General features: G+C 55.9%; 1 protein-coding gene across 1 annotated transcript; it reads left to right on the forward strand.

Moving 5' to 3' along the window:
* The first annotated feature begins 131,949 nt into the window (after positions 1-131,949).
* LOC131571893 (olfactory receptor 14C36-like) lies at positions 131,950-132,882 on the forward strand. Its single transcript, XM_058824646.1, has one exon. It carries the CDS (start codon positions 131,950-131,952, stop codon positions 132,880-132,882), a length of 933 nt encoding a protein of 310 aa, XP_058680629.1.
* Positions 132,883-141,686: the final 8,804 nt, after the last annotated feature.

Below are 141,686 nucleotides of genomic sequence, written 5' to 3' on the forward strand. Positions count from 1 at the left end.
TGAGGGCTCCTGCCACAATGACAGGAGGCTCCTCCTAAGTGATTCAGGTGGCCAAATCCCACGGTCGATGGCACTGGCCGCAGGAATGGCAGATGCCTCGGAAAAGCTCCGAGTCACAGAGTCCCGCAGTCTGGCCTCGAGCTCAGCTGCAGGAATAACGCTGCGGAAAAGCACCGGGAGAGACAGAAACGAGTGTGCTGTGTGGGGGCTCCTCACAGCACTGCTCTGTCCTGTTGTGTCCCGTTGGCTGTTCTGAGCACCCGGGCAAGCTTCTATTTCCCACGTGTCACAAAGGTCCCTTGGACACCGGGTTCCATTCCATGCAACGGTGACTGTGCTGCAGCTTGCCACCCAGGGCCGTTGCACAACTGCCACCTGCCCTGGGGCCGCCCCCAGCCCAGCCAAAGTGGCCCAGGCTGGAGGGAATCCCTGGGCCCAGGTGTCTAAGGCAGCCCCACAGGATCTCTTGGAACTGCTGGAAACATCAGCAAATGCTGCCCTGCTCTGTGGGCTCAGGGCATTTAAGAATCCTCACTTCAGGAAAGCTTTACTTCCCATTGCTCAACTCAAGTAGTTCCAAAATTTGCAAACTTCTCCAATTAATAGCCATGGCCAGAGAATGGGAATGGTTTGGATGTTTATTCCCATCTCAAAGCAGCAACTCATTTGCCTTAACATCATCCACTGGAAGTCACTTTACAAAACATAACGCTACACGGAGCCAAAAAGAAGGCCATTCTTTGATTTGCAAATGGATTTTGAAGAAGGGATTATAATCTCCTAATTCTCTTAAGGACTGATGCCGAATTTTGCCCCAAAAGGCGAGATTAACTGCTTAAGAGACTCAGCCTAAGTCAGATAAGCAGGAGGTATTTTATTACGACGCGTCGGAGAAATCACAAAGTGGATTTCTGAATTATGTACAGCAAAAGCGGGTTTTTATACAATTTAAACAAGGATTACATCATTTATTACATGCATATTCATAGGCAGGCGGAGTCTTCTGGGAATTCTTGGTCTTCCTCAGTTAAATTTTAAGCTTTTCCTAATTTGGTCTTCTTCCTGTTATCCTTGGCATGTTTTTCCATGACTTAGCTGAAGTAACTGTTGTACTTGGCTTGATCCTAACGGGTTGGCAGGTCACTTTAACTTATTGGCTTCCACTTCTTCTTCTTCAAATATTCTAATTCCAAAGTTTCTTCTGTGAGTGTATTTTAGATTACCTATCCAAATATCGTGAGTGTATTTTACATTGCCTTATCTAAGTATCTGATCAAAGTTATTCCTGTATTTTAGGTTATTTATTAACTGCTGCAATTCCCTTAATATATTTTGAGTGTCTTTAGTTCTTTTATTTTTCAGAAGCTATTAACCATTATAATAAATGGCTTCATTTCCCCCCTTTTCTTATTACTTACGAATTCTTTCGTCAAATTCTAACCCTGTAGGGCGCTGATATGCTCGTACCATAGCCCAGATCATTTGGGTTCTTCTCATTATAATTCTCAGTCTCCACCACATACAAATATTTGTAAGAGTTAATATTAACAGAACTATGATTATTATTAGCGTTGGGTGCACCAGATAGTTAAAGACTTGTGTAGCTGTTGGGGAGTATCCTACAAAGATATCCCACCAATGATGCTGGCCTACTTGTTCTACTTTAGTCAGGACATTCTGTATTCTTTCTGAATTATGTTCTACCTGCCATACCATTCGTTTGGTTGTTTGATTTACCTTTTGTATCAATTCCTTTACTTTAGGATGTGTGAGCATTGCTTTAAGGACTTCAACGTCCATCCCTATTTGTAATTTCGGTATCTCTTGATATAGGTCAAAATCTGCATTAATTAGCTGTTGAGTAGTTTTTGGGACAGTATAATGAAAGTCACAACCTACTATCTTGGTGAAGTTGCATACACAGAAGTTAGTATTGTTAGTCTTTTCTTGGCAATTATCTATGGTGACGTTATCGCAAGCTGTCCTCACACAAGCGCACCCATTCCCTATATAATAAACTTGTGATTGTGTTCTATTATGCGGAAGCATTTCAAAGGTACATACACTATTTTCAGCATCTAAACATACATCTTCCGCTTCTACTACAGCGTTTTCACAGACATAGCCTAATTGTCCTCTAGGAATACATGCTTCTGTGCTAACCGATTGCCACCTATTTTTGGTATTATCATAACTAGCCCAGACGTTATGGTCTATGGGCTTGACAATAACATCTTGATGTATTGTCCCTAGAGTGAGGATAGGAAAGATAGCTCTTTCCTCTGCTGCACTAATGGTGAGGACATAGGCTTCAATGTGTTCCTGTTGAGGCTCATAAGTGAAATTTACTAATTGCCACCAGGCTTGGTGGTCCTTCTCAAATTGTGTAGTATGATTGTCCTTTAGTATTGTTTCTCTTATCTCTTGAGGCAATATACCTGACGTTCCTTCTCTCATTATTCCTGCCGCCACTGATTGTACCCATTGTTGTGTCTGAGGGCACTGGATAGCTAGTGCAATTTCTCTGCTAAGTTCCCCTGTATAGTTAGCGAACTTCAAAAAATCCTCTTCAGTATGGTTTGCTACCATGGTTAGTAATTTTACTACTAGTGATTGTGTTTCTGCTAATGTGAGCATGGATGAACTGAGGGGCATTTTTAGCTTTCCTAAGTTCGACGTAACGGTACTTAATTTATTCACTAATACTTCTTGATCTATCGTGTTTAATATACCAAATCCAGTGCCAATCCATCCACTTAGATCTCTTTGTGCTCTTCTATGATGAGACCTTGTTGCTAGCCATGCATTCCATCCCTTAAGGCTTTGCTGTATAAATGGTTGGCAACCCTTTTGCAAATACGTAATATCGGTGTGAAGGTTCATCTGCACCTTTTTCAGGGAATAAGTGGGGTCTAACAATAATTTTTGTTCATTAGATTTTCTTATCACCTGAGGCCCTATAAAGGTTAGGTTATGTACTACTTTACATACCACCGGTGGAGTGGTTTCTTGGGGCAAGTCTAGATCTGGATACAATGGGATCACATCTTCCGGTAATGCTACCTTATATGCGACAGCACGCTTAGGGAAGCCAAAACCCATTTCCAGTGCTTTCAGCATAGCATAAGGTCTACCATACAAATTTTCAAATGGGCTTAACTTTTCTTTTGATCTTGGTTTGACTCTCAGCCTAAGCAGAGCAATAGGCAAAGCCTGATACCACTGCAAATTAGTCTCCTGGCATATTTTTGCAATTTGCTGTTTGATGAGATGATTCATCTTTTCCACCTGCCCACTGGCCTGTGGACGATAAGGTGTGTGTAGTTGCCATTTGATTTGTAATGCTTTGCTTATTGCTCTCACCACTTTTGCACAGAAGTGTGTACCTCTATCCGAAGAAATGCTCTTTGGTACCCCAAACCGTGGAATAATTTCATTCAACAGTACTTTAGTCACTTCTCTTTCCTTATTTGTCCTACAAGGGAATGCTTCAGGCCACCCAGAAAATGTATCAGTTAGTACCAACAAATACCGAAACCCCCCTTTTCTTGGGAGTTCAGAAAAATCAATTTGCCATACTTCACCTGGGAATTTACCTCGATTTATGGCTCCTTGATGTACTTTGGTTCCTGTGTTCGGGTTATTTTTCAGACACCGCTCGCACTGGGATGTGACGTGCTTTACAGTAGTAAATAATTTCGGTCCTGCTATCCTGGCTCGCAAATGTTGATAAAGCGGATCTAGACCCCAACGGGCCTTTTCATGCTCCGCCTTCACAATCTGCCACATTATGTTCCCTGGTATTATCAACTGTCCTGTTTCTAATTGTCCCCATCCACTGTCTAACAGTTTACCTTTATTCTTTTGAATCCATCTATGATCTGATTCCTGGTAATCTGGCTGGATATTGGTATCCAGCTCTCCTGGTATTAGGGCCACTATTTCCACTTCTCTATTCCTCGTGGCAGCCAATTTAGCTTCTGTATCTGCCTTCCTGTTCCCTATTTCTGGAATAGTGTTACCTTTCAGATGTCCTTTACAATGCATTATGGCCGCTTGTGCTGGGAGTTGGACCGCCTCTAGCAATCGCAGAATCTCTTCTGCATGTTTGACTGTTTTTCCTTGTGTAGTCAATAGTCCTCTTTCTTTCCAGATGGCCCCATGAGCATGTACAACAGAGAAGGCATATTTAGAGTCTGTCCATATATTAATTTGCATGTTTTCTGCCAATTCCAGGCCTCGGGTCAGAGCTATCAGCTCTGCCTTTTGGGCTGAGGTCCCTGCAGGCAAGGGGTTTGACTCAATTACCCTTTCTGTAGTGGTGACTGCATAGCCAGCCATTCTTACTCCTTGCTTCACGAAGCTGCTGCCATCTGAGAACCAGTTGTCCGCACCTTCGAGCGGCTCTTCTTTGAGATCTGGGCGACTGGAATAGACGGCTTCAATTGTTTCCAGGCAGTCGTGTTCGATGGGTTCTGCTGGGGCTCTCCCTTCTAGAAATGAAGCTGGGTTCACAATGTTAGTTACCTGAATGGTTACGTCGTCTGATTCAGCCAAGATGGCCTGGTATTTTAGGAATCTGGAAGGCGACAACCAATGGTTGCCTTTCTGTTCCAGCACAGCCGACACAGTGTGAGATACTAACACAGTCATCTTTTGGCCCAGTGTGAGCTTTCTGGCCTACTTCATCCAATCGCTTGGAGAAGTAGGCCACAGCTCTCTTGTGTGTTCCCAACTGCTGTGCCAGGACTCCTAGGGCACAAGACTCCCTTGTCGTTCATGGGAGAACAGCCAGAATGGTTTTGATACATCTGGGAGACCTAAGGCCGGTGCTCTCATTAGCTCCAGCTTCAACTTCTTGAAGGCCCCTTCTGCCTCGGGAGTCCAAACTAGAACATCCTTAGTTTCTTTCAACAAATCGTACAGTGGTTTAGCGAGTATCCCGTACTGGTAGATCCATAGCCGACACCAACCTGTCATCCCCAGAAAGGCGCACAGATCTCTCACTGTCTCTGGTTTAGGCATTTGACAGATGGCCTCTTTCCTAGCTGCTCCCAGGGATCGCTGTCCTCTGGAGACTTCGTATCCCAGGTACACCACTTCTTTTTGCACCAGCTGTGCTTTCTGTTGAGAGACTCGGTATCCACTTAAACCCAGGAAATTTAACAAGGAAATAGTCCATTCAATGCATTCTTCCTCTGTCACTGTTGCTATTAGGAGGTCATCTACGTATTGCAGAAGGGTGCCATCTCCCAGCGGCCTTTCCCACTGTTCTAATTCTTTGGCTAACTGATTCCCAAAAATCGTAGGGGAGTTCGCCCATCCTTGGGGCAATACCGTCCAGGTAAGTTGGGTCTTTCTTCCTTTATCTACAGATTCCCATTCAAAGGCAAAAATCTTTTGACTCTCGGGAGCTAAGGGAAGGCAGAAGAATGCGTCTTTCAAGTCTAATACAGTAAACCAGGCCAAATTATCCTTGAGTCTAGTTAAAAGCGTGTATGGATTAGCAACTAAAGGATGTAATATCTTGGTTATTTCGTTTACTGCTCTCAAATCCTGAACTAGTCTATAAGCTCCATTAGGTTTCTTTACTGGCAAGATTGGTGTATTAAAATCCGATTCACATTCTACCAATAACCCCAGTTCCAGGAACCTTTTGATTATGGGCTCAATCCCCTTCCTGTCTTCTATTCTCAAAGGGTATTGTTTTCTTACCACCGGTCTTGCCCCGTCTTTAAGTTCAACAACAATCGGTGCTGCTTGTTTTGATTTTCCAGGTATATCAGTAGCCCATACTAATGGGTATGCCTCGCTCAGGACTCGCTCAAAATTGTGATTCTCAGGTTTAGGTTTCACACAACTGATTGTTAGGCTTAGGGCTGTAATCAGTTGTTCTTCTTTTACTTGAAATTCAAATCTGTCCTTTTTGAACTTTATTATGGCTCCCAAGTTCTCTAGTAAGTCTCTCCCTAGTAGAGGTTTTGGTGAATTTGGCAAATACAGAAACTGGTGAATTCCCATTTGTTTCCCAATTTTGTATTTGATAGGTTTCAAAAAGTAAGCTTTTTCTGGTTGGCCTGTTGCTCCCACAACTTGTACAAATTCATCACTTTTAGGTACCAATTCTTGATTTAAAACCAAAAAAGTTGCTCCCGTATCAATCAAAAAAATCCAATTCCTTTTTACCTTCCCCTAGCTCCATTTTAACCAGTGGGTCTGCTAGGGTACGGCCCACCGGTCCCCCTCATTCACTGTCCTGATGTGCGATAGTAGTAGTGTCCATTGATCTTTCTCTTGATTGAGGGCACTCACGTTTCCAGTGTCCCGTTTGGAAGCAATAGGCACACTGGTTTAGCCCTATTCTAGCTGGGTGGGGTTGGAACCTCCCTCCCCCTCTCACTGGGTAGCCTCTGCCCCTACCCCTGGTATTAGGTTCCGAGTAACCTGTCTTCTAAGCTGCCACTGCCACAGCCACTACTCGAGCTATCCTCCTGTCCTCCCTTTTCTTCTCCTCAACTTCTCTATTATTATATACCTTCCATGCCTCATTCAGCAAGGCCTCCAGGTTTTTATTTTCTGGATGTTCAAGCTTTTGCAATTTCTTTCTGATGTCTGGGTTACTCTGTCCCATCATTAATCCTAACAGGTGTTGTTTCCCTTCTTCCGTTGCCGGGTCCAGGGGTGTGTATTGTCTCATGGCTGCCCTAAGTCTATCCAAAAACTCTGACGGGGTCTCATCCTTTCCCTGCCTAATGTCATATAACATCAACCAATTGATAGCCTTAGGGATCGCATTACGCAAGCCCATCGCTATCAGCTTTCTGTACTGCACCAGTCGTCGATAGTGCTCTTCGTTGCCCGGATCCCATTCTGGTTTACTGCTGGGGAAATTATCTTCTAGTCTCCCTGATAATACTTGAGCATGTCGTTTTCCTGTTTCCAATACGAGTTCCCTTTCTGTATCTGTCAATTCTGACAACATCACCTCTATATCTTCCCAATCAGTATCTAAATTCTTTGCCATTAATTCAAACCTCTTCGCTACTCCCTCTGGATTCCTCCTGAAGTTCCTTGCCTCATCTCTCCAATTGTTCAGATCACTTGTGGAGAACGGCACCTTTACCCTGGTCCTTTCTCCTACCATTGGCATAAGTTGTCGGAGAGGAGCTATTGTATGGTTCCATTCCTCTTCTTGCTTTGCTTCCCTCCGTGCCACAGATCTGGTATAATACGAATGACTAGTCCCTTCCCCAGGATCTTCCTGTGCCTCAATGTCTTCCCTATTCTTTCTCTTCTCTTTTCTCTTTCCCTTTCCCCGTTCTTCATCTTCACCTTCTATTTCTGTTAACTCTTTTCCTACTACCCCCCTGGCATGGTTTACACGGTCCAGCCGCGCCTCGCTCTGCATCTGTCGCCTTTCTTCCCGCATCTGCCGGCGCCTATCCTGTTCCGGGCTACTGTCCTCATCTTCTGTTCCCCTTCCATCTCTCTTATCCTCTATCTGAATTATTATATTCAGCTTCTGTGAGTTGTTCTCTGCCTCCCTTTCGCATGTCTCAGTGTCAATTCTTCTCACTATACCTCAGCTTAGAGACGTTGCCTCCTAGTGAGTTATCCCCAGTCCTCGGTGTGCTGGTTTCTATTCTACAGGTACCTGATTTCCCAAAACCTCCATTTCTGGGTGTACTACCATCCCCATATGGACTTAGTTCGGGGAGGCTGCGTGTCTCCCCTCGACTCTCTGTTCCATGTGGGCTGCCTTCTTCCCTCTCAACTTCTAATCTGGGTGGGTTGTCAGCATCCCTGTAGCTTCCCGACCCCTGTGGACTATCTGGTCCCTGCGGGCTGCTTTCCCTCTTGTCCATCCCCGATTTTAATGGACTATCCTCCTCCCAAGTGTTATCTAGTTTCTCAGGACTGTGCCCAAACTTAGGGGCTAGGATCCCCTTGTTCCTCCTTTGGCCTGGGAAGAGGCCCTTCCCGTCCTGGGGCGAATGGATGGTATTCCCACAGGCTTATTTCGCTCTCCTTTCCACTATCCCTTCTTGTCAATTTAAGACATTGTTGCCCAATGCTACATGCATCACAGCACCGTTCTTTAGGCTTTGAACCTTTCTTATCTTTTTCCAGGGCTAGTACTAGGGGGTCCTGAGGTGCTACATTTACCCCGCACTCTTTTTGCCACTCCGGTTTATTTCTTAGGGTAAAGAACATGTCAGCATACATCACTTCGTCCCATTCTTAAGTCGGCGAAGGAAAAGCATCAATTGCAAAATAGTATTATAATTAGTTGTTCCCTCCGGCGGCCATTTCTCATTGTCATCTAACTTGTACAATGGCCACCACTGCGTACAATATTTAAGGAGTGTCTTTTTACTTATGTTTCCCCCCGGGATCCCTCCCAAGTCCTTCCAGTGTTTTAGGATACATCCTAATGGGGTTTTCATATTTATGTCCTTACTCTGTTGACTTCCCATAGTTATTCCCTGTGTTGGTTTAACACTTCACACACAATTTTCAGTCGCTTTTGTCCTGGCTTCTCGCGTCGCAGCGATGCTGCATCTTATTCACTCTCAACCATACACGCGCACCTTTATAAAGGAATTCCTACCTTATGGTCTATATCAGAACAGACTGTTACCAGGTTTGGTCACGCGAGGTCACCTACAGACCGTGAGACACCGGTTTGCCAGATTCGTGCAATCGCAACCGTAGACAGTGTAACAATTGCAGGGGGTCACAATTTTCTTCCGGATATCTATCAACTTATTCTCTTCTAAAAAATTACAGAGAGAGCGGCAAGATGTTTTCTGTAAGATTTTGCAACAAACACATAGAACAGACACAAAAGATCACCGGCTGACAGACCTCTTCAGATAGCAGTTTCAGTTCTTAACCCTTAATTCACAGTATTACAACATCAAACACAATGTTAAAACAGTTTCCCACATAATAAGAACAAACCAAAGATACGAAAAAAATATTCCTTCCAGCAGGACTCTAACCTGCGTTTCTATTACCGGGCCTCTAACCCAGCAGGACTCTAACCTGCGTTACCCAGCAGGACTCTAACCTGCGTTTCTATTACCGGGCCTCTAACCCAGCAGGACTCTAACCTGCGTTACCCAGCAGGACTCTAACCTGCGTTTCTATTACCGGGCCTCTAACCCAGCAGGACTCTAACCTGCGTTTCTATTACCGGGCCTCTAACCCAGCAGGACTCGTTACCGGGGCGTCCCCCAGCTTTCCCTTCGGGCGGTCACGTCTGACCCCCGTTTCCCTACAAAACCAATAAACAATTAAAATACCTCTTAATTGAAGCAGGAGATGCAGGGAACCCTCCGTCCACCAAGGCGCCGGTGCAGGGGGGGTCTCTTCTGACAAAAAATTCGTCAGGGGCGCCCAGAGAATCCCAACCCCGGACCCGGCCCGGGAGGACCTCAAGGCCCGGATCTCCTGTCTGGTCCCATCTGGATCGCCAGAAAATGATGCCGAATTTTGCCCCAAAAGGCGAGAATAACTGCTTAAGAGACTCAGCCTAAGTCAGAAAAGCAGGAGGTATTTTATTACGACGCGTCGGAGAAATCACAAAATGGATTTCTGAATTATGTACAGCAAAAGCGGGTTTTTATACAATTTAAACAAGGATTACATCATTTATTACATGCATATTCATAGGCAGGCAGAGTCTTCTGGGAATTCTTGGTCTTCCTCAGTTAAATTTTAAGCTTTTCCTAATTTGGTCTTCTTCCTGTTATCCTTGGCATGTTTTTCCATGACTTAGCTGAAGTAACTGTTGTACTTGGCTTGATCCTAACGGGTTGGCAGGTCACTTTAACTTATTGGCTTCCACTTCTTCTTCTTCAAATATTCTAATTCCAAAGTTTCTTCTGTGAGTGTATTTTAGATTACCTATCCAAATATCGTGAGTGTATTTTACATTGCCTTATCTAAGTATCTGATCAAAGTTATTCCTGTATTTTAGGTTATTTATTAACTGCTACAATTCCCTTAATATATTTTGAGTGTCTTTAGTTCTTTTATTTTTCAAAGATATTAACCATTATAATAAATGGCTTCAGGACTAAAAACTGTCAAGGAATGAAAGACCACTCAGTGTTACAAGAGTAACCAGAACAAAGGAGTAGATGGCAAAAGGGCTAATCCTCCCCCAGTACAGATATCTAAGTGGCCAATAAAGTACAACTCTCCCTTCTTGTTCCCTGCAGGAGAAACAGCACCAGTAAAACAAATGGTCACAGATATTCTTTCTGCCCTCCATAACCAAAGCTGTGCTAAAGCACAGATGCTGCCTCCAAACTGACTCAAATTCCAGGCCAGACCTCTCACCTTCCAGACAACTCTTTCCCCAACACGCCCCCCAACAACCACCCCTAAACGCCCCCACAGAAGCCCTCAACTCCCCACCAGGAGCCCCAGCTGTGCCCGTCCCTCCGTAGAGCTTTCCCAGCCTCCAGCAGAGCCCCTGGTTCCCTGCATGTGCCGTGGGATGGCACTCAGGAGGATCTGCTCCAAGGCCTTCTCTGGCTTGGAGCAAAGCCAGGCTGCCAGGCCTGTAGTTCCTGGATCATCCTTGCCAGCGAGCCTTCCTGTGCACGGCTGCTCCATGGGCACATCTGCGCTCAGCTGGGACTTCTCCACTCAACCAGGGCTGCCGGGAAAGGATCCAGAGCAGCCTGGCAAGCTCTTTCTCCAGCTCCCTCTTCACTCTTGGGGGAGGTAGAACATCCCACAGGAAAGCAACTGGTGCCACAAGGAGTGGGTGGCATCAGGCAGCTCAGGACTGATGAGATGCCCCTCAGGACTGCTGTATCCTGAGGTAACACTGCTGGCCATCCCGTGTGTACCTGTAAAAGCTTCAAATCAGCCGCCCCAGCTTCCGGGGCCTCTCTTGGCCAGCACCCTGATGTGGATGCAGGGCTGCTGCCAGGCACTGCTGGGACCCAGTGGCTCAGGACCAGCTTTCTGGTGTCCACGGAGCAGCCCTGACACAGCCAGGGCCATCCCGAAAGCAGACAAATGCTCATGGGTCAGCAGAGAGGAGCAAGGAGCACTGGGCTGCTCTCAGGGTATCTCAGCATGGTGCTCCAGGGGGAGGAGCAGGCTGGCCATCCACATTCAGGGCATCCCCTGCATCAAAAGGATGGGCATTTTGTCCTTTTCATCCCTCCAGCCCATAACCAGGCCTGACATCTCCTCTTCTGGGCTGGAGTTTTTCCAGTTACAGTCAAATTCCCACCAGTTAAACCATAAAGTTTCCTTCATTGTCTGCTCTTCATGATCTTGTTGACATGCACAACAGTGGACCAAATATGGCAGGGCCTTAGACACGACTTTGGTCCTGACACACAGGCTCCTTGTCCCTCTGCTGGCCTTTAGTGTGCTCAACAAGATTGTGGAACTGCACAGTGCTGTGCAGCTGCGCCTTCAGCACAGGAACCTTTCCAGCCTGACCTGCCCTCGTTCCTCTGGGTCTGTGGGAGAGAATGGCAGCAGGGGCCAGTGTGTCCCAGGGCCCCGGATGTGCTTCAGCTCCACAGGGATGCAGGCAAAGTGAAGAAGCCAAACTGTTTATTAATGGAAGGCGAAGCAAAGGGAGGAGTGGGGAGGGAAGAAAGGGCACGGGCAGGGTCTGAGGGCTGGGGGGAGGCACGGACTTGTCAACAGGCAGGGAGAAGGCAGGAGCTATTGGAGCTTCCCATAGGCTCAGCTGTGCCAATCATCAGCTGTGCCTCAAGCTCCAGCTGGTCTCTTCTGTCTCTTCTGGCCTCTCAAGTTGCTCTCCTCTTCCATGGTGTTTTTAGGACTTTTAGGAGCAATGGTTCTTCTGAGCCACCAGATAAACGTAGTTCTGCAGATCTCTCAATGATTCTCTGCTGAACGACTATGTTCATTTGGGAAGGGCTGTCATCTCTTCTCAGGCCTTGAAGGGCTGGAAGAGAGATGAGCAGAGGCACAGTCAGAGCCTGGACCTGCAGGTAGCCAAGGAGGCCTTCCTGCCAGGGCCATACCCCCCACATCGTGCCATGGACAGGAGGCAGCAGGAGACAATGGGATCAGCCAGAAGGTGCTGGCCACAAATGTCCCCCACACAGGTCCTGTCCCTGAGACCTCTCTGTGCTTGTCCACACAGGGAAAGAAGACTGTGGCAGCCAGGGCACGACTTGCAGTTCCCCCAGTGGCAGCCCCCGCTGTCAGCCCGCTGCCCGCACTCACCCTCATTGAGGAGCTGGAGCTCTTCCTTCCAGCCCATCGTGACCATCCCGGCCATGCCTGTGAACACAGAGCCTGTCACGGCCCCAGCGGCACAGCTCCCTGCCAGCGGCGCTGCCGGCGCTGTGGCCACACGGGCTGCTGGCCCGGCAGGGCTCAGCCCGGGCCCTTGCCGCTCGCTGCTGCCCCAGGGCACGGCTGCCAGAGGGCGGCAGCAGCAATGCCCAGGCCAGGCGGGGCTCCACGGCGCCGGGCCGGGCTGGCGCTGCCGGGGCAGCAGGCGGGGCCGGGGCCGAGCTGCGGCGGGCCGGGGAGGAGCCCGGGCTCGGGACTCACCCATGATCCTGACGGCCGCCGCTCGCAGGGGCTCCTGTGGGCTATCCAGGTAGAGCAGTGCCCGGCGCAGGTGCTCGGCCGCTCGGCTCCTGTCCTCTGCCAGCTGGAGAGAGCAACAGGAGGGAAGGGTGGGCCCGGGCTCAAGCTCCTGGGCGGGGCGCTGCCTGCGCCCATCGACGGCCTGGCCTGCCCGCACAGCCCTGAGGCGCGGCCAGCAGCCGCTGGCCAAGGGCTCCCGAAGGGAGGGTGCAGAGGGCCGGCTGCTGCCCGGGGAGCCGCGGTGCCGACCCGCAGCCCCGCCGGGCCGGGGCTCTATGGGCACCCGACTCAGGGCCACGGGAGCCTGGAGAAGAGTCCGCGCGGCCTCTGGGTGCAGCAGCGGGCACAACTGCCAGCCCCGCACACTGAGCACCGCCCTCAGGGACCTTCTCCAGGCTGAGCCTGGGGCTTCCAGGCCCTCCTTACCAGGACCTCGGTGAACTCTAACAGCTGCCCCTTCTTCACCAGCTGCTTGAGCTTCCTCCTCTTCAGGAACCTTGCCACACGAAGCAGCGTTTCCCAAGAGGCCTGGAGGGCAGCAGAGACCCAGAGATGGCCCCACGGGCCAAGGCACAGGACCCACATTGCTGTGCCAAGTCCTGCAGGAGGCTGCAGTCCATGAGGTGCCAGGGCAGGAGGCAGCCGAGCCCCCTCCCCGAGATCCACCAGCATCACACAAAACCTCACCTTTGCCACACACTGGTTCTCATCATGGCAGTGGAAGAAGAGTGGAAGGAGGCTTTGGCTCAGAATCTTTGCAAGGGGCTTTTTTCCCTCATCCACTACCAAGTCCATCACCCTGAAGAAGAGCTGTAGGGAGAGCACTTGTACATAGCTGTTGTCCTGGAGGAATGGAAGAGGATGAGGCCTTTAGAACAATTACTCCAGGCTCACCTAGGCAAAGTTTCTGGGCAGCAGCCAGTGCCTGCAAGTGGGGACACAGAGCCTTACATGGTCAAAGAGCAGCAGCAGTGCCTCAGCCAGTTTTGGGGCAGTGGTGCTGGATACCAGGATGTCTGCCTGGAGCACATTTGTGAACACATGGATGGACATGCTGACCACCTCTCCATCGGCATCACCCAGCAGCTCCAGAAGGCTCGGAGACAGACTGCACATTCTGCTGGCCTGTGTGGAACACAAGGCTGTGCTGCAAAGCCATGGAGGGCTGCACCGCCAACACTGCCCTGGCACTGCAAGCCCACCCTGCTGCTGCAGGGCCCACAAAGGCCTGACGCCAAGAACTGTGGCAGGTGAGGCAGGAGAGCTGAGAGCAGCTGCCTCAGCTCCTGAAGCCCTGCACGCCCAAGGGGCTGCTTTCCTCAGCGCAGCTTCAGCCACAGCCCCCTTCTCACCATGGCGGGATCCTTGCTGAGCACCACGAGGCCTCTGAGTGCCAGGCGACGCCGCTCCCTGCACTCCATCTGCAGGCAACTTGACATGATCTTCACAAGAGTGTGAGCACATTCCCTCAAGTCCAGGCACTCAAGGACCTGAAAGGCACAGGGCAGTGACAGGGGACCCATCCAGCAGGAGCCCAGAAGCGCACAGGGCCGGGCCCAGGCAGCAGCACAGGGCGTGGGCACCGTCCCAGGCAGCTGTGGCTGTGAGAGGGCACAGAGCTGGGAGGCAGATCAGCGAGGCAGCGCTGGCCGCCAGGCTCACCTCCACAAGGAATGCCAGCAAGGGCAGATCCCACCTTGGCTTTTCACTGCTGAGCAGCAGGAGAAGGCAATATGCGACATGGGAACACAGGGGTGTCAAGTCATAACGCATCTCCCTGGCAGGGGGAAAAAAGGAGACCCTGAGGTGGGGGACAAACCTCTCCCAGGACTGACTCAGAGAGGTCTGGTCTTTCCCCCACATCCCTGGAGTGGATGTGGGTGCTCTGGGAAGTGGCCCCTTCTGGGCACTCTCCTCTCCCAGCCTTTTTCAGGCTCCTTGGCCGTCCCTCAGTGACGAGGCTCCGTGGCCCATGACTACAGGGACTGTGTGGAGCACAGGGCACAAATGCCGGGGGCAGTGGGGAGAAGGGGGTCTCACCTGGCCAGCAGACCCATGGCGTAGTGCTGGGTGTCAGCACACAGCAGCGTGTCCCAGCCACGCTTGCGCTCCATAGACATCACCACGTGGTCACACTGCAGCATGTAGAGCAGAACCTTCATGACCTGCACTGCAAACCTGTGTGCAGAGCAAAGGCCTGGTCACACTGGGAGCGCTGGCACTGGCCACAAGGGCATGGAAAGGACAGGAGGACTGGGACCTGTTAAGCTTGGTGGGAAGGCGGTGTTCCTCCTGGCATGCTCTCCAGAAGGTATCAACTTCCTCTGGTGGCATCTGCTGTGTAGTGATGACAATATGAAAGAGCAGTGCCACAAACAGTGGCTCAGAATAAGGGATCATGGTCTTTTTGCACTCAGGCACCTGGACAGTCACCGAGAGCACCAGAGCTGCCTGCAAAAGAAGCAGCCCAAGACAGCGCTCAGTGCCAAGGCATCCATGGGGCAGGGCCCAAGGGCAGATGCAGGAGGGGCAGCATCAGGCTTGGTGCCCCCTGAGCCTGCCCCTAGACCAGGTTTCAGCCCAGTGACTCCGGCACCGAAAGGACTGAGAGCTACTGGAGAGGCGACCTGGGGGTGAGCATGGGCCCAGAAACTCACAGCCAGGGCAAAAACGTCCCTGTCATCCCCATCAGAGGTGCATTCGCTGTGCAGTGGCCAATCCTCCATTACACGGAGCAGTGTTGGACGCACTCTCTCCATTGTTGGTTGTGACGAGCCAATGGTTCTCCATATGATTGCAGCAGCTCTGTGGGATCAGAGCTCTGTGTCAGGGGCATCTCAGTCACAGTACCTTGCCCTGTGCAGCTGTGGGAGTGCAGGTGAAAGAGCCCCGGTGCCCTGAGGGGCAGGGGGGGAGCATTGGCAGCAGGCTTGGGAAACAGAAGGGCCCGAGGGTCCTGGACCTCTGTGCCTGTCTGGCAGAGCCCATAGCACAGGCTGTGCAGGGCCATGGGCCCTAAAGCCTGGTGAGCCCTGAGCTCTCCAGGCACGTGGGCCCCGTACCTGTCACATGTTGGGGCACAGCGCAGGAGGGTGAGCACCACGTCAGCAGGCTGTGCTTCAGCCAGCCTCACAATGTCCCTTTGCAGCCTGGCATCCACAGTGCCCTGGGACAGTAGAGTCTGGTGGATGTTTCTTACGATGGCTGGCACCTGGAGGAGGCATGGGGTAGATTTTGAGTGCTCTCCTATGGAGCAACTTCCTCAGCTTCCCCCAAGAAGTGCTTCCCTTCCTGCCACACTGTGCTGGCCTCAAAGGCTGAGGGGGCCCAGTGACCATGCCTTGAGGGGACACACAATCCTGGCAATCCTCCAGGCCTGGCCCCAGGCTGCTTACCTGCTGCTGAGAAGGAACAGCACTCTCCTGGAAAAAATCCTTAGTGGGAGCATGAATCCCAGTGAGAGTGGGCCTGGTGAGAGTATTTGAGATGTCCTCAGTCTCTGCAGTGTTGGTGTTTATGACGGCCACATCCTCAGTCACTGCCTTGTCTGCTTTTGCCCTGTCCTCATTCATTGCAGCCTCAGAGTTTTGTGAGCGCTCAGCCGAATCTGGGCTGACATCAGGCTCTGCCTGGAGCTCGGTCAGCCCTGAGTCAGGCTGGGCTGTGCCCTCAGCTGCTGTGGTGCCGCTCTTTCTCCGTCGTCGGATGCGCAGGAATTTCCGGAACACCTGCAGGAGAATAAAGGGCAGGGAAGCCAGGGATGCTCCGTGGCATGCTCCAAGCGTGGTGCTGGGCTGAGCAGGGACAGCAGGCCCAGCCCAGGTGGGGTTGGCTGCTGGTACCTTCAGGGTTTGGTGCAAGCAGCCACGGCTGGACTTCTGCTCTTGTCTCTTGTCCAGGGCTGCATCTGGCAAAGAGTGAGCACAGCCAGAGCTGAGGGGCTGCGGGAGAGCCTGGAGAAGACAGCCCAGCCCTGCGCTCGCAGGCAGGGAGAGCCCCAGCATGACCCAGGGGATAGAGCACGGCCTTTGTGGGGTGTCTGTCCTGCCCCTGTTTCATCCTGTCCATGGGCATTTCCCCAGGGGATGGGATGGGATGGGATGGGATGGGGCCAAGCTGGCTGTACCCATCAGCCCTGTGGCCCAGCTCTGCTACTCACCATCCTGCAGTGTCTGGATCTGCTCTGGATCTTCAGGCTGTTGTGCTGCGGCAGCTCCAGGGCTTCTCTTTTTTTTCCCCCTGAACACTTTCAACATGCCGGGGAATCTGGCTGCCATGTCAGAGTCTGTTCTTGAGGGCGCCTTAAAAAGAGATGCCTCAGGATATCGTCAAGTCAACAATTGCAGTTGTGCCCTCAAGGCACCTGCAACAGGGAAGCCTCAGGAAGGCTGCAGGACAGGAAGCCCTGCACTCTGGTCTTGAGGGCTCCTGCCACAATGACAGGAGGCTCCTCCTAAGTGATTCAGGTGGCCAAATCCCACGGTCGATGGCACTGGCCGCAGGAATGGCAGATGCCTCGGAAAAGCTCCGAGTCACAGAGTCCCGCAGTCTGGCCTCGAGCTCAGCTGCAGGAATAACGCTGCGGAAAAGCACCGGGAGAGACAGAAACGAGTGTGCTGTGTGGGGGCTCCTCACAGCACTGCTCTGTCCTGTTGTGTCCCGTTGGCTGTTCTGAGCACCCGGGCAAGCTTCTATTTCCCACGTGTCACAAAGGTCCCTTGGACACCGGGTTCCATTCCATGCAACGGTGACTGTGCTGCAGCTTGCCACCCAGGGCCGTTGCACAACTGCCACCTGCCCTGGGGCCGCCCCCAGCCCAGCCAAAGTGGCCCAGGCTGGAGGGAATCCCTGGGCCCAGGTGTCTAAGGCAGCCCCACAGGATCTCTTGGAACTGCTGGAAACATCAGCAAATGCTGCCCTGCTCTGTGGGCTCAGGGCATTTAAGAATCCTCACTTCAGGAAAGCTTTACTTCCCATTGCTCAACTCAAGTAGTTCCAAAATTTGCAAACTTCTCCAATTAATAGCCATGGCCAGAGAATGGGAATGGTTTGGATGTTTATTCCCATCTCAAAGCAGCAACTCATTTGCCTTAACATCATCCACTGGAAGTCACTTTACAAAACATAACACTACACGGAGCCAAAAAGAAGGCCATTCTTTGATTTGCAAATGGATTTTGAAGAAGGGATTATAATCTCCTAATTCTCTTAAGGACTAAAAACTGTCAAGGAATGAAAGACCACTCAGTGTTACAAGAGTAACCAGAACAAAGGAGTAGATGGCAAAAGGGCTAATCCTCCCCCAGTACAGATATCTAAGTGGCCAATAAAGTACAACTCTCCCTTCTTGTTCCCTGCAGGAGAAACAGCACCAGTAAAACAAATGGTCACAGATATTCTTTCTGCCCTCCATAACCAAAGCTGTGCTAAAGCACAGATGCTGCCTCCAAACTGACTCAAATTCCAGGCCAGACCTCTCACCTTCCAGACAACTCTTTCCCCAACACGCCCCCCAACAACCACCCCTAAACGCCCCCACAGAAGCCCTCAACTCCCCACCAGGAGCCCCAGCTGTGCCCGTCCCTCCGTAGAGCTTTCCCAGCCTCCAGCAGAGCCCCTGGTTCCCTGCATGTGCCGTGGGATGGCACTCAGGAGGATCTGCTCCAAGGCCTTCTCTGGCTTGGAGCAAAGCCAGGCTGCCAGGCCTGTAGTTCCTGGATCATCCTTGCCAGCGAGCCTTCCTGTGCACGGCTGCTCCATGGGCACATCTGCGCTCAGCTGGGACTTCTCCACTCAACCAGGGCTGCCGGGAAAGGATCCAGAGCAGCCTGGCAAGCTCTTTCTCCAGCTCCCTCTTCACTCTTGGGGGAGGTAGAACATCCCACAGGAAAGCAACTGGTGCCACAAGGAGTGGGTGGCATCAGGCAGCTCAGGACTGATGAGATGCCCCTCAGGACTGCTGTATCCTGAGGTAACACTGCTGGCCATCCCGTGTGTACCTGTAAAAGCTTCAAATCAGCCGCCCCAGCTTCCGGGGCCTCTCTTGGCCAGCACCCTGATGTGGATGCAGGGCTGCTGCCAGGCACTGCTGGGACCCAGTGGCTCAGGACCAGCTTTCTGGTGTCCACGGAGCAGCCCTGACACAGCCAGGGCCATCCCGAAAGCAGACAAATGCTCATGGGTCAGCAGAGAGGAGCAAGGAGCACTGGGCTGCTCTCAGGGTATCTCAGCATGGTGCTCCAGGGGGAGGAGCAGGCTGGCCATCCACATTCAGGGCATCCCCTGCATCAAAAGGATGGGCATTTTGTCCTTTTCATCCCTCCAGCCCATAACCAGGCCTGACATCTCCTCTTCTGGGCTGGAGTTTTTCCAGTTACAGTCAAATTCCCACCAGTTAAACCATAAAGTTTCCTTCATTGTCTGCTCTTCATGATCTTGTTGACATGCACAACAGTGGACCAAATATGGCAGGGCCTTAGACATGACTTTGGTCCTGACACACAGGCTCCTTGTCCCTCTGCTGGCCTTTAGTGTGCTCAACAAGATTGTGGAACTGCACAGTGCTGTGGAGCTGCGCCTTCAGCACAGGGACCTTTCCAGCCTGACCTGCCCTCGTTCCTCTGGGTCTGTGGGAGAGAATGGCAGCAGGGGCCAGTGTGTCCCAGGGCCCCGGATGTGCTTCAGCTCCACAGGGATGCAGGCAAAGTGAAGAAGCCAAACTGTTTATTAATGGAAGGCAAAGCAAAGGGAGGAGTGGGGAGGGAAGAAAGGGCACGGGCAGGGTCTGAGGGCTGGGGGGAGGCACGGACTTGTCAACAGGCAGGGAGAAGGCAGGAGCTATTGGAGCTTCCCATAGGCTCAGCTGTGCCAATCATCAGCTGTGCCTCAAGCTCCAGCTGGTCTCTTCTGTCTCTTCTGGCCTCTCAAGTTGCTCTCCTCTTCCATGGTGTTTTTAGGACTTTTAGGAGCAATGGTTCTTCTGAGCCACCAGATAAACGTAGTTCTGCAGATCTCTCAATGATTCTCTGCTGAACGACTATGTTCATTTGGGAAGGGCTGTCATCTCTTCTCAGGCCTTGAAGGGCTGGAAGAGAGATGAGCAGAGGCACAGTCAGAGCCTGGATCTGCAGGTAGCCAAGGAGGCCTTCCTGCCAGGGCCATACCCCCCACATCGTGCCATGGACAGGAGGCAGCAGGAGACAATGGGATCAGCCAGAAGGTGCTGGCCACAAATGTCCCCCACACAGGTCCTGTCCCTGAGACCTCTCTGTGCTTGTCCACACAGGGAAAGAAGACTGTGGCAGCCAGGGCACGACTTGCAGTTCCCCCAGTGGCAGCCCCCGCTGTCAGCCCGCTGCCCGCACTCACCCTCATTGAGGAGCTGGAGCTCTTCCTTCCAGCCCATCGTGACCATCCCGGCCATGCCTGTGAACACAGAGCCTGTCACGGCCCCAGCGGCACAGCTCCCTGCCAGCGGCGCTGCCGGCGCTGTGGCCACACGGGCTGCTGGCCCGGCAGGGCTCAGCCCGGGCCCTTGCCGCTCGCTGCTGCCCCAGGGCACGGCTGCCAGAGGGCGGCAGCAGCAATGCCCAGGCCAGGCGGGGCTCCACGGCGCCGGGCCGGGCTGGCGCTGCCGGGGCAGCAGGCGGGGCCGGGGCCGAGCTGCGGCGGGCCGGGGAGGAGCCCGGGCTCGGGACTCACCCATGATCCTGACGGCCGCCGCTCGCAGGGGCTCCTGTGGGCTATCCAGGTAGAGCAGTGCCCGGCGCAGGTGCTCGGCCGCTCGGCTCCTGTCCTCTGCCAGCTGGAGAGAGCAACAGGAGGGAAGGGTGGGCCCGGGCTCAAGCTCCTGGGCGGGGCGCTGCCTGCGCCCATGGACGGCCTGGCCTGCCCGCACAGCCCTGAGGCGCGGCCAGCAGCCGCTGGCCAAGGGCTCCCGAAGGGAGGGTGCAGAGGGCCGGCTGCTGCCCGGGGAGCCGCGGTGCCGACCCGCAGCCCCGCCGGGCCGGGGCTCTATGGGCACCCGACTCAGGGCCACGGGAGCCTGGAGAAGAGTCCGCGCGGCCTCTGGGTGCAGCAGCGGGCACAACTGCCAGCCCCGCACACTGAGCACCGCCCTCAGGGACCTTCTCCAGGCTGAGCCTGGGGCTTCCAGGCCCTCCTTACCAGGACCTCGGTGAACTCTAACAGCTGCCCCTTCTTCACCAGCTGCTTGAGCTTCCTCCTCTTCAGGAACCTTGCCACACGAAGCAGCGTTTCCCAAGAGGCCTGGAGGGCAGCAGAGACCCAGAGATGGCCCCACGGGCCAAGGCACAGGACCCACATTGCTGTGCCAAGTCCTGCAGGAGGCTGCAGTCCATGAGGTGCCAGGGCAGGAGGCAGCCGAGCCCCCTCCCCGAGATCCACCAGCATCACACAAAACCTCACCTTTGCCACACACTGGTTCTCATCATGGCAGTGGAAGAAGAGTGGAAGGAGGCTTTGGCTCAGAATCTTTGCAAGGGGCTTTTTTCCCTCATCCACTACCAAGTCCATCACCCTGAAGAAGAGCTGTAGGGAGAGCACTTGTACATAGCTGTTGTCCTGGAGGAATGGAAGAGGATGAGGCCTTTAGAACAATTACTCCAGGCTCACCTAGGCAAAGTTTCTGGGCAGCAGCCAGTGCCTGCAAGTGGGGACACAGAGCCTTACATGGTCAAAGAGCAGCAGCAGTGCCTCAGCCAGTTTTGGGGCAGTGGTGCTGGATACCAGGATGTCTGCCTGGAGCACATTTGTGAACACATGGATGGACATGCTGACCACCTCTCCATCGGCATCACCCAGCAGCTCCAGAAGGCTCGGAGACAGACTGCACATTCTGCTGGCCTGTGTGGAACACAAGGCTGTGCTGCAAAGCCATGGAGGGCTGCACCGCCAACACTGCCCTGGCACTGCAAGCCCACCCTGCTGCTGCAGGGCCCACAAAGGCCTGACGCCAAGAACTGTGGCAGGTGAGGCAGGAGAGCTGAGAGCAGCTGCCTCAGCTCCTGAAGCCCTGCACGCCCAAGGGGCTGCTTTCCTCAGCGCAGCTTCAGCCACAGCCCCCTTCTCACCATGGCGGGATCCTTGCTGAGCACCACGAGGCCTCTGAGTGCCAGGCGACGCCGCTCCCTGCACTCCATCTGCAGGCAACTTGACATGATCTTCACAAGAGTGTGAGCACATTCCCTCAAGTCCAGGCACTCAAGGACCTGAAAGGCACAGGGCAGTGACAGGGGACCCATCCAGCAGGAGCCCAGAAGCGCACAGGGCCGGGCCCAGGCAGCAGCACAGGGCGTGGGCACCGTCCCAGGCAGCTGTGGCTGTGAGAGGGCACAGAGCTGGGAGGCAGATCAGCGAGGCAGCGCTGGCTGCCAGGCTCACCTCCACAAGGAATGCCAGCAAGGGCAGATCCCACCTTGGCTTTTCACTGCTGAGCAGCAGGAGAAGGCAATATGCGACATGGGAACACAGGGGTGTCAAGTCATAACGCATCTCCCTGGCAGGGGGAAAAAAGGAGACCCTGAGGTGGGGGACAAACCTCTCCCAGGACTGACTCAGAGAGGTCTGGTCTTTCCCCCACATCCCTGGAGTGGATGTGGGTGCTCTGGGAAGTGGCCCCTTCTGGGCACTCTCCTCTCCCAGCCTTTTTCAGGCTCCTTGGCCGTCCCTCAGTGACGAGGCTCCGTGGCCCATGACCACAGGGACTGTGTGGAGCACAGGGCACAAATGCCGGGGGCAGTGGGGAGAAGGGGGTCTCACCTGGCCAGCAGACCCATGGCATAGTGCTGGGTGTCAGCACACAGCAGCGTGTCCCAGCCACACTTGCGCTCCATAGACATCACCACGTGGTCACACTGCAGCATGTAGAGCAGAACCTTCATGACCTGCACTGCAAACCTGTGTGCAGAGCAAAGGCCGGGTCACACTGGGAGCGCTGGCACTGGCCACAAGGGCATGGAAAGGACAGGAGGACTGGGACCTGTTAAGCTTGGTGGGAAGGCGGTGTTCCTCCTGGCATGCTCTCCAGAAGGTATCAACTTCCTCTGGTGGCATCTGCTGTGTAGTGATGACAATATGAAAGAGCAGTGCCACAAACAGTTGCTCAGAATAAGGGATCATGGCCTTTTTGCACTCAGGCACCTGGACAGTCACCCAGAGCACCAGAGCTGCCTGCAAAAGAAGCAGCCCAAGACAGCGCTCAGTGCCAAGGCATCCATGGGGCAGGGCCCAAGGGCAGATGCAGGAGGGGCAGCATCAGGCTTGGTGCCCCCTGAGCCTGCCCCTAGACCAGGTTTCAGCCCAGTGACTCTGGCACCGAAAGGACTGAGAGCTACTGGAGAGGCGACCTGGGGGTGAGCATGGGCCCAGAAACTCACAGCCAGGGCAAAAACGTCCCTGTCGTCCCCATCAGAGGTGCATTCGCTGTGCAGTGGCCAATCCTCCATTACACGGAGCAGTGTTGGACGCACTCTCTCCATTGTTGGTTGTGACGAGCCAATGGTTCTCCATATGATTGCAGCAGCTCTGTGGGATCAGAGCTCTGTGTCAGGGGCATCTCAGTCACAGTACCTTGCCCTGTGCAGCTGTGGGAGTGCAGGTGAAAGAGCCCCGGTGCCCTGAGGGGCAGGGGGGGAGCATTGGCAGCAGGCTTGGGAAACAGAAGGGCCCGAGGGTCCTGGACCTCTGTGCCTGTCTGGCAGAGCCCATAGCACAGGCTGTGCAGGGCCATGGGCCCTAAAAGCTGGTGAGCCCTGAGCTCTCCAGGCACGTGGGCCCCGTACCTGTCACATGTTGGGGCACAGCGCAGGAGGGTGAGCACCACGTCAGCAGGCTGTGCTTCAGCCAGCCTCACAATGTCCCTTTGCAGCCTGGCATCCACAGTGCCCTGGGACAGTAGAGTCTGGTGGATGTTTCTTACGATGGCTGGCACCTGGAGGAGGCATGGGGTAGATTTTGAGTGCTCTCCTAGGGAGCAACTTCCTCAGCTTCCCCCAAGAAGTGCTTCCCTTCCTGCCACACTGTGCTGGCCTCAAAGGCTGAGGGGGCCCAGTGACCATGCCTTGAGGGGACACACAATCCTGGCAATCCTCCAGGCCTGGCCCCAGGCTGCTTACCTGCTGCTGAGAAGGAACAGCACTCTCCTGGAAAAAATCCTTAGTGGGAGCATGAATCCCAGTGAGAGTGGGCCTGGTGAGAGTATTTGAGATGTCCTCAGTCTCTGCAGTGTTGGTGTTTATGACGGCCACATCCTCAGTCACTGCCTTGTCTGCTTTTGCCCTGTCCTCATTCATTGCAGCCTCAGAGTTTTGTGAGCGCTCAGCCGAATCTGGGCTGACATCAGGCTCTGCCTGGAGCTCGGTCAGCCCTGAGTCAGGCTGGGCTGTGCCCTCAGCTGCTGTGGTGCCGCTCTTTCTCCGTCGTCGGATGCGCAGGAATTTCCGGAACACCTGCAGGAGAATAAAGGGCAGGGAAGCCAGGGATGCTCCGTGGCATGCTCCAAGCGTGGTGCTGGGCTGAGCAGGGACAGCAGGCCCAGCCCAGGTGGGGGTGGCTGCAGGTACCTTCAGGGTTTGGTGCAAGCAGCCACGGCTGGACTTCTGCTCTTGTCTCTTGTCCAGGGCTGCATCTGGCAAAGAGTGAGCACAGCCAGAGCTGAGGGGCTGCGGGAGAGCCTGGAGAAGACAGCCCAGCCCTGCGCTCGCAGGCAGGGAGAGCCCCAGCATGACCCAGGGGATAGAGCATGGCCATTGTGGGGTGTCTGTCCTACCCCTGTTTCATCCTGTCCATGGGCATTTCCCCAGGGGATGGGATGGGATGGGATGGGATGGGATGGGATGGGATGGGATGGGATGGGATGGGATGGGATGGGATGGGATGGGATGGGGCCAAGCTGGCTGTACCCATCAGCCCTGTGGCCCAGCTCTGCTACTCACCATCCTGCAGTGTCTGGATCTGCTCTGGATCTTCAGGCTGTTGTGCTGCGGCAGCTCCAGGGCTTCTCTTTTTTTTCCCCCTGAACACTTTCAACATGCCGGGGAATCTGGCTGCCATGTCAGAGTCTGTTCTTGAGGGCGCCTTAAAAAGAGATGCCTCAGGATATCGTCAAGTCAACAATTGCAGTTGTGCCCTCAAGGCACCTGCAACAGGGAAGCCTCAGGAAGGCTGCAGGACAGGAAGCCCTGCACTCTGGTCTTGAGGGCTCCTGCCACAATGACAGGAGGCTCCTTCTAAGTGATTCAGGTGGCCAAATCCCACAGTCGATGGCACTGGCCGCAGGAATGGCAGATGCCTCGGAAAAGCTTCGAGTCACAGAGTCCCGCAGTCTGGCCTCGAGCTCAGCTGCAGTAATAACGCTGCGGAAAAGCACCGGGAGAGACAGAAACGAGTGTGCTGTGTGGGGGCTCCTCACAGCACTGCTCTGTCCTGTTGTGTCCCGTTGGCTGTTCTGAGCACCCGGGCAAGCTTCTATTTCCCACGTGTCACAAAGGTCCCTTGGACACAGGGTTCCATTCCATGCAACGGTGACTGTACTGCAGCTTGCCACCCAGGGCCGTTGCACAACTGCCACCTGCCCTGGGGCCGCCCCCAGCCCAGCCAAAGTGGCCCAGTCTGGAAGGAATCCCTGGGCCCAGGTGTCTAAGGCAGCCCCACAGGATCTCTTGGAACTGCTGGAAACATCAGCAAATGCTGCCCTGCTCTGTGGGCTCAGGGCATTTAAGAATCCTCACTTCAGGAAAGCTTTACTTCCCATTGCTCAACTCAAGTAGTTCCAAAATTTGCAAACTTCTCCAATTAATAGCCATGGCCAGAGAATGGGAATGGTTTGGATGTTTATTCCCATCTCAAAGCAGCAACTCATTTGCCTTAACATCATCCACTGGAAGTCACTTTACAAAACATAACACTACACGGAGCCAAAAAGAAGGCCATTCTTTGATTTGCAAATGGATTTTGAAGAAGGGATTATAATCTCCTAATTCTCTTAAGGACTAAAAACTGTCAAGGAATGAAAGACCACTCAGTGTTACAAGAGTAACCAGAACAAAGGAGTAGATGGCAAAAGGGCTAATCCTCCCCCAGTACAGATATCTAAGTGGCCAATAAAGTACAACTCTCCCTTCTTGTTCCCTGCAGGAGAAACAGCACCAGTAAAACAAATGGTCACAGATATTCTTTCTGCCCTCCATAACCAAAGCTGTGCTAAAGCACAGATGCTGCCTCCAAACTGACTCAAATTCCAGGCCAGACCTCTCACCTTCCAGACAACTCTTTCCCCAACACGCCCCCCAACAACCACCCCTAAACGCCCCCACAGAAGCCCTCAACTCCCCACCAGGAGCCCCAGCTGTGCCCGTCCCTCCGTAGAGCTTTCCCAGCCTCCAGCAGAGCCCCTGGTTCCCTGCATGTGCCGTGGGATGGCACTCAGGAGGATCTGCTCCAAGGCCTTCTCTGGCTTGGAGCAAAGCCAGGCTGCCAGGCCTGTAGTTCCTGGATCATCCTTGCCAGCGAGCCTTCCTGTGCACGGCTGCTCCATGGGCACATCTGCGCTCAGCTGGGACTTCTCCACTCAACCAGGGCTGCCGGGAAAGGATCCAGAGCAGCCTGGCAAGCTCTTTCTCCAGCTCCCTCTTCACTCTTGGGGGAGGTAGAACATCCCACAGGAAAGCAACTGGTGCCACAAGGAGTGGGTGGCATCAGGCAGCTCAGGACTGATGAGATGCCCCTCAGGACTGCTGTATCCTGAGGTAACACTGCTGGCCATCCCGTGTGTACCTGTAAAAGCTTCAAATCAGCCGCCCCAGCTTCCGGGGCCTCTCTTGGCCAGCACCCTGATGTGGATGCAGGGCTGCTGCCAGGCACTGCTGGGACCCAGTGGCTCAGGACCAGCTTTCTGGTGTCCACGGAGCAGCCCTGACACAGCCAGGGCCATCCCGAAAGCAGACAAATGCTCATGGGTCAGCAGAGAGGAGCAAGGAGCACTGGGCTGCTCTCAGGGTATCTCAGCATGGTGCTCCAGGGGGAGGAGCAGGCTGGCCATCCACATTCAGGGCATCCCCTGCATCAAAAGGATGGGCATTTTGTCCTTTTCATCCCTCCAGCCCATAACCAGGCCTGACATCTCCTCTTCTGGGCTGGAGTTTTTCCAGTTACAGTCAAATTCCCACCAGTTAAACCATAAAGTTTCCTTCATTGTCTGCTCTTCATGATCTTGTTGACATGCACAACAGCGGACCAAATATGGCAGGGCCTTAGACACGACTTTGGTCCTGACACACAGGCTCCTTGTCCCTCTGCTGGCCTTTAGTGTGCTCAACAAGATTGTGGAACTGCACAGTGCTGTGCAGCTGCGCCTTCAGCACAGGGACCTTTCCAGCCTGACCTGCCCTCGTTCCTCTGGGTCTGTGGGAGAGAATGGCAGCAGGGGCCAGTGTGTCCCAGGGCCCCGGATGTGCTTCAGCTCCACAGGGATGCAGGCAAAGTGAAGAAGCCAAACTGTTTATTAATGGAAGGCGAAGCAAAGGGAGGAGTGGGGAGGGAAGAAAGGGCACGGGCAGGGTCTGAGGGCTGGGGGGAGGCACGGACTTGTCAACAGGCAGGGAGAAGGCAGGAGCTATTGGAGCTTCCCATAGGCTCAGCTGTGCCAATCATCAGCTGTGCCTCAAGCTCCAGCTGGTCTCTTCTGTCTCTTCTGGCCTCTCAAGTTGCTCTCCTCTTCCATGGTGTTTTTAGGACTTTTAGGAGCAATGGTTCTTCTGAGCCACCAGATAAACGTAGTTCTGCAGATCTCTCAATGATTCTCTGCTGAACGACTATGTTCATTTGGGAAGGGCTGTCATCTCTTCTCAGGCCTTGAAGGGCTGGAAGAGAGATGAGCAGAGGCACAGTCAGAGCCTGGATCTGCAGGTAGCCAAGGAGGCCTTCCTGCCAGGGCCATACCCCCCACATCGTGCCATGGACAGGAGGCAGCAGGAGACAATGGGATCAGCCAGAAGGTGCTGGCCACAAATGTCCCCCACACAGGTCCTGTCCCTGAGACCTCTCTGTGCTTGTCCACACAGGGAAAGAAGCCTGTCGCAGCCAGGGCACGACTTGCAGTTCCCCCAGTGGCAGCCCCCGCTGTCAGCCCGCTGCCCGCACTCACCCTCATTGAGGAGCTGGAGCTCTTCCTTCCAGCCCATCGTGACCATCCCGGCCATGCCTGTGAACACAGAGCCTGTCACGGCCCCAGCGGCACAGCTCCCTGCCAGCGGCGCTGCCGGCGCTGTGGCCACACGGGCTGCTGGCCCGGCAGGGCTCAGCCCGGGCCCTTGCCGCTCGCTGCTGCCCCAGGGCACGGCTGCCAGAGGGCGGCAGCAGCAATGCCCAGGCCAGGCGGGGCTCCACGGCGCCGGGCCGGGCTGGCGCTGCCGGGGCAGCAGGCGGGGCCGGGGCCGAGCTGCGGCGGGCCGGGGAGGAGCCCGGGCTCGGGACTCACCCATGATCCTGACGGCCGCCGCTCGCAGGGGCTCCTGTGGGCTATCCAGGTAGAGCAGTGCCCGGCGCAGGTGCTCGGCCGCTCGGCTCCTGTCCTCTGCCAGCTGGAGAGAGCAACAGGAGGGAAGGGTGGGCCCGGGCTCAAGCTCCTGGGCGGGGCGCTGCCTGCGCCCATCGACGGCCTGGCCTGCCCGCACAGCCCTGAGGCGCGGCCAGCAGCCGCTGGCCAAGGGCTCCCGAAGGGAGGGGGCAGAGGGCCGGCTGCTGCCCGGGGAGCCGCGGTGCCGACCCGCAGCCCCGCCGGGCCGGGGCTCTATGGGCACCCGACTCAGGGCCACGGGAGCCTGGAGAAGAGTCCGCGCGGCCTCTGGGTGCAGCAGCGGGCACAACTGCCAGCCCCGCACACTGAGCACCGCCCTCAGGGACCTTCTCCAGGCTGAGCCTGGGGCTTCCAGGCCCTCCTTACCAGGACCTCGGTGAACTCTAACAGCTGCCCCTTCTTCACCAGCTGCTTGAGCTTCCTCCTCTTCAGGAACCTTGCCACACGAAGCAGCGTTTCCCAAGAGGCCTGGAGGGCAGCAGAGACCCAGAGATGGCCCCACGGGCCAAGGCACAGGACCCACATCGCTGTGCCAAGTCCTGCAGGAGGCTGCAGTCCATGAGGTGCCAGGGCAGGAGGCAGCCGAGCCCCCTCCCCGAGATCCACCAGCATCACACAAAACCTCACCTTTGCCACACACTGGTTCTCATCATGGCAGTGGAAGAAGAGTGGAAGGAGGCTTTGGCTCAGAATCTTTGCAAGGGGCTTTTTTCCCTCATCCACTACCAAGTCCATCACCCTGAAGAAGAGCTGAAGGGAGAGCACTTGTACATAGCTGTTGTCCTGGAGGAATGGAAGAGGATGAGGCCTTTAGAACAATTACTCCAGGCTCACCTAGGCAAAGTTTCTGGGCAGCAGCCAGTGCCTGCAAGTGGGGACACAGAGCCTTACATGGTCAAAGAGCAGCAGCAGTGCCTCAGCCAGTTTTGGGGCAGTGGTGCTGGATACCAGGATGTCTGCCTGGAGCACATTTGTGAACACATGGATGGACATGCTGACCACCTCTCCATCGGCATCACCCAGCAGCTCCAGAAGGCTCGGAGACAGACTGCACATTCTGCTGGCCTGTGTGGAACACAAGGCTGTGCTGCAAAGCCATGGAGGGCTGCACCGCCAACACTGCCCTGGCACTGCAAGCCCACCCTGCTGCTGCAGGGCCCACAAAGGCCTGACGCCAAGAACTGTGGCAGGTGAGGCAGGAGAGCTGAGAGCAGCTGCCTCAGCTCCTGAAGCCCTGCACGCCCAAGGGGCTGCTTTCCTCAGCGCAGCTTCAGCCACAGCCCCCTTCTCACCATGGCGGGATCCTTGCTGAGCACCACGAGGCCTCTGAGTGCCAGGCGACGCCGCTCCCTGCACTCCATCTGCAGGCAACTTGACACGATCTTCACAAGAGTGTGAGCACATTCCCTCAAGTCCAGGCACTCAAGGACCTGAAAGGCACAGGGCAGTGACAGGGGACCCATCCAGCAGGAGCCCAGAAGCGCACAGGGCCGGGCCCAGGCAGCAGCACAGGGCGTGGGCACCGTCCCAGGCAGCTGTGGCTGTGAGAGGGCACAGAGCTGGGAGGCAGATCAGCGAGGCAGCGCTGGCCGCCAGGCTCACCTCCACAAGGAATGCCAGCAAGGGCAGATCCCACCTTGGCTTTTCACTGCTGAGCAGCAGGAGAAGGCAATATGCGACATGGGAACACAGGGGTGTCAAGTCATAACGCATCTCCCTGGCAGGGGGAAAAAAGGAGACCCTGAGGTGGGGGACAAACCTCTCCCAGGACTGACTCAGAGAGGTCTGGTCTTTCCCCCACATCCCTGGAGTGGATGTGGGTGCTCTGGGAAGTGGCCCCTTCTGGGCACTCTCCTCTCCCAGCCTTTTTCAGGCTCCTTGGCCGTCCCTCAGTGACGAGGCTCCGTGGCCCATGACCACAGGGACTGTGTGGAGCACAGGGCACAAATGCCGGGGGCAGTGGGGAGAAGGGGGTCTCACCTGGCCAGCAGACCCATGGCATAGTGCTGGGTGTCAGCACACAGCAGCGTGTCCCAGCCACACTTGCGCTCCATAGACATCACCACGTGGTCACACTGCAGCATGTAGAGCAGAACCTTCATGACCTGCACTGCAAACCTGTGTGCAGAGCAAAGGCCTGGTCACACTGGGAGCGCTGGCACTGGCCACAAGGGCATGGAAAGGACAGGAGGACTGGGACCTGTTAAGCTTGGTGGGAAGGCGGTGTTCCTCCTGGCATGCTCTCCAGAAGGTATCAACTTCCTCTGGTGGCATCTGCTGTGTAGTGATGACAATATGAAAGAGCAGTGCCACAAACAGTTGCTCAGAATAAGGGATCATGGCCTTTTTGCACTCAGGCACCTGGACAGTCACCCAGAGCACCAGAGCTGCCTGCAAAAGAAGCAGCCCAAGACAGCGCTCAGTGCCAAGGCATCCATGGGGCAGGGCCCAAGGGCAGATGCAGGAGGGGCAGCATCAGGCTTGGTGCCCCCTGAGCCTGCCCCTAGACCAGGTTTCAGCCCAGTGACTCCGGCACCGAAAGGACTGAGAGCTACTGGAGAGGCGACCTGGGGGTGAGCATGGGCCCAGAAACTCACAGCCAGGGCAAAAACGTCCCTGTCGTCCCCATCAGAGGTGCATTCGCTGTGCAGTGGCCAATCCTCCATTACACGGAGCAGTGTTGGACGCACTCTCTCCATTGTTGGTTGTGACGAGCCAATGGTTCTCCATATGATTGCAGCAGCTCTGTGGGATCAGAGCTCTGTGTCAGGGGCATCTCAGTCACAGTACCTTGCCCTGTGCAGCTGTGGGAGTGCAGGTGAAAGAGCCCCGGTGCCCTGAGGGGCAGGGGGGGAGCATTGGCAGCAGGCTTGGGAAACAGAAGGGCCCGAGGGTCCTGGACCTCTGTGCCTGTCTGGCAGAGCCCATAGCACAGGCTGTGCAGGGCCATGGGCCCTAAAGGCTGGTGAGCCCTGAGCTCTCCAGGCACGTGGGCCCCGTACCTGTCACATGTTGGGGCACAGCGCAGGAGGGTGAGCACCACGTCAGCAGGCTGTGCTTCAGCCAGCCTCACAATGTCCCTTTGCAGCCTGGCATCCACAGTGCCCTGGGACAGTAGAGTCTGGTGGATGTTTCTTACGATGGCTGGCACCTGGAGGAGGCATGGGGTAGATTTTGAGTGCTCTCCTAGGGAGCAACTTCCTCAGCTTCCCCCAAGAAGTGCTTCCCTTCCTGCCACACTGTGCTGGCCTCAAAGGCTGAGGGGGCCCAGTGACCATGCCTTGAGGGGACACACAATCCTGGCAATCCTCCAGGCCTGGCCCCAGGCTGCTTACCTGCTGCTGAGAAGGAACAGCACTCTCCTGGAAAAAATCCTTAGTGGGAGCATGAATCCCAGTGAGAGTGGGCCTGGTGAGAGTATTTGAGATGTCCTCAGTCTCTGCAGTGTTGGTGTTTATGACGGCCACATCCTCAGTCACTGCCTTGTCTGCTTTTGCCCTGTCCTCATTCATTGCAGCCTCAGAGTTTTGTGAGCGCTCAGCCGAATCTGGGCTGACATCAGGCTCTGCCTGGAGCTCGGTCAGCCCTGAGTCAGGCTGGGCTGTGCCCTCAGCTGCTGTGGTGCCGCTCTTTCTACGTCGTTGGATGCGCAGGAATTTCCGGAACACCTGCAGGAGAATAAAGGGCAGGGAAGCCAGGGATGCTCCGTGGCATGCTCCAAGCGTGGTGCTGGGCTGAGCAGGGACAGCAGGCCCAGCCCAGATGGGGGTGGCTGCAGGTACCTTCAGGGTTTGGTGCAAGCAGCCACGGCTGGACTTCTGCTCTTGTCTCTTGTCCAGGGCTGCATCTGGCAAAGAGTGAGCACAGCCAGAGCTGAGGGGCTGCGGGAGAGCCTGGAGAAGACAGCCCAGCCCTGCGCTCTCAGGCAGGGAGAGCCCCAGCATGACCCAGGGGATAGAGCATGGCCATTGTGGGGTGTCTGTCCTGCCCCTGTTTCATCCTGTCCATGGGCATTTCCCCAGGGGATGGGATGGGATGGGATGGGATGGGATGGGATGGGATGGGATGGGATGGGGCCAAGCTGACTGTACCCATCAGTCCTGTGGCCCAGCTCTGCTACTCACCATCCTGCAGTGTCTGGATCTGCTCTGGATCTTCAGGCTGTTGTGCTGCGGCAGCTCCAGGGCTTCTCTTTTTTTTCCCCCTGAACACTTTCAACATGCCGGGGAATCTGGCTGCCATGTCAGAGTCTGTTCTTGAGGGCGCCTTAAAAAGAGATGCCTCAGGATATCGTCAAGTCAACAATTGCAGTTGTGCCCTCAAGGCACCTGCAACAGGGAAGCCTCAGGAAGGCTGCAGGACAGGAAGCCCTGCACTCTGGTCTTGAGGGCTCCTGCCACAATGACAGGAGGCTCCTCCTAAGTGATTCAGGTGGCCAAATCCCACGGTCGATGGCACTGGCCGCAGGAATGGCAGATGCCTCGGAAAAGCTCCGAGTCACAGAGTCCCGCAGTCTGGCCTCGAGCTCAGCTGCAGTAATAACGCTGCGGAAAAGCACCGGGAGAGACAGAAACGAGTGTGCTGTGTGGGGGCTCCTCACAGCACTGCTCTGTCCTGTTGTGTCCCGTTGGCTGTTCTGAGCACCCGGGCAAGCTTCTATTTCCCACGTGTCACAAAGGTCCCTTGGACACCGGGTTCCATTCCATGCAACGGTGACTGTGCTGCAGCTTGCCACCCAGGGCCGTTGCACAACTGCCACCTGCCCTGGGGCCGCCCCCAGCCCAGCCAAAGTGGCCCAGTCTGGAAGGAATCCCTGGGCCCAGGTGTCTAAGGCAGCCCCACAGGATCTCTTGGAACTGCTGGAAACATCAGCAAATGCTGCCCTGCTCTGTGGGCTCAGGGCATTTAAGAATCCTCACTTCAGGAAAGCTTTACTTCCCATTGCTCAACTCAAGTAGTTCCAAAATTTGCAAACTTCTCCAATTAATAGCCATGGCCAGAGAATGGGAATGGTTTGGATGTTTATTCCCATCTCAAAGCAGCAACTCATTTGCCTTAACATCATCCACTGGAAGTCACTTTACAAAACATAACACTACACGGAGCCAAAAAGAAGGCCATTCTTTAATTTGCAAATGGATTTTGAAGAAGGGATTATAATCTCCTAATTCTCTTAAGGACTAAAAACTGTCAAGGAATGAAAGACCACTCAGTGTTACAAGAGTAACCAGAACAAAGGAGTAGATGGCAAAAGGGCTAATCCTCCCCCAGTACAGATATCTAAGTGGCCAATAAAGTACAACTCTCCCTTCTTGTTCCCTGCAGGAGAAACAGCACCAGTAAAACAAATGGTCACAGATATTCTTTCTGCCCTCCATAACCAAAGCTGTGCTAAAGCACAGATGCTGCCTCCAAACTGACTCAAATTCCAGGCCAGACCTCTCACCTTCCAGACAACTCTTTCCCCAACACGCCCCCCAACAACCACCCCTAAACGCCCCCACAGAAGCCCTCAACTCCCCACCAGGAGCCCCAGCTGTGCCCGTCCCTCCGTAGAGCTTTCCCAGCCTCCAGCAGAGCCCCTGGTTCCCTGCATGTGCCGTGGGATGGCACTCAGGAGGATCTGCTCCAAGGCCTTCTCTGGCTTGGAGCAAAGCCAGGCTGCCAGGCCTGTAGTTCCTGGATCATCCTTGCCAGCGAGCCTTCCTGTGCACGGCTGCTCCATGGGCACATCTGCGCTCAGCTGGGACTTCTCCACTCAACCAGGGCTGCCGGGAAAGGATCCAGAGCAGCCTGGCAAGCTCTTTCTCCAGCTCCCTCTTCACTCTTGGGGGAGGTAGAACATCCCACAGGAAAGCAACTGGTGCCACAAGGAGTGGGTGGCATCAGGCAGCTCAGGACTGATGAGATGCCCCTCAGGACTGCTGTATCCTGAGGTAACACTGCTGGCCATCCCGTGTGTACCTGTAAAAGCTTCAAATCAGCCGCCCCAGCTTCCGGGGCCTCTCTTGGCCAGCACCCTGATGTGGATGCAGGGCTGCTGCCAGGCACTGCTGGGACCCAGTGGCTCAGGACCAGCTTTCTGGTGTCCACGGAGCAGCCCTGACACAGCCAGGGCCATCCCGAAAGCAGACAAATGCTCATGGGTCAGCAGAGAGGAGCAAGGAGCACTGGGCTGCTCTCAGGGTATCTCAGCATGGTGCTCCAGGGGGAGGAGCAGGCTGGCCATCCACATTCAGGGCATCCCCTGCATCAAAAGGATGGGCATTTTGTCCTTTTCATCCCTCCAGCCCATAACCAGGCCTGACATCTCCTCTTCTGGGCTGGAGTTTTTCCAGTTACAGTCAAATTCCCACCAGTTAAACCATAAAGTTTCCTTCATTGTCTGCTCTTCATGATCTTGTTGACATGCACAACAGCGGACCAAATATGGCAGGGCCTTAGACACGACTTTGGTCCTGACACACAGGCTCCTTGTCCCTCTGCTGGCCTTTAGTGTGCTCAACAAGATTGTGGAACTGCACAGTGCTGTGGAGCTGCGCCTTCAGCACAGGGACCTTTCCAGCCTGACCTGCCCTCGTTCCTCTGGGTCTGTGGGAGAGAATGGCAGCAGGGGCCAGTGTGTCCCAGGGCCCCGGATGTGCTTCAGCTCCACAGGGATGCAGGCAAAGTGAAGAAGCCAAACTGTTTATTAATGGAAGGCGAAGCAAAGGGAGGAGTGGGGAGGGAAGAAAGGGCACGGGCAGGGTCTGAGGGCTGGGGGGAGGCACGGACTTGTCAACAGGCAGGGAGAAGGCAGGAGCTATTGGAGCTTCCCATAGGCTCAGCTGTGCCAATCATCAGCTGTGCCTCAAGCTCCAGCTGGTCTCTTCTGTCTCTTCTGGCCTCTCAAGTTGCTCTCCTCTTCCATGGTGTTTTTAGGACTTTTAGGAGCAATGGTTCTTCTGAGCCACCAGATAAACGTAGTTCTGCAGATCTCTCAATGATTCTCTGCTGAACGACTATGTTCATTTGGGAAGGGCTGTCATCTCTTCTCAGGCCTTGAAGGGCTGGAAGAGAGATGAGCAGAGGCACAGTCAGAGCCTGGATCTGCAGGTAGCCAAGGAGGCCTTCCTGCCAGGGCCATACCCCCCACATCGTGCCATGGACAGGAGGCAGCAGGAGACAATGGGATCAGCCAGAAGGTGCTGGCCACAAATGTCCCCCACACAGGTCCTGTCCCTGAGACCTCTCTGTGCTTGTCCACACAGGGAAAGAAGCCTGTCGCAGCCAGGGCACGACTTGCAGTTCCCCCAGTGGCAGCCCCCGCTGTCAGCCCGCTGCCCGCACTCACCCTCATTGAGGAGCTGGAGCTCTTCCTTCCAGCCCATCGTGACCATCCCGGCCATGCCTGTGAACACAGAGCCTGTCACGGCCCCAGCGGCACAGCTCCCTGCCAGCGGCGCTGCCGGCGCTGTGGCCACACGGGCTGCTGGCCCGGCAGGGCTCAGCCCGGGCTCTTGCCGCTCGCTGCTGCCCCAGGGCACGGCTGCCAGAGGGCGGCAGCAGCAATGCCCAGGCCAGGCGGGGCTCCACGGCGCCGGGCCGGGCTGGCGCTGCCGGGGCAGCAGGCGGGGCCGGGGCCGAGCTGCGGCGGGCCGGGGAGGAGCCCGGGCTCGGGACTCACCCATGATCCTGACGGCCGCCGCTCGCAGGGGCTCCTGTGGGCTATCCAGGTAGAGCAGTGCCCGGCGCAGGTGCTCGGCCGCTCGGCTCCTGTCCTCTGCCAGCTGGAGAGAGCAACAGGAGGGAAGGGTGGGCCCGGGCTCAAGCTCCTGGGCGGGGCGCTGCCTGCGCCCATCGACGGCCTGGCCTGCCCGCACAGCCCTGAGGCGCGGCCAGCAGCCGCTGGCCAAGGGCTCCCGAAGGGAGGGGGCAGAGGGCCGGCTGCTGCCCGGGGAGCCGCGGTGCCGACCCGCAGCCCCGCCGGGCCGGGGCTCTATGGGCACCCGACTCAGGGCCACGGGAGCCTGGAGAAGAGTCCGCGCGGCCTCTGGGTGCAGCAGCGGGCACAACTGCCAGCCCCGCACACTGAGCACCGCCCTCAGGGACCTTCTCCAGGCTGAGCCTGGGGCTTCCAGGCCCTCCTTACCAGGACCTCGGTGAACTCTAACAGCTGCCCCTTCTTCACCAGCTGCTTGAGCTTCCTCCTCTTCAGGAACCTTGCCACACGAAGCAGCGTTTCCCAAGAGGCCTGGAGGGCAGCAGAGACCCAGAGATGGCCCCACGGGCCAAGGCACAGGACCCACATCGCTGTGCCAAGTCCTGCAGGAGGCTGCAGTCCATGAGGTGCCAGGGCAGGAGGCAGCCGAGCCCCCTCCCCGAGATCCACCAGCATCACACAAAACCTCACCTTTGCCACACACTGGTTCTCATCATGGCAGTGGAAGAAGAGTGGAAGGAGGCTTTGGCTCAGAATCTTTGCAAGGGGCTTTTTTCCCTCATCCACTACCAAGTCCATCACCCTGAAGAAGAGCTGAAGGGAGAGCACTTGTACATAGCTGTTGTCCTGGAGGAATGGAAGAGGATGAGGCCTTTAGAACAATTACTCCAGGCTCACCTAGGCAAAGTTTCTGGGCAGCAGCCAGTGCCTGCAAGTGGGGACACAGAGCCTTACATGGTCAAAGAGCAGCAGCAGTGCCTCAGCCAGTTTTGGGGCAGTGGTGCTGGATACCAGGATGTCTGCCTGGAGCACATTTGTGAACACATGGATGGACATGCTGACCACCTCTCCATCGGCATCACCCAGCAGCTCCAGAAGGCTCGGAGACAGACTGCACATTCTGCTGGCCTGTGTGGAACACAAGGCTGTGCTGCAAAGCCATGGAGGGCTGCACCGCCAACACTGCCCTGGCACTGCAAGCCCACCCTGCTGCTGCAGGGCCCACAAAGGCCTGACGCCAAGAACTGTGGCAGGTGAGGCAGGAGAGCTGAGAGCAGCTGCCTCAGCTCCTGAAGCCCTGCACGCCCAAGGGGCTGCTTTCCTCAGCGCAGCTTCAGCCACAGCCCCCTTCTCACCATGGCGGGATCCTTGCTGAGCACCACGAGGCCTCTGAGAGCCAGGCGACGCCGCTCCCTGCACTCCATCTGCAGGCAACTTGACATGATCTTCACAAGAGTGTGAGCACATTCCCTCAAGTCCAGGCACTCAAGGACCTGAAAGGCACAGGGCAGTGACAGGGGACCCATCCAGCAGGAGCCCAGAAGCGCACAGGGCCGGGCCCAGGCAGCAGCACAGGGCGTGGGCACCGTCCCAGGCAGCTGTGGCTGTGAGAGGGCACAGAGCTGGGAGGCAGATCAGCGAGGCAGCGCTGGCCGCCAGGCTCACCTCCACAAGGAATGCCAGCAAGGGCAGATGCCACCTTGGCTTTTCACTGCTGAGCAGCAGGAGAAGGCAATATGCGACATGGGAACACAGGGGTGTCAAGTCATAACGCATCTCCCTGGCAGGGGGAAAAAAGGAGACCCTGAGGTGGGGGACAAACCTCTCCCAGGACTGACTCAGAGAGGTCTGGTCTTTCCCCCACATCCCTGGAGTGGATGTGGGTGCTCTGGGAAGTGGCCCCTTCTGGGCACTCTCCTCTCCCAGCCTTTTTCAGGCTCCTTGGCCGTCCCTCAGTGACGAGGCTCCGTGGCCCATGACCACAGGGACTGTGTGGAGCACAGGGCACAAATGCCGGGGGCAGTGGGGAGAAGGGGGTCTCACCTGGCCAGCAGACCCATGGCATAGTGCTGGGTGTCAGCACACAGCAGCGTGTCCCAGCCACACTTGCGCTCCATAGACATCACCACGTGGTCACACTGCAGCATGTAGAGCAGAACCTTCATGACCTGCACTGCAAACCTGTGTGCAGAGCAAAGGCCTGGTCACACTGGGAGCGCTGGCACTGGCCACAAGGGCATGGAAAGGACAGGAGGACTGGGACCTGTTAAGCTTGGTGGGAAGGCGGTGTTCCTCCTGGCATGCTCTCCAGAAGGTATCAACTTCCTCTGGTGGCATCTGCTGTGTAGTGATGACAATATGAAAGAGCAGTGCCACAAACAGTTGCTCAGAATAAGGGATCATGGCCTTTTTGCACTCAGGCACCTGGACAGTCACCCAGAGCACCAGAGCTGCCTGCAAAAGAAGCAGCCCAAGACAGCGCTCAGTGCCAAGGCATCCATGGGGCAGGGCCCAAGGGCAGATGCAGGAGGGGCAGCATCAGGCTTGGTGCCCCCTGAGCCTGCCCCTAGACCAGGTTTCAGCCCAGTGACTCCGGCACCGAAAGGACTGAGAGCTACTGGAGAGGCGACCTGGGGGTGAGCATGGGCCCAGAAACTCACAGCCAGGGCAAAAACGTCCCTGTCATCCCCATCAGAGGTGCATTCGCTGTGCAGTGGCCAATCCTCCATTACACGGAGCAGTGTTGGACGCACTCTCTCCATTGTTGGTTGTGACGAGCCAATGGTTCTCCATATGATTGCAGCAGCTCTGTGGGATCAGAGCTCTGTGTCAGGGGCATCTCAGTCACAGTACCTTGCCCTGTGCAGCTGCGGGAGTGCAGGTGAAAGAGCCCCGGTGCCCTGAGGGGCAGGGGGGGAGCATTGGCAGCAGGCTTGGGAAACAGAAGGGCCCGAGGGTCCTGGACCTCTGTGCCTGTCTGGCAGAGCCCATAGCACAGGCTGTGCAGGGCCATGGGCCCTAAAGCCTGGTGAGCCCTGAGCTCTCCAGGCACGTGGGCCCCGTACCTGTCACATGTTGGGGCACAGCGCAGGAGGGTGAGCACCACGTCAGCAGGCTGTGCTTCAGCCAGCCTCACAATGTCCCTTTGCAGCCTGGCATCCACAGTGCCCTGGGACAGTAGAGTCTGGTGGATGTTTCTTACGATGGCTGGCACCTGGAGGAGGCATGGGGTAGATTTTGAGTGCTCTCCTAGGGAGCAACTTCCTCAGCTTCCCCCAAGAAGTGCTTCCCTTCCTGCCACACTGTGCTGGCCTCAAAGGCTGAGGGGGCCCAGTGACCATGCCTTGAGGGGACACACAATCCTGGCAATCCTCCAGGCCTGGCCCCAGGCTGCTTACCTGCTGCTGAGAAGGAACAGCACTCTCCTGGAAAAAATCCTTAGTGGGAGCATGAATCCCAGTGAGAGTGGGCCTGGTGAGAGTATTTGAGATGTCCTCAGTCTCTGCAGTGTTGGTGTTTATGACGGCCACATCCTCAGTCACTGCCTTGTCTGCTTTTGCCCTGTCCTCATTCATTGCAGCCTCAGAGTTTTGTGAGCGCTCAGCCGAATCTGGGCTGACATCAGGCTCTGCCTGGAGCTCGGTCAGCCATGAGTCAGGCTGGGCTGTGCCCTCAGCTGCTGTGGTGCCGCTCTTTCTACGTCGTCGGATGCGCAGGAATTTCCGGAACACCTGCAGGAGAATAAAGGGCAGGGAAGCCAGGGATGCTCCGTGGCATGCTCCAAGCGTGGTGCTGGGCTGAGCAGGGACAGCAGGCCCAGCCCAGGTGGGGGTGGCTGCAGGTACCTTCAGGGTTTGGTGCAAGCAGCCACGGCTGGACTTCTGCTCTTGTCTCTTGTCCAGGGCTGCATCTGGCAAAGAGTGAGCACAGCCAGAGCTGAGGGGCTGCGGGAGAGCCTGGAGAAGACAGCCCAGCCCTGCGCTCGCAGGCAGGGAGAGCCCCAGCATGACCCAGGGGATAGAGCATGGCCATTGTGGGGTGTCTGTCCTGCCCCTGTTTCATCCTGTCCATGGGCATTTCCCCAGGGGATGGGATGGGATGGGATGGGATGGGATGGGATGGGATGGGATGGGATGGGATGGGATGGGATGGGATGGGATGGGATGGGATGGGGCCAAGCTGACTGTACCCATCAGTCCTGTGGCCCAGCTCTGCTACTCACCATCCTGCAGTGTCTGGATCTGCTCTGGATCTTCAGGCTGTTGTGCTGCGGCAGCTCCAGGGCTTCTCTTTTTTTTCCCCCTGAACACTTTCAACATGCCGGGGAATCTGGCTGCCATGTCAGAGTCTGTTCTTGAGGGCGCCTTAAAAAGAGATGCCTCAGGATATCGTCAAGTCAACAATTGCAGTTGTGCCCTCAAGGCACCTGCAACAGGGAAGCCTCAGGAAGGCTGCAGGACAGGAAGCCCTGCACTCTGGTCTTGAGGGCTCCTGCCACAATGACAGGAGGCTCCTCCTAAGTGATTCAGGTGGCCAAATCCCACGGTCGATGGCACTGGCCGCAGGAATGGCAGATGCCTCGGAAAAGCTCCGAGTCACAGAGTCCCGCAGTCTGGCCTCGAGCTCAGCTGCAGTAATAACGCTGCGGAAAAGCACCAGGAGAGACAGAAACGAGTGTGCTGTGTGGGGGCTCCTCACAGCACTGCTCTGTCCTGTTGTGTCCCGTTGGCTGTTCTGAGCACCCGGGCAAGCTTCTATTTCCCACGTGTCACAAAGGTCCCTTGGACACCGGGTTCCATTCCATGCAACGGTGACTGTGCTGCAGCTTGCCACCCAGGGCCGTTGCACAACTGCCACCTGCCCTGGGGCCGCCCCCAGCCCAGCCAAAGTGGCCCAGTCTGGAAGGAATCCCTGGGCCCAGGTGTCTAAGGCAGCCCCACAGGATCTCTTGGAACTGCTGGAAACATCAGCAAATGCTGCCCTGCTCTGTGGGCTCAGGGCATTTAAGAATCCTCACTTCAGGAAAGCTTTACTTCCCATTGCTCAACTCAAGTAGTTCCAAAATTTGCAAACTTCTCCAATTAATAGCCATGGCCAGAGAATGGGAATGGTTTGGATGTTTATTCCCATCTCAAAGCAGCAACTCATTTGCCTTAACATCATCCACTGGAAGTCACTTTACAAAACATAACACTACACGGAGCCAAAAAGAAGGCCATTCTTTAATTTGCAAATGGATTTTGAAGAAGGGATTATAATCTCCTAATTCTCTTAAGGACTAAAAACTGTCAAGGAATGAAAGACCACTCAGTGTTACAAGAGTAACCAGAACAAAGGAGTAGATGGCAAAAGGGCTAATCCTCCCCCAGTACAGATATCTAAGTGGCCAATAAAGTACAACTCTCCCTTCTTGTTCCCTGCAGGAGAAACAGCACCAGTAAAACAAATGGTCACAGATATTCTTTCTGCCCTCCATAACCAAAGCTGTGCTAAAGCACAGATGCTGCCTCCAAACTGACTCAAATTCCAGGCCAGACCTCTCACCTTCCAGACAACTCTTTCCCCAACACGCCCCCCAACAACCACCCCTAAACGCCCCCACAGAAGCCCTCAACTCCCCTCCAGGAGCCCCAGCTGTGCCCGTCCCTCCGTAGAGCTTTCCCAGCCTCCAGCAGAGCCCCTGGTTCCCTGCATGTGCCGTGGGATGGCACTCAGGAGGATCTGCTCCAAGGCCTTCTCTGGCTTGGAGCAAAGCCAGGCTGCCAGGCCTGTAGTTCCTGGATCATCCTTGCCAGCGAGCCTTCCTGTGCACGGCTGCTCCATGGGCACATCTGCGCTCAGCTGGGACTTCTCCACTCAACCAGGGCTGCCGGGAAAGGATCCAGAGCAGCCTGGCAAGCTCTTTCTCCAGCTCCCTCTTCACTCTTGGGGGAGGTAGAACATCCCACAGGAAAGCAACTGGTGCCACAAGGAGTGGGTGGCATCAGGCAGCTCAGGACTGATGAGATGCCCCTCAGGACTGCTGTATCCTGAGGTAACACTGCTGGCCATCCCGTGTGTACCTGTAAAAGCTTCAAATCAGCCGCCCCAGCTTCCGGGGCCTCTCTTGGCCAGCACCCTGATGTGGATGCAGGGCTGCTGCCAGGCACTGCTGGGACCCAGTGGCTCAGGACCAGCTTTCTGGTGTCCACGGAGCAGCCCTGACACAGCCAGGGCCATCCCGAAAGCAGACAAATGCTCATGGGTCAGCAGAGAGGAGCAAGGAGCACTGGGCTGCTCTCAGGGTATCTCAGCATGGTGCTCCAGGGGGAGGAGCAGGCTGGCCATCCACATTCAGGGCATCCCCTGCATCAAAAGGATGGGCATTTTGTCCTTTTCATCCCTCCAGCCCATAACCAGGCCTGACATCTCCTCTTCTGGGCTGGAGTTTTTCCAGTTACAGTCAAATTCCCACCAGTTAAACCATAAAGTTTCCTTCATTGTCTGCTCTTCATGATCTTGTTGACATGCACAACAGCGGACCAAATATGGCAGGGCCTTAGACACGACTTTGGTCCTGACACACAGGCTCCTTGTCCCTCTGCTGGCCTTTAGTGTGCTCAACAAGATTGTGGAACTGCACAGTGCTGTGCAGCTGCGCCTTCAGCACAGGGACCTTTCCAGCCTGACCTGCCCTCGTTCCTCTGGGTCTGTGGGAGAGAATGGCAGCAGGGGCCAGTGTGTCCCAGGGCCCCGGATGTGCTTCAGCTCCACAGGGATGCAGGCAAAGTGAAGAAGCCAAACTGTTTATTAATGGAAGGCGAAGCAAAGGGAGGAGTGGGGAGGGAAGAAAGGGCACGGGCAGGGTCTGAGGGCTGGGGGGAGGCACGGACTTGTCAACAGGCAGGGAGAAGGCAGGAGCTATTGGAGCTTCCCATAGGCTCAGCTGTGCCAATCATCAGCTGTGCCTCAAGCTCCAGCTGGTCTCTTCTGTCTCTTCTGGCCTCTCAAGTTGCTCTCCTCTTCCATGGTGTTTTTAGGACTTTTAGGAGCAATGGTTCTTCTGAGCCACCAGATAAACGTAGTTCTGCAGATCTCTCAATGATTCTCTGCTGAACGACTATGTTCATTTGGGAAGGGCTGTCATCTCTTCTCAGGCCTTGAAGGGCTGGAAGAGAGATGAGCAGAGGCACAGTCAGAGCCTGGATCTGCAGGTAGCCAAGGAGGCCTTCCTGCCAGGGCCATACCCCCCACATCGTGCCATGGACAGGAGGCAGCAGGAGACAATGGGATCAGCCAGAAGGTGCTGGCCACAAATGTCCCCCACACAGGTCCTGTCCCTGAGACCTCTCTGTGCTTGTCCACACAGGGAAAGAAGCCTGTCGCAGCCAGGGCACGACTTGCAGTTCCCCCAGTGGCAGCCCCCGCTGTCAGCCCGCTGCCCGCACTCACCCTCATTGAGGAGCTGGAGCTCTTCCTTCCAGCCCATCGTGACCATCCCGGCCATGCCTGTGAACACAGAGCCTGTCACGGCCCCAGCGGCACAGCTCCCTGCCAGCGGCGCTGCCGGCGCTGTGGCCACACGGGCTGCTGGCCCGGCAGGGCTCAGCCCGGGCCCTTGCCGCTCGCTGCTGCCCCAGGGCACGGCTGCCAGAGGGCGGCAGCAGCAATGCCCAGGCCAGGCGGGGCTCCACGGCGCCGGGCCGGGCTGGCGCTGCCGGGGCAGCAGGCGGGGCCGGGGCCGAGCTGCGGCGGGCCAGGGAGGAGCCCGGGCTCGGGACTCACCCATGATCCTGACGGCCGCCGCTCGCAGGGGCTCCTGTGGGCTATCCAGGTAGAGCAGTGCCCGGCGCAGGTGCTCGGCCGCTCGGCTCCTGTCCTCTGCCAGCTGGAGAGAGCAACAGGAGGGAAGGGTGGGCCCGGGCTCAAGCTCCTGGGCGGGGCGCTGCCTGCGCCCATCGATGGCCTGGCCTGCCCGCACAGCCCTGAGGCGCGGCCAGCAGCCGCTTGCCAAGGGCTCCCGAAGGGAGGGGGCAGAGGGCCGGCTGCTGCCCGGGGAGCCGCGGTGCCGACCTGCAGCCCCGCCGGGCCGGGGCTCTATGGGCACCCGACTCGGGGCCACGGGAGCCTGGAGAAGAGTCCGCGCGGCCTCTGGGTGCAGCAGCGGGCACAACTGCCAGCCCCGCACACTGAGCACCGCCCTCAGGGACCTTCTCCAGGCTGAGCCTGGGGCTTCCAGGCCCTCCTTACCAGGACCTCGGTGAACTCTAACAGCTGCCCCTTCTTCACCAGCTGCTTGAGCTTCCTCCTCTTCAGGAACCTTGCCACACGAAGCAGCGTTTCCCAAGAGGCCTGGAGGGCAGCAGAGACCCAGAGATGGCCCCACGGGCCAAGGCACAGGACCCACATCGCTGTGCCAAGTCCTGCAGGAGGCTGCAGTCCATGAGGTGCCAGGGCAGGAGGCAGCCGAGCCCCCTCCCCGAGATCCACCAGCATCACACAAAACCTCACCTTTGCCACACACTGGTTCTCATCATGGCAGTGGAAGAAGAGTGGAAGGAGGCTTTGGCTCAGAATCTTTGCAAGGGGCTTTTTTCCCTCATCCACTACCAAGTCCATCACCCTGAAGAAGAGCTGAAGGGAGAGCACTTGTACATAGCTGTTGTCCTGGAGGAATGGAAGAGGATGAGGCCTTTAGAACAATTACTCCAGGCTCACCTAGGCAAAGTTTCTGGGCAGCAGCCAGTGCCTGCAAGTGGGGACACAGAGCCTTACATGGTCAAAGAGCAGCAGCAGTGCCTCAGCCAGTTTTGGGGCAGTGGTGCTGGATACCAGGATGTCTGCCTGGAGCACATTTGTGAACACATGGATGGACATGCTGACCACCTCTCCATCGGCATCACCCAGCAGCTCCAGAAGGCTCGGAGACAGACTGCACATTCTGCTGGCCTGTGTGGAACACAAGGCTGTGCTGCAAAGCCATGGAGGGCTGCACCGCCAACACTGCCCTGGCACTGCAAGCCCACCCTGCTGCTGCAGGGCCCACAAAGGCCTGACGCCAAGAACTGTGGCAGGTGAGGCAGGAGAGCTGAGAGCAGCTGCCTCAGCTCCTGAAGCCCTGCACGCCCAAGGGGCTGCTTTCCTCAGCGCAGCTTCAGCCACAGCCCCCTTCTCACCATGGCGGGATCCTTGCTGAGCACCACGAGGCCTCTGAGAGCCAGGCGACGCCGCTCCCTGCACTCCATCTGCAGGCAACTTGACATGATCTTCACAAGAGTGTGAGCACATTCCCTCAAGTCCAGGCACTCAAGGACCTGAAAGGCACAGGGCAGTGACAGGGGACCCATCCAGCAGGAGCCCAGAAGCGCACAGGGCCGGGCCCAGGCAGCAGCACAGGGCGTGGGCACCGTCCCAGGCAGCTGTGGCTGTGAGAGGGCACAGAGCTGGGAGGCAGATCAGTGAGGCAGCGCTGGCCGCCAGGCTCACCTCCACAAGGAATGCCAGCAAGGGCAGATCCCACCTTGGCTTTTCACTGCTGAGCAGCAGGAGAAGGCAATATGCGACATGGGAACACAGGGGTGTCAAGTCATAACGCATCTCCCTGGCAGGGGGAAAAAAGGAGACCCTGAGGTGGGGGACAAACCTCTCCCAGGACTGACTCAGAGAGGTCTGGTCTTTCCCCCACATCCCTGGAGTGGATGTGGGTGCTCTGGGAAGTGGCCCCTTCTGGGCACTCTCCTCTCCCAGCCTTTTTCAGGCTCCTTGGCCGTCCCTCAGTGACGAGGCTCCGTGGCCCATGACCACAGGGACTGTGTGGAGCACAGGGCACAAATGCCGGTGGCAGTGGGGAGAAGGGGGTCTCACCTGGCCAGCAGACCCATGGCATAGTGCTGGCTGTCAGCACACAGCAGCGTGTCCCAGCCACACTTGCGCTCCATAGACATCACCACGTGGTCACACTGCAGCATGTAGAGCAGAACCTTCATGACCTGCACTGCAAACCTGTGTGCAGAGCAAAGGCCTGGTCACACTGGGAGCGCTGGCACTGGCCACAAGGGCATGGAAAGGACAGGAGGACTGGGACCTGTTAAGCTTGGTGGGAAGGCGGTGTTCCTCCTGGCATGCTCTCCAGAAGGTATCAACTTCCTCTGGTGGCATCTGCTGTGTAGTGATGACAATATGAAAGAGCAGTGCCACAAACAGTTGCTCAGAATAAGGGATCATGGCCTTTTTGCACTCAGGCACCTGGACAGTCACCCAGAGCACCAGAGCTGCCTGCAAAAGAAGCAGCCCAAGACAGCGCTCAGTGCCAAGGCATCCATGGGGCAGGGCCCAAGGGCAGATGCAGGAGGGGCAGCATCAGGCTTGGTGCCCCCTGAGCCTGCCCCTAGACCAGGTTTCAGCCCAGTGACTCCGGCACCGAAAGGACTGAGAGCTACTGGAGAGGCGACCTGGGGGTGAGCATGGGCCCAGAAACTCACAGCCAGGGCAAAAACGTCCCTGTCGTCCCCATCAGAGGTGCATTCGCTGTGCAGTGGCCAATCCTCCATTACACGGAGCAGTGTTGGACGCACTCTCTCCATTGTTGGTTGTGACGAGCCAATGGTTCTCCATATGATTGCAGCAGCTCTGTGGGATCAGAGCTCTGTGTCAGGGGCATCTCAGTCACAGTACCTTGCCCTGTGCAGCTGTGGGAGTGCAGGTGAAAGAGCCCCGGTGCCCTGAGGGGCAGGGGGGGAGCATTGGCAGCAGGCTTGGGAAACAGAAGGGCCCGAGGGTCCTGGACCTCTGTGCCTGTCTGGCAGAGCCCATAGCACAGGCTGTGCAGGGCCATGGGCCCTAAAGGCTGGTGAGCCCTGAGCTCTCCAGGCACGTGGGCCCCGTACCTGTCACATGTTGGGGCACAGCGCAGGAGGGTGAGCACCACGTCAGCAGGCTGTGCTTCAGCCAGCCTCACAATGTCCCTTTGCAGCCTGGCATCCACAGTGCCCTGGGACAGTAGAGTCTGGTGGATGTTTCTTACGATGGCTGGCACCTGGAGGAGGCATGGGGTAGATTTTGAGTGCTCTCCTAGGGAGCAACTTCCTCAGCTTCCCCCAAGAAGTGCTTCCCTTCCTGCCACACTGTGCTGGCCTCAAAGGCTGAGGGGGCCCAGTGACCATGCCTTGAGGGGACACACAATCCTGGCAATCCTCCAGGCCTGGCCCCAGGCTGCTTACCTGCTGCTGAGAAGGAACAGCACTCTCCTGGAAAAAATCCTTAGTGGGAGCATGAATCCCAGTGAGAGTGGGCCTGGTGAGAGTATTTGAGATGTCCTCAGTCTCTGCAGTGTTGGTGTTTATGACGGCCACATCCTCAGTCACTGCCTTGTCTGCTTTTGCCCTGTCCTCATTCATTGCAGCCTCAGAGTTTTGTGAGCGCTCAGCCGAATCTGGGCTGACATCAGGCTCTGCCTGGAGCTCGGTCAGCCCTGAGTCAGGCTGGGCTGTGCCCTCAGCTGCTGTGGTGCCGCTCTTTCTACGTCGTCGGATGCGCAGGAATTTCCGGAACACCTGCAGGAGAATAAAGGGCAGGGAAGCCAGGGATGCTCCGTGGCATGCTCCAAGCGTGGTGCTGGGCTGAGCAGGGACAGCAGGCCCAGCCCAGGTGGGGGTGGCTGCAGGTACCTTCAGGGTTTGGTGCAAGCAGCCACGGCTGGACTTCTGCTCTTGTCTCTTGTCCAGGGCTGCATCTGGCAAAGAGTGAGCACAGCCAGAGCTGAGGGGCTGCGGGAGAGCCTGGAGAAGACAGCCCAGCCCTGCGCTCGCAGGCAGGGAGAGCCCCAGCATGACCCAGGGGATAGAGCATGGCCATTGTGGGGTGTCTGTCCTACCCCTGTTTCATCCTGTCCATGGGCATTTCCCCAGGGGATGGGATGGGATGGGATGGGATGGGATGGGATGGGATGGGGCCAAGCTGACTGTACCCATCAGCCCTGTGGCCCAGCTCTGCTACTCACCATCCTGCAGTGTCTGGATCTGCTCTGGATATTCAGGCTGTTGTGCTGCGGCAGCTCCAGGGCTTCTCTTTTTTTTCCCCCTGAACACTTTCAACATGCCGGGGAATCTGGCTGCCATGTCAGAGTCTGTTCTTGAGGGCGCCTTAAAAAGAGATGCCTCAGGATATCGTCAAGTCAACAATTGCAGTTGTGCCCTCAAGGCACCTGCAACAGGGAAGCCTCAGGAAGGCTGCAGGACAGGAAGCCCTGCACTCTGGTCTTGAGGGCTCCTGCCACAATGACAGGAGGCTCCTCCTAAGTGATTCAGGTGGCCAAATCCCACGGTCGATGGCACTGGCCGCAGGAATGGCAGATGCCTCGGAAAAGCTCCGAGTCACAGAGTCCCGCAGTCTGGCCTCGAGCTCAGCTGCAGGAATAACGCTGCGGAAAAGCTTTGGGAGAGACAGAAACGAGTGTGCTGTGTGGGGGCTCCTCACAGCACTGCTCTGTCCTGTTGTGTCCCGTTAGCTGTTCTGAGCACCCGGGCAAGCTTCTATTTCCCACGTGTCACAAAGGTCCCTTGGACACAGGGTTCCATTCCATGCAACGGTGACTGTACTGCAGCTTGCCACCCAGGGCCGTTGCACAACTGCCACCTGCCCTGGGGCCGCCCCCAGCCCAGCCAAAGTGGCCCAGGCTGGAAGGAATCCCTGGGCCCAGGTGTCTAAGGCAGCCCCACAGGATCTCTTGGAACTGCTGGAAACATCAGCAAATGCTGCCCTGCTCTGTGGGCTCAGGGCATTTAAGAATCCTCACTTCAGGAAAGCTTTACTTCCCATTGCTCAACTCAAGTAGTTCCAAAATTTGCAAACTTCTCCAATTAATAGCCATGGCCAGAGAATGGGAATGGTTTGGATGTTTATTCCCATCTCAAAGCAGCAACTCATTTGCCTTAACATCATCCACTGGAAGTCACTTTACAAAACATAACACTACACGGAGCCAAAAAGAAGGCCATTCTTTGATTTGCAAATGGATTTTGAAGAAGGGATTATAATCTCCTAATTCTCTTAAGGACTAAAAACTGTCAAGGAATGAAAGACCACTCAGTGTTACAAGAGTAACCAGAACAAAGGAGTAGATGGCAAAAGGGCTAATCCTCCCCCAGTACAGATATCTAAGTGGCCAATAAAGTACAACTCTCCCTTCTTGTTCCCTGCAGGAGAAACAGCACCAGTAAAACAAATGGTCACAGATATTCTTTCTGCCCTCCATAACCAAAGCTGTGCTAAAGCACAGATGCTGCCTCCAAACTGACTCAAATTCCAGGCCAGACCTCTCACCTTCCAGACAACTCTTTCCCCAACACGCCCCCCAACAACCACCCCTAAACGCCCCCACAGAAGCCCTCAACTCCCCACCAGGAGCCCCAGCTGTGCCCGTCCCTCCGTAGAGCTTTCCCAGCCTCCAGCAGAGCCCCTGGTTCCCTGCATGTGCCGTGGGATGGCACTCAGGAGGATCTGCTCCAAGGCCTTCTCTGGCTTGGAGCAAAGCCAGGCTGCCAGGCCTGTAGTTCCTGGATCATCCTTGCCAGCGAGCCTTCCTGTGCACGGCTGCTCCATGGGCACATCTGCGCTTAGCTGGGACTTCTCCACTCAACCAGGGCTGCCGGGAAAGGATCCAGAGCAGCCTGGCAAGCTCTTTCTGCAGCTCCCTCTTCACTCTTGGGGGAGGTAGAACATCCCACAGGAAAGCAACTGGTGCCACAAGGAGTGGGTGGCATCAGGCAGCTCAGGACTGATGAGATGCCCCTCAGGACTGCTGTATCCTGAGGTAACACTGCTGGCCATCCCGTGTGTACCTGTAAAAGCTTCAAATCAGCCGCCCCAGCTTCCGGGGCCTCTCTTGGCCAGCACCCTGATGTGGATGCAGGGCTGCTGCCAGGCACTGCTGGGACCCAGTGGGTCAGGACCAGCTTTCTGGTGTCCACGGAGCAGCCCTGACACAGCCAGGGCCATCCCGAAAGCAGACAAATGCTCATGGGTCAGCAGAGAGGAGCAAGGAGCACTGGGCTGCTCTCAGGGTATCTCAGCATGGTGCTCCAGGGGGAGGAGCAGGCTGGCCATCCACATTCAGGGCATCCCCTGCATCAAAAGGATGGGCATTTTGTCCTTTTCATCCCTCCAGCCCATAACCAGGCCTGACATCTCCTCTTCTGGGCTGGAGTTTTTCCAGTTACAGTCAAATTCCCACCAGTTAAACCATAAAGTTTCCTTCATTGTCTGCTCTTCATGATCTTGTTGACATGCACAACAGTGGACCAAATATGGCAGGGCCTTAGACACGACTTTGGTCCTGACACACAGGCTCCTTGTCCCTCTGCTGGCCTTTAGTGTGCTCAACAAGATTGTGGAACTGCACAGTGCTGTGCAGCTGCGCCTTCAGCACAGGGACCTTTCCAGCCTGACCTGCCCTCGTTCCTCTGGGTCTGTGGGAGAGAATGGCAGCAGGGGCCAGTGTGTCCCAGGGCCCCGGATGTGCTTCAGCTCCACAGGGATGCAGGCAAAGTGAAGAAGCCAAACTGTTTATTAATGGAAGGCGAAGCAAAGGGAGGAGTGGGGAGGGAAGAAAGGGCACGGGCAGGGTCTGAGGGCTGGGGGGAGGCACGGACTTGTCAACAGGCAGGGAGAAGGCAGGAGCTATTGGAGCTTCCCATAGGCTCAGCTGTGCCAATCATCAGCTGTGCCTCAAGCTCCAGCTGGTCTCTTCTGTCTCTTCTGGCCTCTCAAGTTGCTCTCCTCTTCCATGGTGTTTTTAGGACTTTTAGGAGCAATGGTTCTTCTGAGCCACCAGATAAACGTAGTTCTGCAGATCTCTCAATGATTCTCTGCTGAACGACTATGTTCATTTGGGAAGGGCTGTCATCTCTTCTCAGGCCTTGAAGGGCTGGAAGAGAGATGAGCAGAGGCACAGTCAGAGCCTGGATCTGCAGGTAGCCAAGGAGGCCTTCCTGCCAGGGCCATACCCCCCACATCGTGCCATGGACAGGAGGCAGCAGGAGACAATGGGATCAGCCAGAAGGTGCTGGCCACAAATGTCCCCCACACAGGTCCTGTCCCTGAGACCTCTCTGTGCTTGTCCACACAGGGAAAGAAGCCTGTCGCAGCCAGGGCACGACTTGCAGTTCCCCCAGTGGCAGCCCCCGCTGTCAGCCCGCTGCCCGCACTCACCCTCATTGAGGAGCTGGAGCTCTTCCTTCCAGCCCATCGTGACCATCCCGGCCATGCCTGTGAACACAGAGCCTGTCACGGCCCCAGCGGCACAGCTCCCTGCCAGCGGCGCTGCCGGCGCTGTGGCCACACGGGCTGCTGGCCCGGCAGGGCTCAGCCCGGGCCCTTGCCGCTCGCTGCTGCCCCAGGGCACGGCTGCCAGAGGGCGGCAGCAGCAATGCCCAGGCCAGGCGGGGCTCCACGGCGCCGGGCCGGGCTGGCGCTGCCGGGGCAGCAGGCGGGGCCGGGGCCGAGCTGCGGCGGGCCGGGGAGGAGCCCGGGCTCGGGACTCACCCATGATCCTGACGGCCGCCGCTCGCAGGGGCTCCTGTGGGCTATCCAGGTAGAGCAGTGCCCGGCGCAGGTGCTCGGCCGCTCGGCTCCTGTCCTCTGCCAGCTGGAGAGAGCAACAGGAGGGAAGGGTGGGCCCGGGCTCAAGCTCCTGGGCGGGGCGCTGCCTGCGCCCATGGACGGCCTGGCCTGCCCGCACAGCCCTGAGGCGCGGCCAGCAGCCGCTGGCCAAGGGCTCCCGAAGGGAGGGGGCAGAGGGCCGGCTGCTGCCCGGGGAGCCGCGGTGCCGACCCGCAGCCCCGCCGGGCCGGGGCTCTATGGGCACCCGACTCAGGGCCACGGGAGTCTGGAGAAGAGTCCGCGCGGCCTCTGGGTGCAGCAGCGGGCACAACTGCCAGCCCCGCACACTGAGCACCGCCCTCAGGGACCTTCTCCAGGCTGAGCCTGGGGCTTCCAGGCCCTCCTTACCAGGACCTCGGTGAACTCTAACAGCTGCCCCTTCTTCACCAGCTGCTTGAGCTTCCTCCTCTTCAGGAACCTTGCCACACGAAGCAGCGTTTCCCAAGAGGCCTGGAGGGCAGCAGAGACCCAGAGATGGCCCCACGGGCCAAGGCACAGGACCCACATCGCTGTGCCAAGTCCTGCAGGAGGCTGCAGTCCATGAGGTGCCAGGGCAGGAGGCAGCCGAGCCCCCTCCCCGAGATCCACCAGCATCACACAAAACCTCACCTTTGCCACACACTGGTTCTCATCATGGCAGTGGAAGAAGAGTGGAAGGAGGCTTTGGCTCAGAATCTTTGCAAGGGGCTTTTTTCCCTCATCCACTACCAAGTCCATCACCCTGAAGAAGAGCTGAAGGGAGAGCACTTGTACATAGCTGTTGTCCTGGAGGAATGGAAGAGGATGAGGCCTTTAGAACAATTACTCCAGGCTCACCTAGGCAAAGTTTCTGGGCAGCAGCCAGTGCCTGCAAGTGGGGACACAGAGCCTTACATGGTCAAAGAGCAGCAGCTGTGCCTCAGCCAGTTTTGGGGCAGTGGTGCTGGATACCAGGATGTCTGCCTGGAGCACATTTGTGAACACATGGATGGACATGCTGACCACCTCTCCATCGGCATCACCCAGCAGCTCCAGAAGGCTCGGAGACAGACTGCACATTCTGCTGGCCTGTGTGGAACACAAGGCTGTGCTGCAAAGCCATGGAGGGCTGCACCGCCAACACTGCCCTGGCACTGCAAGCCCACCCTGCTGCTGCAGGGCCCACAAAGGCCTGACGCCAAGAACTGTGGCAGGTGAGGCAGGAGAGCTGAGAGCAGCTGCCTCAGCTCCTGAAGCCCTGCACGCCCAAGGGGCTGCTTTCCTCAGCGCAGCTTCAGCCACAGCCCCTTTCTCACCATCGCGGGATCCTTGCTGAGCACCACGAGGCCTCTGAGTGCCAGGCGACGCCGCTCCCTGCACTCCATCTGCAGGCAACTTGACATGATCTTCACAAGAGTGTGAGCACATTCCCTCAAGTCCAGGCACTCAAGGACCTGAAAGGCACAGGGCAGTGACAGGGGACCCATCCAGCAGGAGCCCAGAAGCGCACAGGGCCGGGCCCAGGCAGCAGCACAGGGCGTGGGCACCGTCCCAGGCAGCTGTGGCTGTGAGAGGGCACAGAGCTGGGAGGCAGATCAGCGAGGCAGCGCTGGCCGCCAGGCTCACCTCCACAAGGAATGCCAGCAAGGGCAGATCCCACCTTGGCTTTTCACTGCTGAGCAGCAGGAGAAGGCAATATGCGACATGGGAACACAGGGGTGTCAAGTCATAACGCATCTCCCTGGCAGGGGGAAAAAAGGAGACCCTGAGGTGGGGGACAAACCTCTCCCAGGACTGACTCAGAGAGGTCTGGTCTTTCCCCCACATCCCTGGAGTGGATGTGGGTGCTCTGGGAAGTGGCCCCTTCTGGGCACTCTCCTCTCCCAGCCTTTTTCAGGCTCCTTGGCCGTCCCTCAGTGACGAGGCTCCGTGGCCCATGACCACAGGGACTGTGTGGAGCACAGGGCACAAATGCCGGGGGCAGTGGGGAGAAGGGGGTCTCACCTGGCCAGCAGACCCATGGCATAGTGCTGGCTGTCAGCACACAGCAGCGTGTCCCAGCCACACTTGCGCTCCATAGACATCACCACGTGGTCACACTGCAGCATGTAGAGCAGAACCTTCATGACCTGCACTGCAAACCTGTGTGCAGAGCAAAGGCCTGGTCACACTGGGAGCTCTGGCACTGGCCACAAGGGCATGGAAAGGACAGGAGGACTGGGACCTGTTAAGCTTGGTGGGAAGGCGGTGTTCCTCCTGGCATGCTCTCCAGAAGGTATCAACTTCCTCTGGTGGCATCTGCTGTGTAGTGATGACAATATGAAAGAGCAGTGCCACAAACAGTTGCTCAGAATAAGGGATCATGGCCTTTTTGCACTCAGGCACCTGGACAGTCACCCAGAGCACCAGAGCTGCCTGCAAAAGAAGCAGCCCAAGACAGCGCTCAGTGCCAAGGCATCCATGGGGCAGGGCCCAAGGGCAGATGCAGGAGGGGCAGGATCAGGCTTGGTGCCCCCTGAGCCTGCCCCTAGACCAGGTTTCAGCCCAGTGACTCCGGCACCGAAAGGACTGAGAGCTACTGGAGAGGCGACCTGGGGGTGAGCATGGGCCCAGAAACTCACAGCCAGGGCAAAAACGTCCCTGTCATCCCCATCAGAGGTGCATTCGCTGTGCAGTGGCCAATCCTCCATTACACGGAGCAGTGTTGGACGCACTCTCTCCATTGTTGGTTGTGACGAGCCAATGGTTCTCCATATGATTGCAGCAGCTCTGTGGGATCAGAGCTCTGTGTCAGGGGCATCTCAGTCACAGTACCTTGCCCTGTGCAGCTGTGGGAGTGCAGGTGAAAGAGCCCCGGTGCCCTGAGGGGCAGGGGGGGAGCATTGGCAGCAGGCTTGGGAAACAGAAGGGCCCGAGGGTCCTGGACCTCTGTGCCTGTCTGGCAGAGCCCATAGCACAGGCTGTGCAGGGCCATGGGCCCTAAAGGCTGGTGAGCCCTGAGCTCTCCAGGCACGTAGGCCCCGTACCTGTCACATGTTGGGGCACAGCGCAGGAGGGTGAGCACCACGTCAGCAGGCTGTGCTTCAGCCAGCCTCACAATGTCCCTTTGCAGCCTGGCATCCACAGTGCCCTGGGACAGTAGAGTCTGGTGGATGTTTCTTACGATGGCTGGCACCTGGAGGAGGCATGGGGTAGATTTTGAGTGCTCTCCTAGGGAGCAACTTCCTCAGCTTCCCCCAAGAAGTGCTTCCCTTCCTGCCACACTGTGCTGGCCTCAAAGGCTGAGGGGGCCCAGTGACCATGCCTTGAGGGGACACACAATCCTGGCAATCCTCCAGGCCTGGCCCCAGGCTGCTTACCTGCTGCTGAGAAGGAACAGCACTCTCCTGGAAAAAATCCTTAGTGGGAGCATGAATCCCAGTGAGAGTGGGCCTGGTGAGAGTATTTGAGATGTCCTCAGTCTCTGCAGTGTTGGTGTTTATGACGGCCACATCCTCAGTCACTGCCTTGTCTGCTTTTGCCCTGTCCTCATTCATTGCAGCCTCAGAGTTTTGTGAGCGCTCAGCCGAATCTGGGCTGACATCAGGCTCTGCCTGGAGCTCGGTCAGCCCTGAGTCAGGCTGGGCTGTGCCCTCAGCTGCTGTGGTGCCGCTCTTTCTCCGTCGTCGGATGCGGAGGAATTTCCGGAACACCTGCAGGAGAATAAAGGGCAGGGAAGCCAGGGATGCTCCGTGGCATGCTCCAAGCGTGGTGCTGGGCTGAGCAGGGACAGCAGGCCCAGCCCAGGTGGGGGTGGCTGCAGGTACCTTCAGGGTTTGGTGCAAGCAGCCACGGCTGGACTTCTGCTCTTGTCTCTTGTCCAGGGCTGCATCTGGCAAAGAGTGAGCACAGCCAGAGCTGAGGGGCTGCGGGAGAGCCTGGAGAAGACAGCCCAGCCCTGCGCTCGCAGGCAGGGAGAGCCCCAGCATGACCCAGGGGATAGAGCACGGCCTTTGTGGGGTGTCTGTCCTGCCCCTGTTTCATCCTGTCCATGGGCATTTCCCCAGGGGATGGGATGGGATGGGATGGGATGGGATGGGATGGGATGGGGCCAAGCTGACTGTACCCATCAGCCCTGTGGCCCAGCTCTGCTACTCACCATCCTGCAGTGTCTGGATCTGCTCTGGATCTTCAGGCTGTTGTGCTGCGGCAGCTCCAGGGCTTCTCTTTTTTTTCCCCCTGAACACTTTCAACATGCCGGGGAATCTGGCTGCCATGTCAGAGTCTGTTCTTGAGGGCGCCTTAAAAAGAGATGCCTCAGGATATCGTCAAGTCAACAATTGCAGTTGTGCCCTCAAGGCACCTGCAACAGGGAAGCCTCAGGAAGGCTGCAGGACAGGAAGCCCTGCACTCTGGTCTTGAGGGCTCCTGCCACAATGACAGGAGGCTCCTCCTAAGTGATTCAGGTGGCCAAATCCCACGGTCGATGGCACTGGCCGCAGGAATGGCAGATGCCTCGGAAAAGCTCCGAGTCACAGAGTCCCGCAGTCTGGCCTCGAGCTCAGCTGCAGGAATAACGCTGCGGAAAAGCACCGGGAGAGACAGAAACGAGTGTGCTGTGTGGGGGCTCCTCACAGCACTGCTCTGTCCTGTTGTGTCCCGTTGGCTGTTCTGAGCACCCGGGCAAGCTTCTATTTCCCACGTGTCACAAAGGTCCCTTGGACACCGGGTTCCATTCCATGCAACGGTGACTGTGCTGCAGCTTGCCACCCAGGGCCGTTGCACAACTGCCACCTGCCCTGGGGCCGCCCCCAGCCCAGCCAAAGTGGCCCAGGCTGGAAGGAATCCCTGGGCCCAGGTGTCTAAGGCAGCCCCACAGGATCTCTTGGAACTGCTGGAAACATCAGCAAATGCTGCCCTGCTCTGTGGGCTCAGGGCATTTAAGAATCCTCACTTCAGGAAAGCTTTACTTCCCATTGCTCAACTCAAGTAGTTCCAAAATTTGCAAACTTCTCCAATTAATAGCCATGGCCAGAGAATGGGAATGGTTTGGATGTTTATTCCCATCTCAAAGCAGCAACTCATTTGCCTTAACATCATCCACTGGAAGTCACTTTACAAAACATAACACTACACGGAGCCAAAAAGAAGGCCATTCTTTGATTTGCAAATGGATTTTGAAGAAGGGATTATAATCTCCTAATTCTCTTAAGGACTAAAAACTGTCAAGGAATGAAAGACCACTCAGTGTTACAAGAGTAACCAGAACAAAGGAGTAGATGGCAAAAGGGCTAATCCTCCCCCAGTACAGATATCTAAGTGGCCAATAAAGTACAACTCTCCCTTCTTGTTCCCTGCAGGAGAAACAGCACCAGTAAAACAAATGGTCACAGATATTCTTTCTGCCCTCCATAACCAAAGCTGTGCTAAAGCACAGATGCTGCCTCCAAACTGACTCAAATTCCAGGCCAGACCTCTCACCTTCCAGACAACTCTTTCCCCAACACGCCCCCCAACAACCACCCCTAAACGCCCCCACAGAAGCCCTCAACTCCCCACCAGGAGCCCCAGCTGTGCCCGTCCCTCCGTAGAGCTTTCCCAGCCTCCAGCAGAGCCCCTGGTTCCCTGCATGTGCCGTGGGATGGCACTCAGGAGGATCTGCTCCAAGGCCTTCTCTGGCTTGGAGCAAAGCCAGGCTGCCAGGCCTGTAGTTCCTGGATCATCCTTGCCAGCGAGCCTTCCTGTGCACGGCTGCTCCATGGGCACATCTGCGCTTAGCTGGGACTTCTCCACTCAACCAGGGCTGCCGGGAAAGGATCCAGAGCAGCCTGGCAAGCTCTTTCTGCAGCTCCCTCTTCACTCTTGGGGGAGGTAGAACATCCCACAGGAAAGCAACTGGTGCCACAAGGAGTGGGTGGCATCAGGCAGCTCAGGACTGATGAGATGCCCCTCAGGACTGCTGTATCCTGAGGTAACACTGCTGGCCATCCCGTGTGTACCTGTAAAAGCTTCAAATCAGCCGCCCCAGCTTCCGGGGCCTCTCTTGGCCAGCACCCTGATGTGGATGCAGGGCTGCTGCCAGGCACTGCTGGGACCCAGTGGGTCAGGACCAGCTTTCTGGTGTCCACGGAGCAGCCCTGACACAGCCAGGGCCATCCCGAAAGCAGACAAATGCTCATGGGTCAGCAGAGAGGAGCAAGGAGCACTGGGCTGCTCTCAGGGTATCTCAGCATGGTGCTCCAGGGGGAGGAGCAGGCTGGCCATCCACATTCAGGGCATCCCCTGCATCAAAAGGATGGGCATTTTGTCCTTTTCATCCCTCCAGCCCATAACCAGGCCTGACATCTCCTCTTCTGGGCTGGAGTTTTTCCAGTTACAGTCAAATTCCCACCAGTTAAACCATAAAGTTTCCTTCATTGTCTGCTCTTCATGATCTTGTTGACATGCACAACAGTGGACCAAATATGGCAGGGCCTTAGACACGACTTTGGTCCTGACACACAGGCTCCTTGTCCCTCTGCTGGCCTTTAGTGTGCTCAACAAGATTGTGGAACTGCACAGTGCTGTGCAGCTGCGCCTTCAGCACAGGGACCTTTCCAGCCTGACCTGCCCTCGTTCCTCTGGGTCTGTGGGAGAGAATGGCAGCAGGGGCCAGTGTGTCCCAGGGCCCCGGATGTGCTTCAGCTCCACAGGGATGCAGGCAAAGTGAAGAAGCCAAACTGTTTATTAATGGAAGGCGAAGCAAAGGGAGGAGTGGGGAGGGAAGAAAGGGCACGGGCAGGGTCTGAGGGCTGGGGGGAGGCACGGACTTGTCAACAGGCAGGGAGAAGGCAGGAGCTATTGGAGCTTCCCATAGGCTCAGCTGTGCCAATCATCAGCTGTGCCTCAAGCTCCAGCTGGTCTCTTCTGTCTCTTCTGGCCTCTCAAGTTGCTCTCCTCTTCCATGGTGTTTTTAGGACTTTTAGGAGCAATGGTTCTTCTGAGCCACCAGATAAACGTAGTTCTGCAGATCTCTCAATGATTCTCTGCTGAACGACTATGTTCATTTGGGAAGGGCTGTCATCTCTTCTCAGGCCTTGAAGGGCTGGAAGAGAGATGAGCAGAGGCACAGTCAGAGCCTGGATCTGCAGGTAGCCAAGGAGGCCTTCCTGCCAGGGCCATACCCCCCACATCGTGCCATGGACAGGAGGCAGCAGGAGACAATGGGATCAGCCAGAAGGTGCTGGCCACAAATGTCCCCCACACAGGTCCTGTCCCTGAGACCTCTCTGTGCTTGTCCACACAGGGAAAGAAGCCTGTCGCAGCCAGGGCACGACTTGCAGTTCCCCCAGTGGCAGCCCCCGCTGTCAGCCCGCTGCCCGCACTCACCCTCATTGAGGAGCTGGAGCTCTTCCTTCCAGCCCATCGTGACCATCCCGGCCATGCCTGTGAACACAGAGCCTGTCACGGCCCCAGCGGCACAGCTCCCTGCCAGCGGCGCTGCCGGCGCTGTGGCCACACGGGCTGCTGGCCCGGCAGGGCTCAGCCCGGGCCCTTGCCGCTCGCTGCTGCCCCAGGGCACGGCTGCCAGAGGGCGGCAGCAGCAATGCCCAGGCCAGGCGGGGCTCCACGGCGCCGGGCCGGGCTGGCGCTGCCGGGGCAGCAGGCGGGGCCGGGGCCGAGCTGCGGCGGGCCGGGGAGGAGCCCGGGCTCGGGACTCACCCATGATCCTGACGGCCGCCGCTCGCAGGGGCTCCTGTGGGCTATCCAGGTAGAGCAGTGCCCGGCGCAGGTGCTCGGCCGCTCGGCTCCTGTCCTCTGCCAGCTGGAGAGAGCAACAGGAGGGAAGGGTGGGCCCGGGCTCAAGCTCCTGGGCGGGGCGCTGCCTGCGCCCATGGACGGCCTGGCCTGCCCGCACAGCCCTGAGGCGCGGCCAGCAGCCGCTGGCCAAGGGCTCCCGAAGGGAGGGGGCAGAGGGCCGGCTGCTGCCCGGGGAGCCGCGGTGCCGACCCGCAGCCCCGCCGGGCCGGGGCTCTATGGGCACCCGACTCAGGGCCACGGGAGTCTGGAGAAGAGTCCGCGCGGCCTCTGGGTGCAGCAGCGGGCACAACTGCCAGCCCCGCACACTGAGCACCGCCCTCAGGGACCTTCTCCAGGCTGAGCCTGGGGCTTCCAGGCCCTCCTTACCAGGACCTCGGTGAACTCTAACAGCTGCCCCTTCTTCACCAGCTGCTTGAGCTTCCTCCTCTTCAGGAACCTTGCCACACGAAGCAGCGTTTCCCAAGAGGCCTGGAGGGCAGCAGAGACCCAGAGATGGCCCCACGGGCCAAGGCACAGGACCCACATCGCTGTGCCAAGTCCTGCAGGAGGCTGCAGTCCATGAGGTGCCAGGGCAGGAGGCAGCCGAGCCCCCTCCCCGAGATCCACCAGCATCACACAAAACCTCACCTTTGCCACACACTGGTTCTCATCATGGCAGTGGAAGAAGAGTGGAAGGAGGCTTTGGCTCAGAATCTTTGCAAGGGGCTTTTTTCCCTCATCCACTACCAAGTCCATCACCCTGAAGAAGAGCTGAAGGGAGAGCACTTGTACATAGCTGTTGTCCTGGAGGAATGGAAGAGGATGAGGCCTTTAGAACAATTACTCCAGGCTCACCTAGGCAAAGTTTCTGGGCAGCAGCCAGTGCCTGCAAGTGGGGACACAGAGCCTTACATGGTCAAAGAGCAGCAGCTGTGCCTCAGCCAGTTTTGGGGCAGTGGTGCTGGATACCAGGATGTCTGCCTGGAGCACATTTGTGAACACATGGATGGACATGCTGACCACCTCTCCATCGGCATCACCCAGCAGCTCCAGAAGGCTCGGAGACAGACTGCACATTCTGCTGGCCTGTGTGGAACACAAGGCTGTGCTGCAAAGCCATGGAGGGCTGCACCGCCAACACTGCCCTGGCACTGCAAGCCCACCCTGCTGCTGCAGGGCCCACAAAGGCCTGACGCCAAGAACTGTGGCAGGTGAGGCAGGAGAGCTGAGAGCAGCTGCCTCAGCTCCTGAAGCCCTGCACGCCCAAGGGGCTGCTTTCCTCAGCGCAGCTTCAGCCACAGCCCCTTTCTCACCATCGCGGGATCCTTGCTGAGCACCACGAGGCCTCTGAGTGCCAGGCGACGCCGCTCCCTGCACTCCATCTGCAGGCAACTTGACATGATCTTCACAAGAGTGTGAGCACATTCCCTCAAGTCCAGGCACTCAAGGACCTGAAAGGCACAGGGCAGTGACAGGGGACCCATCCAGCAGGAGCCCAGAAGCGCACAGGGCCGGGCCCAGGCAGCAGCACAGGGCGTGGGCACCGTCCCAGGCAGCTGTGGCTGTGAGAGGGCACAGAGCTGGGAGGCAGATCAGCGAGGCAGCGCTGGCCGCCAGGCTCACCTCCACAAGGAATGCCAGCAAGGGCAGATCCCACCTTGGCTTTTCACTGCTGAGCAGCAGGAGAAGGCAATATGCGACATGGGAACACAGGGGTGTCAAGTCATAACGCATCTCCCTGGCAGGGGGAAAAAAGGAGACCCTGAGGTGGGGGACAAACCTCTCCCAGGACTGACTCAGAGAGGTCTGGTCTTTCCCCCACATCCCTGGAGTGGATGTGGGTGCTCTGGGAAGTGGCCCCTTCTGGGCACTCTCCTCTCCCAGCCTTTTTCAGGCTCCTTGGCCGTCCCTCAGTGACGAGGCTCCGTGGCCCATGACCACAGGGACTGTGTGGAGCACAGGGCACAAATGCCGGGGGCAGTGGGGAGAAGGGGGTCTCACCTGGCCAGCAGACCCATGGCATAGTGCTGGCTGTCAGCACACAGCAGCGTGTCCCAGCCACACTTGCGCTCCATAGACATCACCACGTGGTCACACTGCAGCATGTAGAGCAGAACCTTCATGACCTGCACTGCAAACCTGTGTGCAGAGCAAAGGCCTGGTCACACTGGGAGCTCTGGCACTGGCCACAAGGGCATGGAAAGGACAGGAGGACTGGGACCTGTTAAGCTTGGTGGGAAGGCGGTGTTCCTCCTGGCATGCTCTCCAGAAGGTATCAACTTCCTCTGGTGGCATCTGCTGTGTAGTGATGACAATATGAAAGAGCAGTGCCACAAACAGTTGCTCAGAATAAGGGATCATGGCCTTTTTGCACTCAGGCACCTGGACAGTCACCCAGAGCACCAGAGCTGCCTGCAAAAGAAGCAGCCCAAGACAGCGCTCAGTGCCAAGGCATCCATGGGGCAGGGCCCAAGGGCAGATGCAGGAGGGGCAGGATCAGGCTTGGTGCCCCCTGAGCCTGCCCCTAGACCAGGTTTCAGCCCAGTGACTCCGGCACCGAAAGGACTGAGAGCTACTGGAGAGGCGACCTGGGGGTGAGCATGGGCCCAGAAACTCACAGCCAGGGCAAAAACGTCCCTGTCATCCCCATCAGAGGTGCATTCGCTGTGCAGTGGCCAATCCTCCATTACACGGAGCAGTGTTGGACGCACTCTCTCCATTGTTGGTTGTGACGAGCCAATGGTTCTCCATATGATTGCAGCAGCTCTGTGGGATCAGAGCTCTGTGTCAGGGGCATCTCAGTCACAGTACCTTGCCCTGTGCAGCTGTGGGAGTGCAGGTGAAAGAGCCCCGGTGCCCTGAGGGGCAGGGGGGGAGCATTGGCAGCAGGCTTGGGAAACAGAAGGGCCCGAGGGTCCTGGACCTCTGTGCCTGTCTGGCAGAGCCCATAGCACAGGCTGTGCAGGGCCATGGGCCCTAAAGGCTGGTGAGCCCTGAGCTCTCCAGGCACGTAGGCCCCGTACCTGTCACATGTTGGGGCACAGCGCAGGAGGGTGAGCACCACGTCAGCAGGCTGTGCTTCAGCCAGCCTCACAATGTCCCTTTGCAGCCTGGCATCCACAGTGCCCTGGGACAGTAGAGTCTGGTGGATGTTTCTTACGATGGCTGGCACCTGGAGGAGGCATGGGGTAGATTTTGAGTGCTCTCCTAGGGAGCAACTTCCTCAGCTTCCCCCAAGAAGTGCTTCCCTTCCTGCCACACTGTGCTGGCCTCAAAGGCTGAGGGGGCCCAGTGACCATGCCTTGAGGGGACACACAATCCTGGCAATCCTCCAGGCCTGGCCCCAGGCTGCTTACCTGCTGCTGAGAAGGAACAGCACTCTCCTGGAAAAAATCCTTAGTGGGAGCATGAATCCCAGTGAGAGTGGGCCTGGTGAGAGTATTTGAGATGTCCTCAGTCTCTGCAGTGTTGGTGTTTATGACGGCCACATCCTCAGTCACTGCCTTGTCTGCTTTTGCCCTGTCCTCATTCATTGCAGCCTCAGAGTTTTGTGAGCGCTCAGCCGAATCTGGGCTGACATCAGGCTCTGCCTGGAGCTCGGTCAGCCCTGAGTCAGGCTGGGCTGTGCCCTCAGCTGCTGTGGTGCCGCTCTTTCTCCGTCGTCGGATGCGGAGGAATTTCCGGAACACCTGCAGGAGAATAAAGGGCAGGGAAGCCAGGGATGCTCCGTGGCATGCTCCAAGCGTGGTGCTGGGCTGAGCAGGGACAGCAGGCCCAGCCCAGGTGGGGGTGGCTGCAGGTACCTTCAGGGTTTGGTGCAAGCAGCCACGGCTGGACTTCTGCTCTTGTCTCTTGTCCAGGGCTGCATCTGGCAAAGAGTGAGCACAGCCAGAGCTGAGGGGCTGCGGGAGAGCCTGGAGAAGACAGCCCAGCCCTGCGCTCGCAGGCAGGGAGAGCCCCAGCATGACCCAGGGGATAGAGCACGGCCTTTGTGGGGTGTCTGTCCTGCCCCTGTTTCATCCTGTCCATGGGCATTTCCCCAGGGGATGGGATGGGATGGGATGGGATGGGATGGGATGGGATGGGATGGGATGGGATGGGATGGGGCCAAGCTGACTGTACCCATCAGCCCTGTGGCCCAGCTCTGCTACTCACCATCCTGCAGTGTCTGGATCTGCTCTGGATCTTCAGGCTGTTGTGCTGCGGCAGCTCCAGGGCTTCTCTTTTTTTTCCCCCTGAACACTTTCAACATGCCGGGGAATCTGGCTGCCATGTCAGAGTCTGTTCTTGAGGGCGCCTTAAAAAGAGATGCCTCAGGATATCGTCAAGTCAACAATTGCAGTTGTGCCCTCAAGGCACCTGCAACAGGGAAGCCTCAGGAAGGCTGCAGGACAGGAAGCCCTGCACTCTGGTCTTGAGGGCTCCTGCCACAATGACAGGAGGCTCCTCCTAAGTGATTCAGGTGGCCAAATCCCACGGTCGATGGCACTGGCCGCAGGAATGGCAGATGCCTCGGAAAAGCTCCGAGTCACAGAGTCCCGCAGTCTGGCCTCGAGCTCAGCTGCAGGAATAACGCTGCGGAAAAGCACCGGGAGAGACAGAAACGAGTGTGCTGTGTGGGGGCTCCTCACAGCACTGCTCTGTCCTGTTGTGTCCCGTTGGCTGTTCTGAGCACCCGGGCAAGCTTCTATTTCCCACGTGTCACAAAGGTCCCTTGGACACCGGGTTCCATTCCATGCAACGGTGACTGTGCTGCAGCTTGCCACCCAGGGCCGTTGCACAACTGCCACCTGCCCTGGGGCCGCCCCCAGCCCAGCCAAAGTGGCCCAGGCTGGAAGGAATCCCTGGGCCCAGGTGTCTAAGGCAGCCCCACAGGATCTCTTGGAACTGCTGGAAACATCAGCAAATGCTGCCCTGCTCTGTGGGCTCAGGGCATTTAAGAATCCTCACTTCAGGAAAGCTTTACTTCCCATTGCTCAACTCAAGTAGTTCCAAAATTTGCAAACTTCTCCAATTAATAGCCATGGCCAGAGAATGGGAATGGTTTGGATGTTTATTCCCATCTCAAAGCAGCAACTCATTTGCCTTAACATCATCCACTGGAAGTCACTTTACAAAACATAACACTACACGGAGCCAAAAAGAAGGCCATTCTTTGATTTGCAAATGGATTTTGAAGAAGGGATTATAATCTCCTAATTCTCTTAAGGACTAAAAACTGTCAAGGAATGAAAGACCACTCAGTGTTACAAGAGTAACCAGAACAAAGGAGTAGATGGCAAAAGGGCTAATCCTCCCCCAGTACAGATATCTAAGTGGCCAATAAAGTACAACTCTCCCTTCTTGTTCCCTGCAGGAGAAACAGCACCAGTAAAACAAATGGTCACAGATATTCTTTCTGCCCTCCATAACCAAAGCTGTGCTAAAGCACAGATGCTGCCTCCAAACTGACTCAAATTCCAGGCCAGACCTCTCACCTTCCAGACAACTCTTTCCCCAACACGCCCCCCAACAACCACCCCTAAACGCCCCCACAGAAGCCCTCAACTCCCCACCAGGAGCCCCAGCTGTGCCCGTCCCTCCGTAGAGCTTTCCCAGCCTCCAGCAGAGCCCCTGGTTCCCTGCATGTGCCGTGGGATGGCACTCAGGAGGATCTGCTCCAAGGCCTTCTCTGGCTTGGAGCAAAGCCAGGCTGCCAGGCCTGTAGTTCCTGGATCATCCTTGCCAGCGAGCCTTCCTGTGCACGGCTGCTCCATGGGCACATCTGCGCTCAGCTGGGACTTCTCCACTCAACCAGGGCTGCCGGGAAAGGATCCAGAGCAGCCTGGCAAGCTCTTTCTCCAGCTCCCTCTTCACTCTTGGGGGAGGTAGAACATCCCACAGGAAAGCAACTGGTGCCACAAGGAGTGGGTGGCATCAGGCAGCTCAGGACTGATGAGATGCCCCTCAGGACTGCTGTATCCTGAGGTAACACTGCTGGCCATCCCGTGTGTACCTGTAAAAGCTTCAAATCAGCCGCCCCAGCTTCCGGGGCCTCTCTTGGCCAGCACCCTGATGTGGATGCAGGGCTGCTGCCAGGCACTGCTGGGACCCAGTGGCTCAGGACCAGCTTTCTGGTGTCCACGGAGCAGCCCTGACACAGCCAGGGCCATCCCGAAAGCAGACAAATGCTCATGGGTCAGCAGAGAGGAGCAAGGAGCACTGGGCTGCTCTCAGGGTATCTCAGCATGGTGCTCCAGGGGGAGGAGCAGGCTGGCCATCCACATTCAGGGCATCCCCTGCATCAAAAGGATGGGCATTTTGTCCTTTTCATCCCTCCAGCCCATAACCAGGCCTGACATCTCCTCTTCTGGGCTGGAGTTTTTCCAGTTACAGTCAAATTCCCACCAGTTAAACCATAAAGTTTCCTTCATTGTCTGCTCTTCATGATCTTGTTGACATGCACAACAGCGGACCAAATATGGCAGGGCCTTAGACACGACTTTGGTCCTGACACACAGGCTCCTTGTCCCTCTGCTGGCCTTTAGTGTGCTCAACAAGATTGTGGAACTGCACAGTGCTGTGCAGCTGCGCCTTCAGCACAGGGACCTTTCCAGCCTGACCTGCCCTCGTTCCTCTGGGTCTGTGGGAGAGAATGGCAGCAGGGGCCAGTGTGTCCCAGGGCCCCGGATGTGCTTCAGCTCCACAGGGATGCAGGCAAAGTGAAGAAGCCAAACTGTTTATTAATGGAAGGCGAAGCAAAGGGAGGAGTGGGGAGGGAAGAAAGGGCACGGGCAGGGTCTGAGGGCTGGGGGGAGGCACGGACTTGTCAACAGGCAGGGAGAAGGCAGGAGCTATTGGAGCTTCCCATAGGCTCAGCTGTGCCAATCATCAGCTGTGCCTCAAGCTCCAGCTGGTCTCTTCTGTCTCTTCTGGCCTCTCAAGTTGCTCTCCTCTTCCATGGTGTTTTTAGGACTTTTAGGAGCAATGGTTCTTCTGAGCCACCAGATAAACGTAGTTCTGCAGATCTCTCAATGATTCTCTGCTGAACGACTATGTTCATTTGGGAAGGGCTGTCATCTCTTCTCAGGCCTTGAAGGGCTGGAAGAGAGATGAGCAGAGGCACAGTCAGAGCCTGGATCTGCAGGTAGCCAAGGAGGCCTTCCTGCCAGGGCCATACCCCCCACATCGTGCCATGGACAGGAGGCAGCAGGAGACAATGGGATCAGCCAGAAGGTGCTGGCCACAAATGTCCCCCACACAGGTCCTGTCCCTGAGACCTCTCTGTGCTTGTCCACACAGGGAAAGAAGCCTGTCGCAGCCAGGGCACGACTTGCAGTTCCCCCAGTGGCAGCCCCCGCTGTCAGCCCGCTGCCCGCACTCACCCTCATTGAGGAGCTGGAGCTCTTCCTTCCAGCCCATCGTGACCATCCCGGCCATGCCTGTGAACACAGAGCCTGTCACGGCCCCAGCGGCACAGCTCCCTGCCAGCGGCGCTGCCGGCGCTGTGGCCACACGGGCTGCAGGCCCGGCAGGGCTCAGCCCGGGCCCTTGCCGCTCGCTGCTGCCCCAGGGCACGGCTGCCAGAGGGCGGCAGCAGCAATGCCCAGGCCAGGCGGGGCTCCACGGCGCCGGGCCGGGCTGGCGCTGCCGGGGCAGCAGGCGGGGCCGGGGCCGAGCTGCGGCGGGCCGGGGAGGAGCCCAGGCTCGGGACTCACCCATGATCCTGACGGCCGCCGCTCGCAGGGGCTCCTGTGGGCTATCCAGGTAGAGCAGTGCCCGGCGCAGGTGCTCGGCCGCTCGGCTCCTGTCCTCTGCCAGCTGGAGAGAGCAACAGGAGGGAAGGGTGGGCCCGGGCTCAAGCTCCTGGGCGGGGCGCTGCCTGCGCCCATCGACGGCCTGGCCTGCCCGCACAGCCCTGAGGCGCGGCCAGCAGCCGCTGGCCAAGGGCTCCCGAAGGGAGGGGGCAGAGGGCCGGCTGCTGCCCGGGGAGCCGCGGTGCCGACCCGCAGCCCCGCCGGGCCGGGGCTCTATGGGCACCCGACTCAGGGCCACGGGAGTCTGGAGAAGAGTCCGCGCGGCCTCTGGGTGCAGCAGCGGGCACAACTGCCAGCCCCGCACACTGAGCACCGCCCTCAGGGACCTTCTCCAGGCTGAGCCTGGGGCTTCCAGGCCCTCCTTACCAGGACCTCGGTGAACTCTAACAGCTGCCCCTTCTTCACCAGCTGCTTGAGCTTCCTCCTCTTCAGGAACCTTGCCACACGAAGCAGCGTTTCCCAAGAGGCCTGGAGGGCAGCAGAGACCCAGAGATGGCCCCACGGGCCAAGGCACAGGACCCACATCGCTGTGCCAAGTCCTGCAGGAGGCTGCAGTCCATGAGGTGCCAGGGCAGGAGGCAGCCGAGCCCCCTCCCCGAGATCCACCAGCATCACACAAAACCTCACCTTTGCCACACACTGGTTCTCATCATGGCAGTGGAAGAAGAGTGGAAGGAGGCTTTGGCTCAGAATCTTTGCAAGGGGCTTTTTTCCCTCATCCACTACCAAGTCCATCACCCTGAAGAAGAGCTGAAGGGAGAGCACTTGTACATAGCTGTTGTCCTGGAGGAATGGAAGAGGATGAGGCCTTTAGAACAATTACTCCAGGCTCACCTAGGCAAAGTTTCTGGGCAGCAGCCAGTGCCTGCAAGTGGGGACACAGAGCCTTACATGGTCAAAGAGCAGCAGCAGTGCCTCAGCCAGTTTTGGGGCAGTGGTGCTGGATACCAGGATGTCTGCCTGGAGCACATTTGTGAACACATGGATGGACATGCTGACCACCTCTCCATCGGCATCACCCAGCAGCTCCAGAAGGCTCGGAGACAGACTGCACATTCTGCTGGCCTGTGTGGAACACAAGGCTGTGCTGCAAAGCCATGGAGGGCTGCACCGCCAACACTGCCCTGGCACTGCAAGCCCACCCTGCTGCTGCAGGGCCCACAAAGGCCTGACGCCAAGAACTGTGGCAGGTGAGGCAGGAGAGCTGAGAGCAGCTGCCTCAGCTCCTGAAGCCCTGCACGCCCAAGGGGCTGCTTTCCTCAGCGCAGCTTCAGCCACAGCCCCCTTCTCACCATGGCGGGATCCTTGCTGAGCACCACGAGGCCTCTGAGTGCCAGGCGACGCCGCTCCCTGCACTCCATCTGCAGGCAACTTGACACGATCTTCACAAGAGTGTGAGCACATTCCCTCAAGTCCAGGCACTCAAGGACCTGAAAGGCACAGGGCAGTGACAGGGGACCCATCCAGCAGGAGCCCAGAAGCGCACAGGGCCGGGCCCAGGCAGCAGCACAGGGCGTGGGCACCGTCCCAGGCAGCTGTGGCTGTGAGAGGGCACAGAGCTGGGAGGCAGATCAGCGAGGCAGCGCTGGCCGCCAGGCTCACCTCCACAAGGAATGCCAGCAAGGGCAGATCCCACCTTGGCTTTTCACTGCTGAGCAGCAGGAGAAGGCAATATGCGACATGGGAACACAGGGGTGTCAAGTCATAACGCATCTCCCTGGCAGGGGGAAAAAAGGAGACCCTGAGGTGGGGGACAAACCTCTCCCAGGACTGACTCAGAGAGGTCTGGTCTTTCCCCCACATCCCTGGAGTGGATGTGGGTGCTCTGGGAAGTGGCCCCTTCTGGGCACTCTCCTCTCCCAGCCTTTTTCAGGCTCCTTGGCTGTCCCTCAGTGACGAGGCTCCGTGGCCCATGACCACAGGGACTGTGTGGAGCACAGGGCACAAATGCCGGGGGCAGTGGGGAGAAGGGGGTCTCACCTGGCCAGCAGACCCATGGCATAGTGCTGGGTGTCAGCACACAGCAGCGTGTCCCAGCCACACTTGCGCTCCATAGACATCACCACGTGGTCACACTGCAGCATGTAGAGCAGAACCTTCATGACCTGCACTGCAAACCTGTGTGCAGAGCAAAGGCCGGGTCACACTGGGAGCGCTGGCACTGGCCACAAGGGCATGGAAAGGACAGGAGGACTGGGACCTGTTAAGCTTGGTGGGAAGGCGGTGTTCCTCCTGGCATGCTCTCCAGAAGGTATCAACTTCCTCTGGTGGCATCTGCTGTGTAGTGATGACAATATGAAAGAGCAGTGCCACAAACAGTTGCTCAGAATAAGGGATCATGGCCTTTTTGCACTCAGGCACCTGGACAGTCACCCAGAGCACCAGAGCTGCCTGCAAAAGAAGCAGCCCAAGACAGCGCTCAGTGCCAAGGCATCCATGGGGCAGGGCCCAAGGGCAGATGCAGGAGGGGCAGCATCAGGCTTGGTGCCCCCTGAGCCTGCCCCTAGACCAGGTTTCAGCCCAGTGACTCCGGCACCGAAAGGACTGAGAGCTACTGGAGAGGCGACCTGGGGGTGAGCATGGGCCCAGAAACTCACAGCCAGGGCAAAAACGTCCCTGTCGTCCCCATCAGAGGTGCATTCGCTGTGCAGTGGCCAATCCTCCATTACACGGAGCAGTGTTGGACGCACTCTCTCCATTGTTGGTTGTGACGAGCCAATGGTTCTCCATATGATTGCAGCAGCTCTGTGGGATCAGAGCTCTGTGTCAGGGGCATCTCAGTCACAGTACCTTGCCCTGTGCAGCTGTGGGAGTGCAGGTGAAAGAGCCCCGGTGCCCTGAGGGGCAGGGGGGGAGCATTGGCAGCAGGCTTGGGAAACAGAAGGGCCCGAGGGTCCTGGACCTCTGTGCCTGTCTGGCAGAGCCCATAGCACAGGCTGTGCAGGGCCATGGGCCCTAAAGGCTGGTGAGCCCTGAGCTCTCCAGGCACGTAGGCCCCGTACCTGTCACATGTTGGGGCACAGCGCAGGAGGGTGAGCACCACGTCAGCAGGCTGTGCTTCAGCCAGCCTCACAATGTCCCTTTGCAGCCTGGCATCCACAGTGCCCTGGGACAGTAGAGTCTGGTGGATGTTTCTTACGATGGCTGGCACCTGGAGGAGGCATGGGGTAGATTTTGAGTGCTCTCCTAGGGAGCAACTTCCTCAGCTTCCCCCAAGAAGTGCTTCCCTTCCTGCCACACTGTGCTGGCCTCAAAGGCTGAGGGGGCCCAGTGACCATGCCTTGAGGGGACACACAATCCTGGCAATCCTCCAGGCCTGGCCCCAGGCTGCTTACCTGCTGCTGAGAAGGAACAGCACTCTCCTGGAAAAAATCCTTAGTGGGAGCATGAATCCCAGTGAGAGTGGGCCTGGTGAGAGTATTTGAGATGTCCTCAGTCTCTGCAGTGTTGGTGTTTATGACGGCCACATCCTCAGTCACTGCCTTGTCTGCTTTTGCCCTGTCCTCATTCATTGCAGCCTCAGAGTTTTGTGAGCGCTCAGCCGAATCTGGGCTGACATCAGGCTCTGCCTGGAGCTCGGTCAGCCCTGAGTCAGGCTGGGCTGTGCCCTCAGCTGCTGTGGTGCCGCTCTTTCTACGTCGTCGGATGCGCAGGAATTTCCGGAACACCTGCAGGAGAATAAAGGGCAGGGAAGCCAGGGATGCTCCGTGGCATGCTCCAAGCGTGGTGCTGGGCTGAGCAGGGACAGCAGGCCCAGCCCAGGTGGGGGTGGCTGCAGGTACCTTCAGGGTTTGGTGCAAGCAGCCACGGCTGGACTTCTGCTCTTGTCTCTTGTCCAGGGCTGCATCTGGCAAAGAGTGAGCACAGCCAGAGCTGAGGGGCTGCGGGAGAGCCTGGAGAAGACAGCCCAGCCCTGCGCTCACAGGCAGGGAGAGCCCCAGCATGACCCAGGGGATAGAGCATGGCCGTTGTGGGGTGTCTGTCCTGCCCCTGTTTCATCCTGTCCATGGGCATTTCCCCAGGGGATGGGATGGGATGGGATGGGATGGGATGGGATGGGATGGGATGGGATGGGATGGGGCCAAGCTGACTGTACCCATCAGCCCTGTGGCCCAGCTCTGCTACTCACCATCCTGCAGTGTCTGGATCTGCTCTGGATCTTCAGGCTGTTGTGCTGCGGCAGCTCCAGGGCTTCTCTTTTTTTTCCCCCTGAACACTTTCAACATGCCGGGGAATCTGGCTGCCATGTCAGAGTCTGTTCTTGAGGGCGCCTTAAAAAGAGATGCCTCAGGATATCGTCAAGTCAACAATTGCAGTTGTGCCCTCAAGGCACCTGCAACAGGGAAGCCTCAGGAAGGCTGCAGGACAGGAAGCCCTGCACTCTGGTCTTGAGGGCTCCTGCCACAATGACAGGAGGCTCCTCCTAAGTGATTCAGGTGCCAAATCCCACAGTCGATGGCACTGGCCGCAGGAATGGCAGATGCCTCGGAAAAGCTTCGAGTCACAGAGTCCCGCAGTCTGGCCTCGAGCTCAGCTGCAGTAATAACGCTGCGGAAAAGCTTTGGGAGAGACAGAAACGAGTGTGCTGTGTGGGGGCTCCTCACAGCACTGCTCTGTCCTGTTGTGTCCCGTTGGCTGTTCTGAGCACCCGGGCAAGCTTCTATTTCCCACGTGTCACAAAGGTCCCTTGGACACAGGGTTCCATTCCATGCAACGGTGACTGTACTGCAGCTTGCCACCCAGGGCCGTTGCACAACTGCCACCTGCCCTGGGGCCGCCCCCAGCCCAGCCAAAGTGGCCCAGGCTGGAAGGAATCCCTGGGCCCAGGTGTCTAAGGCAGCCCCACAGGATCTCTTGGAACTGCTGGAAACATCAGCAAATGCTGCCCTGCTCTGTGGGCTCAGGGCATTTAAGAATCCTCACTTCAGGAAAGCTTTACTTCCCATTGCTCAACTCAAGTAGTTCCAAAATTTGCAAACTTCTCCAATTAATAGCCATGGCCAGAGAATGGGAATGGTTTGGATGTTTATTCCCATCTCAAAGCAGCAACTCATTTGCCTTAACATCATCCACTGGAAGTCACTTTACAAAACATAACACTACACGGAGCCAAAAAGAAGGCCATTCTTTGATTTGCAAATGGATTTTGAAGAAGGGATTATAATCTCCTAATTCTCTTAAGGACTAAAAACTGTCAAGGAATGAAAGACCACTCAGTGTTACAAGAGTAACCAGAACAAAGGAGTAGATGGCAAAAGGGCTAATCCTCCCCCAGTACAGATATCTAAGTGGCCAATAAAGTACAACTCTCCCTTCTTGTTCCCTGCAGGAGAAACAGCACCAGTAAAACAAATGGTCACAGATATTCTTTCTGCCCTCCATAACCAAAGCTGTGCTAAAGCACAGATGCTGCCTCCAAACTGACTCAAATTCCAGGCCAGACCTCTCACCTTCCAGACAACTCTTTCCCCAACACGCCCCCCAACAACCACCCCTAAACGCCCCCACAGAAGCCCTCAACTCCCCACCAGGAGCCCCAGCTGTGCCCGTCCCTCCGTAGAGCTTTCCCAGCCTCCAGCAGAGCCCCTGGTTCCCTGCATGTGCCGTGGGATGGCACTCAGGAGGATCTGCTCCAAGGCCTTCTCTGGCTTGGAGCAAAGCCAGGCTGCCAGGCCTGTAGTTCCTGGATCATCCTTGCCAGCGAGCCTTCCTGTGCACGGCTGCTCCATGGGCACATCTGCGCTCAGCTGGGACTTCTCCACTCAACCAGGGCTGCCGGGAAAGGATCCAGAGCAGCCTGGCAAGCTCTTTCTCCAGCTCCCTCTTCACTCTTGGGGGAGGTAGAACATCCCACAGGAAAGCAACTGGTGCCACAAGGAGTGGGTGGCATCAGGCAGCTCAGGACTGATGAGATGCCCCTCAGGACTGCTGTATCCTGAGGTAACACTGCTGGCCATCCCGTGTGTACCTGTAAAAGCTTCAAATCAGCCGCCCCAGCTTCCGGGGCCTCTCTTGGCCAGCACCCTGATGTGGATGCAGGGCTGCTGCCAGGCACTGCTGGGACCCAGTGGCTCAGGACCAGCTTTCTGGTGTCCACGGAGCAGCCCTGACACAGCCAGGGCCATCCCGAAAGCAGACAAATGCTCATGGGTCAGCAGAGAGGAGCAAGGAGCACTGGGCTGCTCTCAGGGTATCTCAGCATGGTGCTCCAGGGGGAGGAGCAGGCTGGCCATCCACATTCAGGGCATCCCCTGCATCAAAAGGATGGGCATTTTGTCCTTTTCATCCCTCCAGCCCATAACCAGGCCTGACATCTCCTCTTCTGGGCTGGAGTTTTTCCAGTTACAGTCAAATTCCCACCAGTTAAACCATAAAGTTTCCTTCATTGTCTGCTCTTCATGATCTTGTTGACATGCACAACAGCGGACCAAATATGGCAGGGCCTTAGACACGACTTTGGTCCTGACACACAGGCTCCTTGTCCCTCTGCTGGCCTTTAGTGTGCTCAACAAGATTGTGGAACTGCACAGTGCTGTGCAGCTGCGCCTTCAGCACAGGGACCTTTCCAGCCTGACCTGCCCTCGTTCCTCTGGGTCTGTGGGAGAGAATGGCAGCAGGGGCCAGTGTGTCCCAGGGCCCCGGATGTGCTTCAGCTCCACAGGGATGCAGGCAAAGTGAAGAAGCCAAACTGTTTATTAATGGAAGGCGAAGCAAAGGGAGGAGTGGGGAGGGAAGAAAGGGCACGGGCAGGGTCTGAGGGCTGGGGGGAGGCACGGACTTGTCAACAGGCAGGGAGAAGGCAGGAGCTATTGGAGCTTCCCATAGGCTCAGCTGTGCCAATCATCAGCTGTGCCTCAAGCTCCAGCTGGTCTCTTCTGTCTCTTCTGGCCTCTCAAGTTGCTCTCCTCTTCCATGGTGTTTTTAGGACTTTTAGGAGCAATGGTTCTTCTGAGCCACCAGATAAACGTAGTTCTGCAGATCTCTCAATGATTCTCTGCTGAACGACTATGTTCATTTGGGAAGGGCTGTCATCTCTTCTCAGGCCTTGAAGGGCTGGAAGAGAGATGAGCAGAGGCACAGTCAGAGCCTGGATCTGCAGGTAGCCAAGGAGGCCTTCCTGCCAGGGCCATACCCCCCACATCGTGCCATGGACAGGAGGCAGCAGGAGACAATGGGATCAGCCAGAAGGTGCTGGCCACAAATGTCCCCCACACAGGTCCTGTCCCTGAGACCTCTCTGTGCTTGTCCACACAGGGAAAGAAGACTGTGGCAGCCAGGGCACGACTTGCAGTTCCCCCAGTGGCAGCCCCCGCTGTCAGCCCGCTGCCCGCACTCACCCTCATTGAGGAGCTGGAGCTCTTCCTTCCAGCCCATCGTGACCATCCCGGCCATGCCTGTGAACACAGAGCCTGTCACGGCCCCAGCGGCACAGCTCCCTGCCAGCGGCGCTGCCGGCGCTGTGGCCACACGGGCTGCTGGCCCGGCAGGGCTCAGCCCGGGCCCTTGCCGCTCGCTGCTGCCCCAGGGCACGGCTGCCAGAGGGCGGCAGCAGCAATGCCCAGGCCAGGCGGGGCTCCACGGCGCCGGGCCGGGCTGGCGCTGCCGGGGCAGCAGGCGGGGCCGGGGCCAAGCTGCGGCGGGCCGGGGAGGAGCCCGGGCTCGGGACTCACCCATGATCCTGACGGCCGCCGCTCGCAGGGGCTCCTGTGGGCTATCCAGGTAGAGCAGTGCCCGGCGCAGGTGCTCGGCCGCTCGGCTCCTGTCCTCTGCCAGCTGGAGAGAGCAACAGGAGGGAAGGGTGGGCCCGGGCTCAAGCTCCTGGGCGGGGCGCTGCCTGCGCCCATCGACGGCCTGGCCTGCCCGCACAGCCCTGAGGCGCGGCCAGCAGCCGCTGGCCAAGGGCTCCCGAAGGGAGGGGGCAGAGGGCCGGCTGCTGCCCGGGGAGCCGCGGTGCCGACCCGCAGCCCCGCCGGGCCGGGGCTCTATGGGCACCCGACTCAGGGCCACGGGAGCCTGGAGAAGAGTCCGCGCGGCCTCTGGGTGCAGCAGCGGGCACAACTGCCAGCCCCGCACACTGAGCACCGCCCTCAGGGACCTTCTCCAGGCTGAGCCTGGGGCTTCCAGGCCCTCCTTACCAGGACCTCGGTGAACTCTAACAGCTGCCCCTTCTTCACCAGCTGCTTGAGCTTCCTCCTCTTCAGGAACCTTGCCACACGAAGCAGCGTTTCCCAAGAGGCCTGGAGGGCAGCAGAGACCCAGAGATGGCCCCACGGGCCAAGGCACAGGACCCACATCGCTGTGCCAAGTCCTGCAGGAGGCTGCAGTCCATGAGGTGCCAGGGCAGGAGGCAGCCGAGCCCCCTCCCCGAGATCCACCAGCATCACACAAAACCTCACCTTTGCCACACACTGGTTCTCATCATGGCAGTGGAAGAAGAGTGGAAGGAGGCTTTGGCTCAGAATCTTTGCAAGGGGCTTTTTTCCCTCATCCACTACCAAGTCCATCACCCTGAAGAAGAGCTGAAGGGAGAGCACTTGTACATAGCTGTTGTCCTGGAGGAATGGAAGAGGATGAGGCCTTTAGAACAATTACTCCAGGCTCACCTAGGCAAAGTTTCTGGGCAGCAGCCAGTGCCTGCAAGTGGGGACACAGAGCCTTACATGGTCAAAGAGCAGCAGCAGTGCCTCAGCCAGTTTTGGGGCAGTGGTGCTGGATACCAGGATGTCTGCCTGGAGCACATTTGTGAACACATGGATGGACATGCTGACCACCTCTCCATCGGCATCACCCAGCAGCTCCAGAAGGCTCGGAGACAGACTGCACATTCTGCTGGCCTGTGTGGAACACAAGGCTGTGCTGCAAAGCCATGGAGGGCTGCACCGCCAACACTGCCCTGGACTGCAAGCCCACCCTGCTGCTGCAGGGCCCACAAAGGCCTGACGCCAAGAACTGTGGCAGGTGAGGCAGGAGAGCTGAGAGCAGCTGCCTCAGCTCCTGAAGCCCTGCACGCCCAAGGGGCTGCTTTCCTCAGCGCAGCTTCAGCCACAGCCCCCTTCTCACCATGGCGGGATCCTTGCTGAGCACCACGAGGCCTCTGAGTGCCAGGCGACGCCGCTCCCTGCACTCCATCTGCAGGCAACTTGACACGATCTTCACAAGAGTGTGAGCACATTCCCTCAAGTCCAGGCACTCAAGGACCTGAAAGGCACAGGGCAGTGACAGGGGACCCATCCAGCAGGAGCCCAGAAGCGCACAGGGCCGGGCCCAGGCAGCAGCACAGGGCGTGGGCACCGTCCCAGGCAGCTGTGGCTGTGAGAGGGCACAGAGCTGGGAGGCAGATCAGCGAGGCAGCGCTGGCCGCCAGGCTCACCTCCACAAGGAATGCCAGCAAGGGCAGATCCCACCTTGGCTTTTCACTGCTGAGCAGCAGGAGAAGGCAATATGCGACATGGGAACACAGGGGTGTCAAGTCATAACGCATCTCCCTGGCAGGGGGAAAAAAGGAGACCCTGAGGTGGGGGACAAACCTCTCCCAGGACTGACTCAGAGAGGTCTGGTCTTTCCCCCACATCCCTGGAGTGGATGTGGGTGCTCTGGGAAGTGGCCCCTTCTGGGCACTCTCCTCTCCCAGCCTTTTTCAGGCTCCTTGGCCGTCCCTCAGTGACGAGGCTCCGTGGCCCATGACCACAGGGACTGTGTGGAGCACAGGGCACAAATGCCGGGGGCAGTGGGGAGAAGGGGGTCTCACCTGGCCAGCAGACCCATGGCATAGTGCTGGGTGTCAGCACACAGCAGCGTGTCCCAGCCACACTTGCGCTCCATAGACATCACCACGTGGTCACACTGCAGCATGTAGAGCAGAACCTTCATGACCTGCACTGCAAACCTGTGTGCAGAGCAAAGGCCGGGTCACACTGGGAGCGCTGGCACTGGCCACAAGGGCATGGAAAGGACAGGAGGACTGGGACCTGTTAAGCTTGGTGGGAAGGCGGTGTTCCTCCTGGCATGCTCTCCAGAAGGTATCAACTTCCTCTGGTGGCATCTGCTGTGTAGTGATGACAATATGAAAGAGCAGTGCCACAAACAGTTGCTCAGAATAAGGGATCATGGCCTTTTTGCACTCAGGCACCTGGACAGTCACCCAGAGCACCAGAGCTGCCTGCAAAAGAAGCAGCCCAAGACAGCGCTCAGTGCCAAGGCATCCATGGGGCAGGGCCCAAGGGCAGATGCAGGAGGGGCAGCATCAGGCTTGGTGCCCCCTGAGCCTGCCCCTAGACCAGGTTTCAGCCCAGTGACTCTGGCACCGAAAGGACTGAGAGCTACTGGAGAGGCGACCTGGGGGTGAGCATGGGCCCAGAAACTCACAGCCAGGGCAAAAACGTCCCTGTCGTCCCCATCAGAGGTGCATTCGCTGTGCAGTGGCCAATCCTCCATTACACGGAGCAGTGTTGGACGCACTCTCTCCATTGTTGGTTGTGACGAGCCAATGGTTCTCCATATGATTGCAGCAGCTCTGTGGGATCAGAGCTCTGTGTCAGGGGCATCTCAGTCACAGTACCTTGCCCTGTGCAGCTGTGGGAGTGCAGGTGAAAGAGCCCCGGTGCCCTGAGGGGCAGGGGGGGAGCATTGGCAGCAGGCTTGGGAAACAGAAGGGCCCGAGGGTCCTGGACCTCTGTGCCTGTCTGGCAGAGCCCATAGCACAGGCTGTGCAGGGCCATGGGCCCTAAAGCCTGGTGAGCCCTGAGCTCTCCAGGCACGTGGGCCCCGTACCTGTCACATGTTGGGGCACAGCGCAGGAGGGTGAGCACCACGTCAGCAGGCTGTGCTTCAGCCAGCCTCACAATGTCCCTTTGCAGCCTGGCATCCACAGTGCCCTGGGACAGTAGAGTCTGGTGGATGTTTCTTACGATGGCTGGCACCTGGAGGAGGCATGGGGTAGATTTTGAGTGCTCTCCTAGGGAGCAACTTCCTCAGCTTCCCCCAAGAAGTGCTTCCCTTCCTGCCACACTGTGCTGGCCTCAAAGGCTGAGGGGGCCCAGTGACCATGCCTTGAGGGGACACACAATCCTGGCAATCCTCCAGGCCTGGCCCCAGGCTGCTTACCTGCTGCTGAGAAGGAACAGCACTCTCCTGGAAAAAATCCTTAGTGGGAGCATGAATCCCAGTGAGAGTGGGCCTGGTGAGAGTATTTGAGATGTCCTCAGTCTCTGCAGTGTTGGTGTTTATGACGGCCACATCCTCAGTCACTGCCTTGTCTGCTTTTGCCCTGTCCTCATTCATTGCAGCCTCAGAGTTTTGTGAGCGCTCAGCCGAATCTGGGCTGACATCAGGCTCTGCCTGGAGCTCGGTCAGCCCTGAGTCAGGCTGGGCTGTGCCCTCAGCTGCTGTGGTGCCGCTCTTTCTACGTCGTCGGATGCGCAGGAATTTCCGGAACACCTGCAGGAGAATAAAGGGCAGGGAAGCCAGGGATGCTCCGTGGCATGCTCCAAGCGTGGTGCTGGGCTGAGCAGGGACAGCAGGCCCAGCCCAGGTGGGGGTGGCTGCAGGTACCTTCAGGGTTTGGTGCAAGCAGCCACGGCTGGACTTCTGCTCTTGTCTCTTGTCCAGGGCTGCATCTGGCAAAGAGTGAGCACAGCCAGAGCTGAGGGGCTGCGGGAGAGCCTGGAGAAGACAGCCCAGCCCTGCGCTCACAGGCAGGGAGAGCCCCAGCATGACCCAGGGGATAGAGCATGGCCATTGTGGGGTGTCTGTCCTGCCCCTGTTTCATCCTGTCCATGGGCATTTCCCCAGGGGATGGGATGGGATGGGATGGGATGGGATGGGATGGGATGGGATGGGATGGGATGGGATGGGGCCAAGCTGGCTGTACCCATCAGCCCTGTGGCCCAGCTCTGCTACTCACCATCCTGCAGTGTCTGGATCTGCTCTGGATCTTCAGGCTGTTGTGCTGCGGCAGCTCCAGGGCTTCTCTTTTTTTTCCCCCTGAACACTTTCAACATGCCGGGGAATCTGGCTGCCATGTCAGAGTCTGTTCTTGAGGGCGCCTTAAAAAGAGATGCCTCAGGATATCGTCAAGTCAACAATTGCAGTTGTGCCCTCAAGGCACCTGCAACAGGGAAGCCTCAGGAAGGCTGCAGGACAGGAAGCCCTGCACTCTGGTCTTGAGGGCTCCTGCCACAATGACAGGAGGCTCCTCCTAAGTGATTCAGGTGGCCAAATCTCACAGTCGATGGCACTGGCCGCAGGAATGGCAGATGCCTCGGAAAAGCTCCGAGTCACAGAGTCCCGCAGTCTGGCCTCGAGCTCAGCTGCAGTAATAACGCTGCGGAAAAGCACCGGGAGAGACAGAAACGAGTGTGCTGTGTGGGGGCTCCTCACAGCACTGCTCTGTCCTGTTGTGTCCCGTTGGCTGTTCTGAGCACCCGGGCAAGCTTCTATTTCCCACGTGTCACAAAGGTCCCTTGGACACAGGGTTCCATTCCATGCAACGGTGACTGTACTGCAGCTTGCCACCCAGGGCCGTTGCACAACTGCCACCTGCCCTGGGGCCGCCCCCAGCCCAGCCAAAGTGGCCCAGGCTGGAAGGAATCCCTGGGCCCAGGTGTCTAAGGCAGCCCCACAGGATCTCTTGGAACTGCTGGAAACATCAGCAAATGCTGCCCTGCTCTGTGGGCTCAGGGCATTTAAGAATCCTCACTTCAGGAAAGCTTTACTTCCCATTGCTCAACTCAAGTAGTTCCAAAATTTGCAAACTTCTCCAATTAATAGCCATGGCCAGAGAATGGGAATGGTTTGGATGTTTATTCCCATCTCAAAGCAGCAACTCATTTGCCTTAACATCATCCACTGGAAGTCACTTTACAAAACATAACACTACACGGAGCCAAAAAGAAGGCCATTCTTTGATTTGCAAATGGATTTTGAAGAAGGGATTATAATCTCCTAATTCTCTTAAGGACTAAAAACTGTCAAGGAATGAAAGACCACTCAGTGTTACAAGAGTAACCAGAACAAAGGAGTAGATGGCAAAAGGGCTAATCCTCCCCCAGTACAGATATCTAAGTGGCCAATAAAGTACAACTCTCCCTTCTTGTTCCCTGCAGGAGAAACAGCACCAGTAAAACAAATGGTCACAGATATTCTTTCTGCCCTCCATAACCAAAGCTGTGCTAAAGCACAGATGCTGCCTCCAAACTGACTCAAATTCCAGGCCAGACCTCTCACCTTCCAGACAACTCTTTCCCCAACACGCCCCCCAACAACCACCCCTAAACGCCCCCACAGAAGCCCTCAACTCCCCACCAGGAGCCCCAGCTGTGCCCGTCCCTCCGTAGAGCTTTCCCAGCCTCCAGCAGAGCCCCTGGTTCCCTGCATGTGCCGTGGGATGGCACTCAGGAGGATCTGCTCCAAGGCCTTCTCTGGCTTGGAGCAAAGCCAGGCTGCCAGGCCTGTAGTTCCTGGATCATCCTTGCCAGCGAGCCTTCCTGTGCACGGCTGCTCCATGGGCACATCTGCGCTCAGCTGGGACTTCTCCACTCAACCAGGGCTGCCGGGAAAGGATCCAGAGCAGCCTGGCAAGCTCTTTCTGCAGCTCCCTCTTCACTCTTGGGGGAGGTAAAACATCCCACAGGAAAGCAACTGGTGCCACAAGGAGTGGGTGGCATCAGGCAGCTCAGGACTGATGAGATGCCCCTCAGGACTGCTGTATCCTGAGGTAACACTGCTGGCCATCCCGTGTGTACCTGTAAAAGCTTCAAATCAGCCGCCCCAGCTTCCGGGGCCTCTCTTGGCCAGCACCCTGATGTGGATGCAGGGCTGCTGCCAGGCACTGCTGGGACCCAGTGGCTCAGGACCAGCTTTCTGGTGTCCACGGAGCAGCCCTGACACAGGCAGGGCCATCCCGAAAGCAGACAAATGCTCATGGGTCAGCAGAGAGGAGCAAGGAGCACTGGGCTGCTCTCAGGGTATCTCAGCATGGTGCTCCAGGGGGAGGAGCAGGCTGGCCATCCACATTCAGGGCATCCCCTGCATCAAAAGGATGGGCATTTTGTCCTTTTCATCCCTCCAGCCCATAACCAGGCCTGACATCTCCTCTTCTGGGCTGGAGTTTTTCCAGTTACAGTCAAATTCCCACCAGTTAAACCATAAAGTTTCCTTCATTGTCTGCTCTTCATGATCTTGTTGACATGCACAACAGCGGACCAAATATGGCAGGGCCTTAGACACGACTTTGGTCCTGACACACAGGCTCCTTGTCCCTCTGCTGGCCTTTAGTGTGCTCAACAAGATTGTGGAACTGCACAGTGCTGTGCAGCTGCGCCTTCAGCACAGGGACCTTTCCAGCCTGACCTGCCCTCGTTCCTCTGGGTCTGTGGGAGAGAATGGCAGCAGGGGCCAGTGTGTCCCAGGGCCCCGGATGTGCTTCAGCTCCACAGGGATGCAGGCAAAGTGAAGAAGCCAAACTGTTTATTAATGGAAGGCGAAGCAAAGGGAGGAGTGGGGAGGGAAGAAAGGGCACGGGCAGGGTCTGAGGGCTGGGGGGAGGCACGGACTTGTCAACAGGCAGGGAGAAGGCAGGAGCTATTGGAGCTTCCCATAGGCTCAGCTGTGCCAATCATCAGCTGTGCCTCAAGCTCCAGCTGGTCTCTTCTGTCTCTTCTGGCCTCTCAAGTTGCTCTCCTCTTCCATGGTGTTTTTAGGACTTTTAGGAGCAATGGTTCTTCTGAGCCACCAGATAAACGTAGTTCTGCAGATCTCTCAATGATTCTCTGCTGAACGACTATGTTCATTTGGGAAGGGCTGTCATCTCTTCTCAGGCCTTGAAGGGCTGGAAGAGAGATGAGCAGAGGCACAGTCAGAGCCTGGATCTGCAGGTAGCCAAGGAGGCCTTCCTGCCAGGGCCATACCCCCCACATCGTGCCATGGACAGGAGGCAGCAGGAGACAATGGGATCAGCCAGAAGGTGCTGGCCACAAATGTCCCCCACACAGGTCCTGTCCCTGAGACCTCTCTGTGCTTGTCCACACAGGGAAAGAAGCCTGTCGCAGCCAGGGCACGACTTGCAGTTCCCCCAGTGGCAGCCCCCGCTGTCAGCCCGCTGCCCGCACTCACCCTCATTGAGGAGCTGGAGCTCTTCCTTCCAGCCCATCGTGACCATCCCGGCCATGCCTGTGAACACAGAGCCTGTCACGGCCCCAGCGGCACAGCTCCCTGCCAGCGGCGCTGCCGGCGCTGTGGCCACACGGGCTGCTGGCCCGGCAGGGCTCAGCCCGGGCCCTTGCCGCTCGCTGCTGCCCCAGGGCACGGCTGCCAGAGGGCGGCAGCAGCAATGCCCAGGCCAGGCGGGGCTCCACGGCGCCGGGCCGGGCTGGCGCTGCCGGGGCAGCAGGCGGGGCCGGGGCCGAGCTGCGGCGGGCCGGGGAGGAGCCCGGGCTCGGGACTCACCCATGATCCTGACGGCCGCCACTCGCAGGGGCTCCTGTGGGCTATCCAGGTAGAGCAGTGCCCGGCGCAGGTGCTCGGCCGCTCGGCTCCTGTCCTCTGCCAGCTGGAGAGAGCAACAGGAGGGAAGGGTGGGCCCGGGCTCAAGCTCCTGGGCGGGGCGCTGCCTGCGCCCATGGACGGCCTGGCCTGCCCGCACAGCCCTGAGGCGCGGCCAGCAGCCGCTGGCCAAGGGCTCCCGAAGGGAGGGGGCAGAGGGCCGGCTGCTGCCCGGGGAGCCGCGGTGCCGACCCGCAGCCCCGCCGGGCCGGGGCTCTATGGGCACCCGACTCAGGGCCACGGGAGCCTGGAGAAGAGTCCGCGCGGCCTCTGGGTGCAGCAGCGGGCACAACTGCCAGCCCCGCACACTGAGCACCGCCCTCAGGGACCTTCTCCAGGCTGAGCCTGGGGCTTCCAGGCCCTCCTTACCAGGACCTCGGTGAACTCTAACAGCTGCCCCTTCTTCACCAGCTGCTTGAGCTTCCTCCTCTTCAGGAACCTTGCCACACGAAGCAGCGTTTCCCAAGAGGCCTGGAGGGCAGCAGAGACCCAGAGATGGCCCCACGGGCCAAGGCACAGGACCCACATCGCTGTGCCAAGTCCTGCAGGAGGCTGCAGTCCATGAGGTGCCAGGGCAGGAGGCAGCCGAGCCCCCTCCCCGAGATCCACCAGCATCACACAAAACCTCACCTTTGCCACACACTGGTTCTCATCATGGCAGTGGAAGAAGAGTGGAAGGAGGCTTTGGCTCAGAATCTTTGCAAGGGGCTTTTTTCCCTCATCCACTACCAAGTCCATCACCCTGAAGAAGAGCTGAAGGGAGAGCACTTGTACATAGCTGTTGTCCTGGAGGAATGGAAGAGGATGAGGCCTTTAGAACAATTACTCCAGGCTCACCTAGGCAAAGTTTCTGGGCAGCAGCCAGTGCCTGCAAGTGGGGACACAGAGCCTTACATGGTCAAAGAGCAGCAGCAGTGCCTCAGCCAGTTTTGGGGCAGTGGTGCTGGATACCAGGATGTCTGCCTGGAGCACATTTGTGAACACATGGATGGACATGCTGACCACCTCTCCATCGGCATCACCCAGCAGCTCCAGAAGGCTCGGAGACAGACTGCACATTCTGCTGGCCTGTGTGGAACACAAGGCTGTGCTGCAAAGCCATGGAGGGCTGCACCGCCAACACTGCCCTGGCACTGCAAGCCCACCCTGCTGCTGCAGGGCCCACAAAGGCCTGACGCCAAGAACTGTGGCAGGTGAGGCAGGAGAGCTGAGAGCAGCTGCCTCAGCTCCTGAAGCCCTGCACGCCCAAGGGGCTGCTTTCCTCAGCGCAGCTTCAGCCACAGCCCCCTTCTCACCATGGCGGGATCCTTGCTGAGCACCACGAGGCCTCTGAGTGCCAGGCGACGCCGCTCCCTGCACTCCATCTGCAGGCAACTTGACATGATCTTCACAAGAGTGTGAGCACATTCCCTCAAGTCCAGGCACTCAAGGACCTGAAAGGCACAGGGCAGTGACAGGGGACCCATCCAGCAGGAGCCCAGAAGCGCACAGGGCCGGGCCCAGGCAGCAGCACAGGGCGTGGGCACCGTCCCAGGCAGCTGTGGCTGTGAGAGGGCACAGAGCTGGGAGGCAGATCAGCGAGGCAGCGCTGGCCGCCAGGCTCACCTCCACAAGGAATGCCAGCAAGGGCAGATCCCACCTTGGCTTTTCACTGCTGAGCAGCAGGAGAAGGCAATATGCGACATGGGAACACAGGGGTGTCAAGTCATAACGCATCTCCCTGGCAGGGGGAAAAAGGAGACCCTGAGGTGGGGGACAAACCTCTCCCAGGACTGACTCAGAGAGGTCTGGTCTTTCCCCCACATCCCTGGAGTGGATGTGGGTGCTCTGGGAAGTGGCCCCTTCTGGGCACTCTCCTCTCCCAGCCTTTTTCAGGCTCCTTGGCCGTCCCTCAGTGACGAGGCTCCGTGGCCCATGACCACAGGGACTGTGTGGAGCACAGGGCACAAATGCCGGGGGCAGTGGGGAGAAGGGGGTCTCACCTGGCCAGCAGACCCATGGCATAGTGCTGGGTGTCAGCACACAGCAGCGTGTCCCAGCCACACTTGCGCTCCATAGACATCACCACGTGGTCACACTGCAGCATGTAGAGCAGAACCTTCATGACCTGCACTGCAAACCTGTGTGCAGAGCAAAGGCCTGGTCACACTGGGAGCTCTGGCACTGGCCACAAGGGCATGGAAAGGACAGGAGGACTGGGACCTGTTAAGCTTGGTGGGAAGGCGGTGTTCCTCCTGGCATGCTCTCCAGAAGGTATCAACTTCCTCTGGTGGCATCTGCTGTGTAGTGATGACAATATGAAAGAGCAGTGCCACAAACAGTTGCTCAGAATAAGGGATCATGGCCTTTTTGCACTCAGGAACCTGGACAGTCACCCAGAGCACCAGAGCTGCCTGCAAAAGAAGCAGCCCAAGACAGCGCTCAGTGCCAAGGCATCCATGGGGCAGGGCCCAAGGGCAGATGCAGGAGGGGCAGCATCAGGCTTGGTGCCCCCTGAGCCTGCCCCTAGACCAGGTTTCAGCCCAGTGACTCCGGCACCGAAAGGACTGAGAGCTACTGGAGAGGCGACCTGGGGGTGAGCATGGGCCCAGAAACTCACAGCCAGGGCAAAAACGTCCCTGTCGTCCCCATCAGAGGTGCATTCGCTGTGCAGTGGCCAATCCTCCATTACACGGAGCAGTGTTGGACGCACTCTCTCCATTGTTGGTTGTGACGAGCCAATGGTTCTCCATATGATTGCAGCAGCTCTGTGGGATCAGAGCTCTGTGTCAGGGGCATCTCAGTCACAGTACCTTGCCCTGTGCAGCTGTGGGAGTGCAGGTGAAAGAGCCCCGGTGCCCTGAGGGGCAGGGGGGGAGCATTGGCAGCAGGCTTGGGAAACAGAAGGGCCCGAGGGTCCTGGACCTCTGTGCCTGTCTGGCAGAGCCCATAGCACAGGCTGTGCAGGGCCATGGGCCCTAAAGCCTGGTGAGCCCTGAGCTCTCCAGGCACGTGGGCCCCGTACCTGTCACATGTTGGGGCACAGCGCAGGAGGGTGAGCACCACGTCAGCAGGCTGTGCTTCAGCCAGCCTCACAATGTCCCTTTGCAGCCTGGCATCCACAGTGCCCTGGGACAGTAGAGTCTGGTGGATGTTTCTTACGATGGCTGGCACCTGGAGGAGGCATGGGGTAGATTTTGAGTGCTCTCCTAGGGAGCAACTTCCTCAGCTTCCCCCAAGAAGTGCTTCCCTTCCTGCCACACTGTGCTGGCCTCAAAGGCTGAGGGGGCCCAGTGACCATGCCTTGAGGGGACACACAATCCTGGCAATCCTCCAGGCCTGGCCCCAGGCTGCTTACCTGCTGCTGAGAAGGAACAGCACTCTCCTGGAAAAAATCCTTAGTGGGAGCATGAATCCCAGTGAGAGTGGGCCTGGTGAGAGTATTTGAGATGTCCTCAGTCTCTGCAGTGTTGGTGTTTATGACGGCCACATCCTCAGTCACTGCCTTGTCTGCTTTTGCCCTGTCCTCATTCATTGCAGCCTCAGAGTTTTGTGAGCGCTCAGCCGAATCTGGGCTGACATCAGGCTCTGCCTGGAGCTCGGTCAGCCCTGAGTCAGGCTGGGCTGTGCCCTCAGCTGCTGTGGTGCCGCTCTTTCTACGTCGTCGGATGCGCAGGAATTTCCGGAACACCTGCAGGAGAATAAAGGGCAGGGAAGCCAGGGATGCTCCGTGGCATGCTCCAAGCGTGGTGCTGGGCTGAGCAGGGACAGCAGGCCCAGCCCAGGTGGGGGTGGCTGCAGGTACCTTCAGGGTTTGGTGCAAGCAGCCACGGCTGGACTTCTGCTCTTGTCTCTTGTCCAGGGCTGCATCTGGCAAAGAGTGAGCACAGCCAGAGCTGAGGGGCTGCGGGAGAGCCTGGAGAAGACAGCCCAGCCCTGCGCTCGCAGGCAGGGAGAGCCCCAGCATGACCCAGGGGATAGAGCACGGCCTTTGTGGGGTGTCTGTCCTGCCCCTGTTTCATCCTGTCCATGGGCATTTCCCCAGGGGATGGGATGGGATGGGATGGGATGGGATGGGATGGGATGGGATGGGATGGGATGGGATGGGGCCAAGCTGACTGTACCCATCAGCCCTGTGGCCCAGCTCTGCTACTCACCATCCTGCAGTGTCTGGATCTGCTCTGGATCTTCAGGCTGTTGTGCTGCGGCAGCTCCAGGGCTTCTCTTTTTTTTCCCCCTGAACACTTTCAACATGCCGGGGAATCTGGCTGCCATGTCAGAGTCTGTTCTTGAGGGCGCCTTAAAAAGAGATGCCTCAGGATATCGTCAAGTCAACAATTGCAGTTGTGCCCTCAAGGCACCTGCAACAGGGAAGCCTCAGGAAGGCTGCAGGACAGGAAGCCCTGCACTCTGGTCTTGAGGGCTCCTGCCACAATGACAGGAGGCTCCTCCTAAGTGATTCAGGTGGCCAAATCCCACGGTCGATGGCACTGGCCGCAGGAATGGCAGATGCCTCGGAAAAGCTTCGAGTCACAGAGTCCCGCAGTCTGGCCTCGAGCTCAGCTGCAGGAATAACGCTGCGGAAAAGCACCGGGAGAGACAGAAACGAGTGTGCTGTGTGGGGGCTCCTCACAGCACTGCTCTGTCCTGTTGTGTCCCGTTGGCTGTTCTGAGCACCCGGGCAAGCTTCTATTTCCCACGTGTCACAAAGGTCCCTTGGACACCGGGTTCCATTCCATGCAACGGTGACTGTGCTGCAGCTTGCCACCCAGGGCCGTTGCACAACTGCCACCTGCCCTGGGGCCGCCCCCAGCCCAGCCAAAGTGGCCCAGGCTGGAGGGAATCCCTGGGCCCAGGTGTCTAAGGCAGCCCCACAGGATCTCTTGGAACTGCTGGAAACATCAGCAAATGCTGCCCTGCTCTGTGGGCTCAGGGCATTTAAGAATCCTCACTTCAGGAAAGCTTTACTTCCCATTGCTCAACTCAAGTAGTTCCAAAATTTGCAAACTTCTCCAATTAATAGCCATGGCCAGAGAATGGGAATGGTTTGGATGTTTATTCCCATCTCAAAGCAGCAACTCATTTGCCTTAACATCATCCACTGGAAGTCACTTTACAAAACATAACACTACACGGAGCCAAAAAGAAGGCCATTCTTTGATTTGCAAATGGATTTTGAAGAAGGGATTATAATCTCCTAATTCTCTTAAGGACTAAAAACTGTCAAGGAATGAAAGACCACTCAGTGTTACAAGAGTAACCAGAACAAAGGAGTAGATGGCAAAAGGGCTAATCCTCCCCCAGTACAGATATCTAAGTGGCCAATAAAGTACAACTCTCCCTTCTTGTTCCCTGCAGGAGAAACAGCACCAGTAAAACAAATGGTCACAGATATTCTTTCTGCCCTCCATAACCAAAGCTGTGCTAAAGCACAGATGCTGCCTCCAAACTGACTCAAATTCCAGGCCAGACCTCTCACCTTCCAGACAACTCTTTCCCCAACACGCCCCCCAACAACCACCCCTAAACGCCCCCACAGAAGCCCTCAACTCCCCACCAGGAGCCCCAGCTGTGCCCGTCCCTCCGTAGAGCTTTCCCAGCCTCCAGCAGAGCCCCTGGTTCCCTGCATGTGCCGTGGGATGGCACTCAGGAGGATCTGCTCCAAGGCCTTCTCTGGCTTGGAGCAAAGCCAGGCTGCCAGGCCTGTAGTTCCTGGATCATCCTTGCCAGCGAGCCTTCCTGTGCACGGCTGCTCCATGGGCACATCTGCGCTCAGCTGGGACTTCTCCACTCAACCAGGGCTGCCGGGAAAGGATCCAGAGCAGCCTGGCAAGCTCTTTCTCCAGCTCCCTCTTCACTCTTGGGGGAGGTAGAACATCCCACAGGAAAGCAACTGGTGCCACAAGGAGTGGGTGGCATCAGGCAGCTCAGGACTGATGAGATGCCCCTCAGGACTGCTGTATCCTGAGGTAACACTGCTGGCCATCCCGTGTGTACCTGTAAAAGCTTCAAATCAGCCGCCCCAGCTTCCGGGGCCTCTCTTGGCCAGCACCCTGATGTGGATGCAGGGCTGCTGCCAGGCACTGCTGGGACCCAGTGGCTCAGGACCAGCTTTCTGGTGTCCACGGAGCAGCCCTGACACAGGCAGGGCCATCCCGAAAGCAGACAAATGCTCATGGGTCAGCAGAGAGGAGCAAGGAGCACTGGGCTGCTCGCAGGGTATCTCAGCATGGTGCTCCAGGGGGAGGAGCAGGCTGGCCATCCACATTCAGGGCATCCCCTGCATCAAAAGGATGGGCATTTTGTCCTTTTCATCCCTCCAGCCCATAACCAGGCCTGACATCTCCTCTTCTGGGCTGGAGTTTTTCCAGTTACAGTCAAATTCCCACCAGTTAAACCATAAAGTTTCCTTCATTGTCTGCTCTTCATGATCTTGTTGACATGCACAACAGCGGACCAAATATGGCAGGGCCTTAGACACGACTTTGGTCCTGACACACAGGCTCCTTGTCCCTCTGCTGGCCTTTAGTGTGCTCAACAAGATTGTGGAACTGCACAGTGCTGTGCAGCTGCGCCTTCAGCACAGGGACCTTTCCAGCCTGACCTGCCCTCGTTCCTCTGGGTCTGTGGGAGAGAATGGCAGCAGGGGCCAGTGTGTCCCAGGGCCCCGGATGTGCTTCAGCTCCACAGGGATGCAGGCAAAGTGAAGAAGCCAAACTGTTTATTAATGGAAGGCGAAGCAAAGGGAGGAGTGGGGAGGGAAGAAAGGGCACGGGCAGGGTCTGAGGGCTGGGGGGAGGCACGGACTTGTCAACAGGCAGGGAGAAGGCAGGAGCTATTGGAGCTTCCCATAGGCTCAGCTGTGCCAATCATCAGCTGTGCCTCAAGCTCCAGCTGGTCTCTTCTGTCTCTTCTGGCCTCTCAAGTTGCTCTCCTCTTCCATGGTGTTTTTAGGACTTTTAGGAGCAATGGTTCTTCTGAGCCACCAGATAAACGTAGTTCTGCAGATCTCTCAATGATTCTCTTCTGAACGACTATGTTCATTTGGGAAGGGCTGTCATCTCTTCTCAGGCCTTGAAGGGCTGGAAGAGAGATGAGCAGAGGCACAGTCAGAGCCTGGATCTGCAGGTAGCCAAGGAGGCCTTCCTGCCAGGGCCATACCCCCCACATCGTGCCATGGACAGGAGGCAGCAGGAGACAATGGGATCAGCCAGAAGGTGCTGGCCACAAATGTCCCCCACACAGGTCCTGTCCCTGAGACCTCTCTGTGCTTGTCCACACAGGGAAAGAAGCCTGTCGCAGCCAGGGCACGACTTGCAGTTCCCCCAGTGGCAGCCCCCGCTGTCAGCCCGCTGCCCGCACTCACCCTCATTGAGGAGCTGGAGCTCTTCCTTCCAGCCCATCGTGACCATCCCGGCCATGCCTGTGAACACAGAGCCTGTCACGGCCCCAGCGGCACAGCTCCCTGCCAGCGGCGCTGCCGGCGCTGTGGCCACACGGGCTGCTGGCCCGGCAGGGCTCAGCCCGGGCCCTTGCCGCTCGCTGCTGCCCCAGGGCACGGCTGCCAGAGGGCGGCAGCAGCAATGCCCAGGCCAGGCGGGGCTCCACGGCGCCGGGCCGGGCTGGCGCTGCCGGGGCAGCAGGCGGGGCCGGGGCCGAGCTGCGGCGGGCCGGGGAGGAGCCCGGGCTCGGGACTCACCCATGATCCTGACGGCCGCCGCTCGCAGGGGCTCCTGTGGGCTATCCAGGTAGAGCAGTGCCCGGCGCAGGTGCTCGGCCGCTCGGCTCCTGTCCTCTGCCAGCTGGAGAGAGCAACAGGAGGGAAGGGTGGGCCCGGGCTCAAGCTCCTGGGCGGGGCGCTGCCTGCGCCCATGGACGGCCTGGCCTGCCCGCACAGCCCTGAGGCGCGGCCAGCAGCCGCTGGCCAAGGGCTCCCGAAGGGAGGGGGCAGAGGGCCGGCTGCTGCCCGGGGAGCCGCGGTGCCGACCCGCAGCCCCGCCGGGCCGGGGCTCTATGGGCACCCGACTCAGGGCCACGGGAGCCTGGAGAAGAGTCCGCGCGGCCTCTGGGTGCAGCAGCGGGCACAACTGCCAGCCCCGCACACTGAGCACCGCCCTCAGGGACCTTCTCCAGGCTGAGCCTGGGGCTTCCAGGCCCTCCTTACCAGGACCTCGGTGAACTCTAACAGCTGCCCCTTCTTCACCAGCTGCTTGAGCTTCCTCCTCTTCAGGAACCTTGCCACACGAAGCAGCGTTTCCCAAGAGGCCTGGAGGGCAGCAGAGACCCAGAGATGGCCCCACGGGCCAAGGCACAGGACCCACATCGCTGTGCCAAGTCCTGCAGGAGGCTGCAGTCCATGAGGTGCCAGGGCAGGAGGCAGCCGAGCCCCCTCCCCGAGATCCACCAGCATCACACAAAACCTCACCTTTGCCACACACTGGTTCTCATCATGGCAGTGGAAGAAGAGTGGAAGGAGGCTTTGGCTCAGAATCTTTGCAAGGGGCTTTTTTCCCTCATCCACTACCAAGTCCATCACCCTGAAGAAGAGCTGAAGGGAGAGCACTTGTACATAGCTGTTGTCCTGGAGGAATGGAAGAGGATGAGGCCTTTAGAACAATTACTCCAGGCTCACCTAGGCAAAGTTTCTGGGCAGCAGCCAGTGCCTGCAAGTGGGGACACAGAGCCTTACATGGTCAAAGAGCAGCAGCAGTGCCTCAGCCAGTTTTGGGGCAGTGGTGCTGGATACCAGGATGTCTGCCTGGAGCACATTTGTGAACACATGGATGGACATGCTGACCACCTCTCCATCGGCATCACCCAGCAGCTCCAGAAGGCTCGGAGACAGACTGCACATTCTGCTGGCCTGTGTGGAACACAAGGCTGTGCTGCAAAGCCATGGAGGGCTGCACCGCCAACACTGCCCTGGCACTGCAAGCCCACCCTGCTGCTGCAGGGCCCACAAAGGCCTGACGCCAAGAACTGTGGCAGGTGAGGCAGGAGAGCTGAGAGCAGCTGCCTCAGCTCCTGAAGCCCTGCACGCCCAAGGGGCTGCTTTCCTCAGCGCAGCTTCAGCCACAGCCCCCTTCTCACCATGGCGGGATCCTTGCTGAGCACCACGAGGCCTCTGAGTGCCAGGCGACGCCGCTCCCTGCACTCCATCTGCAGGCAACTTGACACGATCTTCACAAGAGTGTGAGCACATTCCCTCAAGTCCAGGCACTCAAGGACCTGAAAGGCACAGGGCAGTGACAGGGGACCCATCCAGCAGGAGCCCAGAAGCGCACAGGGCCGGGCCCAGGCAGCAGCACAGGGCGTGGGCACCGTCCCAGGCAGCTGTGGCTGTGAGAGGGCACAGAGCTGGGAGGCAGATCAGCGAGGCAGCGCTGGCCGCCAGGCTCACCTCCACAAGGAATGCCAGCAAGGGCAGATCCCACCTTGGCTTTTCACTGCTGAGCAGCAGGAGAAGGCAATATGCGACATGGGAACACAGGGGTGTCAAGTCATAACGCATCTCCCTGGCAGGGGGAAAAAAGGAGACCCTGAGGTGGGGGACAGACCTCTCCCAGGACTGACTCAGAGAGGTCTGGTCTTTCCCCCACATCCCTGGAGTGGATGTGGGTGCTCTGGGAAGTGGCCCCTTCTGGGCACTCTCCTCTCCCAGCCTTTTTCAGGCTCCTTGGCCGTCCCTCAGTGACGAGGCTCCGTGGCCCATGACCACAGGGACTGTGTGGAGCACAGGGCACAAATGCCGGGGGCAGTGGGGAGAAGGGGGTCTCACCTGGCCAGCAGACCCATGGCATAGTGCTGGCTGTCAGCACACAGCAGCGTGTCCCAGCCACACTTGCGCTCCATAGACATCACCACGTGGTCACACTGCAGCATGTAGAGCAGAACCTTCATGACCTGCACTGCAAACCTGTGTGCAGAGCAAAGGCCTGGTCACACTGGGAGCGCTGGCACTGGCCACAAGGGCATGGAAAGGACAGGAGGACTGGGACCTGTTAAGCTTGGTGGGAAGGCGGTGTTCCTCCTGGCATGCTCTCCAGAAGGTATCAACTTCCTCTGGTGGCATCTGCTGTGTAGTGATGACAATATGAAAGAGCAGTGCCACAAACAGTTGCTCAGAATAAGGGATCATGGCCTTTTTGCACTCAGGCACCTGGACAGTCACCCAGAGCACCAGAGCTGCCTGCAAAAGAAGCAGCCCAAGACAGCGCTCAGTGCCAAGGCATCCATGGGGCAGGGCCCAAGGGCAGATGCAGGAGGGGCAGCATCAGGCTTGGTGCCCCCTGAGCCTGCCCCTAGACCAGGTTTCAGCCCAGTGACTCCGGCACCGAAAGGACTGAGAGCTACTGGAGAGGCGACCTGGGGGTGAGCATGGGCCCAGAAACTCACAGCCAGGGCAAAAACGTCCCTGTCGTCCCCATCAGAGGTGCATTCGCTGTGCAGTGGCCAATCCTCCATTACACGGAGCAGTGTTGGACGCACTCTCTCCATTGTTGGTTGTGACGAGCCAATGGTTCTCCATATGATTGCAGCAGCTCTGTGGGATCAGAGCTCTGTGTCAGGGGCATCTCAGTCACAGTACCTTGCCCTGTGCAGCTGTGGGAGTGCAGGTGAAAGAGCCCCGGTGCCCTGAGGGGCAGGGGGGGAGCATTGGCAGCAGGCTTGGGAAACAGAAGGGCCCGAGGGTCCTGGACCTCTGTGCCTGTCTGGCAGAGCCCATAGCACAGGCTGTGCAGGGCCATGGGCCCTAAAGGCTGGTGAGCCCTGAGCTCTCCAGGCACGTGGGCCCCGTACCTGTCACATGTTGGGGCACAGCGCAGGAGGGTGAGCACCACGTCAGCAGGCTGTGCTTCAGCCAGCCTCACAATGTCCCTTTGCAGCCTGGCATCCACAGTGCCCTGGGACAGTAGAGTCTGGTGGATGTTTCTTACGATGGCTGGCACCTGGAGGAGGCATGGGGTAGATTTTGAGTGCTCTCCTAGGGAGCAACTTCCTCAGCTTCCCCCAAGAAGTGCTTCCCTTCCTGCCACACTGTGCTGGCCTCAAAGGCTGAGGGGGCCCAGTGACCATGCCTTGAGGGGACACACAATCCTGGCAATCCTCCAGGCCTGGCCCCAGGCTGCTTACCTGCTGCTGAGAAGAAACAGCACTCTCCTGGAAAAAATCCTTAGTGGGAGCATGAATCCCAGTGAGAGTGGGCCTGGTGAGAGTATTTGAGATGTCCTCAGTCTCTGCAGTGTTGGTGTTTATGACGGCCACATCCTCAGTCACTGCCTTGTCTGCTTTTGCCCTGTCCTCATTCATTGCAGCCTCAGAGTTTTGTGAGCGCTCAGCCGAATCTGGGCTGACATCAGGCTCTGCCTGGAGCTCGGTCAGCCCTGAGTCAGGCTGGGCTGTGCCCTCAGCTGCTGTGGTGCCGCTCTTTCTCCGTCGTCGGATGCGCAGGAATTTCCGGAACACCTGCAGGAGAATAAAGGGCAGGGAAGCCAGGGATGCTCCGTGGCATGCTCCAAGCGTGGTGCTGGGCTGAGCAGGGACAGCAGGCCCAGCCCAGGTGGGGGTGGCTGCAGGTACCTTCAGGGTTTGGTGCAAGCAGCCACGGCTGGACTTCTGCTCTTGTCTCTTGTCCAGGGCTGCATCTGGCAAAGAGTGAGCACAGCCAGAGCTGAGGGGCTGCGGGAGAGCCTGGAGAAGACAGCCCAGCCCTGCGCTCGCAGGCAGGGAGAGCCCCAGCACGACCCAGGGGATAGAGCACGGCCATTGTGGGGTGTCTGTCCTGCCCCTGTTTCATCCTGTCCATGGGCATTTCCCCAGGGGATGGGATGGGATGGGATGGGATGGGATGGGATGGGATGGGATGGGATGGGATGGGATGGGATGGGATAGGATGGGATGGGATGGGATGGGATGGGATGGGATGGGATGGGATGGGATGGGATGGGATGGGGCCAAGCTGACTGTACCCATCAGCCCTGTGGCCCAGCTCATCTACTCACCATACTGCAGTGTCTGGATCTGCTCTGGATCTTCAGTCTGTTGTGCTGCGGCAGCTCCAGGGCTTCTCTTTTTTTTCCCCCTGAACACTTTCAACATGCCGGGGAATCTGGCTGCCATGTCAGAGTCTGTTCTTGAGGGCGCCTTAAAAAGAGATGCCTCAGGATATCGTCAAGTCAACAATTGCAGTTGTGCCCTCAAGGCACCTGCAACAGGGAAGCCTCAGGAAGGCTGCAGGACAGGAAGCCCTGCACTCTGGTCTTGAGGGCTCCTGCCACAATGACAGGAGGCTCCTCCTAAGTGATTCAGGTGGCCAAATCCCACGGTCGATGGCACTGGCCGCAGGAATGGCAGATGCCTCGGAAAAGCTCCGAGTCACAGAGTCCCGCAGTCTGGCCTCGAGCTCAGCTGCAGGAATAACGCTGCGGAAAAGCACCGGGAGAGACAGAAACGAGTGTGCTGTGTGGGGGCTCCTCACAGCACTGCTCTGTCCTGTTGTGTCCCGTTGGCTGTTCTGAGCACCCGGGCAAGCTTCTATTTCCCACGTGTCACAAAGGTCCCTTGGACACCGAGTTCCATTCCATGCAACGGTGACTGTGCTGCAGCTTGCCACCCAGGGCCGTTGCACAACTGCCACCTGCCCTGGGGCCGCCCCCAGCCCAGCCAAAGTGGCCCAGTCTGGAAGGAATCCCTGGGCCCAGGTGTCTAAGGCAGCCCCACAGGATCTCTTGGAACTGCTGGAAACATCAGCAAATGCTGCCCTGCTCTGTGGGCTCAGGGCATTTAAGAATCCTCACTTCAGGAAAGCTTTACTTCCCATTGCTCAACTCAAGTAGTTCCAAAATTTGCAAACTTCTCCAATTAATAGCCATGGCCAGAGAATGGGAATGGTTTGGATGTTTATTCCCATCTCAAAGCAGCAACTCATTTGCCTTAACATCATCCACTGGAAGTCACTTTACAAAACATAACACTACACGGAGCCAAAAAGAAGGCCATTCTTTGATTTGCAAATGGATTTTGAAGAAGGGATTATAATCTCCTAATTCTCTTAAGGACTAAAAACTGTCAAGGAATGAAAGACCACTCAGTGTTACAAGAGTAACCAGAACAAAGGAGTAGATGGCAAAAGGGCTAATCCTCCCCCAGTACAGATATCTAAGTGGCCAATAAAGTACAACTCTCCCTTCTTGTTCCATGCAGGAGAAACAGCACCAGTAAAACAAATGGTCACAGATATTCTTTCTGCCCTCCATAACCAAAGCTGTGCTAAAGCACAGATGCTGCCTCCAAACTGACTCAAATTCCAGGCCAGACCTCTCACCTTCCAGACAACTCTTTCCCCAACATGCCCCCCAACAACCACCCCTAAACGCCCCCACAGAAGCCCTCAACTCCCCACCAGGAGCCCCAGCTGTGCCCGTCCCTCCGTAGAGCTTTCCCAGCCTCCAGCAGAGCCCCTGGTTCCCTGCATGTGCCGTGGGATGGCACTCAGGAGGATCTGCTCCAAGGCCTTCTCTGGCTTGGAGCAAAGCCAGGCTGCCAGGCCTGTAGTTCCTGGATCATCCTTGCCAGCGAGCCTTCCTGTGCACGGCTGCTCCATGGGCACATCTGCGCTCAGCTGGGACTTCTCCACTCAACCAGGGCTGCCGGGAAAGGATCCAGAGCAGCCTGGCAAGCTCTTTCTCCAGCTCCCTCTTCACTCTTGGGGGAGGTAGAACATCCCACAGGAAAGCAACTGGTGCCACAAGGAGTGGGTGGCATCAGGCAGCTCAGGACTGATGAGATGCCCCTCAGGACTGCTGTATCCTGAGGTAACACTGCTGGCCATCCCGTGTGTACCTGTAAAAGCTTCAAATCAGCCGCCCCAGCTTCCGGGGCCTCTCTTGGCCAGCACCCTGATGTGGATGCAGGGCTGCTGCCAGGCACTGCTGGGACCCAGTGGGTCAGGACCAGCTTTCTGGTGTCCACGGAGCAGCCCTGACACAGCCAGGGCCATCCCGAAAGCAGACAAATGCTCATGGGTCAGCAGAGAGGAGCAAGGAGCACTGGGCTGCTCTCAGGGTGTGTCAGCTGGGCTCACTCCCCCACACGTCCCCATTTTAAGGCTGGTTGATGCCCAGCTGCCAGAAATGCCTGCCTTGTTCTCTCCAAGATGCACAGGGAGACCCTATGAGCAGGACATTTTGGGAGGCCTTTTCTGAGGGCAGGGACACACCAAGGTCAGCCAAGACTCTCCACACTGCCTATCCCACACATCCCAGCTCTGTGATGGCCCTGGGCCACAGCAGCTCCCACCAAGCAGGAGGCAAATGCATATTGCCAGGAGTTGAAACACAGCAGAGAGTAAAGATGTGAAAGGTGTGTGTGTAAAGGCCTTTTAATTCACAGCTCTCATAGAGAGCTTTGGGGTCATAGCTGGACAGAGATGCTCCTGCTCACACCTCTGTCCAAAGAGGGTAACACTACCTGCTGAAGGTGCTTGGGTTGATTTCCACAGGTCCAGGCAGATGCCAAACCTGCTCTTCATTGCCTTCTCCCTGCCCCTCTGCCAAGTGCAATGGGCCTCAAGGACTGAAAGGAGCACAGAGAGCCAAAGGGGGACACTCGCACCTGCCTCACTGGGAGCTCCCTGTGAGGCACTTTCCTTGAGAAGCAAGCCCCTTTCCTCCAAAGGTGTTTCCCGAAATGCGCAGCTTTCCTGGGGAACACCAAGACACCCTTAAGAAACGCTGGCAAGGCTGAATGACTTCAGGTCCTTTCAGGACAGGCACTCCAGCTCTAGCTCCTATTCCCTCAAGTGAGTTTCCAGGGGCAGGTTCAGACGTGCAGCCCCAGGCCCTCTACAAACACAAGCTGCCTGCTGCCTCTTCACCTGCCTCAGCTCCTGCCTGCGCTCACAGCACCAAAACCAGGCTTTTCCTGGCCAGGGACCAGAGCCCTGTTCCTGCAGGACGCTCTTGCCAGCACCTTTAAGGACTCTGTGCTGTGCACACAGCGCTTTTCATGCCCGCTCCCAACAGGCTTTGGAACACAGAGCACAACTTGGCTGGCTCTGCCACCAGCACAGCCCAAACACAGGCAGGGGAAGAAGCAGCAGGGGCTGTTTTGCAGCCATGCCCCAGAGAGACTGGAAGGGTGCCCTCCCTCTGCTCTCCCTTGCTTGACTTTCTGCCTGGGGCTGAGCCTGGGGCTGCCATTCCTCACTTGTGGGGAGCAGAAGCACAGCCGGGATCCCGGCACTGCCTGACAGCGCTCTGGGCACTGGCTGTCGCAGCGAGGGTGGCTGTGACAAACCTTTGGGTCCCCTGACTTCAGGGTGAACGTGGTGCAAAATAGGAGAGAAGGAGGGGGAACCATGGAGTGCCCAACAAGGAAATGACTTTTAATGGGAAATAAAAATGGGAACTATGCTCAGGAACAGAACACAACATAGGGAGAAGCTCCAAGGGCCAGAAACAAGGCAGAGATAACAGTATATAGTCTTGGAGATTAATATTCTAGAAACCATACAATATATGGAACATATGTAACCAGTAGGGGAGTGGGACTTGGACTAATTAACATAACTACTCCAAAGGTTCTTAGGAGGCGATCTGAGGCCTGCCCTGATTTAGATGAATGTTTCCCAGACCTTGAAGATCAGGCTTGGTTTGTTTGGTGTGAAGTCAGCTGACCCTATGTCGTAGTTGGGTTGACTCCCACATCTTACTTTTTTCTTGTAAAGCTAGAAATAAAAGTGAAGGAATCTTGTAGAATAGACACTGCATTTCTTGCAGTTAGGAGAAAAAATGCAACTTTATGGTCTCGTTTTTCAATGGAACACTTGTGAAAATGATCCTTTGTTAATCACACAGTGGGTTTTTCTTCCTTATAGGTCTCCAAAAATCAATTTTTACAACCATGGAGATGACAACTAAAATCATAGTTAGAGCCAGAACGAGATTGCTAACTATGGCAGGCCAAGATTTTGTAATTATTTATTTACCTGTGAAAAGGGTTGATTGGGCTTTGCAAAATTTAGACTTGCAAATTGCATTGCTAAATTATTCAGGTGTTTGTTCTATTCATTACCCAGGCCACAAATTGTTACAAGCTAAATTAAGTTTTAGAGAAAAACCCATGCTAAGTGAAGAGCCTTTAAGTGCTATAACTCTCCTCACTGATGGAGCAGGGAAAACACAGAAATCAGTAATAGTATGGCAAAATCAAACAACCAAAACATGGGAGTCAGATATCCCTACAATAGAGGGCTCTCCTCAGATTGTTGAACTGGCTGCAGTAGTTTAGAGCATTTCAGCTCTTTTCAGAACTTTTGAATTTAATTACAGATTTATCTTGTGTTGCTAGTATTGTTAAAAGAATAGAAGAATCTGTTTTAAAGGATGTTACAGATGATATTGTTGGCTTTCATGTCTTTCTACAATTTTGACACTCAGAACTAACCAATATTTTGTCTCTCATATCAGGGCTCATTCCTCGCTTCCAGGATTCATGGCAGAAGGAAATGTGAGAGCCAACAAACTTACAATGGTTTTTTCAAACACTTTGCCAAACATTTGGAACAAGCAAAACTGAGTCATGCTTTTTTCCATCAAAATGCACAAGCACTGGTGCCCATGTTTGGCACAAGCATGATCAGCACAGATCAAAACTGCACCTTCTGGCAGCTGCAAAGGCACATGAGAGGCACAGACGTCAGGAATTTTCAATCTTGCCATTTACCTTCCAAATTCTCATGGAATAACGGCATTCCAGGCATTGGGAATTTTGAATGCTCCAGCTGCTCCCCCCAATTCCCATGGAATAATGGCTTTCCGGCCATGAGGAATTTTGAATGCTCCAGCTCTCCCTCCAGATTCCCATGGAATAATGGCATTCCAGGCATCAAACCCTGCAGTTCTCCTCAAAAATTCCCCCCAAAACTATGGAACAATGGCATTCCAGGCATTGGAATTTTTGAATGCTCCAGCTGCCCTCCGAAATGCCCATGGAATAATGGCATTCAAACTGTTGGGAATTTCAAATCCTCCAACTCCTCTCCCAAATGCCCACCAAATTCCCGGAATAACAGCATTCTGGGTGTCAGGAATTTCAAATTCTCCCATTCCCCTCCCAAATTCCCATGGATTAACAGTATTCTGGGCGCCAGGAATTTCAACTCCTCCCATTCCCCTCCCAAATTCCCATGGATTAACAGTATTCTGAGCATCAGAAAGTTTGAATCCTCCACCTCCAATGTCATATTCCTACCAAAACTGTAGAATGGAATTGACTGCATTCTGGACACCAGGAATTCCAAATCCTCCAGCTCCCCTCCCAAATTCACATGGAAAAACGGCATTCTGGCCATCAGGAAGTTTCAATCCTTCAGTTCCCTTCCCAAATTCCCATGAAATAATTGCATTCCAGGCATTGGAAATTTCAAATCCTCCAGTTCCCATCCAAAATTCCCCCCAAACTATGGAATAATTGCCTTCTGGACATTGGGAATTTTGAATCCTGCAGGTCTCATCCCAAATTCCCATGAAATAATGGCATTCGGGGCATAGGGAATTTGGAATCCTTCATTTCCCCTCCCAAATTCCCAATGAATAAGAGCATTCTGGGTGTTGGGAATTTAGAATGCTCCAGTTCTCCCCCCAGATTCCCACCAAAATGATGGAATAACTGCATTCTGGGCATCAGGAATTTCAAATGCTTCAGCTCCCTTCTCAAATTCCCCATGGAACTCCCATGGAATACTGGCATTCCGGATGTTGGGAATTTGGAATCCTGCAGTTCCCCTCCAATATTCCCAAGGAATGAAAGCATTCCAGGCATTTAGAATCTTTCAGTTCCCCTCTGAAATTCCCCTCAAATTCCCGTGGATTTCTCACCCTAGTGTACTGTTGCTACTGTGAATCCAGAAAAGGTATCAGGAGAAACAAGGACATATTTAAACGTCCCAAAGCTCGAAAAGTGTGTTACATCTGTTTGCCACATGTCATTAGGTTTCAACCCTTGTGAGTTTGTACCTAACATTGGTGGCAAAGAAAGAGTCTGCTGACACTGGGAGCAAGGATTCACTACATCCCGTGCTTGGGGCAAAGTCAGATGGAATTGTTTTCCCAGTGCTCGGGCATTTTGATGGTAGACATCATGAGAAAGTTTGGCCTGCCCTGACTTTTGTGGTATAGTGACTGTCATGGCGAGGGCATCCGCCTTCACATCACCTTCCAGTGCAGGTCCAGGCAGAGGGGTGTGTGATCTAAAGTGCAGAAGGTTGTATTGCTGAGACCTGTGAAGTGAAAAGCTGTACAGAGAGATTAATAACAGAAAAAGAACTTTGTTAGAGCCTTCCTTCAGGAATGAGTGCTGAATTCTCTCAATGATTCCTGTAACATAAGGAGAATCACAAACAATAATAATACAGCCCGGGGACATTGCAGGGACAGCCCAGGGCATTCCCAGCATCTTCCTGGGGGTCATTCCCAGGGATATCCCCGGGACAGCCCATGGAGATTTTGAGGACATCCCTGGGACATCCCGAGGCATTCCCGGGGACATTCCCAGAGCCATTCCTGGTGACATTCCCGGGGAAATCCCGGGACATTCCCTGGATCAGTAAAATCAGGATCAGGAACAACAGGATGCAGAAAATCAGGATAAGTGGGATTGGGAAAAGTGGGATTGAGAAAATTGGGATCAGAAAAGTGGGATCAGGGGAAGTGGAGTCAGGGAAAGCGGGGTCAGGAAAAGCTGGATCAGAAAATTTGGGATTGGGAAGATCGAGATTGGGAAATTTGGGATAGGGAAAATCGGGAAATTCAGGACCAGGAATAGCAGGATCGGGAAAATCAGGCTCAGGAAAAGTGGGATTGGGAAATTTGGGATCGGGAAATTTGGAACAGGAAATTTGGGTTTGGGAAATTGTGGCTCAGGGAATTAGGAGATGCTCACAAAAGCCACGTCCTGGTGGGATTTGAGGATCCGCAGCCGATCCGTGAGCTGCCGTGGAGGCTGAGCCTCCTCCTGGATATGTTGGAATTCCTTGGTGCTGATAATGAGCAAGGCTGGAGGTCGATCCCTGGGAATTCTTGGGGACATGGACCAGGATCAGGGGAAAAGTATCCCAGATTTTGGGGGGAAAATTTTCAAATTTTGGGGAAAAATACCCTGAATTTCGGAGAAAATATCCCAGATTTTGGAGGGAAAAACCCCCCAGATTAAGCAAAAAAATCCTGTGTTTTTTTTTTTTTTTTTTTTTTTTTGGGTTTTGTTTTTGTTTTTGTTTTTGTTTTTTTTTTTTGTTTTTGTTTTTTTTTGTTTAGTATCCTAAATTTTGGAGGAAAAAACCCATGACTTTTCAATGAAAAAATCCTGAATTTAGGGGAAAAAATCCTGAATTTTGGGGGGAAATATCCTGAATCTTCAGTCAAAGAATCACGAATTTTGGGGCAAAATTAATGGATTTTGGCGGGGGGGGGGGGGGGGATAGCAGATTTTGGGGGAGAAAAATTGCAGATGTTGGGGGAAAAATGTTAAATTTTGGGAGCCTCGCATGAGCTCCTGGGTCAGGTCCCTGATGATGACTTGGATGGTTTTGGGGTTTGTCCCGGAGCGAGGGCAGCGCTCCGGTGGTGACAGTGACATTGGTGACATGATGGAGCAGCATGATGGGGCTGGAGAAGCCCTCAGGCTGCAGGAAAGGATGGGGTGAGACTCCTAAATGCCCCCCAAATTCTCCCAAAATCCCATGAAAAACTCCCATAAAAATGGCCCCCAAAATACCATAAAAATACCCAGAAAATCCACCAAAATCAACCCAAAATCAACCCCAAATATCCCCAAACTCCTCAAAATCCTTATGCCCAAATTGCCCCAAAATTCCCCCAAATCATCCCTAAAGCCCCCAAAATATTCTAAATCACCCCAATATCCTCCAAATTCTGCACAAAATATCAAAATATCCTCTAAATCCCACAAATCACCCCAAACTCTCAAAAATCTGCCCAAAATTACCCCAAATTTCACCAGACTTCTCTAAAATCACCTCTGAATCACCCCCAAAATCCCTAAAATCACCCCAAAACCCCTCCTAATTTCTCCACCCTCCAAAAATCCCCCAAATAGTCCCCAAAATAATCCCAAATCACCTCAAAATGCCCTCCAAACCCCCCAAATCACCCTAAAATCTCCCCAAATCCTCCCAAAATCCCTCCGGTGCCCGGATCCCCCCTCCCCAGCCCTGCCCGGTTCCCCTCTCGGTGCCCCCTCGGTGCCCGACCCCGCACCCGGCGCTCCCCGGGAGGGGTCCGGGCCCCGGAGCTCCTGCGGAGCCTCCGCCGAGCCCGGGGGGGATCGGGAGGGACCGGGGGGTCAGGGGGGACCGAGGTGTCCCCAGGAGCATTTTGGGGGACACGGGACCCGCTGGGGTTGGGGACCCGGGACCCCGGGGTGTCCCCGGGATGGAGGGAGGCGAATCCTGGGCAGGGGTGGCTGTCGCGTGTCGCCATTGGCCGATACGGATGTCGCGATTGTCGCCAGGCCCGGCCGTGGGCAGCGGCAGCGGCTGTCGCGAGATGTCCCCAACAGCCCCTGGCGTGAGCGGCGCTGTCCCCAACAGCCCCGGAGCTGCGGGGGGATGGGGGATCGGGGGGTCCTGGAAAGGACGGGGTGAGACCCCAAAATCCCCCCTCGGGACACACCGACACCGTCGGTCCCCGCAGCCCGGGACAGTCCCGGCTCTCGCTGTGCGATGGCAGCCACGACCGGCGACAGTGACCCGAGGCCGGGACTCCGCTCCCGCAGCACCGGGGGCTCCTCCCCAGGGTCCCCGGTCCCCTCCGCCCTCCCGGTGCCCCCGGCCGGGGCTCCGCAGCAGCTCCGGGGCTCAAACGCCGCTCGAGGAGCGCCGGGTGCGGGGTTTGGGCACCGGGCGGGGATGGGCTGAGCTGGGGTGGGCCCGAGGGGCTCGGCAGCTGCCGGATCGGTGCCCGAGGTAACGGGGCGGCACCGCCACAGGTGCCGAGCCCTTGGCCGGTGTCACTGAGAGGGAACAAACAGGGAGCGGCAGCTCCTTCCCCGCTGCGGGGCAGCTGAGAGGGAACCAGTTTGGAAATGCAGCAATTGATCATTTTGTTCCTGTCCCCAAGGGACTGAGGGAGCCCCAAAAATCATGCAAATCCCACAAGGATCTGTTCATCAACCACCCCCCGGGCACGGGAGCACAGGATCCGGGGGGAGACACAGGGGGGTGCCCTGGGGCAGGGACCCCCAGTGGCCCCAGTGCCCCCAGTGCTCCCAGTGTCACAGCGGGCTCTCGTAGTCACGGGGGTCCCACTGTCCCTCGTAGGGTCCTGACAGCTCCACGTTGGCGACTTGTGGATCCCAAGGTGGGGCGGGGCTGGGGGACACCTGTGGGGACCCTGACAGTGACACCGGTTGTGGGGACCTGGGTGGGAGTGACACCCTTGGGTGATGTGTCCTTGTCCCCCCCGAATTCTCCCACTGCCCACTCGGTGCCCATGGCGTGGGTGTTGAGCACAGTCCCCTCCTCCAGGGGGGATCCTGTGGGGATAAGAGGGGGGTCTCAGTAGTCTGGGAGGGGGAAAGCCCCAGCCCCCCACTCACCTGTCCTGGAGATTCCTGGTTTCTGCAAGGGAAAGGGGAGAGGGTGACACCGGGACCCCTGAACCTTCCTGCAACCTCAGAGTTTCAACCACCCACGCGACCCCCAAATCCCCACTGCAGCCCCGACTCCCACCAAATCCCTGATTCTCCCCAGACACTCAGCACTCCTGAGACCTCCAGAACTTCTGCATCCCCACAGTGCCCCCAACCCTCTGAGTCCCCAGAACCCCAAGCCTGGCAGGAAGGGCCACCCCCAAACTCCCCCAGGATCCAAAAAGATCCTCCAACATCATTGTACAGCCCTCCAGGACCTCCCCAAACCTTCCAGGAACTCCCAATGCACCACCATGTTGCTCAAAGCCCACCCAGGGAAGCCCGTGGAGCCCAAGCAAGACACTCCAAATTCCCCCCAAATCCCCCAGGACCCCCAGCCAAGGTCACTGCAGGCTCAGTGTCTCCCAGCTCAGGGGCCCTGGGTGCTGCTGATCTCTGCCCCCACTCTGGGGGCTTCCCGTCCTTGCAGAGTCCCCATCCCACCCCAATGTCACCCAGCCCTGCAGTGCCACCGATGACAGCCAGGAGCAGGAGCAGGAACAGGAGGGTCCTGCCGACATTCACAGCCACTGCTGGGGACGGAGGGGGACACACCGGGGTCACCCTGAGCCATGGGGGACCTGAACCCCCCAGCAACCCTGTGTGACCCCGCCTGTGACCCAGGGTGAGCCAGGTGTCACCTCCAGGGCCAGCTCAGGGCTGAGTGCCCGGAACACCCGGTGCCCGTCCTGTCCCAGCTGGTTGGTGGCCATGCACTGGTAGGTGCCCCAATGTCGCACATCGATATTCCTGAGCTCCAGAGGGGACCCCGTGCCACCTCCTGCCCATTGTGCAGCCTGGAGAAAGTGACAGGGGCTGAGCCCACCTGCACCAAGCAGCGCAGGGTCACGTTGTCACCTGCACGCACCTGGTGTTACAGGGGACCAGAGGTGATGGTGACATCGGCCACGGGCACTGTGGGGACACAAACAGGGCTGAGGCCACAGGGAGGAGCTGGCAGCTGGTGTGGGGCGATAGGGATGGGGGGATGGGTGCGATAGGGGGTGTTGGGGATGGGGTCAACACAGGGAGGGGCAAGGGGACAAGGGGAGTGATGGAAGGACACAAGAAAGGTGTTTGGAGGACATGGATGTGCCCAGGCAGGGGCACCCAAGCAGGCTGTGGGGGCTCCCTGTGCCCATCCCCGCACTCACTGGGCACCGTGACGCAAAGCTGGGCACTGCTCTCTGCACGGCCCCCCACTTGGAGCACACCTGGCAGCTGTAATTCCCTGAGTGGGAGACCCCCATGGCGGGCACCAGCAGCTGCAGGGACCCCTGCGGGCCCCCCACCACCTGCCCGTCCCAGTAGAACACGTGCAGGAGGGGGCTCGGGGCCGCAGGGGGCTGGGGGTGCTGAGGCAGCTGAGAGTCAGGGGGGACCCCACGGTGGGCTCGGGGGGACCCTCCAGCACCTGCACCGAGAAGAGCTCAGGGAAGGAGAGGGGAGGTGAGGACTGTGACTCTGAGTGCACTGGGAAGTGGTTTTGGGGGTGTCAGGAGATTGGAGTTCCAGACATGGGGGGCTCACCGAGCACTGTCACTGTCACTGCTGCTGACCGTGACATTAAGGACCTCACCAATCCCCCATAGCTGCTGGTGTGGTTCAGCTGCAGGGGGGACAGGGATAGTTCAGTCACATTGACGGGCCCCCTCAGATCCTTCTCGTTCTGGTAAAATCTCACCTCGGTGACCGTGTTGTTCCACTGCTCCCGGCAGCGCAGCGTCACCGTGTCCCTGTCCAGCAGTGCCTGTGCTGGCACCTTCAGCACCAGATGATCTGTGGGACAGGAGGATCCCATCCCACTGAGGGATTGAGACAAGTCCAATGGAGGTCCCCATGGCACCAGGGACATCTGGGTGCACTGGGGTGGACTGGGATATCCAGATGTCCTGGGCACAGACTCTCCCCACACAGGGGGTGTGAGGACACCCACGGAGTGAAGCCCACAAAGACCTGGCAGGGGCCACCCTGATCATTTAAGATCCCCCCATACCATTTGAGACTGTCACGGGGGAGCTGCACCCACTGCCGGGTCTGTCACACAGGTAGGTGACAGTGAAGTGGTCCTGTCTCTCCTGTCCCCAGCGCTGCACATTCCTGTACCAGATGGTGCCACGGGTGGTGCCTGAGCCCTTGCAGGTCAGTGTCACCCGGTCCCACAGCACCGCCGGCTTCCAGGGGGGCTCCACAGGGAGCTGGGTGGTCTGGGCACTTGTGGGTGACAGGGGACAGCAGCCTGCCAGGGCCAGTGTGGGGCTGGGGACAGCGGGGTGGGGCCATGGCATCCCCTGAGGACTCACCAGCAAGGCTGAGGGTCTGGGCTGCAAGAGAGAAGGGACAGGGCTGGGTGGGGGTGGCATGGCAGGGACAGCAGCGCAGGAGCAAGGGGTGTGGTGGCTGGCAACAAACTGTCTCCATAGGGGACAGCAGTTCTTGTGGGAAAGTGTGTCTGAGTCGTCCCCAAAAGATTTGTCCTGGCAGGGGGACATGTCTGTCACAGCCATCTGTGCACCATATCTGTGTGACATGGATGCCTTGGGAAGAGGGACACCGAGGCCACGCTGGGCCGAGGCAGAACATGGGGACACTGTGGACACCGCGAGCATGAGGACACCACGGACACATCCCATGCTGGCCCAGGTCACCCCCACCAGCTCATGATCCCATCCTCATGATCCCATCCCCATGGCCACATCCTCACCGTTCTTGTCCCCTTCTGTCCCTGCATCCCAGTTCCCTTGTCCCTATCTCCAGAACTACCTGAGCCCAAAGGTGCCAGTCCCCACATTCCTGTCCCCACATCCCCATCCCCAAATTCCTGCCCCCTCTTCCTGTCCCCAAAGCCACCCTACATCCCCAGTCCCACCAAGGTCCACTGTGGGTAACATGGACTGGCTCTGTTGGCATTGGGGACCTCAGGGGACCTCACAGTCCCCCTGTGCCCCCTTCCCTCCCCATCCCTGGGGTGTCAGGCCCGTGCCTGGAGCACTGACCCCACAGGAGCAGCGCCACCTTCTCAGCCAGCCCAGTGTCCCCAGCCATGTGCACTGGCTGTCACTCGCTGCTGTGGCCACCGCTCCCCTGGCTGGCGGCTCTTTGGACGAAGGGGAAGGAAGCAAGGACACGTCTGTCCCCACGTGTAGGTGGCCCTTGGTGGGGGCAGGGTGGCCAGAAGTCTGGGATAGTCTGGGGCCATGGTGGCAGATGGTTTTGACAGGACTGGGGGGGCCCAGGGGATGTGGGGATCCAATGATGGGTGTCCAGGAGAATGGGGGCCCAAGGGAATCGGGGTCTGCATGCCTGGGGGCATTCAGGGATGGGGGTGCTGTGGGAACATGGTCCCCAGGGATTTGGGGTCATGGCATGAGGGTGCCAGGGTTGGGGGTGCAGGGGGAGAAAGGGGACCCTGGGGAATAGGGGTTCTCGGGGAAAGAAGCAGCCCATGGGATGGGATCAAGGCAATGGTGGTGCTGGGCACTGGCAGTCCTGGGATGGGGGTCCCTGGGGCGGAGAGACCAAGGCAATGTTGGTCTCATGTTTGGGGTTCCCAGGAGAATGGGGATGTCAGGGATGGGGAATGGCTGAGTGGGCACGGAGGTCACAGATCCTTCCCTGGCTTCCTCAGACTGTGGGGTGGCTCAGAGCCCAGCACAGCCCCCAAACTGGGGCACCCCAGGGCTGTCTTGGGATGCTCTGGGGCTCTGCCCAACTCATCCCTGGGTCAGGTCCCCCAGTTTCCTGACTCAGCCATCCCAGGCAACACCTGATGCCCTATTGGTTCAGAATTTACACATCTTGATAATAAAAGCAAAAATCTTTCCCACACAATTTTCCCCCTAATATAGAACATACTCAGGAAAAATCAAACCGACAAGGAATAAAATGCTCAGGTTTATAGAATTCTTTTGAAAGTTTCTCACCCAACAAGTCACTCACAGTAAAAACACAAAAAACTCACAATGAAATGAGTCTTTTTGGTTCCCTGTAGGAGCCCATTGGTGCATTTCCCAGCAGCATTTCCTTGTGGATAACACAGAGTGGGGAATCTCCCTGAGTGTCCAGCAGCTCCATGGGACTGTTCCCTGCCTGCTGGGCAGCAACACAGCCCTGAAGGAAGCCTTTTCTTGTGCCATCTTTAGGAATTCTCCCCATTTTGCTCATTCCCACCCTGAAACTTGATTGACTTCCCTTGAAGGAAGGGAGGAAGCTCTGTCCATCCTTGGGACAGTGCACAGGAATCTGTGGAAATGCCCGTGTGCGCCTCAGGGTCTGATTCCCTGGTAAATCCACTCCAGCCTGCCCTGAATTCCCCTGCCTGGGCACTCCCTGCTCCTGCTATGATACCCCTGCTCCCCAGCCCCTCGTGTGCAGCTCCTGCTCAATATTTCCACACTTTTCCCTCTCCTCTGGTGTGCACATCCAGAACCCAAACATTCTTTCTGGGAAGTTCCAAATAGCTGCAGGTTTGTTCAAGAAGGAGGGTCCAGGTCAGGCTGTTGAGCAGATTGTTGTTGTTTTTGCAGTAGTGCTGGGGCTCTTTCAGTTCCTTGGGGAGAGGGACAAAATAATCAATTGCTGCATTTCTGGACTGGTTCCCTCGCAGCTGCTCCTGCAGGGGTTTTTCCAGCCAGCCCTGCTCTGAAAACAATCAAAGGCCCTCACAGAGCCACTGCTTGGGCTCTCTTTGGGATTTTGTGCTTCTTGCAGGGCTGAGCAAACCACAGCCAGGCCTTTTTCCCCTCACAGAATTCTCACCTCTGCAGCAGCTCTAAAGCTGCCAGAATCAAAGCCAAGGGGGCAGGGGGGACCCTCACGTGCTGGCTGCCCCCTGGGGCTGGCCAGAGCAGGGCTGGGCAATGGCCATCCCTGTGCAGAGGGGCTGGGCCATGGCTGGGCCCCACTCTTGCATTGACAGGGGTCCCCAGGATGTGCCACCCCTGAGACAGGCACCTGGCCAGCAATGTGCAGGGACATTTCTGGAACTGCCATCCCTGGGAACAGGACCCTCCATTATAGGATGTGTCACCCCCTGGGACAGGATCCCCCAGCTGAACTCCAGAGGAGAGACCTTAGAGGACAGGTCCCCCCTGTATGTGCCCCCCTAGAAACAGAGAATGCCCCCTTTTCCCATCTGACTCTCAGCACAAACAGCCTCTTCCCTCTCCTCCAGGACAAAGAAAGTGAAAGTGTTGAGCAGGCACAGCCCAGCACCTCCATCCCCCAAATACTCCTCACCCTTCCCTGCACCCCCTGCTCCCCATTTCCCCCCTCTCCTGGGTCCCCCAACCCATTCCCTGCTCAGGTGCACCCCAGGATGTCTGATCCAGGAACCGGGGGTGAGGGGATATGGCAAAAAGTAAGAAGAATAAGGAAGAAAGAGAAATAAAGAGAGGAAAAAGTCAGGGGCAGGCGAGGACACAGAGGCCAAACTACCCAGGACCTCCACGCAATGCCTGGCCAGGAAACGAACACCCCAGGGGTGATTATGCTGGGCCCAGCCTCACCCCAAAATCTGAGGCACCCAGGGCAGGAGCTGTGACCCCCATGTTCCCTCCCACACTGCCCAACCCTGGCACCCCCATTCCTCTGGGACCCCCACCTCGGAACCCGATTTCCTTCTGCCACCCCTTCCCTGATACCCCCATCCCTGGACGGCAATTCCCCAGCATCTCCAACCCCAAGGAACAGCATCCGGGTAATTCCAGACCATGGGACACCACTGCCCTTGGGGACCTTGATTCCCCCAGGACCATCATTCTCACAGGGTTCCCCTTTCCCCTGGCACTCCCATTTCATGATCACAAATCCCAGGAGGCCACATTGTTCTGGGACCCTGATCCCCAAGTCTGAGTCTACCCAACCCTTAGGACGCCCATTTACCTGGGACTCCATCCCTGGGCACCCCATTCTCCTGGACACTCATCCCTGGCTCCCTACACAGCCTTAGTCTCCAAATTCTGGAAACATCATGTCCCCACCATGTCCCACCATCGCCAACCATGTCCTCAGACTATGCAGCCTTGTCCCCAGCCTGTCCCCAGCTTGTAGGCACCCTGCCCCAACCAAGGGCCACCTACACGTGGGGAAAGACGTGACCTTGCTTTCTTCCCCTTTGTCCGAAGAGCCACCAGCCAGGGGAGCGGTGGCCACAGCAGCGAGTGACAGCCAGTGCACATGGCTGGGGACACTGGCATGGCCGGGAAGGTGGCGCTGCTCCTGTGGGGTGACTGCCCCGGGCACGGGCCTGACACCCCGGGGATGGGCCCTGGTGAGGCAGAGAGTGGTGGGGAGGGGGCACAGGAGGGCTGTGAGGTCCCCTGAGGTCCCCAATGGCAGCAGAAGCAGAGCAGGGCATGGAGCTCAGTGTGACCAGAGATTTAGGTTGGCTTTAGGGACAGAAATAGGGGAACCGGGATATGGAGAGAGGAAGAGGGGGATAGAGATGTGGGGACAAGGATGTGGCAGAAGGAGCCTTGGGGCTTGGGGACTGTGGGGATAGGGACAGGGGAACAGGGATACTGGGACATGGAATGGGGCCACATAACATGTAGATGTCACCTGGCCATGGGGAAAGTTGCCATTGGAATGGGATCATTGGACTTAGCCGTGGGGACAGGTGCTGTAGGGCTGGTGGAGGTGGGCAGTGCAAACAATAGGATGTCCACAGTGTCCCTATGACCCTCACCCAGCCCAGATCCTCAGCCTCGCTGGTGAGTCCTCGGGGGATGCCATGGCCCCACCCCGCTGTCCCCAGCCCTGCAATGGCCCTGGCAGGCTGGTGTCCCCTGTCACTCGCAGGTGCCCAGACCACCCAGCTCCTGGTGGAGAACCCCTGGAGGCCGGCGGTGCTGTGGGACCGGGTGACACTGACCTGCCAGGGCTCGGGGACCACCAGTGGCACCATCTGGTACAAGGATGGGCAGCGCTGGGGGCAGCAGGGACACGACCATTTCACTGTCACTGAGAGAGGCACCTACACGTGTGAGAGGCCTGGAAGTGGGTGCAGCCCACCCGTGAACGTCTCAGACGGTGAGGGTGGTTTGTGTCCCCAGCTTGGCACCCACAGGAACCCCGAGGATTCTGGATGAGCTCTACCCCATGGTCACCCTCTGGTGTGACCAGAGACTGTCCCCTACACTGGGGGACATCCCAGAGCATCCCACTATGGGGGTACACTCGTGTTGAAATTGGGAAACCTGGTGTGCTGGCTTTGACCCAACATGAGGGTCCCGGTGATATCAGGACCCTCTAGACCCCTGTGATGTGATGGCACCCCTCTGCCCCACAGACCAGGTGGTGCTGCAGGTGCCAGCACAGGCACTGCTGGAGGGGGAAACGCTGACACTGCGCTGCCGGTACAGGCAGGAGAAGTCGGTCACTTCGGTGCTCTTCTACCGCGAGGAGACAGAACTGAGAAAGCTCCACAATGGGACCGAGCTGTCCCTGTCCCCTCTGCAGCTGAACCACAGAGGCCGCTACCGCTGCAAGGCCTGGGTGAACAACGGGGTATCATGGGGATGGGAGGAGTCAGCGCTGGTGACAGTGACAGTGCATGGTGAGCACCTCTCATCTGCTAACCTGACAGCCCCACAGCCCCTCGCCAGGGACTCGGAGTCACTGTTCCTACAGTCCCCCATCTCCTCCCCTGAGCTTGTCTGGATACCAGTGCTGGAGGGTCCCCCCGAGCCCACCCTGGGGTCCCCTCTCACTCTCAGCTGCCTCAGCACCCCCAGCCCCCTGCGGCCCCAAGTCCCCCTCCTGCACGTGTTCTGCCAGGACGGGCAGATGCTGAGAGGCCCACAGGGGCCCCCGCAGCTGCTGGTGCCTGCCATGGGGCTCTCCCACTCCAGGAATTACAGCTGCCAGGTGTGCTCCGAGGGGATGGGCATGCGGAAGAGCAGCACTGTGAGTGCGGGGATGGGCACAGGGAGTCCCCACAGCCTCCTCGGGTGCCCTGCCTGGGTACCTCCATGTCCCCAAGACACCTTTCTTGTGTCCCTCCACCTCTGCCCTGTGTCCCCTCATCCCTGCAGAGTGTGACCCCATTCTCAACATCCCCCATCACACTCACCCCCTTGTCCCTACCCCCCAAACCAGCTGCCACCCCCTACCTGTGGCCTCAGCCCTGTCTCTGTCCCTGCAGTGCCCGTGGCCAATGCCACCATCACCCTTGGCACCCTATAACACCAGCTGCGTGCAGGTGACACCGTGACCCTGCGCTACTTGGTGCAGGTGGGCTCAGCCCCTGTCACCTTCACCTGGCTGCATAACGGGCAGCAGGTGGCCCAGCGTCCCCTCCTGGAGCTAAGAGCTGTCAGTGTTGAACATTGGGGCACCTACCAGTGCATGGCCACCAACCAGCTGGGGCAGGACGGACACCGTGTGTTCCAGGCACTCAGCCCCGACTGTCCCTGTTGGTGATACCGTGGGGCACAGGGACACAGGTGAGGTCACACAGGTCATTCAGGATTGCAGGACCCCTGGGGTGATGGATGATCCTGATGTGTCCCCCTCGGTTTCTTGCAGTGGCAGCAGGGGTCGGTGGAGCCCTTTTCTTCCTGCTCCTACTCTTGGGTGTCATTGTGGTCTGGCACCGGTGGCACCGTGTGGGTGGGTGACAATGGGGGGCAGGGGTCCACAGGGAGCTGTACAGGCCCCCAGAGTGTAGGCCCGATAGGGCAGCACCCATAGCCCCAGAACTGTCACCTTGCCTGGGGGTCCTGAAGGATTTGGGGAGGTGCTGGAGTGTCCTGCAGGGATTTTGGGGGTTCTTTCAGGGGCCCTGGGGGTGTTTGGAGAGTCTCTGTCCCTGCTGGGCTTTGAGTTCCCGAGGCTGAGTTGGCCCAGGGCACTGGGGAGGCTCATGAATTCTGGGGGCCTTCAGGGATGCTTGGGGCTCCTGAGAGGAATTGAGAGTCCTGTGGGGGTTCAGGAATCCTGAGAGGGGGCAGGGCCCTGGGACCCACAGTCACCCTTCCCCTCTTTCCTTTGCAGCTGTCAGGAAGCAGCAGAAAAGGTGAGTGGGGTTTTCAACCATGCGTGCCATTTTTCCGGCAAGTCACAAGTCTCCATTGCCTCCCACACATTGTCTTTATCCCCACAGGCCCCTCCCTGATCCCCTGGCCCCCCAGAGGAGGGGGAGGTTCTGTACACCCATGTTGTGAGCACCAAGCAGGCGCAGCGTGAGTACCGTGGATTGGGGCGACAGTGACACATCACACACTGGTGTCAATCCCCCCCTTGGTCCCTCCAACCGTTCTGTCCTGCAGAACCCCCAGGCGTCACTGACCACCAGTAACCCTGGGTGGCCTACATGGAGCTGCAGGGACCGCACAGGCGACCAAGAATGCCCAGTGACATCAATGAGGTTGTGCCATTACACTGAGGGCAACTGGGGTGCACTGGGTGTCCCCACCCATGGGCACCCACTTGTGTGTGTGCTGCCACTAAAAACTGCCCCTCCCTGGGGAGGCACAAAGATCCCAAAGGGCTGAGAGAAGAACAATTTCCTGCAACAGCAATGAGAGAGAATAAAAACAAAAGCAACAGCAAAAAGGTTCAGAATTCAAATTTTCACAAAAAGATCAATTTCCTGGGAAAGCCCCCAAAAGGAACAAACCCTGGACACTGTCCCCTGCTCAATTCCTCCACCAGAGGAACCTGTCAAAGTCTTGGAACTTCCTTGATCTGATGGCCAAAGCGGCCTTCAGGAGTCTCTGGATTCTCTTGAGCCATTTCCCAAGTTATTCCTCTTCCCTGTTCCCCACACGAGGATGTCACAAATGCCCTGTCCAGAGCCTCCCCGTTCTTCAGAGCAGGTCGGGATCCTGCCATGGCACGGGGTGGGATGTCAAAAACAAGAAAAGTCTGATGTCTGGAGAGATTTTGGAATACCTGTGTGTGGCAGGGATCGGTCAGGATTTGTTTTTGGTGAGATAGGGCCCCATCTGTGCATCAGTTTGTAAACCATGGAACACAGGGACAGTGTGACGCTCTGCCAAAGCCAGCGCCTGAGGAGCCGGGTGACCAGAAGCGCCACCTGGAGAGAGCGCCCTTGGTAGCAAAACTGCCTTAAAAGGGAGAGCATGAGGTGGTCAAGTCCCTGACCCTGTCTTTCTTGGTATGTCTGTTTCATCCACGCTGGAACCTGCGAGATGGCAACTCATTTAAATGAGAAATATCTCCCAAGGAAAGTGGGAGCGATCCTAGAATGGAAAGAAGACCCATGCCTAAAACTTTTATTAATTTTGAAAATTATGGGGCTTCCAGGCTAAAGTGTAGAAAAAGGGATAAAAGCTCTTTTCTTGGAAATTTATAAACCAGAACAGAACAAACAACACAAACCCACAACTTTCCCTCCCGCTCTGCGCTGTTGGTTTTTGCGGCAGTTATAACCGCGGCCAGCAGGGGGCGCTCCGGTCCAGCTCCATCCCCTCAGGGGCCATGGCGGCCTCGGACGGAGGGAGGAGGGGAAATGGCTCCTTTTGCAAACTCCGGGGCACCAATCGCTCCCGGCACCACCACCGGCAGCGGGCAGAAGCCGCCAAGGCAGCAGGTTGGATCCCAGTGCCCACTGGCAGTGTAGCAGTGTCTCGGAGCCAGGCACACGCCCTGTGCAACACCCGTGACTGCTCTCCAAGATCCCGAATGGAAGGAAGGCAGCGCCTGACCCAGGCAGGTCTTGTGTCCACAGCAGCACCTCTGGTGGCTTTGTGCCACAATTCCTGCAAAGCCTCAGCCTTTCAATCAGGTGAGGCGGGCAAGCTTTGGAGACACCTGGAATCCAGACAGGGTCACTCCCCTCAGCCCCGTCACAGCTGTCGTCAGAGCCACAGCTCAATATTTCCAGACTCCACACTTTTCCCTCTTGTCTGGCAGCCACGGCCAGAACCCAAACATTCTTCCCAGGCCGTTCCAAAGGGCTGCATGGTTGAGACAGGAGGAAGGAGGGACGCCATCAGGTTTTTGAGCAGAGCAGGTTTTTGTGGGATTTGCCAGGTTTTTGCAGCTATCTCAGACACTTGCTACAAGGGACAAAATGATAAATTGCTACATTTCCGGACTGGTTCCCTCTCAACTGCCCCTGCAGGGGCAGTTTCCAGCCAGCGCTGCTCTGAAAACCATCAGACCTCCTTTCAGAGCCACTGCTTGGGCACCCTTTTGGTTTTGTGCTTCTTTCAGGGCTGAGCAAACCACAGGCAGGCCTTTTTCCCCCACAGAATTCTCACTTCTGCAGCAGCTCCACACACCCAGAGCCCCTTGGAATCTGTCTGGGGTGACCCCCAGGCCACCAGCACCTTGTGCGGGCTGCGCTTGGCCCTGGGTCACTCCAAATTCTGAGGAATCCAGGGAAGAAGCTGTGAACCCAGGAACTGCCTATACCTGGGACCTCCATTTCACCTTGAAATCTAATCATGGGACTCCCATGCCTTATGTCTCCCCATCTCTGGAACCCCTATCCTAGTACTGGCATTCCCTAGTACTGACATGGTCCAGGACCCTCATTCCCAAGGAACCCTCTCCTGTCCATTCCACCCCCTGAAATCCCCCTTTCCCCAGGACCTTGATTCTCCCACCACCCCCTTTCATACAGAAGCCCTCATTCCCCCAGCATTCCCAGCCCATGACACCAAATCCCTGGAGCCCACGTTCCGCTGGGACTCCCATCCCTGAATTCCCAGCCCTGGGCATCCCCATTCCCATTGCACCCCCATCCCTGGTGATTCCCCATCTTCAGGACCCCCATTCCCAGGGACCCCATCCCTAGAAAACCCCATTCCCCTGGACAGCCAGCCCTGGCTCCCAAAACCCTCTGAGATACTCACTCCTGGGAACCCCATGTCCCACTGTGTCCCATCCAGCCTTGTCCCCACCCTGCCCACAGACTGTGCCCAGCTTGTGGCCACCCTGTCCCCAAGGGCCACCTATGCATGAGGATTAGACCTCACCTTGCTTCCTTCCCTTTTGGCCAAAGAGCCACCACCCAGAGCACAGCCACCCCCAGCAGCTTTTGACAGCCAGTGCACATGGCTGGGGACACCGGGATGGCCGGGAAGGTGGCGCTGCTCCTGTGGGGTGAGTGCCCCAGGCAGGGGCCTGACACCCTGGGGAAATGGACGGGGCGGGGCACAGGGGGGCTGCTGAATCACCTGAGGTCCCCAATGCCAGCAGTGCCAGTCCATGTTACCCACAGTGGACCTGGGTGGAACTGGGAATGTAGGGTGGCTTTGGGGACAGGAACAGGGGGCAGGAATTTAGGGATATGGATGGGGGGACAGGAATATGGAGACTGGCACCTTTGGGCTCAGGTAGTTCTGGGGATTGGGACAAGGGAACTGGGATGCAGGGACAGAAGGGGACAAGAATGGTGAGGATGCGGCCATGGGGATGGGATCATGGGGATGGGATCATGAGCTGGTGGGGGTGACCTGGGCCAGCATGGGCTGTGTCCATGGTGTCCTCATGTCTGGGGTGTCCACAGTGTCCCCGTGTTCTGCCTCAGCCCAGGATGGCCTCACTGTCCCTGTTCCCAAGGTGTCTGTGCCACAGGGATGTGGTGCATGGGTGGCTGTGACACAGACATGTCCCTCTGCCTCTCCAAATGTCTTGGGACCACCAGACACACTTTCTCAGAATAAATGCTGTCTCCATAGGGACAGTTTGGGGGTAGCCACCACACCCTTTTCCCCGTGTGCCTTTGTCCCCACGGTGCCACCCCCATCCAGCACTGTCCCTTCTCCCTTCCAGCCCAGAGCCTCAGCCTTACTGGTGAGTCCTCAGGGGAGAGGCTCTGGGGGTGTCTGTGTGGAGGCTGTGAGGTTCTCACCATGCACTCTCACTGTCACTGGCGTGGACACCTCCCACTCTGTCTTTAAGCCAACCCCTCCAGCTGTAGTTGCCACTGTGGTGCAGCTGCAGAGGCAACAGGGTCAGCTCTGTCCCATTTCGGAGCTCCACCAGCTGCTCTTCCTCATGGTGGAAGGACACCCAGGTGACCGGGTTGTTCCATTGGCTCCGGCAGTGCAGTGTCACCCTGTCCCCTTCAAGCAGCGCCCAAGCCAACACCTGCAGCACCAGCCAGTCTGAGGAACAAGTGGGTCCTCTAACATCATGAGGGCTTGGAGGGGCCCGGATGCGCCTCTCAATGGGACCCCCCCATCGGGTCACACCCAGCACACTGAGACAGAGTAAAGATCCATTCTGAATTAGATGAAGTGTCTAAGAGAGGTGAAAAGTCTGTAGGCCAAAGCGAAGGAAGAACTTGCATGCAGAGACAGCAAGGAGACAGAGAAAGAAAAACAGAAAAGACCACAAGGTCAATTTGCCCCCGACTTAGAAATTCCTTTGATAAAGAAGAACTGGTGCTAAATGTCCCACGGAATGAATATGTATGAACTTATTGTGAAACTGTATGCATATGCATTTGGAAGGGGGATAAAAGAAGACCCGAGCTCTTCAGAGGCACGCATGCCTTGTTGGGGGACTTGCGTCTGGTGCGCGTCGTAAAATAAACATACCGGGCTTTACAACTTCTATAAAGTTGTGAGGTTTCTTCTTTTCTCCGCAAAACATTATGGCGAGCCAAGCCGGGAGTTCTCTGTCCCCGCAGGGGCAGGGGGGATAGACGGACCTCCAAGGCGCGCCCTAGGATTTTTTCCTGGTGGGGCTCCGCTCATCTCAACTTGCCACCTGCGAGGACAGACAAGGACCTGCTGGCCTGCGGAGGAAGATACGGTATGTACTGAGGGGCCCCGGGGGAGGGAAAGGAGAGCAAGAGAGTAAACCACCCGGAGACGTCTGGGTTCAGCTGATAGAGCAGCTGTATTAGAGATGGGGTTCATCGTTCTGATAGAGCAGACCGCTAGTGGCTCTGGGGGTGAGCCGGGTGAACCCGTGTATGTGTGTTGGGGGTTCATAGTTCTGATAGAGCAGAACCGCTAGAGACTCTGGGGGTGAGCCGGGTGAACCCGTGTATGTGTGTTGGGGGTTCATAGTTCTGATAGAGCAGAAGTGTTGAGCCCGTGTGTGTTTTGTTTGCATGTGTGTGATGTCCGGACACTGTGTTGCTGTATGGTTAATGTGTGCATTGTGTGGTCGGTGCACTGTGTTTCTAATCGTGCAAGTGTATAAGTGTATGGTGTATAAAAGAGAATAAATCTACAGTGCGGGGGTGTTTGAAGCAGCCGAGTGAGGCCTGAGGCGCCGGCTGCAGCAGGCTGCGGGGCAGGGACAGAAGTGCCCCGCAGAGAAGCGAGTGGAAGAATGTCAGTGATGGTACTTACCGTGTTTAAATGTAGTGATTTGTGTAGATCTGGTACATTTTAACCGTGAGTATGAGTGTGAGCTCAGAGAGTTCCTTTGCCTTGGATGTTTGATTTTGATTGTGTCCAAGAAAATTGATGTGAGTAAATGCTGAATTATGGTATGCTATGTTTTGTTGAGAAAAGTGAGCACTTTGAGAGATATGCCCTTTCCCAGTGGTTTTGTGTGGTGATTTTCTTCCGCTGCATTGTGGTAATTTGATTCTCAGATTGTATAGTAGTGTTTGTGGAGATTTTAAGATTTTGTTGCAACAAGAGTGGCATTTTACATAGGAGATCTATAGTACGGTGATTTATGCTTAATTAAGATAGAGTTAAAGGAATTCCAATAATTCCCCCCCCCCCACAGCAATTCAAGCTTTGGCTCTAGCGAATTTGAGATAAAGGGGGGTGCGGGTGCGAGTGTTTCTGTCTGAAGGCATATCAGAGTTTCGGCTGTGACTAGCACAGCCTTTTTGCAAAGCAGTAAAACAAGTGTAAGTAGACACAGGGCTTAATTAGATTGTGTAAGAAGAGAACTAGAAAAGACTGATATTTTGTTTGATCAGAATATAGTGTCTATATCACGTTTTTGATTAGCATGCTGTGTGAGGTGACAGTGGCTGTCTCCTGGGCACAGGAACAGCTCTGGCTGCCCCGTCTCCCCAGGGAACACGGGATTGGCCTGTGAGCAAAAGCTGGATGTGCAGTTATTATTGCAGTGCGGTGTTTATGAGAAACACTGGTTTTGCTGTTCTAATAAGTGTCAGGGCACATGTAAATTAGAAGTTTCTGGTCAAGCGGATTCAGAACCTAAGGTCTTAGAACTTGTGTGTGGGAACCACATCTGATACCTGCCACCTAGAGCTGTGTGTATAGGAGGAAAGTTGAGAAACTACTGTGAAGGTCTGTAAAAAGGTTTGAGTGGAAGCGAGACAGGGCAAGGAGAAATAAATAATGAGAACTGACCAGAGCAAAGAGGTTCCTAAATTAGCCCCTTTTGGGAGGGGCTCACTGGGAGAAGGCTGCCAGTAGGAGCAGCTCAGAAAATAAAAAGATTTACAATACTTCATTGCTGTTAGTACTGTTTTAAAGTAGGAGGATAAATGGGATAGAGTTTTGTATGCTGAAATGTCTTTGTGTTTTAAGAAATCACCCAGATTTCTTGAAAAGGGAAAACAAGGCAAAGAGGAAGCAAATCAAACATGTTGTTCAGCATGCAGCATAAGATAGCAACGTATGAAACCAGGCAAGGATCATCATGCTGAAATGCAAAGCAATCACAGTTCACAAAATGAGCACATATGATTTGCTAAAGGCTCCTCCCAAGGTAAGGGAGGAAGGGTAAAGATGACCTCCCCAAAAGGGAAGAATTTTTGTCGACACAAGGGCCATATATTCAGTTTTAAATAAAACTTTAGTACCTGTGGAGAATGTTTATGTTGTAGTGTGGGGAATGAACAACTGGCCAGTCTGAGAAGGCATACTTGTGCAAACCTTTAAAGTAACATGTGTACTATGTGTACCTAAAAGCTTTTGTACAATTCGCTCAATTTGCTAAACATTCTCAAATGAGAAAGGTTACTCTGGAGGCAAATGATATAAAGATGTTTGGCTTAACATTAACAGACACTGAAATTAAGAGAGACATTAGTAAGGAGATATTAGAATAAGTAAATAAATGTTTTCAAGGGTATGGGCCTCTGCTGTACCAGGGAGAGTGAAAGATGCTCCCCCATGAGCATCAAGTTTAAGGAAAGAACACAACTAGTGAGAACTGAGTAGTACCCTCAAAAGGAAGATAAGGAAGGAATCAGCCCAATAATTGATAGTACTGGACTAAGGGCTGTCAATAAGATAACACAGAATTTATACCCTGTGGTAGCAAATCCATATACCTTACTAACTTGTTTAACACCTGAGCTAACCTGGTTCACTATTTTAGGCCTAAGAGATGCCTTCTTTTGCCTCCCTATCCACGAAGCCAGCCAGAAAATTTTTGTATTCAAACACAAGCTCACATAGTCCATGTGCCTGAAGGCTTCAAGATTCCCCACTCCGATTGGAGAACAGCTTGCAAAGACCCAGAGTCCCGGGAAGATCCACAAGAGGAAAGGAGGCTGTTGCAGTATGTGGACGATCTTCTAGTAGCCACTCGGATGAGGGAAGCGAGAGAAGCCTGGACGGTAAGCCTTTTGAATTTCCTAGGACTCCAAGGACGCAGAGTCTCAAAGAAAAAGCACAGGTAGTGAAACAGAAGGTAATCTACCTGGGGTAAGAAGTGAGTGCTGAGCAGCAGACTTTAAGGCAGGGAAGCCTTATGCCAAACCCTGAAACCCCAGACAATGAAAGAACTCCGAACCCTCTTAGGCATGGTAGGGTAGTGCCAGCTGTGGGTTTATAATTATGGACTGCTCGCCAGACCCCTCTATGCTCTTATTGCCAATGGAAACTGAGATCTCCAGTGGACACAAGACACCACATGGGCCTTTCGCCAGCTAGAGAGAGTGCCCTCATGTCAGTTCCAGCTTTGAAACTTCCAGATGTAAGTAAACCATTCTTTCTATTTTTCCCACGCAAGGAATTGCCCAGGGAATACTGGCTCAGGACTTGGACCCTTACTGAAGGGCAGTTGCTTACTTCTCTAAGCAACTAGATGCAACAGCCAAAGGATGGCCAGGTTGCCTCAGAGCTGTAGCAGCAGTTGTGCTGAATATTCAAGAAGGCATGCAAGTTTACCCTGGGACAAAAATGACTGTGCTAGTGTCCCACACAGTGTCCACAGCACTGGAAGTAAAGAGTGGCCACTGGCTCTCACCACAGAGATTTACGATGTAGAGATAGTGGTGACTAACATTGTCAACCCAGCTTCTTTTCTCAGTGGACACCATAGTTGCCTAGAGACCACCGAAGCTACCTACTCCTGCCGCCCAGACTTAAGGGACATTCCTCCGGACGATGTAGAGACCTGGTTCACTGACAGGAAAGCGACATTGCAAAGTTCACAGTGACTACCTGCAGAGAGGTAATCGAGTCTGGACCCTTACCAACAGGTACCTCTGCGCAGAAGGCTGAGATAATTGCCCCGACCCATGCCCTGGAAAGGGCAAAAGGGAGGAGAATAACCATCTACACAGACCCAAGGAATGCATTTGGAGTCACACATGCACATGGAGCCATCTGGAAAGAGAGGGGACTGCTGACCTCACAGGGAAAGAAGAGACAATCCAGCTGCTAGAAGCAGTTCAGCTACCTGAAAAGGCATATTAAGGCACACTAGAGAGTGAGCTTAAAATTGGAGGAAAGAAATGAGCTGGTGGATGGAGAGGCAACGAAAGCAGCAAAGGGTGAAGTACAGATTTTCCTCGAAGGTAAGCCATAATACAATAATACTAACCAAAAGAGACGTACAACTGCAAGGGGTGGGCTACCATTGAAAGAGAGCTAGTAATCCCTTCCCATTTTCGTGGTTACTAGTGAAGGAAGGGCACTAGAAAACACACTAGGGCCTAACTACTTAGAAGCCTTTTATAGAGTGTGGCTCCTTTTTCGAAATGACCAAGGCTGCAAGTAATACAGAGTGCATTGAAATGAAGTGTTGACTTTGAAGCAGTAATTTCCACAGGCTTTCTAGAACACACTTCTGATTGAAACAATCGTTGTATCGTTGTCAGGAATTTATATGCCACTATCACTCAGGTAAGCCGACAATGTGATCCTTGCCTCCAGACTAACCCCAAAATACGCCCCTGGCCAAAACTCGGTCAGACTGGGAGAGGCCATGGGCCTGTACAGCAGTGACAAATTAACTTTTCAGAACTCCCAAGGAAAGGGGGGTATCAGTATTTAATGGTATTGATAGATACATTTTCAGGGTGGCCAGAAACATTCCCCACCAGAACTGTCAAAGCTCCAGAGGTGACCAGATTATTTTTACAACAAATAATACCACGCTTCAGAGTTCCAGCCACTATATCCTCAAATAAAGAATCACATTTCATTTCCAAAATAGTGCAACAGATTAGTGGCCATCTGGGCACAGATTAGGAACTTCACACCCCATACCACCCCCAATCAAGTGGCCAGGTGGAGAGAATGAATCATTTGATTAAGCAGCAAATCATAAGACTGGGGCAAGAAGTTAATCTACCCTAGCCCAAGCTCTTCCACTAGCAATATTGCAAATTCAAACTAAACCTTGAGCTAAAGGAATGCTGAGTCCTTTTGGAATGCCTTATAGAAGACCATATAGAATACAAAGGGAATGTCCAGAATGTCCACCTACACGGTGGCATTAAGCAAACGGCTCAGAGTAATTGAGAAACATGTAGCTGGAACTTGGAGCAGGGAGTTAGATAGCCTGGGGATGATGTATATGTTAAGTCTCCTACAGAGAAGACTTCGGAACCACAGTGGGACAGACCCCTGCAAGTACTTCTCACCACCTTCACTGCAATCAAAATCAAGGAGCAGAATGCCTGGATCCATCACTCTTGGGTGAAGAAGGCCCAGAAGCCCCTTAAGGAGTGACGCCAGGAGACAATGAACTGAGATTAAAACTTACTCGGGCAAAATGAGTATATTGCGGTCGGGAGTAGCTCATATTTTAGTTTGTAAAATTGTATTGTGTGTAATCATAACTGAAGTTTAAGAACTTGAGAGTACCTCTGTTCAAAGTAATGCTAAATGGCCTTGGTCCCTGGCATTTAATCAGTATACTGGATCCATAGGAAAACCTTCTGAGATAAAAGATTTAAACATATCTACTGTAGTAATCCACGAGAATCAGATATGTGAGGAGCAAGAATGGCAAGAACAGGAACTGTGGACTCTTCAAGGAATCAGAGGAGAAGAAATCAAAGTAGGGTGCCAGGTCATCAATAGGGTAGCTTATGAGAGACCAGATGTAATTAGTTTCTGAACCTCTCCTGATGTATATGAACACCAGGAAGTCTGTGATAACCTAAGTGAATCAGACTGTTGGTGTAATTTCACCTTGATGCAGCCTGTAGAAGTGACCTGCCTTTGAGCTCGAATTGCTATCAGACTTTCATTTGAATTCAAAGTGGATGTGACTGAACAACAGCTATTATTCAATCCAGAATGGTCTCTCAAATGTGTGGAGTTGATAATGCAAATTAACATCTCAAAAATCCAACCAGCCTGCTCCTCCTTCCTAAAAACTCCCTTTGAGGGCTGGACACTGCACTTTTTACCACAGCAGGGCCTTATACACCCCATACTAGTTCAGACTAAAACAGGCATATCTCAGGAGCAGAACAAGAAAGGAAGGAGCCAGCTCTCCTGGTGCCTAAAACCAGGAACACCAAGAAATCAGTTTCCTTAGGTCATTTTCCAAGCCAGTTGGCTGAACACCCAGGCAATGACTGGTAAAGGGTGCTGAACTGCAGGTGGTAAATTAACCCAAGCAAGAAAGGTGATTTTCTTTATTTATAGCTATCCCTTTTCCTACTGAGATTTGGATCAGTGATTGTCCCAGTCTGAGGCAGTTGGATTCTGCTTAAAAGAGGTAGAGACTCCCCCTCAGAGCTCAGCAGCAGGCTGTAGGATTTTGAACATCACTTTTGTGCTGAGTGTTTCAAGTAGCAGAAACCTGGTCCCAGTTTCTTCTGAGGCACTGCAAATGAATTTAGGCTCTTCTCTTAGACTTCCCCTTCATTATTTACTTGAGGCTTGGACCTGAAGCTAGGGGCAAGGTGGGTGAAGTTTCGTAGACCAGGAGAGACATTCCTGCTTGCCACACATCTGGGAAATCAGGTGCTCTGGAGGGGGAAGGAGATTCCTGAGGTCTCTACATTTCAGAACAAACATCTGCCTCAAATATGACCTAAACCTCTGTCAGATACACTTGTGAAGTGTGTCTGAATTTGCAGTGTGAGCCCAGCACATCCCTCTGGCAGGGAGGGATGGTCATAAACAGAAAGCAGTTCCTGTTCCCCATAACAAACATCTAACTGGCATATTAGGGACAAGATTAGGAGTTTTAAAAGGAATTGATTCAGAAATACTGGTGAATAAACTGGCCACTGCAGCAGGTAGCCTAACAAAATTGAAGCAGCCTTTATAGTAATCTCTATTGGCATTAGAAACTAGCCAGTGACAGATTTCAAAAGTACTGCCAAAGTAAGGAAGTATGAAAAGGCCGGGGACCAAGACCACAAGTTGATAGTAGAAACACTTAGTATAGTACAAGATAATGTGTCTTTAGCTTTCAGTTGTATACTAGCACAGTTATGGATACAAGCAACAGCAGCTCTGATCATATGGGAAAGGGGTGAAGGTAATTTTCCAATTCAAGAAATTGTGTGGGATAATGCAATTGATGTTGAAAGGAAGTTTCAAACCTGGCCAACTATGGTGAATTTCACCTATGATCCTGTTTCTAATGTGGCAACTGCCTTTGCGCTTATCATACATAATGCCACTGTTTATGTTGTCCATCCCATCTTGCTCTAGGATTAAACCATGAAACTTAGAATCCTGCACTGCTAGAGAACAGATGGGATTCATTTGTGAAAGCAATACTATTAATGCTCAGGATGTGTGTTTGGACACTGAGCAGAGTATTTGTTGCTTCGAAATTCATCCAGTCACTGACCAGAAAACTGTGCTCGTATATACTGGAAAAGGGGGTATGCTTGAGACCTGTTTGTGCTGCTGTATGCTACAACGTGTAGCTGTACTAACATCTTTGTCAAAAGCACATGGTGAAGCACTAAAAGACACTTACTGTTGTGAAGGTTTTCATTAAGTAAAAGAATTTACTTATTTCCTAGGAAAGGGGGGAATGAGACAGAGTAAAGATCCATTCTGAATTAGGTGAAGTGTCTAAGAGAGGTGAAAACTCTGTGAGGCCAAAGCTGAAGGAAAAACTCGCATGCCGAGACAGCAAAGAGACAGAGAAAGAAAAACAGAAAAGACCACAAGGTCGATTTGCCCCCGACTTAGAAATTCCTTTGATAAAGAAGAACTGGTGCTAAATGTCACACGGAATGAATATGTATGAACTTATTGTGAAACTGTATGCATATGCATTTGGAAGGGGGATAAAAGAAGACCCGAGGTCTTCAGAGGCAAGCATGCCTTGTTGGGGGACTTGCGTCCGGCACGCGTCGTAAAATAAACATACCGGGCTTTACAACTTTTATAAAGTTGTGAGGTTTCTTCTTTCCTCTGCAAAACAAGCCAAAGGGCCATTGTGATCCTGGAGGGCACTGTGGATCCATGGAGAACATTGTGGCATTGCAAGGCCCCATGGAATCAGGGAGACAATTGTGACCATGCAGGGCCTCATGGAAGGAAGCGACCCTTATGACCCTATGGGAAGCTGTGGAACCAAGGGAATCGTTGTTGCACTACTGGGCCCCAATGGAACCAAGGAGCCATTGGACACAGCGGGACTTCATGGAACCAATAGACCATTATGGCACTGTGGGGCCTTGTGGAACCATGGAGACCATTAAGATCCTTAAGGACTTGTGTAATCAAGTGACCGTTATGACACCTGAGGGCACCATGGAAGCAAGGAGCCATTGTGACACTCCAGAGCCCTGTGGAAGGAAGGGAACATGAAATAGGTGTGGCTGCCTTGGCTTCCCAGGGGTCACCTGACAGGTCTGGCTGACCTTGGAATGCTGAAGGCCATTCCCATCTGCCCCTGAAACATTGGGGCTCTGGGCTTTTCTTTTTATGGAAAAGAACTGTCCATTTTTTCCAGGCATCCATGGCCAAAATTCCGATTCCACCTCCAAATTTCTGTGTATTCAAGGATTGCTCCCAGACAAAAGCTGCCAGGACAGACAGGTCTGGCTGGCCTTTGACTCCTGAGTCGCAGCACTCATCTATTTTCCAAACACTGGAAAGGGCTCTTAGCTTTTCTTTGTATGGAAAAAAAATTCCCTCTTTTCCAAGCACAAATGTTCTGAATTAGGATTCTGCATTCGTAATTTCAAATATCCTAGGGTTGCTCCAAGCAAATCGGCCAGGACAGACAGGTCAGGCTTACTGATGGCTGCTGTTCATCAGCTCCTGAAACATTGGGGCTCTGTGGTTTCCTTCCTATGGAGACCAATGTGACATTTGAGAGCCTTGTGAAATGAAGGGGCCATTGTGACACTGCAGAGCCTTGTGGAACCAAGGACAGCATTGTGGCTCTGTTTGGCCGCATGGTCCCAAGGGGCCAGTGCAAAGCAGAGGTGTGGGAGTTAGCCCAGTTGTAATTTAGAGTCAGACAGATTTTACCCTGGAAGAACTGGGTGTGAGTTTCAAGTTCTAGGAATCATTCCATTTACTTAGGGTGAGCTTGAGACTTTTCCAATAAGCCTTTATTGTTGTTATGCTAAGTTGTCCAAGTTCTAATCCTGTATTGGTTTATTGGTTACTTGTTACTTCTATTTTTTTAGTTTTCTAGCCCCAAGGGTCTATGTTGTGATTTCCTCTTTGTCTCTGGTTTTAGGATACTGCCCCTCATACCGTGCTCGACTTCTCCATGTTTATTGTTTTTCACCCTGTAATTAAAGTTCTTTTTGGGAAACTCCATCGAACCCACTCCTTTTCATTTTTGCCACCCTCACCCTGCTGAAGTCAGGGACTCAGAGGTCGCAACCACCCTCATTGTGACATTTGGCACCCGAACAGGGACCATGACATTCAAGCCTCCCTGTGCCAGTCACGTCAGCTGGGGTTAGCTGATGGATAGGTCAGTGCTCCCCAGGATTTTGGATTGTTCCAGGCCTGGTGGATTCATTGTTCCTTCAAGGGACCTTGGCCCAGGATCGGCAGGGGCAAATACGGTTTCTCCTGTATAGGATTGCAGGTGGGTTTAGGGAAATGCAAGACATTTATTGCCCATTTTGCCACTGTGTTTTTACAATATGCACCCAAGTCCCATTATTGATTTGGTGTGCTCTGGTGGCTGTTGCCTCTAAGGCGGAGAAGGAGAAAAATGGGCAGCTAGATGTCCAAAGTAGAAAGGAGTTTATATGGATGCTTTAAGTTAATTCTAACAGATCGTGACAAAATATTTTCAAAGAACAAATTAAAATCAATCATGAGGTGGATCATTAAAAATTTTCCAGATGCCTCTGCTGATGAAATCCATACCACTGAATTTTAGGACTCAGTGGGACTTAAACTGTACAAGCTTTCGATCAAAAGGGAGCCCATTGCAGCCCACATGCTTCCCATCTTCCATACCATCCCTGAGACCCTTCATCAGCAAGCAATGTCTCAAAAACTCAATGCATGGGTCACTCCTAACTCAGGACCTCCCCTCAAACATGCCTTTCTCAGACCTTCCACAATGGTCCAAGATGGCAATGGCCTCGTGGTCTTGGAATATCATGCCCTGGAGACTCAAGATGGAAGGAGCCTGAATGTGGCTTGGGAGCCGAATCATCCTCCCTCCATCTTGGCTCCTCCACTTCCTGCTACCACAACCTTCTCTTCCGCCCTGAATGAACCTCCAAACTCCATCCCCACAACTGTGGGTCATGTCCCTGCTGTCAATCATTCCACTTTCACCCTGCGAAAATGCCTCCAGAACTCTACCCCGGAAGTCTGCCATCATAAATCAAGGCCCTTCCTCCCCAACACCTGACAAAATGGCAGTGCCCTTTGCCTCACCCTTCAGCAATAATATAACCCCATGGTCACAGATACTAAGCCCAACTGTCACACTATTTCTAATCAGAATGTTTCTCCTCCAAGGTATTCTTCCTCCCCGGAAGACAGTTTGGATTCCCCAGAGCCACCTTTCCCCTCAACCCCAGAAGGTCCCTAGGAAATGATTCGAAAAGAAGCAATTAAGGAAGGACCCTGGCAAATAGTCTCGAAACCCCTCATTGCCCCCGTATGTTATGAAAGAAGGGGGCAGAATCCCAGGTATCAGCCATTGGTTTACAGGGAAATCAAGGATCTGTGTAGGGCAGCTAAAGACCATAGGAAGGACTTCCTTTGTTTTAATGGCCTAATGAGGGCCATGTTTACAGCACATCATAACCCCCTATGATTTAAAATGTATTAGCACCACGTTGTTGTCTCCTACAGAATACAACCTGTGGGAAGGGGGATGGAAGTGTTTACTAAATCAATTAATAGCAGACTATGCTAATAATGAGGCAAGAGCAGAATTGACAATCAGCCATCTAGCTGGAGAAGGACAGCAAAGCCGACTAGATGATCAAGCAGCAGGTGTCCCCAGAGAAGTATAGGATGATATCAAAGAGATGGCTTTGCAAGCTTTAATCCAGGTCTCACATCATAGTACCCCCAATGTGGACTGCCTTGGGTGGCTGCAGCTAAAGCTTTAGGACAATCAGACCATCTTGGGTGCCTGTTAAGTAAGCAAACCAATGCTACTCCCTCACACTGAAGGGCCTGCTCTCAGACAAAGCGACCATCAAACATGCCACCTTGTAGAACAGCGATAGAATTTTTATTCTGGGCACATGGGCATGGCTGTGTAGACTCTGAGGACATGTGTTGCATGAACCCCTCCAGCCACAGGGAGTCAATCCACAAGAGCATTCAAGTACTGAATGAAGAGTTCAAGAAGCTTCAAGTGGAAAACAAAGACTGGGTCAATGAACTCTTCCAATCCAAGGGACTAAAGGGTTGGGTGATGCCTATCTAAAACAGGACATTTATTTTCTTAGCTGTTGTTGTATTGTTAATTGTCTCATGTTTGTTTGGATGCTTTCAGAAAGCCTTACAAAATTCTTTTAGTTCCATCTTGGTAGTAAAACAGAAAGAGGGAAGATACCAAACACAGGCTCCTTATGGACTCCTTGGAGGAGAGAACTGCAGGTCAGGAAGGCACAAAAACCTCTCAGAGACTCCGTGTCGGAAGAAAAATCCATAAAATTACCTAAAAGTATCCTTAAATCCATAATGTACATTAAAAACCTTGAGTATCTCAAAGTGCTAATGAGCCCTACTGAGTGTCAGTACAAAGATCTCAAGGGACTCATTAAACCAGAGAATTGGAGCCATGATTGCACAAACATCTCACAGACTCTCTATCAAAAGGGAAATACCAAGTAGCTTAAAATAACTGAAGTACCTTGAAGTATTAATGAGTCCCACTGAGTGTTGTTACTGACAAAGCCTCTCCAGGGACTAAGTACAGCAGATAATTGGAGACCAGGATGGCAGAGACATCTCAGAGACTCAAGGCAAAAGCCAAACCCAAAGTCCTTTCAAAAACCTGCAGTCCCTACAGGGAGCATTCAGGAGCCCCCAGGGCCATGGATGACCAAGGCTCCTCAGGGACTCCTTCCAGCAGATCCCTGAGGCCACTGGGATGTGGGCTAGGGGGGGATGCTGAGGGCAGGACAATGGGCTGACAGTGCCCAGCTTGGCTGGGGCTGTGCCAGGAGGCCCCAGTGCCTCAGGACAAGGTGTCTCCTCACAGCCCTTGGTGGCACTGACCCTGCTGTGCCCCAGGGCACAAGGACTTGGCTTCTCTTTGTTCCCACCTGTCATCACTGCCTGCAGTTCTCTGCTCTGCCAAGGCCTGGGGATGCTTTCTCAGTTGTGTCCCTCAGTGGGACCCATTAAAAGTCCAAGAAACTTTGGAGTTGGATTCTGACTTGAAGTTCTGGAGAGGTTTCTTCAGCTCCCTCTCAGGGAATGATGTTCAGGGCCTGAGCACAAAGCCCCAGAGGCTCATTAATGTCCTGGTGCTGTGTCTGTGCTGCTGAGCTGGGCTGGGCTCCTGGCACAGAGGCAGCTCCTGGTAACCAAGAGGAGCTTCAAAAGCACATTTCTCTTGATGAGCAGCTCTTCTGCCAGCCCAGCAGGGCTGGGGCACTGCCTGCTGCCATCGTGGGCACAGCACAGAGGCACAGAGAGCTTCAATCAGTCAGGGCTCGGAAGGAGCTGAGTAGTGCCTGGGGCAGAATCACTGCCAGCTGTTGGCACAGGAACCTCTGGCTGCAGGAAAATGCAGCTGCAGCACCTGCAGTGAACTCCTAAAGCTGAAACATCCCACTGCCTACAGACTCTGTGAGTGCAACTCTGGGTATTTCTGGTGCAGGGGAGGTGAAATCCTCGTGAAGGTCTAAAATGCTGAGGGGTTCTGATACGTCATACAATATTTCCAAGATAAAGATTTTGGCAAACAAAAGGACATTTCCTAATACTTTGTACTCAGTTTCCTACTAGTGGAGAATGGGAGGGAGGAGAGATATATATTAAAGTTTGATTATGAATTTTGACAAATTCCTGAGACATCTGAACTGTTACTTTTAGTGATCAATAAGTTCACAGAGATTTGTGGTCTGTGAGTGCTGGCAAGGAGTGATCAGGCACAGGGAAACACCTGCAGGAGGGAAATCTGCAGGAAGCAGAGGGAAGATCAGGCAAGGAGAGAAAACAAAACCCAGCAATGCTGTGGCAGGCAGAGTTTAGAGATGCCCACAGGAGCCCCTCCAGTGCAGCCCCTCCCTCTGAACAAGCCCACTCCCTCCTGTGCCCCCAGCCAAGCCTCTGCCCTCAGGGCCAGGGCTCCAAGGCTTGCAGCCCCTCCTGTGCAGGCAGAGCTGCAGCAGAGCTGTTGGGCAGCTCTGCAGCCCCGGGCCCAGTTCCCTCTGCAGAACACAGGGCTGGGAGCAGCTGCCCAGCACTGGGGGCTCTGGCAGAGGGCACAGCTGGCTCAGAGTGACGCTGTCCCCAGTGCCCGGCTCTGGGCAATGCTGTCAGTCCAGCCAGGGAAGGAGCTGCATCTCCCTCAATCCAATGCCAGCATAAGGACACTTGGGAGTCTCCCTGAGATTTTAGTCCAGGCTGGGAGCTTCAATCCAGGGTGCAAACCTGTCCTAGAGCATCTCTGAGTTATGAGATTGATGGGGAAAGGCAGAGGTGTTGTGACACAGAAAATGCTGCTGGGTTGGTGAAATGAGTAAAGTGAGTCCTTGGCTACAAATGTGGAACTGGGCTGTGGTGGACCCATCTGCTCCCAGCAGTAGGTCGTGGCATTTTAATGGAAGCATAAGAAGGTGGTCACCTTCCACCTGAGAAAGTTTAAAGCCCAAAGAAACTCTGAACAGGTCAGAATGACAGACCATCTCTCCTCAGTCGGCATTCATCTCCTTGACCCAGGGAACTCACTGTGTTCTTCCTGAGGGCCTCAGACATGCTTATGTTTTTATATCCAAAAACAACCAGCAGAGACATGGGGGGAGCTTATAAAGAAAACCTCAGAACTCTTAAACATTAAAGACCATGTCTATGTGTTACGAAGGAGCATGTATGGGAAATGGCCTTGATTTTGTTTACAGGTACCTCCCCTAAGTCTTTACTGTCCTTTGTCCATAAACAGGTCCCCAAGTGCAGCCCCAGCAAATGTCCAACAACCGCTCCATCAGGCACTTCCTCCTGCTGGCATTGGCAGACACGCGGCAGCTGCAGCTCCTGCACTTCTGCCTCTTGCTGGGCATCTCCCTGGCTGCCCTCCTGGCCAATGGCCTCATCATCAGCGCCGTAGCCTGCGGCCACCACCTGCACACGCCCATGTTCTTCTTCTTGCTCAACCTGGCCCTCAGCGACCTGGGCTCCATCTGCACCACTGTCCCCAAAGCCATGCACAATTCCCTCTGGGACACCAGGGACATCTCCTACACTGGATGTGCTGCTCAGCTCTTTTTCTTTATGTTCTTCATTGGAGCAGAGTTTTATCTGCTGACCTTCAGGTGCTACGACCGCTACGTGTCCATCTGCAAACCCCTGCACTATGGGACCCTCCTGGGCAGCAGAGCTTGTGCCCACATGGCAGCAGCTGCCTGGGCCAGTGCCTTTCTCTATTCTCTGCTGCACACAGCCAATACATTTTCCCTGCCCCTATGCCATGGCAATGCCCTGGGCCAGTTCTTCTGTGAAATCCCACATATTCTACAGCTCTCCTGCTCCAAATCCCAACTCAGGGAATTGGGACTTCTTGCTGTCAGTGCCGGTTTGGTATTTGGCTGTTTTGTGTTCATTGTTTTCTCCTATGTGCAGATCTTCAGGGCTGTGCTGAGGATCCCCTCTGAGCAGGGACGGCATAAAGCCTTTTCCACCTGCCTCCCTCACCTGGCTGTGCTATCCGTGTTTATCAGCACAGCCACATTTGCCTATTTGAAGCCTCCCAACATTTCCTCCCCATCCCTCGATGTGGTCCTGTCAGTTCTGTACTCAGTGGTGCCTCCAGCCCTGAACCCCCTCATCTACAGCCTGAGGAACCAGGAGCTCAAGGCTGCAGTGTGGAGACTGATGACTGCATGCTTTCAGAAACATTAAACTGCTGGGCAATATCTGCAAATAACTTGTAATCAAAGTCATCTTTGCTACTTCTTTTTGGCTACACTGTGGAGGTTCTTTTCCTTTGTTTTATGTTTAAATATAGTCCAGAAAAAATGTCATTGTTTCTGCCATTTCCCTTTTTTTTTTTTTCTCTCCAACTTGCCTGTGGCCACAGACTGTGTCAATGAGGGGCTGCACTCTGGGTGACTTTAAAGGAACTAAAGGAACTCCCAACCAAGTTTTCTGCAGAGATGCCCTTTTGTTGCCTTCTCTGGAGCTGCAGCAGCAATGTCTGTGTGCAGAGCTGGGGGCAGATCAGGGCTGGCCCAGCAGCTGTGCCCAGCAGCAGCAGCAGCACTTGGTGTTGCCAGTGCTGCTGCCGTGGCCCTGCCCCACTGCCCTGGTGGCCCTGGTGTTGCTGCAGGGCCTGAGTGCTCTCGGGGCTGGGCACAGCCCTGGGGGTGGCAAACAGCATGGCTGGGGCTCCGCAAGGGCCCTAGGGCAGACAAGAAGGAGCAGCAGAGCAGGGGCTGATCCATCCCCAGTGTGCTGCACAGTGCAGGGCAGTGTCCCAGTGTCCTCATTGAGCTGCCAAGAACATCCCCCCCTCTGCATCCCTGGCCTCTCCCCCAGCTCACACAGGTGCCCCATCCTTGCAGGCACACACACGGCAGCACTGGCTCAGCAGCCCCTGTTTGCATTGCACAGAGCAGGGGGAGCACCCCCATGCTGTTGGTGTGGGGACATGAACCTGAGGGAGCACAAATGCCATCAGCCCCTGGGGCCAGCAAGGGCTGGGGGACTCCAGGGAAACCACTCAGCCTTTTCGTGGCCTCTGCAGTCAGCCAGAAAATTTGTTCCCATGAGCTGGGAGTTTCCTATCCCACTGCAGACGCTGTTGCTCAGAGCCAGGGCTGCCTGGCAGCCACCCCCAAACTGCCCTGAGCAAGTATTCTGCTTCACCCTTGCTTTCTCTCCTCTTTCTTGTTCCAGATTTCTCCCTCTTGCCCAGCCCTGTTCTCTCCCCTGCAAAAAGCCCATCCCTCTTTGCCCTTCCCTCTCTGGCCCCATTCCCCGTTGCAGTTCCTGATTTGGCACAATGGGCAGCAGGATCATCCTACAAGTGCTGCAGGAATTGTCTGCAGACTCCTGCAGTGCCTGGTGCTGCTCCCTTGCCAGAGGCACCCCAGGCCAGGAGGGCACATTTGGGCTGCTGTGTCTGGCTCTGGGGCTCCCTGTTCTGGGCAGTGAGGAGGAGCTGCAGAGGCTCTGCAGGACTGACAGGATGGGCTTTGGGGCTGGCAGGAGAAGCTGAGGGACCTGGGCTGCTGGAGCTTCTGAAGAGGAGGCCCAGGGCTCATCCTGCAACTGCTCCAAGGGTGGTTCCAGAGAATCAAAGAATGAGCAAGGTTGGAAAAGACCTTGGATATTATCAAGTCCAACCTGTGCCCTGACACTGCCTTGTCTGCCCTGGGCCTCCTCTTCTCCAGGATAAACAACCCCAGCTTCCTCAGCCACTCTTCTCAGGACTTGCGTACCAGACCCCTCCCCAGCCTTGTTGCCCTTCTCTGGAAATGCTCCAGCCCCTCCATATCCCTCCTAAACTGGGGGCCCAAAACTGCAAACAGCACTTGAGGTGCTGCCCAAGCAGTGCTGAGCACAGGGGAACAATCCCTGCCCTGCTCCTGCTGGCCACACCATTCCTGAGCCAGGCCAGGAGCCATTGGCCTTCTTGGCCACCCGGGCACTCTGCTGGCTCATGTCCAGCCTGCTTTCCATCAGTCCCTGCAGGTCCCTTTCTGCCTGGCTGCTCTCCAGCCACTCTGTCCCCAGCCTGTAGAGCTGCAGGGATTGTTTTTGTGGCAAAGTGCAGGACCCAGCACTTGGACTTGTTAAACCTGACCTTTTTGGATTTGGGCCCTGGATCCAGCCTGTCCAGGGCCCTCTGCTGTCCAGCCTGCTGTCCAGCCTGCTGTCCATCAGTCCCTGCAGGTCCCTTTCTGCCTGGCTTCTCTCCAGCCACTCTGTCCCCAGCCTGTAGAGCTGCAGGGATTGTTTTGGCCAAAGTGCAGGACCTGGCACTTGGACTTGTTAAACCTCCCCTTGTTGGATTTGGGCCCTGGATCCAGCCTGTCCAGGGCCCTCTGCAGAGCCCTCCTACCTCCATCCTCCATCAGATCCAAACTCACACCCAGTTTGGTGTCATCTGCAGATTTGCTGATGTTGGACACAATCCCCTCATCCAGACCATTCCATGCAGACATTGGAATCCACGCTGGCTGGCTCTGATCCCTTGGCCATCCTGTGGGTACCCTGTGATGGCACTCAGGGTGATCTGTTCTATAACCTTACTGGGCACCCAGCTCAGGCTGACAGGCCTGGAGTTCCCCAGCTCCTCCTTCCAGCCCTTCTTGGGGATGGGCTCACATTGGCACCTCCAGTCCCATGGGACCTCCCTGCTGAGCCAGCTCTGATGGTAAATGATGGAGAGCAGCTTGGGGAGCTCATCCACCAGCTCCCTTATCCCCCTGGGATGGATCCCATCCAGTCCCAAACACCTGTGAGCATCTGAGTGGCTCAGCAGGTCACTCACTGCTTCCTCCTGGATTACAGGGGCTGTTCTGGTGTGAGAGTCTGTCCTAATTTTCCCTCATCTGCCTCACGATCGTCCTTGGGAGACCACTGAAGAGAAGACCCCCCCCCCCCCTCCGTCTATATCTGGCTCTGAAGGAGAAAAGTCATACGCCATGGGCCCTGAGACCTGAAAGCTCAGTGTTGAGCTATTGTTTACACAAGTGTGTATGCTGTATGCTAAGAAGAGGGCACCATGCCCCATTTGCAACAATAGCAGCTCTAGAAGCTGTCCCACCTCTCGGCCTGGCTGGACTTCTCCTGAGTTTCAGGTGGTCCCCCACAGAAGACCCTCGCCTGTTTTACAACCACCGTGACAGACAGACTGAGATGTAAGAAGATTCTCCATCAAGGACTGAGACATGAAACTCCTAACAGGCCCCTCTGCTCCTTCCAAGGACTGGGACTCAAACCCCCAGCCCGGGGGAGGTGTGTGGGGAGGCAAGCTGACCGAAGCAAGATGTTTGCCTGCAGATTGTGACCTCTGGACCGAGAATACGATGGCTCTCACTTACTGCTAAGAACATACACTACCTGTTACATCTGTTCCCTATTGTATCTGTTTCCCCCCCCCTCGCAATTTTCAGTAATAAAAACCTCTGAGTTAGCTAGAGCCTTTGAGATCTCCCCAGCGTAGCAGGTGGACCCTCGGCTGGACTGCACCAAAGGACTTCATCTCTGCGTTGGTAGCTATATCTCCTCTCTCTCTCCCTCTCTCTCTCTCTTTCTCTCTTTTTCTCTCCCTTAATCCCTCTATCGCATTTTTGCTGTGGTTATTTCAATAAAACTGCATTTGTTTTGATTATCACTGCAAACCCCCTTGTACCGTGTTGGTGTTTTACACTCTGAGATCATTCCTACGAACCATCAGGTCATCTGTCCATTAGGACGAACCCTGACATCTGGTCCCTGTGCCCATCCACCAGCTCAGCAGAGCACTTGTCCTGAGGACAGCCTGTCCTAATATCGAAAATTGAGAGAAACAAGATGTAAGTAGCTCTGCCTTCTCCTTATCTTTAGTTACTATATTCCCCACTGCATGCAATATAGAGTAGATGTTCTCCTTATCCCATGTTTTGCTATTAATATCATTGTGGAAACATTGTCTATTTTTTTTTCACGCAAGTGGTCAGGTTAAACTCTATTTGAGCTTTCACCTCTTGACTTTTTTTCTGCACAACTTCACAACATCCTTAACCATTTCCTAAGCTGCTTGACCTTCTGTCCAAAGTTGATGGGCCTCTTGTTACCCTTGAGTTCCCACAAAAGCTCCACGGCCAGCCAGGCCAGTCATTTTCCTCACTAGCTCATCTTTTGCCACACTGGGACAGGCTGCTCCTTCCCCCTTAAGATTACTTCCTTGAAATATGTCCATCCTTCCTGGACCCCTTTGTTTTTAAGGGATGTTCTCCTAAAAAAAAATCAGTGCCTCATTCAGTACTCCCCAAATCTGCGTCCTAAATAGATCAAAGTCCGACCTTCCCAATTCCAGTGTAGAAGTTTTGTTGCTGCCCCTCCTTCTTTCTCAGAATATTGAAAACTTGATTATTTCATGGTCACTGTGCTCCAGGCAACCTCTGAGCCCCACATCTGCCACCAGCCCTTCTCTGTTTGTGAACAGCAGCAGACAGAGCTTTCCTTGGCAGTGGGAGTGTTACCCAAAATTTGATAAAAAAGAAAAATCCTTAATCCCAATGCAGCATTAAGAAGCTGCATTCTTTATTCGGCTGGATGCACGGGGGATAGCTCCTCCCAAAACTGTGCATGGTGAGTACAGGAATGTTTCTGTTTCTATTCTGTATTTTGCACACATATTCATTGATGTCCAGGACTAAACATACGTATGATATAATTTCCCTGAAATCATTAACATATTTCCCCTCCCATTTTGCATGCATTCTTCGGTCCTGGGGGTCTCTCTGGTGGTCCCTGGTGGTCATGGACCCCAATGTTCCAGTGGCCCTGGCTGAGCTGGCAGGACACTGAGGCTGCTGAACTTCCAGTTCCCCTTCTCACACAATGGGCAGTGTGTGATTTCTACAGGCCTGGGGTTGGGGAGAACAAGGTCCGTGTGTTAGCTCACCTGGTGGAGAATATTTATGTTCTTGTAACATGAGGTGACAGAGTAGGCTGTGACATCACAGAGTGGGTTATGTGGGGTCATTGAGAGCTATGACATAATACACTGCTTCTGTTAAATGACAGAGCCAGCTGTGATATCACAGGGCAGATGTCGGACATCACACAGCAGACTATGACATCACAGTTTTGGCTGTAACATCAGAGACCAGCTGGGTGACATTAGAGAATGGGCTGTGACATCACAGAGCTGGCTGTGATATCACAGAGGGACTGTGTGACATCCCAGCAGGGCTGTGTCAGGTCACTGGGTTGGTCATTCCACCCCAGCTCCCCCTCACTGTTTCTCCCAACAACTCCAATGCTGTCCATGCCCAGCAGGGTCCCTTTCCCCCGGGGATCCCCGCAGCCCACCTGGAGCCACAGCCTCCACCAAAGGATGTTCCACAGGGTCCACCCCAGAGCCTGACATGGGGACAAGGGGCCAGGGCTGTGTGACCAGGACATCAAGGACATGGGTTATCCACGTCACTGTGGCCTGGGTTGGGTTCCCCAGGCTAGGAAAGATGTCTGGCAGCTGGAGCAGGGTCTGGGAAGGGCCTCCAAGGTGGGGCTGGAGCCCTTGGGCTGTGAGCAGAGGCTGAGGGAGCTGGGTCTGTCCAGCTCTGAGCAGGGAAGGCTGAAGGGCTCCTCATGCCAGCCTGGCAGTGCCAGCGAGGAGGGGATGGAGAACACAGAGCCAGGCTCTTCACAGGGGGCTGGTGGGAGACAAAAGCCAATGGGGGGGGAGGGGAAAAAGGAGACGTCAGCCAGGGCATGAGGAGATGAAATGAGTCAGGCTGCTTTCAGCTTTTCCTCAACACCAAGAGCAGCCTGACCTCCCATCTCCATCCACCACTGACAGCTTGGCAAATAAGGAATTGTTGGAGATGTTTTGCACCCACTCCAGGACGAGCATCCTGATACAAGAACTTAATTGTTCTTTAGTCTGAAATTAATTTTAGTATGGAAATCACTTGTGGATGGTGGACTCATCAGAAGCTGCTGGGACGTTGCACATATCTCAGGAAGGATTGTGATTGTTATGAAATGGTGTCCTGTTCAATTGGGGCCTGTTTGCCATGAAGAGAAATTTTCTGTGCCTCTGAGTCTCATCAGTTCCTGACCCCCAAAGGACAGAAACCCTGATAAGCTGTGCTTCCCGCTCCAGTGGTGGCACTTCCACCTTCCTCCATAGCCAGAGCAGAGCTCCCTTGTCCCACAAAGTCCCTGGCAAAGGAGGGATGAAGGAAACAGGACAGGCTGTGGGGATGAGGTGTGGGGTAGATCCAGGGACAAGACTGAATTTTGCATTTTATGAAGCTGTGCCTTCCCCTGGCTTTGTTGGCTGGCAAGAATTGAACATCCCTCTGTGTCTCGGGCAGCTCCTTCTCCAAGGAAAGCAGGTGGGAGTTGGAGCCAAGGAGCTGAAAGCTGCAGGTGCAGCCTGGGCTGGAGGGTGCTCAGATTTGCACAAGGCTGCTCTGAGTGCCAGGGCTTGGATGGGGGAAATGGTGGGGTGGGTGTAGGGACAGAGTCTGATTGATTGTCAGCCATGAATGGTGTTGATTTTTATATCTTCAAAGTGCATGAGGAGGTACTTAGTTTCAATGTCAAGTGGAGATTGCTATTAACAGGAAAAAAAAACAACCAAAACCAAAACTAAACAGGTCCTACAAAATGTTTTCTCACAGTATTTTTAAATAGAACATATTCAGTTGAATGCGTTTCTGAAATCTCTCTTTTTAACCACACAAGATTTGGAAACTGAAATCAAATTATTCCCAGAGGCTTTGGTTGTTAAGGTTTTCTGAGTGTTAATGAGCCCTGGGACACTGAATTCCTGCACTGAAGAGCTGTAGGCTGAACAAGCCCCTGGAGCAGTGAATTTCAGCAGCAGCCTCCAAGTTGTTGAGGATGTCAGCAGCCCCCACTGAGGCCATCCCTGCCCAGAGACCGTGGGGGAATGGGCAGACAAGGAGAGCGTCCCTGGGGCTGGGGCAGCACAACTCAGAGGCAGCAGCGGCTCCAGCTGGGAAATGGAGTGTGGAATGTGGCTGGGAAAGCCCTGTCTGGGCTGTGCCAAGCAGGACACCTGAGCCCTGACTCCCATCCACTAAACAACTCTCTCAAGGAGCAATTTAAAATTAATTACATTTCTTTGCGTACTCTGAGTTAGACTTACTGGAGAAATATCAACAAAAGATTCTTAGGAGCTCAAAACAACAAAACAGCTTTTACTGGAAACTTAGAAAATCAGAGAAACTTTGGCAAAATGTTTAATATGGCATTCAATCAACACAAAACACTTCTCAAAGCATTTACTTGGCCCCTTCACCTTCAGAAACTGTAACCGTGTTCAATTTTAAGTTACTCCAAATTGGCAAGAAGAGGGAATTAGAAGAAGGGAAAGAAAACACAGAAAGAAAGTAATACAAGAAAATACAGAGGAGCACACACACAGCTACCAACTCCTGGATTCCAGCAGTGTTCAGATGGAAATTCCAAGAGGAGGTAGGGTCAAGATGTGTGCATGTCTTGTGATCAGCCTCAAATTCCCCTTGGTCTTCCTGGGACCTTCCCCCAGGTGGGACTTGGGCTCATTTGGTCCCTCAGGAGCTGGGCTGGGGGCTGCAGAGGTGGCTGTGGAGCATTGCCTGTGCTGTGCCACTGCTGGGCTGGGACAGAGGTGCAGTTTTGCTCAGCACCAGAGACAACTTTCCCTTGCTTGTCCCCATCTGTCATCCCTGCCACCAGTGTTCTGCTGTACCTGGAACCTGGGGACACTTTCCCAGGCCTGTCCCTCAGATGTATCTATTTAAAGTATGAGAAACTTAAGTTTCACTCCCTTTTGAGTCCCTGAGAATTTTTTTGCACACTATGTGGGACTGAGTCAGATGCAAAGAGCACCAAAGCCCCAGAGGCTCATTAAAGTCCCTGTGCTGTGTCTGTGCTGCTGAGCTGGGCCGGGCTTCTGGCCCAGAGGCAGCTCCTGGCAAGGGCAGCGCTTCAGAGACACAGCTCTGGCCAGGAGCAGCTCCTGTGCACAGCCCAGCAGGGCTGGGGCACTGCCAGGGCCCCTCAGGGACACCAGCAGGGCACAGACAGAGCTCACAGGGGCTCAGCACTGGCAGGGGCTGTGGGATGGCCCCGAGGGGGCTGTGTCACAGCAGCACCTCTGTGGCTGTGTCATAGAGGCACAGAGCAGCAGTGATGTCAGCAAGGGGCTGTGTGACAGCACAGAGTGGGCTGTGTGAGGTCACAGATTGGGCTGTGACATCACAGAGTTTGTTGTGTAAGGTCACTGAGTAGCTACTGGATCATAGAGGGGATTCTGTGACATCACAGAGCAGGCTGTGAGATCATGGCATGACTGTGTGACATCATAGAGCAGGATATGAGGTCAAAATGTGTTCCGTGACATTACAGAGTGTCAGTATAACATCACATAGAGGGTTTTGTGACATCACAGAGGGAACTGTGACATCACACAGCTGTCTGTGACATCATAGTATGAGCCGATTCAGCAGATCTTGCCATCATAGTGAGGTGCTCTTTGACATGAGGGAGTGGACTCAGAGAAGAAGTTCCAAAAGGGAAGCAGCTCCAGAGTGCCCACTTATAGGTGGCATCCATGCCCTGATGGCCTGAAGCATCACGGGCCCATCGAGCTAGGAATAGCTCTCCCACTTCTTCCTGGTCAAACCAGCACATTGTGACATCACCAGGTGGCTGTGTAACATCATAGAGCAGCCTGTGACATCACAGTGTGACACTTTGATATCAGAGTCTTCTGTGACATCACAGAGTAGCTGTGTAATACCACAGGGGTCTGTGTGACATCACAGGGGCTGTGTGACATCACAGGGGCTGTGTGAGGTCACTGGGGAGGTCACTCTGCCCCGGACCCCCTCACAGCTCCCCCCAGAGCAGTCCAACCCTGCCTGGTGCACAGCGGGGTCCCCTGTCCCCCTGGGTCCCCCCGCCCCCGGCCCCGCAGCCTCCTCCAGAGGATGTTCCACGAGATCAACCCCAGAGCTTGACATGGGGAT

Source organism: Ammospiza caudacuta, unplaced genomic scaffold (genome assembly GCF_027887145.1).
Source record: "Ammospiza caudacuta isolate bAmmCau1 unplaced genomic scaffold, bAmmCau1.pri scaffold_39, whole genome shotgun sequence".
NCBI classification, from domain to species: Eukaryota; Metazoa; Chordata; class Aves; order Passeriformes; family Passerellidae; genus Ammospiza; species Ammospiza caudacuta.

Excerpts from the sequence above, each read along its gene's own strand:
- LOC131571893 (XM_058824646.1), top strand. The coding sequence starts at position 131,950 with ATGTCCAACAACCGCTCCATCAGGCACTTCCTCCTGCTGGCATTGGCA.